The sequence below is a fragment of the Hoplias malabaricus genome, chromosome 5 (assembly GCF_029633855.1).
Source record: "Hoplias malabaricus isolate fHopMal1 chromosome 5, fHopMal1.hap1, whole genome shotgun sequence".
Taxonomy (NCBI): Eukaryota; Metazoa; Chordata; class Actinopteri; order Characiformes; family Erythrinidae; genus Hoplias; species Hoplias malabaricus.
Window position 1 is genome coordinate 52,151,986 of NC_089804.1, and position 144,179 is coordinate 52,296,164.

General features: G+C 42.2%; 3 protein-coding genes across 3 annotated transcripts in view; 2 read left to right on the forward strand and 1 right to left on the reverse strand.

The window, feature by feature from the left end:
• Positions 1–650: 650 nt before the first annotated feature.
• arhgef25a (Rho guanine nucleotide exchange factor (GEF) 25a) lies at positions 651–75,467 on the reverse strand. Its single transcript, XM_066671099.1, has 16 exons — positions 75,017–75,467; positions 38,020–38,330; positions 34,333–34,440; positions 24,365–24,489; positions 23,858–23,924; positions 20,569–20,672; positions 20,073–20,142; positions 13,487–13,576; positions 12,964–13,056; positions 10,950–11,000; positions 10,518–10,595; positions 10,158–10,349; positions 7,741–7,921; positions 6,142–6,344; positions 5,627–5,794; positions 651–3,429 (listed from the first exon to the last, which is right to left on the reverse strand). Exons 1-16 carry the CDS (start codon positions 75,111–75,113, stop codon positions 3,337–3,339), a joined length of 2,031 nt encoding a protein of 676 aa, XP_066527196.1. The 5' UTR covers positions 75,114–75,467; the 3' UTR covers positions 651–3,336.
• A 45,728-nt stretch (positions 75,468–121,195) lies between these two features.
• ankrd33aa (ankyrin repeat domain 33Aa) lies at positions 121,196–127,038 on the forward strand. Its single transcript, XM_066672972.1, has 4 exons — positions 121,196–122,030; positions 122,934–123,063; positions 123,177–123,317; positions 125,767–127,038. Exons 1-4 carry the CDS (start codon positions 121,752–121,754, stop codon positions 126,588–126,590), a joined length of 1,374 nt encoding a protein of 457 aa, XP_066529069.1. The 5' UTR covers positions 121,196–121,751; the 3' UTR covers positions 126,591–127,038.
• Positions 127,039–132,779: 5,741 nt separating this feature from the next.
• acvrl1 (activin A receptor like type 1) overlaps positions 132,780–144,179 on the forward strand; it is a 17,554-nt gene continuing 6,154 nt past the window's right edge. The window contains exons 1-5 of the mRNA XM_066670408.1: positions 132,780–133,470; positions 140,611–140,682; positions 141,443–141,670; positions 143,269–143,453; positions 143,832–143,931. Of these exons, the coding sequence (XP_066526505.1) occupies positions 140,613–140,682; positions 141,443–141,670; positions 143,269–143,453; positions 143,832–143,931 (583 nt within the window). The 5' untranslated portion in view covers positions 132,780–133,470; positions 140,611–140,612. The remainder of the gene's footprint in view (positions 133,471–140,610; positions 140,683–141,442; positions 141,671–143,268; positions 143,454–143,831; positions 143,932–144,179) is intronic.

The window sequence follows — 144,179 nt, forward strand, 5'->3', positions numbered from 1 at the left end:
CATTCATGTTATTAATAGCAAATAATGGATCCCTAAAAGGCAGAGGTCAGTGACGACCTCACGTCTTCATTCTTATTCTGCACCCTCTTGGTCCTGATCAAGGTCTGGCACCTTCCATCAGTTCTATATATTCTACCTGATTCAAGTACAAAAGTATAATATCACAAATATATTTAAATCATAACACAAGTATATTTAATATAATTTAAAGCAAATAAAATAAGAAAAAACCTTAAAAATACATTCAAAATGAAGACTTCAGAATATGTCTATTATGCCTAAAGGATGGCACTTTGTCCAACACTTGTATTTCTGGATGAGGAACACACCAGAATGTCTGTCACATAATATCAAGGCTCAATAATACCATATGCTTCATGCAACATTGAGTTATTGTGCAAATACTGATATAAGCTGTCCATGAACACTCAGAAATAAGCTTTTAAAAATGTTTTATGTTAAATGTTTATGCATGCACCAAGTATTTCAATTTATAAACATGAATTTTGAAACTGGTCCTCCAATAAGGTACTGAGATGAAAAGTCACAATAAAATAAGACAATTTTCAGTCTTTCAGGTATTTTGAAAAAAAAAAAAGGAAAATAAATGACAAAGTTTATAGAAATCTTTATATTCCAAAAAAGACAGTTTATTTAATATGATACAACAATGAGATCAGTCATACTGACGTGTTTATGTCCTTACTCTTTTCCCTATTTCTCCTACTTCGTCTGCTGCTGTCTGTTTTGTCTCCGTTGTCTCAGGGGTACGGTCTGGTAGTCTTCAACGATGCATGCAGAAGTTTTGACCTGGTGCAGAGGTGAAAGGCAATAGAGGGGAGTTCATACTCAGTCCAGGGCTATATGGCCTATCTGTGGTTTTAATCAAGACAAGAACATGGGGACATTCATTTTAAGAATACTGGGTTAAACGCATTATAATCATGCCGATATTAAAGTACGCAGGCTCTGACGCAGCTTTGATTGAGGGGTCAGCTTCCGGAAAGCACAGATCTGTTCCGGGTTATGGGACGCTGCTCCTGATTGTGGTGCAGCAGTGTAACGGTCTCCTGCTGCTCTCTACTGGTTACACAGTGCAAAAGGCAAAGCAGAATTTGAAAGTGCTCAATAGTCACTGCTCATTTTCCATTTCCAAGCTCTGTCCTCTTTAGAGGCCGACGGAAAGATTCTAAACGTAATGTGACCTCGTACATATGATTTATAAAAGGAATAAAAAATAAATTGCCACTGTAACATTTTTTCCAGCAGGATTCTGACAGGATTTTGGAGCAAGTCACTGAATTCAGTGGTGGACCCCTTCATAAACGCCAAATATCTTACAACAGTAAATCAAAATCAATGTACAATATTTTCTGGCATTAATATTCCTTTTAGATATGCATAATAATTCACAAAAGAGGGTCCTTTTCAAATGCAAATGGAGCTTACCCACAATGAACATTGATATAAATGGGTTTCACATATGTACACACTTCATTTAGATCATTTCCAGTTAAAACAGCCATTCAGTGCGGATTATGCGTATTTCAGGAGCTATTTCTGAAGTGAGCTGATATGTGATAATCCACCTGGATGAGGAATGGGACAATCATAGTGGTAACCATTGGTAGAAAATATCCCAAAACTGCTAAAAATATATATATATTCAAACATATAGACAACTAAGGGCTTCCAAATATAAAAATCAAGATGAAGGATTTAAATTTTCTTCTTAAAAATCTGCTCAGGCAAGAAATTTTAGAGTCTCCATTCTGATTAAAGTGGGTTCAGAAGGAACTCCTCCAATGAGAATGTACTGCATATGGTTTTATATAGAACCTTTTTGAAAAAAGTTCTATATAGTACCAAAATAAAAGGGTTACAAGCTGAACATTGTAACAATAACAATGTCATATACCACACTTTCTTCATTATTCTGAAGAACCTTAAAGATCACCATGTGAAGAACCATTTAATCACACCAACGCTCTTAAACTACAAACCCTTGAAGAAGTATTTTTAAAATAGTGTTTTAAAGAACTGATGAATCCAATGAGCATTTGGGGAAACACTACAAACTAAATACTAAATAACTACATACAATAACTTGTATTTAATGACTTTATTTTGACTGGAAATGGTCTCTGTCTTTTGCACAATGTGTATATATATATATCTTCTTTTCTTGAATGGTTCATTATCAGACCATAACATTAAGGGCATTGGTAGCTGCTTTTGTTTTTGGCACTTAGTGATATACAGTCAGGGGGAACACGTCTTAAATCTGATTCTCAGTCTTCATCAGAGTCTTTCATCCTGAAAAGCAAAACAGAAATCTCTCCACTTTTATGAGAAGTGAACAGCGAAGGAGAAAGGGAGGTTCGTGAGGGGCAGGAAGAGCTGGAGTGCATACTCTTTACTTATTAATTCCAATAGACTGGCGGACTGTTAGACCTCTCGCTGTGTTGCCTTCTGTCATTACAACAGCATTTTCCTCCTGATCTTGTAGAAGAGTGTGTCATTCCCAGAGCACACTCAATGAGGCTAAGGGGGAAAGTAAGGGACACCCCCCACACACCCCCTCCCCCAGCCAGCAGCTGAGGGTCTCTAGGGGGCGCCACGTCCATACTTTTTCTGCTCACATCAAACAGCAGCGGACAGTCAAACAGAATTTGGAAACAGCACTGGATCCTTCCTTATTCAGGGAAAAGCATGAGAGAAAGCAAAGCCACTGTGTCTTCATGCACACGGGCAATCCGCAGACATCTTCAAAGTACAGTATATTACAAATCGGTTGCATTGTCAGTTCTTATATCCTATTGGCTCCTACAGAAGAATACACCAGACGATTAGGTCACTGCATGTCGGCTGGAGAATGAAGCGAGTGCCTTTGGAAAAAGGCCTTTGTTGAATCCATCTAGAGCCCCATTCAGGCTCTTCAGTGTTTCTCACAAGTTTATGATCAGCCCTCACTCGCAAAGCACATTGTTGAGGGAAAATACTCAGCACGTCGACGCTGATAATATCGAAGCCATTTCCAGCGCTCATGCACACATCCCTATGTACCCACTCATACAAGTCCTAAAAAATGATTCCAACTCCAGTGACCTCCCAGTGCAGGAATGGTTATTTCTCGTTCTGAAAGAAACATGAAAGAAAAGGACAAACAAAGCGGGAAAAAAGTCACTTTCACTTGGTCGTTCACGCCAGAGTGTCGAGGACGAGGAAAATAAAACACAAGGCTAAATCACATCAGTGAAGTCCACTGGCGGCCAGAGTGGACGCATCCAGGGCGCAGCCAGATCTCTGAGGGCTCACAAGGTCAAAGGTCAAAGTTCACAGGTCATCCTCGTCCAGCTGGGCCAGGTTATTGGGGTGCTGTAGACCGGAGGAGGGTCCGGGGGCTCTGGGACCACCCTCTCCTGCATGCTGTTGCCATGGAAATACAGAAGAAAAGGAATTTTTAAATATATGACTCTCATACTGCTGGCTATGTCTGCTACTGCATTGTTTGTTAATTGTTATCACAATCAGGTTTTAATTTGTAAGTATGCTTGTAGCCCTAAAGATTTAGATCATCCAGGCTGTGCCTTCGGAGGTCACTTTTAACTTTCAAAGACACTGTAATGTCAATAATTCCTTTTCTTTTGAATAATGTTGCATTATTTATTCATCAGTGCAATTAAAATGTACTTTAATTTGCAGCAAAATATCAAGAAACCCGCACTTGATCTAAATTGCATCTCCCTCTTGATATAACTCTGTGCCAAACTTTCCAAAGCATTTTATTTCCATAGGCCTTTATTTTTAAAGCTGGAAAAATCGGCACTCAGCATGTGCCAAACACAGCAAAGTAATTTGCAGCTAATCCCCCAGCATGTTATATTTGGCTGATTGGCTGTGAGAGCTGTTGCTTTATTAAGGTCATGATGGAGTCTAAATCCCCGTGAATGAGTCAGTGCAGAGCTCAGGAGAATCTGAAATCAAAGCAGAACGGAATCTCCACAATGAGCACACTGCAGAAATGACTCAAACCCTGGCCGTATCCCTCCACGGCTCCACAGTCTCACACTCTCCCTCTAAAGCTGGAGATACGGGGTTTACTCACAACTGCGAGGTGGACTGTCTTTACGTCCCTCATCTCAAACCAGAGTGCTCTCTTCAGATCGACTAATGCTGGCTTCTTTTTACAGCTACATTACAGCTAGTGTGGAGCTCATTTTGTGCTCATTTCAAGAACATTGATTCTCTTAATTCTCTATATCTTATAGTCACTAACATGTGAAACCGTTTCTAGTTTCTTTTTTATCACTGGAAAGTAACAAATAATGTATTATGTATTATTTGGACATTATTTTCTATAAAGTACAGATCACATGAGGTAAAATTGATTTGTAGCCCCTGAATGAACCAGTTTATATTCCATATAATGGGTCTCCCACATGGGTGCTGCCATGTTTATAACAGGCTTAGTAGAGAAAATCTCAGACACATCCAGACCACTGGGTGTCAGTATAATGAACATTTTATTATGTAAAGAAGAGTTATTGAAAAAGGTACAGCAAGGTGGCGCAACATGTAGAGTCTCAGACTGTCTTTGAGGACTTTGGTGTGTTCTCCCAGTGTCTGCGTGGGTGTCCTCCAGGTGCTCCAGTTTCCTCCCATGGTCCAAGAAAACGTGCATTTTTGTGTCTAGTATTAGCACAGTTTTTCAGGTTTTCACTGCACGTTCATTCATTGTCTGTAGCAGCTCATTGAGTTCAGGGTTGCAGTGGGTCTGGAGCCTAAGCACAAGGCAGGAACACGCTCTGTATGGGGCACAGCCTCCGACCCCCCCAGGAAATGAAATCACGAGGCTGCTCCGTGTCCAGAACCTCAAAGACTACAGAAAATAAGTAAAAAGTGTAATTTTAAAAAAAAATTAAAGCTCACGAAAACCACACTGTTCATCTCCAGGGTGAGGAGTTTTTCCTATAGGGTTTGAGTCCTCATCACGTGTCCTGTGGTCATTGTTTACCATCAAAACAGTGGTCAGTCCCAGCCTCAGTGCTCTACACAACAATCCCACTGCTGATAGACATCTGAACTTCCTCTGCTTCCTGTTTGTTTAGTGGAACAGAGCAGCAGCTCTGAGTAAACACAACCAACACGGGAAGACACAGCTATTGTTCAGCTGTCATCACTTTGATCAGCAGACAGTCTTAATAGACTCTAGAGTACACAGACCACTTACTCAATTCACTTTGAATTCAGTGTATTTTACTGTCATGATAAATATTAACATCTGTTTTGCCAAAGCTTTCAAATCACAGAAGAAGAGAGAAAACAAATACCTTTAACACCCCCCACCCCCCCCAATAACAACCACCACCACCACCACCATGTAGGAGACCCATCCTATGGAGCATAACTGGTTCACTGATATAAAGTAAGTTGGCTCTTTATCTCATATCAATTGTACTTTATGAAACAAATGTCCTGTCACTGCACTTGTGCCTCCTCTGTTGTCCAGCAGAGGGCGTTGTGTGGCTTCTTTTCTTGTAGTTTCTAACTCTTTATTATTCAGTTTTCCTAAAGCAATAACAGTTTTCCTTATGCATTAACTCATCTGAGGTGTGTGTTGTACCTGTGAGGTCTGAGTGCTTGGGGGATAGACGCCATTGGACACTGTCTGGCAGAGGACAGGGGTCTGGGAGAGTGGGGGCTCCTCACTGAAGGCCAGCTGAACATGGGTTGGAGACACTGTCTGACACTCTAATCTGGATTCAAGCACACTGTGCTGCTCCTGTGTTAACTGTTAAATACAATCACACATATACACACACACACAGAGAGAGAGAGAGAGAGAGAGAGAGAGAGAGAGAGAGAGAGATTATATCATTCACTTAAAGATAAGGTTAGTGTGAACTGCAAATTGATGTGTGTGTGTGTGTGTGTGTGTGGTAGCTGGACAAGTAGAGTGTTCAGTATTGTGTGTAGATGAGATTAGTGTGAATTGCAGACTTAACCTGTGAGTGTGTGTGTGTGTGTTTGTGTTTGTGTGTGTATGTATGTGTGTGTGTGTGTGTGTGTGTGTGTGTGTACAAATTGGGGCTGGGCAGGTACTGAGCTGGCAGTAGTGAGTGTTAATGGGAACTATACCTCTGTGTGTGTGTTGTGGCTGGGCAGATAGAGTGTGGGCAGTGAGCTGTTGTATGTTCGGAGGCAGGGGGCTCTCTGTCTGTCAATGGATGCTGATGAATGTGGTCGAAGTCCGGATGCTGCAGATACTGGAGGTCTCATACTCCTCCCCAGACTGTTACTCTTACTCTCTCTCCGCTGGTACTCTATTGGCGACTGCAGCGCTGAAAAACACAACACAGCACACACTTCACACTCTCTTGCTGAACATTTTGTCTGCAGACACAAGTTCTTCCAACACATCACTCTGAAACTTAAAACTGAACCTGTCTGTCCTTAAGACCACTACATTTTTTAAAGATATACAGCTCTGTGTAATGTTCCATCCACATAATTAAGAAAATATCATTGAAATTGATATCACTGATATTTTTTAAAAAAGCAAAACCTACATCCGAGTTCCCTATATCTCCTTAACTCTTCTCTTAAAAGCAGTTCAAGGATGAGAGGCATTCCAGAAAACCCTATCAACATGAGACTGAGTTTGATCTTCTGTGAGACTTCAGCTATCCAAAGGCTGGAGGTGCTTGAGAGCAGAATTGGCCTAGTAATCTGGGTCAGAAAGGAGGGCCCCACCACCTCTGTGCTAATGGGGGCTAGTACATAGCACAGTTAATAATAATAATAATAATTAATATAATTGGAGATGATTACTAACAGGGAAGAAAAATCTGCAAAGATTTAGAGACAAGCAAATCATATTATTATATTATCATATAATATAATATAGAGGTGGGTCTGGAGCCTACACTGGAGGGGGCGTCAGCTCTTTGCAGGGCGACACACACTCACTCATTCACTCACACACTCACACCTATGGACACTCTTGAGCTAACAATCCACCTACCAACCGGTGTTTTTGGACCTTGGGAGGAAACTAAAGCACCCAGAAGAAACCCACACAGACACAGAAAGGACACACCAAACCCCTCACAGACAGTTATCTAGAGTGGGGCTCGAACCCTCAACCACAGGACCCTGGAGCTGTGTGACAGCGAAACTACCTGTTGTGCCACTATGCAACCTGTAATATAATATAATGATTTTTTGACAGGCTGTTTGAATAAATTCATAATTCATGGGATCTATAAAAACCCATCACAATTTTTTATTCTAAATTAAACTGGATGGACCTCTTTCTTCTGTTTTATCTGTTTCCATTCAATATTTAGAGCACTCCTAATTCATATATAGCTGACACTTCCCTGACTAGGACCAGCTCATAAGAGCAGCTCTAACCCTGATCTGAGGCTGAAAGTTCAGCTCTGTGGATCTATGGAGGAATATGTTTGTGGTCAGTCCTGTGGCCTGGGGCAGCTCTTAAAGCCAGGGTCGGTTTGAATTGTCCTTGTGCAGTGCTGGTAAAGGCTGATAGACGCAGCAGCTTCGGGGCCTGAGGCTGAAGCTCACAGATCAAAGCAGAGTCAGGGCGGGGCTGATGAACTGGAGTTGAATTGTGGTGGAAATATGGGTTGCGGTGGGAGGTGCGGGGAGGAGGGGATATAAATGTGAAGCTGAGAAGGTAGAAGTGGACTTAGGATGGAGGTCAAGTGTGCTTACCATTGAGGAAATTGCGCTGGGTCTCCAAGATCTGGCTCACATCGCTGACCCAGGACCTGCTGATGTCCACTGAGGAGGACTGCAGGACGAAGCGCACCATGTTGCCGTCAGCTCCGCGAGAAGTCAGGGCAAAACGAGCTGGATCACCTTCCACACATGGCTCCAGCCCTAGACAGCTCATCTGAGGACAAAAGGAAAACATACCAAACTATAATGAATGAAGAATAAGGGAAATAATGCTACCAATATATTCAGCAATATTCATTCATTTATTCATTATCTGTAACCACTTATTCAGCTCAGGGTTGCGGTGGGTCCAAAGCCTACCTGGAATCATTGGGCGCAAGGCAGGAATACACCCTGGAGGGGGCGCCAGTCCTTCACAGGGGCAACACACAAACTCACATACATTCACTCACACACTCACACCTACGGACACCTACCAACGTCTGTTTTTGGACTGTGGGAGGAAACCGGAGCACCCGGAGGAAACCCACGCAGACACAGGGAGAACACACCAAACCCCTCACAGACAGTCACCCGGAGGAAACCCACACGAACACAGGGAGAACACACCAAACCCCTCACAGACAGTCACCCGGAGGAAACCCACACAAACACAGGGAGAACACACCAAACCCCTCACAGACAGTCACCCGGAGGAAACCCACACGAACACAGGGAGAACACACCACACTCCTCACACACAGTCACCCGGAGGAAACTCACGCAGACACAGGGAGAACACACCACACTCCTCACAGACAGTCACCCGGAGGAAACCCACACAGACACAGGGAGAACACACCAAACTCCTCACAGACAGTCACCCGGAGGAAACCCACGCAGACACAAGGAGAACACACCAAACTCCTCACAGACAGTCACCCGGAGGAAACCCACGCAGACACAAGGAGAACACACCAAACTCCTCACAGACAGTCACCCGGAGGAAACCCACGCAGACACAAGGAGAACACACCACACTCCTCACAGACAGTCACCCGGAGGAAACCCACGCAGACACAAGGAGAACACACCAAACTCCTCACAGACAGTCACCCGGAGGAAACCCACGCAGACACAAGGAGAACACACCAAACTCCTCACAGACAGTCACCCAGAGGAAACCCACACAGACACAGGGAGAACTCACCACACTCCTCACAGACAGTCACCCAGAGGAAACCCACGCAGACACAAGGAGAACACACCACACTCCTCACAGACAGTCACCCGGAGCGGGAATCAAACCCACAACCTCCAGGTCCCTGGAGCTGTGTGACTGCGACACTACCTGCTGCTCCACCGTGCAGCCCTGATTAGCAATATAAATTTTGGATTTATGGAATTGATGATGATGAATTGTAGTTCCACATTATATAATGTTTTTTAGACACTCAAAGTACTGTATATTATTTGGGAGTCACCTCAGCCATCAGCTTGTAGCATCCACTTTGATGATACAACGGCAGCCCATCCACACCAGTCCACTCACAACACATCAGCTAATAATCAGAGAGTAAACTACAGGGAATGAACCAATTGAGTTTGGGGATGACTAGAAGGCCAGTAGTGACCACAGGTGCAGTTTTAGGACATTGGAATAACACCCCAACTCTTTTCAAGGAATTGCCCCAGGATCTTTTATGACCTCAGAGTTAGGCTCTCATCCAAAGGATGTGGCACCACTTGTTCAGTGTAGTTCAGGCCCCACCAACACCACTTCCAGCAGCCATCACAATAGCCACCAAACATGATATGACTAAACTCACAATGAGATCATCTATATGAATCTATATTAATATATTTTGCCCATATCGCATTTGCCTAATAAGAATAATTGTATGTGTTCACCAGCAGGCCTTAGTTCATCTAATTTAAGCGAATGGAGCATAATAATGCTTCTCATATCTCTTCAAGTAATGCGTAATAGAGCAGCAATTTCCAGTGAAAAGCAGCAATTCATGAAGAATGACTGAGTGAAATGAATCAGTTGGAGATGAGAGTCATATAGTTCTAATGATACTGCAGATGATATTACAGATAGGGCTTAATGAACTCAGCAGCTCGAGAGGATAATTGGTGTAATTTGGTTAATTGAATCTATGGTGAGATGTCATAGTGTTGCAGTTTTCCAGTTTGCGGGTCCTGCACGTCTGAATCCCATTGCATTAATATTGCAATGACTTATTATGATCTATAATACTATACATTTTTGCAAATTTGCTGAAGCTTGTATTTTGGTGTTCATAGGGCTATATCCATTCCAAAATATTAGTGTCTGGGATTAAAAAATGGCCACATAACGTCCTATAAAAACAATTATTGCAAGCCATTTCCATTATTAATACATGTTAAACCTATGTAAACGTAAATGTCTGCCTGTCAGCACTTCTCTCAGGAGGAAATCCCACCTTGATGCTGCTCTTAAAGATGTAACCTGGGAGTGAGAATCCTTTCTTGCGGTCAATAGGCTCGCTAAAGATGACAATCTGTTCAAAGAGGAAGACCCGCCTCTCTTTGGGTCTGGACAGGAAACCGCTGTCCTGCTCTGTGACGATGAAAGTGTCCTGTTGAAGCAGTTTACCCTGAGCTGTGATCTTCCCCTGCCAAGAGAGAGAGAGAGAGAGAGAGAGAGAGAGAGAGAGAGAGAGAGAGAGAGAGAGAGAGAGAGAGAGAGAGAGAGGCTTAAAGGCCAGATACACTGAAGACTTCTTACTATGTCTTACTGTTGGAGACAGTTGGTAAAGTGCAGGTTGCGTTTGGCGCCGTACCTCGAAGCCCTGCAGCCGACCCACGTTCATCATGTCATTACAACGCTTAGGAACAAAACACATCACCTCCACAGCTTTCTGGAACCGAGAGAGCGAGAGAGAGAGAGAGAGAGAGAGAGAGAGAGAGAGAAAGAGAAAGTGAGTGAGTGAGAGTGAAAGGGAAAGCCACTGTTGAAATATGTGAAAACAGATCTTAGCAAGAGCATTAACTAAGAATTACTGTATTCCTGAGAGGCTCCTGCCTGAGTGTTAGCTCTGCAGCAGACAGAGTACACAGAGTTCTGTGTGTGAACTCGGCCTGGCGCCTGGGAGAGAATTACACCATGTCCCAGTAACGGGATATTCCTCACCATTGCTTTTTCCTCCTTATTTTTTCAGCTTGAAATAAAACTACTGGATAATGATGAGTTCAGTTTCAGAGATGATTCATACCTCCAGCTCCTTCGTGTCCATCCCAGCCTTGGTGTAGTACTTCAGGAAATCCTGTCAAGAAAAAAGCACATCCTTATCTATCAGAAATCCTGTTTACATTTTGTATGTCCAAAAGTCAGTGAATTGGTAAAATAAGCTGCTTTTTACTGCAGCCATAACTGTCTCATACTTTCAACTGTGCACATATGACGGGATGCTATGCCACACACAATCTCAAGGTCACCATGTTCAAAGCTATTTGTCGGCTCGAGGGGTTGAGCCTTGGAGTGATGGAACACCATCCAGTTACATTTGGCTAAACTGGAGTGATGTGTATGGTCCAGAAATAATCAACCAACATAAGCTAAAACCTTTAAAAAATTCTTTAATTATCATCTTAATCTATTTCATGTCATTTTAAAGTAAAAACAGGTCTGCTTATATGTCCTCTGACACTCCACAATACATCTAGAAAAATAGATAAAAATATGTATCCTATCTAAAATTAATATTAGCTGTCTGAATTTTGTCCATTTGATGCTAAACTTAACATCAGAAACTTAAACAGGTCTGACAATGTCGCTATTCTCCTTTAGGCAAATACAGTCAATCACACAGTCAATCACCCAAAGTTTGGTTATATTTCATGCTAAGTTCTGTTTATCTGTGTGTCGCCCAAACGGTAAACCTGCTGTATGAATGAAAGCTAGCTAGCTAACACGCTATATTTGCAGTCATCTATATAAAGGAAAACCTGATAACTCAAAGCACAGGAATTTCAGTCAGTGCAGTAATTAGACTGAAATACTGCTGTCATAACCTGACACGTTTAGCATTAGCACTGCAGCTAACTCTTAAAATGCACAATGTTAGTTCCAGATGCAGCCACAGTCCCCGAGGAAGAAAGAGCAGACAACTCTTCTCAGTGTGTCTCTTTATGCTTGATGAGGAGTCTGTCAGTACATCTGGGGTTGTTATACCCACATCAGTTTGCCTTGCTGTGATTTAGCCCCCCTTGCCTCCAAAGCTTCTGCTGACAACTGCCATTTTAAGCCCCTGGTGGAAAAGTCCAGTCAAAGCTATATCCAGTATGTGTCTAGGCTTTTATCCATATGAAACAGGTTGAGGGATACTAAGCTAGGCTTCGGTAATATGAGAAGAATTACAGGTTGGTAGAGTTTAGCAGCTCAGATAAAAATAAATAAATAAAAATTAAAACAGTATCAAATGGACTGAGTTGTTTTTTCTTTCAGCGTTTATGAGAGAATTACCAAGAGATTTGGTAACAAAGAGCTAAACTTAGCACTGTATTTCCCTGCTAATGATCCGTTTAACTCTGCTGTCTTTGTCTAAGGAAGCTAATTAAACTCATTCATTTAAAGGAAGGGGTGGTTGGCTGCCTGCTGCCTGTTCCTCTGGGTGTGTAGAACGGTCCATTTTCTTCCCCAGAACTCATACAGCCAATAAGGCTGTCTGCTAGCTGGCATGAGAGAATTGGGCAGTTAGTGTTCCCATGCCCTGAAACATCTAAACTTCAGGTATTTTTCGGATATTAGCCTACTCTCTCAGAAAATTACTGTACAGGCACATTATTGCTACAGTGTAAATGTACCTTTAAAGTCCAGTTGTGTTCCCTAAAAGTACAATACATACTCTTCTCCAGAAGGAGGGGTGAATATTTGTGATATTTAATTATATAACAGTGTAAAATAAGCCCTGGGGATTAAATGATGAGTATGAAATCAACACAATTTTAAAATCTACATTTAATATAGAATATGGTACAATTATGTCCCCTAACTGAATGTACTGAATATGTACCACAACACAGTGGCAGCAAAATGTACCACTACAGCTCTGGGGTCAGTACCACCCCATCAAAGTCACTCTGGATACGTGGGTCTGCAATATGCCACAAATGTAAATGTAACACAAACAAACATAAATGTACAGTGAGGAAAATAAAGCTCTGAAGTGAGTTAATGTGGCTTTATATCAGTGTATCATTTTATCACCGTTGAATGTTTTGTCTCACCTTCAGCAGCAGCTGGTACTTCATGATTCTCTGCACAGGTTTGATGAGGAGATCGTTGAGTTGCAACCTGTGACCGAGCTGCTGTTTCAACTCCTACACACACACGCACACACACACACACACACACACACACACACACACACACACACACACACAGGTATCATTCAGTGACATTTATAGTACCCATTACAGTAAATTTCAAAGAATACCACCTTATTCCAGTTTTTCAAAGAGTCATATATTTGCTTTCGGATTCAGAAAATATTCCCAACCCCCAGTGGCAATAAAATTCTAGTGCTGAGACAAACACATTAACGGCACTTAAAGCTGACAACTGCACATCCCATCATTTCCTCTGTTCCTAGAATTGATAGGGTCTGGCCTTGTCTGCCGGGGGTGATTAATTTAGGAAACTTTATTGGATTTAACCCTATAATGTCTGGAATAAATAAATATTTTGAATATATTCCGTTACTATTTTGGAGATACATGTTTATGATGACACTTAACTGATGACACTTACTTCAAAATAGGTTTCGATGTATTCCGACACTATGTGCTCTGACTTGGGCTTGTTTTGACAGTACACCACATACATGTGAAGACGCCTCTCCTGAGAAATAAACAGAGCGCAAGAACATTAGTTCTCATAATATTTATTTATTATTATTTACTATAGAAGAGAGAGAGAAGTTTTCGTTGTATATATGATCCAGCAATGATATGAATGAGACCATTAAAAATGAGAGCTTCTGTGTCCTGCAGTGTGTGTAGAACTCTTTTGGGACGGTTGTTGAAACTGACAATGTGGCACCTGCAGTTCCAACTACAATATTTTTCACCTGCTGCTACTGTTTTGCACATTTAATATGATTAGAAACAGGTGGTCACCAGACTTATAAAAGTGAACAAAAACACACTGCGATCAGATATACCGTCATGAGAAGAGCACTTTCTAGCCTGTCAGGTTTGGTAGGCGGAGCTAAATGAATGAGCACTATAGGACAAAGTGGACAATAGTGTTTTAATGTGCAATATAAAGAAAGACAACTGTCCAAACAGTAAATATGACACCGACTTTGAGGTGACACAGACTTTCTCTCTTATAAATAAATGCACCTGTTATGGACATGTGACATGGAGAGAGAGAGAGAGAGAGAGAGAGAGAGAGAGAGAGAGAGAGCCTACAGCCATCTGCTGGAGGAGCTGCAATTTGTTTTGAAATGAGCCTGTTGTGTTTAAAACAGTCTCTCTTTGCAGTGAGAGCATTGCACTGTGACTAAGAGGATAGAAGGAGAGGAAGAGGGAGAGAGATTAAGAAAGTGTGCAGAGATTGAGAGTTGGAGAGCAACAGAGAGAAAAAGAAATGTGGACAAATGTAACAATGTAAGGAAGAGGTACAGAAGGCATGTGAGAAAGAAAGAGAAGGAAAGAGTGACAGAAAGAGAGCAAGAGGGATAGACAAAGGAAGTGTGCCAAACAAAAAAGTAATGACAGAAGGAAAGTAAACAATTGAAAGACATTGATGGAATAAAAGATGAGTGAGATAGGGAAGAAAGAGCGAGTGTGTGAGAGAGAGAAAGAAAGAGAGAGAGAGAGAGAAAGAGTGAGAGAGAGAGAGAAAGAGAGAGAGACTGCATTACTAATTGAGCTCTGATACTGTAGTATGAGTATGAGGTCATGTATAATTTAGGCAGTTTATCCAGAATGTAACCAGACACTAGGGCGAGCTTTATTATACTATTACTGCAGCCAGGTACGGGGAGACAACACCTGGAATGATAACACACACACACACACACACACATACAATGTGTTGCCTGGAGACAATTCAGCAGGTTGGAAGGGAAGGTGACTTCTCAGCGCAGTCATGAATTTTCCATTGCAGGTCTGTTTATTTGTTTACATGTTGAAAGGGGAGTTCAACCCTACTGTCATCTTCAGACTCAATCTGCAGGATGTGCTTCCAGTGTGTTATGAATGTTCAAAGGACAATTTACACAAAACTCATAGTTAAAGTCATAGATTAAACCCCTAAAACTCATCTCTGATTTTCAAAATTAAAACACATCCAGCAGAACATTCAAACACTTCCCTAGCCACAACTCTACGTCTTTACCTTCATTCTGTAAACATGGATCTTTAAATACACAATCAGTCCATGCCTCTACCTACAACCCCTGTGTGACTCGCCTACAGCTCAAAAGCCCCGCCCCACAAGTGAACATGATTGGTTCCTTAGGTATTTGACGTGCAAAACTCTTGCCGTATAAACTCACGAGTCTCAGACATTGTCTGGAACATTGCAGCTTCAAAGTGGGAATTCTCAGCAATGGTGTTATCCCTGGATTATCCCTGAAGAGAGTTTTAATTGAGAGTAAAGATACCCTTAATAAAAGTCACTCCGGGTGACTGTCTGTGAGGAGCGTTGTGTGTTCTCTCTGTGTCTGCGTGGATTTCCTCCAGGTGACTATCTGTGTGGAGTGTGGTGTGTTCTCTCTGTGTCTCCGTGGGTTTCTTCTGGGTGATTGTCTGTGAGGAGTGTGGTGTGTTCTCTCTGTGTCTGCGTGGATTTCCTCCGGGTGACTGTCTGTGAGGGGCGTTGTGTGTTCTCTCTGTGTCTGCGTGGGTTTCCTCCGGGTGACTGTCTGTGTGGAGTGTTGTGTGTTCTCCCTGTGTCTGCGTAGGTTTCCTCCGGGTGACTGTCTGTGAGGAGTGTGGTGTGTTCTCCCTGTGTCTGCATGGATTTCCTTTCAGGTGACTGTCTGTGAGGAGTGTGGTGTGTTCTCCCTGTGTCCGTGCGGGTCTCCTCCGGGTGCTCCAGTTTCCTCCCACGGCTCAAAAATACATGTTTGTAGGTGGATTGGCAACTCTAAAGTGTCCGTAGGTGTGTGTGTGTGTGTGTGTGTGTGTGTGTGTGTGTGTGTGTGTGTGTGTGTGTGTTTGTGTGTCGCCCTGTGAAGGACAGGCGCCCCCTCCAGGGTGTGTTCCTTGGAGTCCAGGTAGGCTCTGGACCCACCGCGACCCTGAACTGGATAAGAATGAGTGAATGAATGAATATGATGTAGTGCATTATATACTTTATTTTTAATGAAATGACAAAGTTGCCATAATATACCAACTGAATTACAATTAAACAAAAACACTTTAAATCTTATTTCTACACTTAATACTTACTGCAATAAACTGCATAAAAAGACCAACATTTCTGGAAGTGAGAGGAGGAATGATGGGGCAGGTATAGACTAAAAACTTTTGTTCCCCTCCACACACTGTATGTTTTTCATTACGGCTGGACATCCCAGTCTACTTGTTTTCACAGTTTGACACCGCTCTTAGGCTTTTGTTACGAGTTTCTTTATTCCCCTCAAGCCTTTTTAAGTTAATTACCCAGAGGGCTCAGTTTTTATTAAAATAGAGAGGGCAGCTCAAGCCCCACATACAACCACACTGTAACCAGAGCCACTCACATTTAAGACTTTAATTAAACACCAGAAATAGCACAGCACATGCAGGTAATCAAGACATTAACACCAGTGTAATTCTATTTACAGTGTTTATGTCTACACTGAGCCCACCCCCAACAAACAAGCTCCGGCATGTCGGCCATTAGAGAAGTACTGCTCACATCCTGAGCTCCAGAAATAGTTGGGCTTTGTGCATGAAGTGCTGCTATCAAAGAGCTTTGCCTGTGTTTATTATTCCACCTCTTATTCCTGCCTGCTTTTTTGGGCCTGTTTTTTCCTTTGGGCTTCCTCACCCCACGAGTCGTCGTGAGCTAGAGGAACTGGGTGCTCTCTCTCTCTCTCTCTCTCTCTCTCTCTCTCTCTCTCTCTCTCTCTCTCACACACACACACACACACACATTACATAGAATGTGATGAATATCTAGACCACACGCATATCCAGACACTCAAGATGCAGGTTTGTTTTGATGTGGCAGGACTATATATGACTATATGTCTATATATCAACTCTATAAGGCCTAAAGTTCCTCATCCAAAATTTCTCCCGAAATCAAGCTTATTAAGAGAGTGTTGGCCCCACTATGGTAACAGCTTTTGATCTTCTAGGAAGCCTTTACACTAAATATTACAACATCTGATTGTATTCAGCCACATCTTTAGTGAGAGAGGTACTGATTTTGGATGATTAGTACTAACTCGACTCAAGAATATTAGCTGGAGCTGCATCGGTCAAGAGAACACAGTTCCACTGCCTAACAGCCCGATGCTCTGGAGACTACGACGGAGGTTTAGGGCCACAGCGGTAAAAAAAAAAAAAAAACAAGATTCTGAGAAAAAAAGTCGGAATAATTCTGAGAAAAAAAGTCGGAATAATTCTGAGAAAAAAAGTCAGAATAATTCTGAGAAAAAATCTCAGAATAATTCGCTGCGTATAATGGAGCAGACACAGTGTAAAAGTGTAGAACTCCGGCGCCCACGAGGCTCCATCGTGTTACGGCTCTGACTCGTACAAAAAACTAAAGCCTTTATGCATCTCAGTCAGGGGCTGCGTCATGTCGTGTGAATACGTTTAATAAATAATTCATGCATAAGGCTTTAGTTTTTTGTACGAGTCCAAGCCGTAACGCGATGGAGCTTCGTGGGCGCCGGAGTTCTACTCGTTCTGTATCCATCACTTTCGTGATCATTAATTGTATCGTGAAACTACATGCCCTGGGTTCGTGCACTGATTCAGGGTTTAAACACTAATCACACTGTGGCCCTGATGTGGAAGGGAAGAGTGTTTATTCCTGAAATCTATACCATAGCAGGACTTAAGCAACACATTGCATTCCACAGTTACACTGTGTCTGCTCCATTATACGCAGCGAATAATTCCGAGAAAAAAGTCGGAATAATTCTGAGAAAAAAGTCGGAATAATTCTGAGAAAAAAAGTCGGAATAATTCTGAGAATAAAAGTCGGAATAATTCTGAGAAAAAAAGTCGGAATAATTCTGAGAAAAAAAGTCGGAATAATTCTGAGAATAAAAGTCGGAATAATTCTGAGAAAAAAAGTCGGAATAATTCTGAGAAAAAAAGTCGGAATAATTCTGAGAATAAAAGTCGGAATAATTCTGAGAAAAAAAGTCGGAATAATTCTGAGAATAAAAGTCGGAATAATTCTGAGAAAAAAAGTCGGAATAATTCTGAGAATAAAAGTCGGAATAATTCTGAGAAAAAAAGTCGGAATAATTCTGAGAATAAAAGTCGGAATAATTCTGAGAAAAAAAGTCGGAATAATTCTGAGAAAAAATCTCGGAATTATTCGCTGCGTATAATGGAGCAGACACAGTGTAACTGTGGAATGCAATGTGTTGCTTAAGTCCTGCTATGGTATAGATTTCAGGAATAAACACTCTTCCCTTCCACATCAGGGCCACAGTGTGATTAGTGTTTAAACCCTGAATCAGTGCACGAACCCAGGGCATGTAGTTTCACGATACAATTAATGATCACGAAAGTGATGGATACAGAACGAGTAGAACTCCGGCGCCCACGAAGCTCCATCGCGTTACGGCTCGGACTCGTACAAAAAACTAAAGCCTTATGCATGAATTATTTATTAAACGCATTCACAGACATGACGCAGCCCCTGACTGAGATGCATAAAGGCTTTAGTTTTTTGTACGAGTCCGAGCCGTAACACGATGGAGCCTCGTGGGCGCCGGAGTTCTACACTTTTACACTGTGTCTGCTCCATTATACGCAGCGAATTATTCTGAGATTTTTTCTCAGAATTATTCTGACTTTTTTTCTCAGAATTATTCCGACTTTTTTTCTCAGAATTATTCCGACTTTTTTTCTCAGAATTATTCCGACTTTAATCTCGGAATCTTGTTTTTTTTTTTTTTTTTTTACCGCTGTGGCCCTAAACCTCCGTCGTAGGAGACCTCAGTGATCGCAAAGGGTGGGCTTTAAAGTAGCTTAATTCACTCAGTTTAAGGGGTGGTTTATATGCTATTTCTGAGGAGATTAGAAGACACTCCACTTGCATAAACAACAGAGAAGTCTAAGGAAAACAGATTAAAAACAAGTCTCTCTCACACACACACACACACACACACACACACACAGGCAGAGCTCCTGTTTCCATGTTTGAAGCTGCGCTGTAGCGTTAATTTTCTCTATTAAAGCTTGTGTCAGATGCTAAAGCTCTCCCTGAAACTTCTACTAAGCAAATTAAGAGACTAATTCAAAATCACCAAAACTACACTGAGATATTATAATAAAGTAAAAAAAGAAATTTCATCTCGCCAGTTTGTCATGAATATTTATCTCCACATCTCCACTTTTATCATTCATTCATTCATTATCTGTAAGCGCTTGTCCAGTTCAGGGTCGGGGTGGGTCTAGAGCTTACCCAGAATCACTGGGTGCAAGGCAGGAACACACCCTGGAGGGGGCGCCAGTTCTTCACAGGGTGACACACACTCACACAATCACTCCTACGGACACTTTTGAGTCGCCAATCCACCTACCAACGTGTGTTTTTGGACTGTGGGAGGAAACCGGGGCACCCGGAGGAAACCCACGCAGACACAGGGAGAACACACCAACTCCTCACAGACAGTCACCAGGAGGAGACCCACGCAGACTCAGGGAGAACACACCATACTCCTCACAGACAGTCACCCGGAGGAAACCCATGCAGACACAGGGAGAACACACCACACTCCTCACAGACAGTCACCCGGAGGAAACCAACGCAGACACAGGGAGAACACACCATACTCCTCACAGACAGTCACCCGGAGGAAACCCATGCAGACACAGGGAGAACACACCACACTCCTCACAGACAGTCACCCGGAGGAAACCAATGCAGACACAGGGAGAACACACTGTGTGACTGCGACACCACCTGCTGCACCACCGTGCCACCCAAATATAATATTATATCTGTTATATTACAACTATTATAACTGTTGGGTTTACATTTTTAAAGCAACACCACTAATATAAGTATAATTCCGTTGTGTTGATCTTACAGTGATCCACCTACCAGTGATGTGGGACTAAGACAGAGGGACAGCAAAACAGATAAACAAACAGAGTAAATAGATGAACAGATAGATAAACAGACAGGAAATATATGGTCATACGTGTTTTATGAAAAGCTGGGCCAATCTCTCTGGCTTTGCCACACACTTCTCCAGCTCACCCAGGAAATAACTAGAGAGAGAGAGAGAGAGAGAGAGAGAGAGAGAGAGAAAGAGAGAGAGAGAGAGAGAATTTGTATATAGAGCATATTGTCCAATTACCCCATTCATTAACATATTAAAGCAACACGAGGTAGAACTTTTACTTTATAATTACACTGAGCTGTAATAGGGAGAATAGGCTCAGCACTGCAGAAACTGCACTCTGTAAATTTTGGAGGTGGGCAGGAGGACCACACCCCTCTCCCCTTGATTTTGGGACAGTGCTGAAAAAGTGAATTACACTTTGCAACTGTTGGGGGTGCCCACGAGCAAAAAAAACAAAACAAAAAACAATCTTACCTAGTGTTGCTTTAACATTGAAGTGTGCCCAACATGATTACATTTTTATATTTTTAAAGTTTTAAAGAGATATGGGTGTGTATACGATAACACTCACTCTTTATGCCAGTCGTAGATTTGGTGGATGTTGCCAAACACTATTTTATCTTTTCCGTTCATGTCGTCCGGGACTCCTTTAGCGTTCATAGTGGCCATGTATCCCTGCAGAAGAGTCCAGAGAACAGTCAACACAGCTCATATAACACATCTCATCATCCCAGTCACACATACGCCAAGAAAACATTTACATTTCTTCAGATGGTTCCCCAACACAGACATCGAGCATTCCCTGCAATACAAGCTGTCAACAAAATGGCACTGATTTAAATTTGACATGTTACAAATGCTGCGGCTCGCCTCAGTTCAAATAGTGCATCATAGGAGAAGACTGAAACAAATCTCTTCCTCATCTGCTCCAAGATGTTTCTGGACTCACCCCAGTTCTCGTCATGTCTTTAATGCAGTGGAGAAACACTAAAACCACGACCTGGAATAAGGCTGTACATATTTTTAAGCATCTACCCTTTACCCTCTGACTTCTTAATACATCCACTGAAATGTAAACTCCAAATTTAAAAAATGAAGAACATACTTTGAATTTTTACTTGGTTTATTGACATAAAAACACAAATACACTGGTTTAAAACCTGTGGATATCTGCTTATCCAATATGTTTCATGGAATGAAGGGTATAACTAGGTACTTTATTGTCCTCTGCTTCAGTAACAGCTTCTATTCGTTGATGTGCATTCATTGATGGAACATTTCTGTAAGGATCTGATGGTGCTCAGTCATGTGAACATTAACGAGGTTTGGTGCCTATTAGAGCTGTAATTGATCATTATTTTGGCAGTCCACTATGTTGACTACTTTTTTTATTTGTCAACAAGTAAAGAATATACACAGATATTTAAGTCGGAATGGGGACGTGAGCTGCTGCATGTTTTAAAGCAAAATGGGGCAGTGAGATTGTAACTGGAACCTTTTCTAAAAAGACCTGCATGAACTGTAGATGGAGGGCAGGAAGTGATTTTATACACAGGGAACTCTCTCAAACGCTTTCGTAAAGCCTGTGATGTGCATTGTATACAGTCCTTAAAATAATTTGAACTGATAAATCATGAAGATCTTATATCACACATCAAATGCTGTTCATGAGGGAGAAAAAAAAGCAAGCGTTTGACTGAAAAAAGCTCACGAGCCTCAGTTTGTGGTCAGGATGAGTTCCATTTCCTGACCAGAAGCTTCTCGCTCAAATTTTGTTGTTTCTTATAGATGTTGTTTTAAATCTCTCACAAGGAACGGTCATAGCACCGACAAAACTGTGTAAAACACAGTACTCGCTTCTCACAACCACATGATTCTGAAGTCATTGCCAGATCCCATTCCAGATGAAATGCTGCATCAGGCTCCAGTATGTACCTGCCATGCCATTTAAGGTGGAACTGGAAAGCTAACCTGATTGTATGGTCTATATGGAGTATTTTATTTTGCACAGTTCTGTAGGCGTCCACTGGTGATGGACATAAAACCTAACATTACCTTAAGTAAACAACCGTAAAATTAATGACACTTTGCAGCACTGAATGATTTTGTTGCTCAGTTAATCTACAGAAACGTAAACGTGAACCACATGTCATTGAGGAGCACTTTGGTCCTGAGGTTGACCCCATTATTTTTTAAAATAAAGGTGTTATTGTGTTGAAGGATCTGAAGAAGACTTCTATTACTGCCTGCAGCTAATCTTACAGTTCAGTTTAAAAAAATCACTCTCTAGAACATAAACATTGCTTCCAACATATCTAGTGATTTTCTGTTTCTACATTTCTCGTATAATATCGTGTTAACCAACGCTAAACAGGATCCTCGCCTCAGTCCCCTTCATTCTGTTCATTTCAGTCCTCATACGTGCCCCAGCGCTGCCCCAACTGGCGGTGATCATTGGTCCAAATCAACCGCAAAATCTAAGAAGGAACACCGTATGCTTTGAATTCACAAAGACTTCACGTCAAAACTTTCCCTTGTATAGCGCTAGGAGCTCGGGAATGTTGCGTTGCAATTACGTAAGAAAAGAAGACTTCCTTACAGTGGCGCAGAGAGCGAGTGAATACGGAGCTCTGCCATTGTGTCAGGAGAGTTTCATCGGTGCAGCGCTTCTCCTGAGACTGTAAGTGGTTTTAAAGACAAAATGTGAAGTCATTTTACATGTTTACGGTGGTTTAAAAAGCCAAGTGTGGCAGGGCGCCGTGCTCCAGGTTTAAAAGGGCAGGGCGTGTTTGGGACAGCGAAAGTTTGAGTCTAAACGGCCGATCGGTGCTTCAGCCAAAGGGATTTAATGACACATCAACATTGAAATTTCAAATCAACAAATTTTTAAAATCAATGATGAATTTTTATAATAAAATTTTTATAATCACTCCGGTTTCCTCCCACAGTCCAAAAACACACGTTTGTAGGTGGATTGGCGACTCAAAAGTGTCCATAGGTGTAAGTGTGTGTGTGTGTGTGTGTGTTGCCCTGTGAAGGACTGGAGCCCCCTCCAGGGGGCCCAAGAAAAAATTTAGCCGTTGATTCAAGGTTGAAATGACGTAATGACTGCCGTCTAATCAACGTTCTCTTAAGGTTGAAAATGAAAGTTGAAAAGACGTCCAAACACAGACATTGAAAAGACGACTATTAGACGTATTTTGGACGTCCATTGACGTTAATAATTGGTCCCGAAATAAATTACTTGTATAAAACGCGTTTTGGACGTCCACTGACGTTATCGAATGGTCACCACTTGATAACTAACTTAAGATGGATTTTGGACGTCCATTGGCATTTAAAATATGTCCTTGACGGACAGACTACTTTTAGACCTATTTTGAACGTCCAGGGACGTTCCTTGTTTACTGGGTGTGTTCCCACTTTGCGCCCAGTGATTCCAGGTAGGCTCTGGACCCACCACGACCCTGAACTGGATAAGGGTTACAGATAATGAATGAATGAATTAACTTTTATAATCACTGCAGCCCTAGTGCTGAAGATAAAAAAAGCCACTACAACACATCCCTTTGGCACTGACTGTCGCTCCATCACTTCCAAAAATACAGTTCTACTGCTTCTCAGCTAGTGCTGGGTAGGCTTTATACCCCTCTGGACACCACTGGGCAATGAGCATGGTTACCTCAAAATCATGTGCTGCTGTTGTCTCATTTTATTCTATGATTTCCTGTCAGATAGAGTGCAACCAAGAATAATCCCATTTGCAGGATATGGAGAATAATCCCATTTGCAGGATATGGAAACTAAAAGATGTTTTTATTTATATTTTTTTCCAGTGCAACTGGGACTCTGTAGCTCACCTCCACGATGAGTCCCAGGTCGACGACATACAGTTTCTCTGTTTCAATCAGCTCTTTCAGCACATACCTACAGTGAGAGGAGGAGAGGTGTTTGATGTGAAAATAATGCTGCCAGCTTCGCTTTTCAGTGAGGGGAGATAAGAGTGTTATGGATGTAGCATGCAGAACATTTCAATTAGGCTCTTAACACACAATGTGGCAAATATTTATGGAAGAGAGAAGGCCTTATTTAACCACAGAGTTCAAACAGGGACAAGGCTGTGGAACGTTTTACTGCATTCAGGTTCCATATTAGGGCTGCATCTTGTGGGCTGAGTTATCTTATGTTTATTCTGACAGTTAATGGTCATTGATGATCAGTGTAATCTAGTCATCTGTGATTGTAAAAGGGCAAACATCAAGATCAGACATGAAGTAATAAATTGAAAAGTATGGGGTTTAAACGAATAACGGAGAGGGGCTTTAATCATGATTGCCCCTTTTTAATAGGCATTTATGCACACGTACATGCTCTTCTCTAAGGCACTCCTCCTCTCCTCCTCGCCGTCTATGGTGGCAGATGATTGGCTGGAGGTGTCATCCACCAGCACTGAGCCACTGTCTTCCAGCTGCAGGTTGGAGAATTGGGTGTTCTGTGGAGACAGAGAGAAAACAAAGTGATGAAACTGTTATGAAATGCATTAGAGAGCGAGAGAGAGAGAGATGTGAGCTCCTGTTGTCTTGCTGTAATGGAGCAGGTTGCCTAGGTGACGGCAGAGGAGCGTTCAGGCTTCCGTTGGTGACAGTGACTGAATGATAAGAGGCATTCAGTGTTTCCCAATAATTATGACACCATGAGAGAGGGCGAGAGAGAGAGAGAGAGAGAGAGAGAGAGAGAGAGAGAGAGAGAGAGAGAGAGAGAGAAATAAAGTGGGAAGTAGGGGAACAAGCAAGAGATGGATGAAGAGAGTGAGAGAGACAGCACTGGAAGGAGGGAGAGAGTGGGAGACAAAGGGAAATAAGCACAAAAAAAGATGTCAGAAAGCCTCTTGTGAGCAAGCCAAAGGTGACAGTGGCAAGGAAGAAACTCTGGGAGAAACCAAGACTATAATGGGGACCCATCCTCCAGAAATAAACAGTAGGCTTCCTAACCAGTGTTTCACACGCCAGTTCCAGGGGGTCTTTATACCCACCCCCAGCCATCTCTCAGCATTGGGCTAACTTATAGCCAGAGTGTTTCAGTATGTTTTATGGTTCTGTGAATGTTATACAAGCTTGTGTTCACAGGTCCACAGAAGGTGCACCCTGATGCACCTCCATACAACGAGTGTCTACATATTTCTGGATATGAATCATATTTAACCCTAGGCATTTAAGGTAAGTGGATACAGCCCCAACTACTGCCTTAAACTGTAGTATTCTGAAAGTTCTGTGTGTACTGTTTTTAGGCCATTGTTCGTGTTCCTGAAGATGACTGTCCATGTTGCTGGGTGGTGTAATGTGCTGATAGTGTGGAAGTACACGGAAGTTCCTGTCTTTGTTGTTAACACATTTTTCAAAGTTAGCCTCAGGAATCAGTTAATTTCCCTCAAAACGGTGAAGAGAGAGGAATATAAATGTGACGTCAGTCTGGTAATAAGGATAATATGAGCAGAGCTGGGAGAGAAGCATTACTCAAGAATCAAAAGACTAAGCCAACCAACTGCAGAAAGTCCTTTAATCAGTCGCTAAAGCTGCCGTTCCTCTGCAGCCCTTCCAGTTTTCATCACCTCTTCCCATCCGGAATGTCTCACACCTACTGCCAGAAAGGTTTGCTCATGCCAGCTTACAGAATAATATCCAAAAGAAGCTAGACACCCCTTAAAATGAAAGGATTCAGCAGTTTCACACACCCCTACTGCTGATACAGGTTATAAACTGCACACACAGCCATTTAATCTCCTTGGAAAAAGAGCTGGCGATGGAATGGCAGTAGAACTGGAACGTTAGATCATCATGCATAAGGCCAAGTGTTGGCAGGTATGGTATAAAAGCCCATACTGGACTGGGGAGCAATGAAGCAAAACTGACCTGTCTGTGCTCCAACCATGACTGCGCTCTTTCACAGTTGGAAAAGATTTATTTACAGAGCTGTTACAACTAACTGTGAGGTTCACTATCAAGATTCCAGTTTGAAACACATCTGCCATGGGGCGCTATTCAGGTTCCTCAATCATTTTCAACACCTTTGAAAAAGCACGCCCAGATAGCAATGAATGTTTGGACCAAATGTGGCCCACATCTACAGTTCTCTTATGGCTCTCAATTGGTCCTGAATGACATTGACTCAGGGTGAGTCTGGTTGCCTGCATTCTTTGGAGCGATGGAGCTTTGTTCAGTACCACTGGGAAATGGAGTTCCTAATTTCACAGGAGGGCGGCACAGTGGTGCAGCAGGTAGTGTTGCAGTCACACAGCTCCAGGGACCTGGAGGTTGTGGGTTCGACTCCCGCTCCGGGTGACTGTCTGTGAGGAGTTGGTGTGTTCTCCCTGTGTCCGTGTGGGTTTCCTCCGGGTGACTGTCTGTGAGGAGTTTGGTGTGTTCCCCCTGTGTCTGCGTGGGTTTCCTCCGGGTGCTCCGGTTTCCTCCCACAGTCTAAAAACACACGTTGGTAGGTGGATTGGTGACTTAAGTGTGTCCGTAGGTGTGAGTATGTGTTGCCCTGTGAAGGACTGGCGCCCCCTCCAGGGTGTGTTCCCGACTTGCGCCCAATGATTCCAAGTAGGCTCTGGACCCACCGTGACCCTGAACTGGATAAGCGCTTACAGATAATGAATGAATTTCACAGGAGGGCAAACTACCAGATAACCATTTTCTATGAAATCAGATTTGTGCCAAAAACAAATCACACAAAAGCTGGATAATTTCTGATTCCATAGTTTTCCACTGAATTGGTTTGATTTCCATTTGCACACATAATGTTGAACATTTAGGTGCATTTTTGCCCTTTTCACATATGAACTCTGGTAAAACTCTAAAGTAATTGTAGAGTGTAGAGTACCGGAGATGCCCTGGAGTGGTACTTTCACACATATCGCGTACAGCAGGAGATTTTCTTTGTCAGATGCATTCTCGCAGTGGGAAATGTTGCGTGTGCTTTAGGCATGAGGTGGCGCCTGTGCAGGAAATACTCCTGAACCTTAGCAGCTCCGTTCACATATGAGCTCACTTAGACTTCACCCAGCGTACTAGGAGACCAGCAGGATAATGTCCACATGAAGTCTGGGACAATTGCTGCAGGTGTTTGTGTTCACATACAGCTCTCCCAAGTAAACTCTGGAACATTTCTGGGTCCCCGGGCATTTGTTAAATACAATATAAACAGATTCCAGAACCCAAAAGGTTTGTTCCCAGCTGGAACCAAAGAACCGTGATGATGTCTGTGGGTGTGTCAAGGACATGAAAAAGGCACATTCACTTTTATAAAATGTTTTTTCTCTGTGCTCTTTATCTTAAACCATAACAACAAATGGCAATTGTGGAACTGTAATATGATCTTAGTAATACACATGAGGTCTGTGCTGTAATGTGAGATATTGGCACTGGTGCACTGATCTTCTGGGACTGCAGCACACCAGTGACAGGATCTCAAATTGTAGCACACCCTCTTGTTTTTTTCTTAATTAACACTCTTCAGTACCGAAGAGAGGTATAAATTGGATGTCCACATCAAGGCCAGAATATCAGTCCTCAGCATCCTCTCAAGCAACCCCCAACACTCTGCACAGGACCTGGGAGCAACAGCAGATTCCCAAACTCTGAAAATACAGAAACACTCAGGCTCTCCATTGCTGTGCTTCTGTTACTTTGAGTAAATTCAAAGCATGTCCTGGGGTGCCATGGAACTGTTTGGGGCTTTAAAGTCAAGAAAAAAATATAATGCACACAGACATTCCTGCACTGATGCTGCGATTGAGAACATAGCTCTATTCGCCATCCCCTGGGCTTCTGTCTCTCTCTCTCTCTCTCTCTCTCTCTCTCTCTCTCTGTTCATTACTGAGAACTTTTCTAGGAAAGGCCTTTGCCTTCAGCATCCTCCTCTTCAGATTTGTGCAGAGTGAAACATTTCAAATCAATTTCACTTCTCTTTACTTCACCTTACTGCCTCGGAGGGTTTTAACATGCAACTGGTGTACGATCACCATCTAAACCGACACTGTGGGTAGAAATGAGCTTCACACTGACACAGCCCGGGCAGATATCAGGTAAATACTAGACATGCATTCAGAAGGACTACAAGACTGTGGTATAGAGATGCTAAACACACTTTGCTGAGGGTGAATAGAGGCTTGAAGTACAAACAGATATGTGATTTGTGGTACACTTATGATAAATTGGGTTATTCTGTATTTCAATGCACTGCAAACAAAACCACACTAAGCATTGTTGCATTGTTGTGTGGTAGAATGTTGCACTGTGTTGTATTTTTTTGTGACACTGTTTTGCTTTGGTGGGTTCGATTCCCGCTCCGGGTGACTGTCTGTGAGGAGTTGGTGTGTTCTCCCCGTGTCAGTGTGGGTTTCCTCTGGGGGCTCCGGTTTCCTCCCACAGTCCAAAAACACACGTTGGTAGGTGGATTGGCGACTCAAAAGTGTCCGTAGGTGTGAGTGTGTGAGTGAATGTGTGTGTGTGTCTGTGTTGCCCTGTGAAGGACTGGCGCCCCCTCCGGGGTGTATTCCCGCTTGCGCCCAATGATTCCATGTAGGCTCTGGACCCACCGCGACCCTGAACTGGATAAGCGGTTACAGATAATGAATGAATGAATGAATGAATGGTTTGCTTTGATTTGTGCTGCATTGTATTCCACAAGGTAGGTTGCATTTGCTACATTGTATTATATTACGCTTCACTGTGATTCATTGGGCTGTGATGTTGGGCAGCACTAGGTTTAATTGTGCTTCCCTGTGTGTGATATTGTATCGATTTATATTACATTGGGTGTGTTTCTGTGTGTGGTACTGTGTTGTTTGGTATGGAATAGTGCTGGGGCATCCTTCACTGGGCTACATTGGATTGCATCATGCTGCAAAAACTAATTAATTTGCGCTGTCCCACCTTGATTTGAACTGTGGTATGCTGTATTGCTTTTTATTATTTATGATTATGTTATTTATGTGGTTCAGTGTGTTGCATTTACCCTTAGTTGCATTATGTTGTGTTGTGCTGTATCGTTTGGGACTGCATTGCATTATTTTCCATAGGGCTACATTGGATTGCATCATGCTACCAAGTAGTTCAATGTACAGCATTAAGCTGCACTGTCCCAAGCTGCATTGTTTATGTTGCAGTGCTTTATAATATTATTTGTGCCAATTGTAATTCAAAATCCAAAGTTCTCCTGCTCTTGTGTAATTTTGTACAAACTGTTAAACCTAAAAATGGACAGGTTTGAATATAGAAGCAGGCGAAATGAGTTTTCTCCATCGGGATGCTGGGCGTACTCTTCGTAGTTAAGTGAGGAGCTCAGTGATTAGCTCGAAAGTAGAGTCGCTGCTTCTTTGCATTGAGAGGAACCATGTTGCCACCACAACCCTGAAATGGATCAATTGGAAAAGAAGATAAACGAAGTTCCATTAAGGCGCTACAAAAGCATGTGCTCCATTATGCAAAACTATATGGCTTCACTGTATTATACCATGCCACTGTTTCACATTGCATTGAACTGTGCCATGTTGTGTGTTGCAGTGAGTGCTTCCCTACTCAGCTGACAGGTTTTTTGGCTGCTTTGATCACTTCCAGATGTGCTCTGACTTAGTCCAAAGGAGACATCCCTCTCCTTTCACGTTCCATGTTTTATTTGCAGGCCTTGTTTTTCTACCCAGAAGCCCACTTTCCCTGCTCGAACATTTTTAATAAAACACTGGGATCAGGGCTTGTTGTTCTTCCTGCAGGAAATTATGCTAAAGTTAGGTACAGTGAAGCGGAGGACATCCCCACATCGGTCCCTCGTTTCTTTTTCTGTCTGGAATGAGAAAACTCAAGAGAATTGAACCCTCAGCACTTTCCCACTTTGCTAGAGAAGGATAGCGTCAGAATGAAAGGCAAGAACTGACATAAAACACACCGGTTTAAACATTCAGAGTCCCATTTGGATCGGTGTGGGTGTGTGTGTGTGTGTGGGGGGGGGGGGGGGGGATTGCTGAAGCGATTATATATTCATTCAGGAATTTTCCATTAGCCAGCAAACAATAAACTCACGCTGGAGCTCTAGGGCCTGCAGAACAAAGGCAGGTAAAGAACTCTGAGGAATGAAGCACTTCATCAAGGACAGGACAGTGCAAAGTCCAGTATAAACACAGAGTGCACACAGAGAGCTGTGGATAGAGGCTAAAAGCAAGCGGCCTTGATTTCTGTAATTTACAAAAATAACCAGGAAATATTCATGAGGGTAGGACCCATGAGAGGCTGACCTGAATACTCTAATCTTCTCTCGCTCTCTCTCAGCTCTTCCCATCTCTGTTTCAGGGTTAATAGGTAATGGGTGAGATTTTGATATGACCCCCACGCATTTTATCCCATTTAATCTTCTTCTAAATGTACATCACTGTTCTCTTTATCTCTCCCACTCACTCACTCCCTCACAATCAAATCACACACACTACTTCTTTCCACTAAATATCATATCATTCCAGCATTAGCAGAGATGGGGCATATTATATTTTGCAAACCTGAGTCCAGTGCTTATTTATTATATTTCTGAGGACAAGGCAGACACAGTGACGTACAATTCAAGGTTTGAACCCCAAGTTTTACAAATGTAAACGTGCAAGTATGAACTTGTAAATACACTGCTCAAAAAAATAAAGGTAACACTTAAACAACACAATGTAACTCCAAGTCAATCACACTTCTGTTAAGTGTGGAAGCAACACTGATTGTGAATCAGTTGTTCACCTGCTGTTGTGCAAATGGAACAGACAACAGGTAGAAACGAGAGGCAATAAGCAAGACAATCTTTATAAAGGAGTGGTTCTGCAGGTGGTGACTCTCTGTTCTCATCCTTTCTGGTTGATGTTTTAGTCACTTTTGCATTTTGTCAGTGCTCTGACCCCTAGAGGTAGTGTGAGATGGTGTCTACAACCCACAGACGTTGCTCAGGTACTGCAGCTCATCCAGGATGGCACATCAATGCGAGCTGTTTTAAGGTTTGCTGTCTGTTAGCACAGTGTCCAGAGCATGGAAAAGATACCAGGAGACAGGCCAGTACACCAGGAGACGTGGAGGGGGCCGTAGGAGGGCAACAACCCAGCAGCAGAACTGCTACCTCCTCCTTTGTGCAAGGAGGAACAGGAGGAGTAGTGCCAGAGCCCTGCAAAATGACTTCCATCAGGTCACTAATATCCATGCTTCTGTGTAAACTGTCAGAAACAGACTCCATGAGGGTGGTATGAGGGCTTGTGCTTACAGACCAACACCGTGCAGGGCGACTGGCATTTGCCAGAGAACACCAAGTTTGGCAGAATCGCCGTTGACCCCCTGTGCTCTTCATGGATGAGAGCAGATGTGACAGATTCTGGAGACTCCATGGAGAACGTTATGTAGCCTGCAACATCCTCCAGCACAAACGGTTTGGCAGTGTCAGTAATGGTGTGGGGAAGCATTTCTTTGGAGGGCCGCACAGCCTTCCATGTGCTAGCCAGAGGTACCCTGACTGCCATTAGGTACCGGGATGAGATCCTCAGACCCACTGTGAGACCATAAGCTGGTGCAGTTGGCCCTGGGTTTGTTCTAGTGCATGACAATGCTTGGACTCATGTGGCTGAAGTGTGTCAGCAGGTCCTGCATGATGAAGGCATTGATGCTATGGACTGACCTGAATCCAATCAAACACATCTGGGACATCATGTCTCGTTCCATCCATCAACACCATGTTGCACACAGACTGTCCAGGACATCCCTCAGGAGAACATCCACCACCTCATCAGGAGCATGCCCAGGCGTTGTAGGGTGGTGAGCCTCCTTTTGAGCCTCATTTTAATTTGTCTTGAGAAATTTCCTCTGAAGTTGGATCAGCCTTTAATTTGATTTTCCACTTTTATTTTGAGTATGATTCCCAACCCAGACCTCCATGGGATAAAAAGTTTGATTTGCATTGATCATATTAATGTTAATTTGTTCTCAACGCATTCCAATATGTAATGAATGAAGTTTTACAACTGGAATATTTCATTCATTGAGATCAAGGATCTGTTATTTTAGTGTTCCTTTTCTGAGCAGTGTATATTTTGACTGCAATCAATCAAATGTGTTTTGCAAATAGTGTATTACCCCTTATAAAAAAAACTGCTGTACATTTTTAAATTGCCTTTTATTTACAATGAGATCTGAAGTGACAGCATCTTATCGGTCATGCACTCTGAAAGTGACACAGCGACCACTCACTTCGGTTCCTACTGAAGATTTGTTCTTTCCTCAAAACGAAGGAGAGACCCATAATTACTGCGTAAGGACTTGTATAAAGTTTAAGTAAAGCCTACAGTATGTTTTGTTGTTTATTACGACTGAATGTGTAAATAATATTTGCTTTGAATAGAAGTAGAGCTACTTTTTTGCTAATTTTGATAAATTACATTATGCTCAAATTGCACTTGATATTTGAGTTAACTGAAAATAATATACAGTAGGTGTACGTTTGTAATTTCAGTGATTTTTGATAATAAAATAAAGTTCTGATAAAATATATTAAAAGTCATGTCATGGTTGTGATCCTTTTGTGAATAAAGCCTGCTCTTAAAGCTGGAGCTAAAAATGCTGAAAGTAAAAAATAATAGGACTCCAGCCAAGTTCTGCATATATTAAATTACTAAAGTGATTTTGTTTATTTGATTGGATCAAGAAACTTGAAAGATTTAATGATTTATTTGATTCTGGAACTGCTGTAAGACATTTGAAGCAACTCCCAACACCCAGCTCTCAGCATTATTGAATGTGTTTAGGATTATTAAGTTTGTGGGAAGGAGGAAATGCAACCAAGATCTGATACTGAACTTTGGAGGAGAGTAGATTTATTTGAAAGCAAGTGTTTCAGGAAAGAACTGAAGCTGGAATATAGGCAAGAGTGAGCCCCTACCAAATCCATATTGCAGTTAATGTATTGTCGCTGACACTAATGCGCTTCTTGACACTTAAAAAACAAAGTTTTGTCTGGAAATAAAGAACATTTTGCATGGTACGTAATATTTATATTATACATGGGAAAAGAACCCACAAACAAGCCTGGGTGCTTTTGTCTCAAGAGTCATGCATGCTTACAGCATGCAGCCTGGCAACACACACACACGCGCATAACATTGCATTTCCCAAATCACATGATACCCACACTGAAAAGTTTAGAGGTGAGGTTAGGAGAAATATCTGCTCTAATGTCTGAGGGAACACAGGGCATGAGGGACAAATACTAGTTATCACACAGCCACACATTTATGGATTTTAATCCCAGCAGAGCTTTGCACTCAGAACCTTAAGCTATGTACAAAGACAGAGGGTCTGACCCTGCACACCACGTGCACCCTGTCATCCTCCTAGCTCATAACATAACAGCACCAGGAGAACGTATTAATGCATTAACCCTGTGTTACCTCACACACTCTCTGCAAGACTCTCTGCATACAGGGTGGTGGACCTAGATGGAAATCACTATAGTTCCTTTATTTTTCTGTGAAGTTGATCTGAGGGTCATAATTACAGTTCACCAGTCGAGCGCTCTGAGTGTCTGTGATGCTGTAGTTGATGCTGATGACAGGTCAGCGAGACTGCAATTGCTCTAAAAGACAACACCCAGTAAGTAAGAGATTTAAGATTGACGTTGAGTGACGTCTGGAGCTGTGTTTGTTTTCCCTTGGCTCGAGCTGAATTGTGCGAGATGTGTGAGCTCAGGTGGCGCGTGTGAATTGTGTTTGATCAGTGTGTGTTCTCGCTCTTGGAGTCGGCGCTATAACAGGCAGCCTGGCGACTAATGACCCATCGTTCTGTCCCATCTGGTTCTTCTCACACAGCACTCTCTCTTTCTCTCTCTCTCTCTAATACACACAAACCACATCACTCCTCCAGCAGCCTTTCTCAGACCCTTAATCATCCAAATCTATCTACCACCATTCTCAGACCCTTCATCATCTCTCTCGCTTGTCTGTCTCTGGATCCCTTGAAACTTTTTTGGACCACACCTGATCAACACAAAGCTTCCTCTTGAATGAGAAACCCAGATGTTGCCTACGATGTCTACACACATCATGGCTTAAAGGTCTATAGAGTGTTTAACTCATCGTGTCCTAAGAGAGTCTAAAAGTCATCAGTCCTTATGTCTACAGAAAGTCTAGAGATTAACAGTCATCATTCGCAGCCTTTAAATCATCTGTACAGACTGCAAGATCTCTACACATGTTTCCTACAGAGGCCACACGTAGTCATGACACTGAGGGCCATCTGGCATTTGGCATTTCATCTCTGACTGGACTGACCTGTGTATAGCCCAGTAAGGTGCAGCCCTGTAAAGAATCAGATTGGAGACTGTGAGACTGTGGGACACCTGGAACATCTTCAGAGGACGGCAGGCCATCTCTCCACTCCTGCACACACACACACACACACACACACACACAAAAAGGTCAGACATGTCATATCATCCGTTCTTTGAAACAAATATATCTCCATATTTTTCCAGTTTTTGTTTGTAGAACAAAGCAGTTAAGATTTATATTTTATTTTTTAAAATATGAATTAATCTTTTTTAAAAATGAATCTTTTTATATTAAATATTAAAAATATTATTTTAACCATAAAAAAGGGGCAAGCGGTATTATTTTTACATTTTTTTCTATAAAGTGCAACTCACATCAGAAGAACAATCAAATTGCTTTGTTTGTCAGTTGTTGATCAGTTTATGCTCCACAGAGTGGGTCTCCCACATGGGGTGTGGTCATGTATGAAACAGTAAATCTTAGGTGACAATTGTCATTATACATTCATTCATTCATTGTCTTTAACCGCTTGTCCAATTCAAGGTCGGAATCACTGGGCGAAAGGGAACACACCCTGGAGGGGGCGCCAGTCCTTCACAGGGCAACACACTCTCACACCTATGGACAAATTTGAGTGACCAATCCACCTACCAAATGTGTGTATTTGGAACGTGGGAAGAACCGGAGTACACGGAGAGAACACACCAAACTCCTCACAGAAAGTCACCTGGAGCGGGACTTGAACCCACAACCTCCAGGTCCCTGAAACACCTGGTTGTAGACCACAATAATTTATGAGTATGATGTAGGGCCTCCTTTTGCGGCTAATACAGCGTCAATTCGTCTTGGGAATGACATATACAAGTCCTGCACAGTGGTCAGAGGGATTTGAAGCCATTCTTCTTGCAGGATAGTGGCCAGGTCTCTACGTGATGCTGGTGGAGGAAAACGTTTCCTGACTCGCTCCTCCAAAACACCCCAAAGTGGCTCAATAATATTTAGATCTGGTGACTGTGCAGGCCATGGGAGATGTTCAACTTCACTTTCATGTTCATCAAACCAATCTTTCACCAGTCTTGCTGTGTGTATTGGTGCGTTGTCGTCCTGATACACGGCACCACCTTCAGGACACAATGTTTGAACCATTGGATGCACATGGTCTTACTGGTGCAATGTGCAATTAATGAAGATTGGCCACCAGACTGCTCCAGTTTAGCCATGAAACCTCCCACACTACAATGACAGGTGTTTCAGTTTCATTGTCTAACCCCTGTATTCAGGGCAGCTGGTGTCAGTGTAGTGGTTGTTGTATAACATGGAGAAAACAGCTGTTCCTGATTGTTCTTTTAATATACATTAAAACAAATTTCTTTTTCTTTAAAGGAGCCATTTTGGACTTACTTTTTTGTTTGTTTGTTTATTTTGGGCAGGAGAGCATCAGTTATCACAGCACAGTATACATCTACCATGTGGTAAAGTTTTCCAGAGATAAAATGTTTACAGACTTTTCTTACAGACAGTACACAGCAGGGTACATGAACAGAGTCCTTGATGCCTAACAATCAGTGATCAGTGCGGTCAATGAGACAGATGAACACTGCAGGGCAGTGCTGTGGATCAGATGCTATCTCAGTGTGGGCTGACTCTCACTGCCCTTATGAGACACTGTGTGAGACAGCTGGCTGAGGACTGTGGCACTTGTCCAGATGTGGTTTGTGTACTTTTCTCAGTGTGTGAAGGTCAGACAGAGCTGAAGGTGTTTGGACACGACTCCATCTCCCAGCATCTTCCCTCACTACCTGGGTCTCTCAGAGTGAACCTTCCGAATGATCTAATACAATAGGGTAAATTAATATAGTTTACCATAAGGCTGAAGTATATCAGACTATTATTTAGAGTAAACAGATATGACACTAGCCATTTCTTAATTTTAGGCCTTCCCTTTGTTTTCAAGTATTATCTTCCATCCATCCATTATCTGTAAGCGCTTATCCAATTCAGGGTCACGGTGGGTCCAGAGCCTACCTGGAATCATTGGGCACAAGGTGGGAATACACCCTGGAGGGGGCGCCAGTCCTTCACAGGGCAACACAGACGCACACACACTCACACATTCACACCTATGGTCACTTTTGAGTCGCCAATCAACCTACCAACGTGTGTTTTTGGAACGTGGGAGGAAACTGAAGCACCCAGAGGAAACCCACGCAGACACAGGGAGAACACACCACACTCCTCACAGACAGTCACCCGGAGGAAACCCACGCAGACACAGGGAGAACACACCACACTCCTCACAGACAGTCACCCGGAGGAAACCCACACAGACACAGGGAGAACACACCACACTCCTCACAGACAGTCACCCGGAGGAACCCCACTAAGACACAGGGAGAACACACCACACTCCTCACAGACAGTCACCCGGAGGAAACCCACTAAGACACAGGGAGAACACACCACACTCCTCACAGACAGTCACCCGGAGGAAACCCATGCGGACACAGGGAGAACACACCACACTCCTCACAGACAGTCACCCGGAGGAAACCCACACAGACACAGGGAGAACACACCACACTCCTCACAGACAGTCACCCGGAGGAACCCCACGCAGACACAGGGAGAACACACCACACTCCTCACAGACAGTCACCCGGAGGAAACCCATGCGGACACAGGGAGAACACACCACACTCCTCACAGACAGTCACCCGGAGGAAACCCACTAAGACACAGGGAGAACACACCACACTCCTCACAGACAGTCACCCGGAGGAAACCCATGCGGACACAGGGAGAACACACCACACTCCTCACAGACAGTCACCCGGAGGAAACCCACACAGACACAGGGAGAACACACCACACTCCTCACAGACAGTCACCCGGAGGAACCCCACGCAGACACAGGGAGAACACACCACACTCCTCACAGACAGTCACCCAGAGGAAACCCATGCGGACACAGGGAGAACCCTTGAAGAGCCTGCTACATCATCAGAACACAACAATAGTAGCGCTTCAGCTCTGCTGCCAGTCTGCAGTGATATCAGTGATATCCAGAGCTTCTGGACTTCAATGTTGTTGAGTTTAGGGCATCATGCCTTCAAAAGCATTCCATAATCATATTTTACCACCCACCCCTAACTCTCTGCAATATGAAGCTGAATACAACTATTTCAGCATCTTTTTGTTCAAAACTTTCAGTTCCACCTTAAATGTTGCATTAGCCACAGGCACAAAGGTTTTGCCATTTCAGGTGGAACTGGAAATTACTAACTATGTTTATGTTTGTTATAAATTAAAGGGACATAATGCATTGAAACTACATTAAACTAAGATAATGCACTGGTAATCGTAGTTTATTAAAGGAGAAAGTGCTGATACTTGTGGACTATTTGGTCGCTTGCACTGCCATCTTGCCTCTGATTCACAAGACATTCCCTTCATTTGAAGTGTGCCTTTGAAAAATTTAAGTTTCAAGGAATATATAGCCCTTCCCCTGGGCCCTACCCCTCTTTACCAACAAGAATTGAGATGCCATACTCCTAGATAAAACAAAGGAGTAGGGCTAAGTGATGACATAGGGTTCACCCAACAAGTCAAAAAAATTGTATAAACCCTTTATTAGTCATTTCAGCTCCTTTATTGATAAAAGAGTGAAGTGTGTGTTGTTTCTCTCACCAGCTCCTTGTCCGTGATGGGTAGGATGGTCAGCTGCTCCTCAGCTGTCCGGCTGCTGCTCAGCTCCTGGTTGCTCTTGCTCTGTGGTGGAGGGGGTTTGGCCTCCAGTCTGCGAGCCTGACGTTCTCCCTTGCTGCCCCCAGCCGCCCCAGCGCTCAGCTTGCGTACCGGGTTGGTCAGCCATTTCTTCAGGGTGCTGACCGAACGACGGGAGCTTGGAGAACTTGGGGCTGAGCTTCCGGATGCCTGTGGGGGCAAAGAGGCCACTGATGTCGAGATGCTGCCTTCACTCCCCGCTGCTGAATAGGAATCTGCACACAAACAGTAAACAGTATAAACTGTTAATACCCTTGACCAGACTGTATCAACTATACAGGGTAAAAGGTCACATTCATATGCATATGTAAAATACCAGGTCCTGGTAAAGCACAAAAACAAGAATGTGTGTGTATAAGTCTGTGTACTGCTGTGCTTATGCAAATGTGTGTAAATGTCATTGTTGGTGTGGGAGGGCTGTGAGAGGCAGCCCTTTGGAGTTGGCAAGGGTCAGATTATGGGAGTGTATGAGGACTGGAAGCGGTGCTGGTCAACCAGACTGCAGTGTGAGCCAGGGGAGCTAAATATAGTCCCTGTCCAGATGAGGCTGGTGTCACAGGGACCCTGGGAACAGGGGCGAGCTGGGGGATGTACACAGGAAGCACACTTTAATCCTCACCCACAGGAAGGGACACTAACTTCTGTTTTTTGCTGTTGTTTCTCACCATGTCTCTGTGCCTTTCCACCCCCGATTTCCTTCCCCGGTGCTGCAGTCATTTCTTCAGTTATCAAATGACCCTCTTCCCTCACCTGCTTCATCCTCCCAAACAACCCCTGCAGTCCCTTGCTGACCCCTGTCTCAGCTGTAGCGAAGGGAAATTTTGTTCAGTGAATCAGTTCTTTCAAACATTTTTCATGAGAAAATTGTCCAACTCCACAATTCTCTGATTCAAAAGTCAAGTTCATTCTTATTTCCTGTGCAAGTGATAAGATTTAGGTCACATAGTGAGTACTTAAACTCACTGAAGGACTTGAGTCAGCCTTCAAACACACTATAGAGAAGTATGGTGTAAAGTCTGTTAACATGTTTTAGGAAAATATTTTACAACTTGAAAAGGTATTATTTGTGTAGGCCAGGTTATCAGAGTCACTGACTGACTGATACATAGTTGAAATATATGCCAGTGTTCTATTGCATGGAGCCTACTCCAATTGACTCTGCTCAGCTCACTTTTTGGTTTATGGTAAATACTTGACTTGACTCTACTCAGCTCACATTTTGGTTCATGGTACCTACTTTACTTGACTCTTCTATGCACGCATTTTGGTCTATGGTACTTACTTGACTTGACCCTTCTCTGCTCACGTTTTGGTCCATGGTACTTACTTGACTTGACTCTACTCAGCTCATATTTTGGTTCATGGTACCTACTTTACTTGACTCTACTCGGCTCACTTTTTGGTTCATGGTACCTATTTTACTTGACTCTACTCGGCTCACATTTTGGTCCACGGAACCTATTTTACTTGACTCTATTCTGCTCGCATTTTGGTCCATGGTACTTACTTGACTTGACTCTACTCGGCTCATATTTTGGTTCATGGTACCTACTTTACTTGACTCTACTCAGTTCACATTTTGGTTCATTGTACCTACTTTACTTGACTCTACTCTGCTCACTTTTTGGCCCATGGTACTTTCTTTACTTGACTCTACTCAGCTAACATTTTGGTTCATGGTACCTACTTTACTTGTTCATGGTACCTGGTAGGTTTTCCACTAGCACAATATTTACTCATTGTGCATTTAAATATGTGTTGTTTTATGTTTTGAGACTGAACACAGATTTAATCATGAGTTCTGACAGATCAGTGCAACTGTTACGTTCTTTGTTCATGGTGTGCACATCATGGGTTAATCCCCACTCTAAGAAAGCAGTGTTGCAGTTACTAGCTACAGAATTTCCCACATGGAAAATAAAAAAAAAGCTAAGTTGAGTAGTGTAAGTACCGTGCAGTGAAAAAGTGGCAATAGACGCATGTAATACAAAAAAGCAGCAGGTAACACTAAACACAATCAAATGTCTTGTACCTTTGCCCCTTTCAGCAATTAAACATGCAGTCTACTAGAGTGTATTCATATGATTTAAGACACACCCTCATTTACTCTGAGACTACACTGATTTTTCATGATTTCAAAAGGTTATATATGTACATTTGATTTCGTCAGATACATCCTCATTCTCTTTTAGTCCTGTGCCCTGAGGGTGAAAGATATCTTTGTCAACTCCGACCCTGTGTCTGCTGCAGCACTTCTTTTCCAAGAAGAGTCCTGCTGTAGTTGCTGAAAAATAGAACTTGGAAGTGGTATGATGAGCTCTAATGGAGACAAAGCTCCTGCTGTTAAAACCGCTTATTCCATTTCACAATATTTTCCAGGTTAGTGTATGAATTAATAGCTTAATAATGGACTTGATCTCAGCCCAAGTGGAAACTTAAGAGGAAACTTAAGAGGATTTGATTACACCTCCTTCTGCTGGATGCTGAGCAAAGCCTAGCAGCTTTCTGAAAACCATATTGCAGATTTCTGGCCCCCAGAATGTGTGAAAGAGGTGGCAGATTGGCCATGTGTTTCTCTACACAGCAGGGAACAGCATTAGTCTACAATTTTCTCTCTCTCTCTCTCTCTCTCTCTCTCTCTCTCTCTCTCTCTCTCTCTCTATCTATCTATCTATCTCTTAATCTTTCACTTTTTTCACAGAATGGCTTTTATGGAAATGTGATAAATCAAATTCCACAGCCGGTTCTGGGTTTTTGGAGAATGGAATGTTATCGAGGATCAAGGGCTGCACAATGGACTTCTGGGGTCAGGAACAATTAGCTATTGTTTATGATATCCTCCACAAATCAATGGTGACATACACTATCAAACAATTTGTCGTCCTTCACCTTAGACTACGCACATGTCTGGGTGCTCTACCATTCATTATCAAGTTCACTGCAGCTATAGAACCCTGGGCACAGGTACAAGCAGAATCAAGCTCAGACAAGAGAAAATGAAAGTAATTAGAAATTAATGACATTTTAAACGAACACTTATTTAGGAATGACAGTACATTCCCAAGGGTTGGTAGAATTTTTTGTTCATTTTGAAACTGTAAAAATAAGTCCAAGTACTCAAAAAAATAATAAGTCATCCTGCAGTGAAGGGTTATGCCCATATTAGGAACTCCAGGTCTTAGCAGATTTTCTCTTTGAGAAAAATGAATGTCTTTCTTGATAACTGCTGCTGTAGTGACCCAAAAAAAACCACACATATTCAAATCCTGTGCATACTTCCCCCAGATCTCACTGGATTCTCTCTTAAACAACTGTATTTAGCATTGAAAATACAAATAATGCAATGTACCGAATACAAGAATGCGAACACTCCTGCACTGAAATGATTTCGCATGTCAGTGCAGCTTAATTATTTAATTATGAGGTTTGCAAGATGCTAACTCCTGGGACATAAGCTGTCATTAGCTGCCAGTAAATTAACCGTGTAGCTTTAAGCTAATATTAAGCCCCTTTTGCATATGCATGGTCAATCAGGAATATTCTGGATGTCACCTGGGAGAGCTGTATGTATGATCACAAATGTCCATAACATTTGTCCCAGTCTTTATCCCACTAGCACCCTAGTACATAGAGCCAGGAATGTTCCGGAGCATCCTGCTGTATCTCCTGCACATGCTTCATAGACTGCTGTTTTAACATTCACTTAAAAATGGTGAGCGATCAGAAGCTGAACTGGAGAAGAAGCAGCAGCCAGCAGAGGTGAGTGTGGCAGTTCACCCTCAGTCCGTTTACCACACTGTACAGCACAGAATTAATTTGATTTTATAACTGCAGCAAACTGCTGAAAGACTCACTCACTGCAACTCTGACTGAGTGCTAATCCTCAGCTCTTCACAAAGAGGTTCCATTCACTCCTAATTCTCCCAGACACAGAGCCAGTGATAAATACAGAGACAGGGAGAAAGAGCCGAGGAGATTAAAGAAAGAAGAGGAGTGAAAGTACGGGTATTTTCAGGTTGTGTTTGCATGGTTTTTTTTTTTTACAGGAAAATGCTTCTATATATTTTTTTTTTCATTAATGGACATTACAGCTATTCAATTCAACACAGGAAGAGTTTTCACATTAGTCACAGCAACAGCCTCCAGCTTTAACCAGTGTGCGGTTGGATTTCCTAGACTTGATTCAAAGTCAAAGTGTAGCTCTCCACCACAATAGCACAGCGTATTGAGTTCTGAATGAAGGGGAAAGCTCAAATTCTTTGGAACTCAGTCACAACTAATGCAAAAGCATTTGGGCACTCTAGCTTAGAGAATGTGTTATGGATGTGAGGCTTTGTTTAAACTTTGGGTACACTGTCCTTATTGGACATCTTAAATTTCCCAACCGCAGATGACTGAAAAAAAATGAGGATCCCACAGTAACTCATTTGGTTTCACACACAATGCCACTTCTGATTTGTGTCTAAAATTGTGCAGCAGTAGAACTGCATTTTAACATGTGCTTAGTTTCCTTTTATTTTAATTTACATTGGCTATCGTTGGTTTAAAATGGATCCAGTTGAAAAAAACTTGAACAAATATGTTGAATGTACTCTGACTGGTCTAAACCCTGATCTAGAGGGGAAAATCTATGGAGGCTTTGGCCTTTGTAGACTGCTCAGTCTTTTTTCTCAACTGTTGACTCTGACTGCCCCGAAACTTTCAGAGTAGAGCTAACCTGCTCAGACACATTCTGCCTGAGAATCACTTTTTTAAAAAATCTTTCCAGAGAATTTCACAACATCTAACCTCAGCTCACTCTCAGTTTTTCAGGCTTATCATTCTGTAACTCTAAGGTATTACTCAGAAGCGACTGCCTTTCAGCTGTAAAGAGTTCATTCTCCAAAATGTCCAGAACACAATCGCTCATGGAAACTGACTGGTCATGTATTGTTGACTTCGCCTCTTTCGCTCTCACAGTTGGAGAGAAGAAATTCCTGGCAGCTCCCCCATGGTGATTTCTCGAAAGCATGTGTTTCAGTTCAACGAGGCCTACATCAGCCTTCGGCCTCAATAGCAGCCGTGAAGGCTCAGCCATCAGAGCAGCGTGAAGAGAGCCAGGATGGAGGGATGAATGGATGGAGAGAGAGCGAAGGACGAGATCAGGGTTGGGGGGGAAGGCTGTAGAAAAACACCGGCGATTGTGGGAAAAAAATCAGATTCTGGTTTTTGCCAGAAAAGTCACAGTTGTGAAAACAAAGGCATGGTGCAGTTAAATTACTCATTTCATTCATTTCATTATGAATTACTTCAATCATTGTTTGAGATGGTAGTAGATGAAAATACGAAAATGTCAAAACTGTCAATGCAGAATGTAGAAGGAATGTAACTGTCAATGCCCCAGGAAACATGTATCACCATTATATTTGTAAGATCTTTTGAACCAATGGGGGGTCATCTGCATTGTGGGTGAACGGACCAATTGAAATGCTCCAAAATATATTAGAAAAAGCCTCAAAATTCACAACCACTAGCAGCAAATCATGTGAACTACAACAACACCAGATCTATCTCGAGCTGCCCCCCAGTCGGATCCATGAACACAACACACTGCTCTTGCATCTACGGTGGCCAGTTGTGTTCAGTTTGAGTTTGCTCTCGCCACAACTCAAGCAATCCATAAACAAGTTCCCAAAACCGTTCAACAATAACATGGAATTTCTGGGAATGAGAAACTATACTATGTGTGTGTGTGTGTGTGTTTGTGTGTTGTTTTTGTTGTTGTTGGAGGGGGCTATAGGCCCCTGAAGGTCATGCTAACATGCGGTTGATTATGAGATCAAAAGATTGGGGGGCTACTTGTTCTGAGAAGAAAGAAGGACGCAGCTGGCGGCGGGGCTTTTTTATGCTCAACTCACTCACTCTCTGACTGAAACCTAATCTTAAAGCCCAGCTTTACTGTTTGATAAAAATGTCTATAATTCCTCTGCCTTCTACAGGGGGTGATATATCTGCCCCATTTTCTCCTGGTCTCATTTCCTTTATGTGTTTTCTGTCTACTCTGGTTCTGTATATGAACCTTCTGTCACTTCTATCCATTTCTGTCTGCTTTTATAAGAGGAAGTGCATGTGGAGATGTCTGTGAGACACACACACACACACACACACACTCCAAATGAGCCTGGTGTGTGACTCAGAGTGGAGTGGTGTGTTTGATGTGGAGAGATAGAGGAGCTGGGTGGGCTCTGAAGGAGTCTGAAGGGGATTTAGTTCACTTTAGGTTGGCTTTGGCTCCCAGCTGTTACCAAGCAAGGCTCCAGTTTGGGGACGTGGCATGGGCCCTAATGTCTATACACACTTTTTACAAACCTTTACACAACAGTACAGAGCCACATACGTGTGTGTATACACACCTATGCAAAAGTTTAATTTCAGAGTCAGTAGAATTTCATACACAAGTTTTACTTAAACCCACTAATATCTTATTAGAGATTAATGATGCACAATGACATCGAACATCCGATGTCACTCCAATATCCAATATCCGCAGATAATTGCTTTTTTAAAGATCATCTGCATCGAGCATCGATTTTGTCTATATTTCAAACTGTTCATTGCTGATGCAGTTATAATATGATGGAAGAAATCTGAGCAACAAAGTCTGTGTGAGAAAAATAGACTGATGAATGTGTTGAATACAATTGTTTGTTCTTCTCCTCACTGTCAGATGTAGAAGACACTGAAGCAGAGGCAGCACTGAAGCGCTCTTATTTCTGTATTCTATACTGTTGAACATTTAATCTGCTGTAGGTCTGATAAAGATATTTATTTGTGTTTAATACTTTGCTTTAAATTTAATTTTCATTTATTTATTTATTTTTAAAATTGAGTTAATTTGTAAATGTAACAACAGACAGTTGACAGTTTAAAGCCGTCTGTGTAAGAAGCAGTTACGTGGCTAACAGATTTCTCAGAAGAAACCTTTTATTTTACTGTTTGCATACAGTTTAATAATACAATGCTATGCAAAAACATGTTATGTTTGTTTATAATATTAATCTGGGTTATATTATCTTTCTGTATTTTGAAAATGGTTTATAGGCATCAGCAGATGTGTACATTTATAAAATCAGATATCAGCATTGGCCAGGAATTCCCATATTGGTGTATCCACAGGGGTGCTAGTAAAACTATTCTTATCATAGAGGTGTGTGTCCTTGTGTAAATTGGTCAGGATGCTCACGGCTAAAAACATTTATATGTGAATAACTTTATTGCAAAAGCCAATATTTTCTAAGTGCCTTTAGGTGTGTTAATGTGGATAACTGGGCTATCTCCCTCTCTCTATGGCACTCTGTTCACTCTATCCCCTAAAGAGGAGTCTCTGTGTGTGTGTGTGTGTTATGGAGATTTAAAAAAATAAAAAAGCTTCAGACTGAGAGGCTCGCTGGCAACTCATTTCTCTAATGGCGCTGGAGAGTGAGGACAGATTACACGGATGCATTTTCCTAATGCAAGTGCAGCACTGTGCAGTGGATTTGATAATTAACAGCTAAAAGTAAAACGCAGGCATATTAAGCCTGGACTCACCCTGTCCAGAGCCATCAGTTTAATGCTGGTCTTAACCCTCTCTCCCTCAAAACATCTCCTTCTCTCTCTCTCTCTCTCTCTCTAATCCTCTCACACTCACTTCCTCACTCTACACCTCTCTCTCTCTCTCTCTCTCTCTCTCTCTCTCTCTCTCTCTCTCTCTCTCTCTCTCTCTCTCTCTAATCACTCTGCCAAGGCATTGTTCCTGTTCCCAGCTTTATGCTTTCTGAACAAAGAATCTCAGCGATAACAAGCACCCGCATTTACCGAGCAGTTTGTAAGTATTTGGACATAGAAAAGTGGGCCATTTTTTTGTGTTTTCAGAGCAATCCAGAGACAAGGACTCAAAAGGAAACTGTCAACTTTAAATAAAGGGTTTATTGGAGCACAGAAGGGTTAACATCTCAAACAGTAAATTTAATTCAAGATTTATCAGGATTTTTCTAGGTGGAAAATAGTTTACTCAGGTAGAGTAAGTAAAGGAGTATTTGCCATTGGTGAGGCCTTCAGGAGCTGAACAGTAAGCTGTTAACATTAGATTAATTAGAACTTGGACACGATGGAATGAATCAGCTAAATAATGTGTTTAGAGACTGAAACATATGGGACTTTTGGTTATTTAACTGATTTTTGATCAGTCAATGCTAGAGTAGGTAATCTGGAGTTGTGTGAGTTCTCAGGGGACCAGTAAAGTTTTGGGCTAACATGAAATGTATAAAATCATATATAAAAACACAAGAATGTACAGCCAAGCTGTATGTGTTACAATCAGGTCTACATTTGTAGTAATTTAGGGGTTAAATCAGTGCCCCGCCTCTTTCAGTAAAGCCCCTGTTTGCTGATTGTAATTGGTCAGTTAATGAGCCTTGCAGAGTGGGTGAAGATTAGCCTCTTCATTTTCAGTGCAGCTGTATGAATCCAGAGCCTGATTATACAACAGGTGGTGTTCTAAACAGTGTATTTTTCACTATTTTTAAACTTGTTTTCATATGGAAATCACAATGTGGCCAAAACGGGACAAAACAGAATGGCACTGAGAAAGCAGTAAACAAAAAACACTTGAGAAAATACATGAGAAAGTTGTTCCCCGATGCTCTGAAATGGCTGATATCTGAGCAGTTGGGGGCAATGCTGACAGGAACTTAGGAGCTAGCATTAGTTTGTAGCCTTAACGCTAACTGGTATCTTCTCATTACATACATTTCAAATACACACCCCGTTTCCAGAAAAGTTGGGACAATTTGTAAAATGCAGAAACAACAAGAATGTCTGTATATACATTTAAATATTTGTTATTAAAATTGTCTCTTAAGAAGAAACAGTTTGATTATTCGCAATTAATTTCAGAAAAATGTGTGATAAATTAATTTATTTAATCAAAATTTATTACAGATTTGGCATTTCAAATGCCTTCAAAAAGTAAATCTGTTAGCATTCCCAGCTAGCAGGTAACGTTCTTACAACTTTGGCTGACGTTACCCAAAAGTTATCATAGCTTTTTAAAGGTTTTAAAACATTTTAGTCTAATGTTTAAAGAATGTTTTATTTCAAACAACAAACAGCATTAAAATGTTCAATGAACATTGGAATAAAACATTTTCTTGAAACTTTATTAGAACTTTTGGGTAATGTTAGCTAAAGTTAGCTAGCTGGGTTAGCATAATTAGTTTAGCCATAGACTCTTAAACAGAACTACATGTAATTACAGATAATCACAGGAGTGGTCTGAAAATCCCCACCAATATGACCCTAGGTTAAGCCCAAGAACCACTACTCCAGGGCAGAAAGGAGAGGTCAGGTACATGAAAAGTAACTGTACTTTTATCGAAAAACAAAATGCGGAATGTAGGAGAAATCAAGTAACTCTTTATGATGATGATCCCTAGAAGAGACGACCAACGACAGTCTTCTAGAGTATAGTTCTAAAACCCCGATCTAACACACCTGATCCACTCAGCCAAGGCTTTCAGGAGCCTGTGTATATGACTGTCAGGTGTGCTGGAACTGAACTCTATGGGCTGGTAGATCTCCAGGCCTAGATATGACCCCAGTCATCTACTCATCTTTAAAACACGGTAGTTGGGAATGCAGGGCTTACTCTGTTTTGCATGGTTTTATGGATGGTGTGGCTGCCAGTGACAGCAGGGAAAAAAAATTGGGACCATCTTAAACTGCACTGAAAAGGCTTGGCAATGATCTGCCCACAGTAATTTAATAATTCTTGTGTTGTAATATGCAAAAATTTCTAACTGCTCATATCAAACCAAATATGTCCCAATGTACAGGATGTTCATTTACTAGGCATCTCCTCCAAGTCGTTCCTCAGAAGTGGACTGTTAAAGTATTTGTCCTCAGTTGTCGAGTATTGATCTTCCTAGCTGAATGCTGAGGCAGGCACTCTGTGGGACAGCGTGTTGTTCATAATGGGTCAGCATTGTTTAGAGAGCATTCTAGCCTCATGGGACCTGAAAGCCTTTAGTTAGCTTTGGCAATGCTACAGTCACTGCATTTGAGGGGAAGAGAGCCAGGTCATCGCTGGCTTTTCACCCACTGCCCAAAGCTCCTGCAGCAATGTGCCACTCTGAGAAGCATACAAACACACACACACACACACACACAAACACTTCTAGGAACTGTGTTTAAGCTAAAGTCGGTATTGGATTAAAAAAGTAAGCGCAATGGCCACATTAACAAATGATATAGTCTTCAGCACACACACAGATTAATGCCCCACTGTGTGTAACCTGTGTAATGGTTTCCAGTTCTGTGAAGCATGGACTAACACACAAACACTCACAGCAGGTGCTTGAGCAGCTTTGCCGACAGCATTCGCATTATCTAGAAGACTAGAGGAGCTGGAGCACGGCCAGGACCCAGAATACACTTAACTCCTTCAACTGCAGCCTTGTTATGCACAGGAACTACTGTAAAGGGTTTTGCTTACACAAATATAAACTCCTATAGATTTATAGCAGAAATCTAGATATTGGAACGATGAAGTCGGATTATACGCTCTGGATCACATACACCACTCCAACACCTCCTGTTCCAGTGCTCCACGGCCCAGTGCTGGGAGGCTTTATATACTCTGCCAGACGGAGCTGAGCTGTTCCAGAGCTGAGCGTCACGTTCTATTGGTCAGTGCTTTGCTATGGACTTAATACAAATGGTGCATAGTAGAATGCCTCTGTCAGTTGTGGCTGATTTTTAATATTTTTACTCCTGAAATGTTTTGCCTCCTACAGTTCAAGGAGTGGAGGAGAGAAGGGTAACAGGGATGGTTGTTCCCTACCCTCCTCTAAAAGTTACATAGTACGGCTTCTGCAGTGCTGAGACTGGAGTATGAATGACATAAGCTCTGTTCTCCCTATTACAGCTTAATTTAATTATCACAAGGATCATAAAGCTTTCATTCCTTTAAAGTGGCAGGAATCATTTTGACGAGGTGTTCACAGAATGTTTGACTTGGCCAAATTTAAAGGAACACTAGGTAGGATTTGGTCATTTTGCTCCTGGGCTCATCCTACAGTTACAGAATGTAGTTCACCTTTACAGCACTACCCTGAAATCAAGGCAGCGGTGGTTCCATAGTTACATAGTGCAGTTTCTAAAGGTGCAGAGCTTGGAGTAACAAAAACACAGGTTCTATTTGCCCTATTAGAGGTCAGTGAAGCATCACAATGATTTTGAAGCTGTAAATTTAAAGTAAAAATACAGCCTAGTGTTACTTTAACAGTGGCTATTTTAGCCAAGTTCTAGCGTCTTTAATACAAATGAATTAGATTTAGAATCACTTCATTGGCCACTGTGCTTGCACACAGAGGAGTTTGTTTTCTGCATTTAACCCAATCCGTGCAGTGAAACACACATTTACACACACTAGTGAACCTGGAGTCGGTGGACAGCCCTACCCACGCCGCCCAGGGAGTAGTTGGAGGTTAGGTGCCTTGCTCAAGGGCACATCAGTCACTCAGTTCCCTAATCACCAGGCCATTGCTGCCCCATGATAATGGATTCCATTTATAAAATACCTCAATAACCCACAACATTAATAAGAGCAACTGTAGACTAACTTTGCTACCCAAAACCCCAATCTCTCTCTCTCTCTCTCTCTCTCTCTCTCTCTCTCTCTCAGCAGTATTTTGTCTGCTCTCAGCCCTAGCCTGAGATTACATTTCACCTACTCAGAGGAAATAGAGCTGTCTGAGGCTCAGACAGGTCTGGCACCTGGAGGACTCTCCCTGTGTTGGAGGACAAGCTCTCTGACCAGGTCACTGTTGTTGTCATGCTATGAATGGACTGGACTCACATGACCGCCCCCTCCCACTCCTTCCCTCACTGAGCACTGAGCATGGAGTATGTATGGATCCACGTTTAGAGGCTCAGCTCGTGACTAAACTCGTTTTCCATGTTTATTTTTGCCCAAGTGCTCCACTGCGCTCTTAATGTGCCTTGATGTTTATGCTCTCAGCCAAATATGGCTATTTGATCCTTTGTTTTTTTTGTTTTCTGTTGCTTTTTTTTTGGTACTACTTGAGTTAATGAGCACTGACGGTCGGCTGTTCCCATTTTCTGCCTCTCCTCCCTTCGAGGTTACTCTTGTTTTCTCTGTATCTCGGCCAGCGTGTGCTCTCCGCCCCACAACACCATCCCCCCTACCCCTTCACCAACTCCAAGATGCTGAGATGAGCAATACACCATGTGGTCACCAAGCCCAGAGGCTGAAAAGCAGCTGTGTCCAGTCTCTCCGGTGCCTCTTTACGGGAAACCTGGAAACGTCCAGTTCCGGGGCTCACCTAATGCAGCGGAACTAACGTAACCTTCTCCAGTTAGCAGCTTCTTTGTGTTTACTTTCCAGCCATGTGCACAGTAAGGTGTAAAGGCAGAGGGACAGCAGGGAAAGAGATTGAAGGAGTCATGGAAGGAAGGATGGAGAAAGGAGAGAGTGGTGACAATATTGTCTGGATGTCTAATATAAGCTGGGTGCCCATATCTGCAGCAAGAGCAGGAAGTGTAAATCTGACAGACGGACAGGGCTCTGACCACAGTCTCATTGAGGGAAAAAAAAGCAAAGCATTTCTAAATTAATAACATATATCACTTCTACAATGTTACTGCCCAAAAAATAGTCAACTGAATTGGCATAGATTTGAATATATAGAAATAATTAGATATTAATAAAGCTGCAGTTTGTTTTTCCCTACCATGGCTGTAATACGGTGGCCCACTGAGTCATATCTCAACATTTATGAAGCAGCCAAAAGCTGGGAACCAAACAGCATTAGGAGAATGTAACAAACTCAAATGTGAGAACAGTCACTGTAGTTTAAGAGAGAGTCTAGGGTTTCTATCCCAGTGAAAAGGTGATTTACTTTATTGTTACAGGTGATATTTTACATGTTTCTCATCAATATTAGTAACTTAAAATGAGGATTAATCTCTTCTCAAAGCAAAAGGATGGTGTGTCTGTTCTTGTGTTTGTAGTCCGCTTCCCGAGTTTGTGTTTCTGTTCCCTCGTTCGTATTTGCATTGCATTCTCTCTTAATTCTGTTGTTCTCAGCTTTTGTTTGCTTCAAACATGTCGGGACGTGGCTCAGTGGTACACCGTACTGTCAGGAAGAGGTGGGTATACTTTCCATCGCAGGGATTACACCTCTAAATATTCACTGCTCATTGCTCAGTAGGTCAACATTCTGTCACACCAAGTGTCTTAATCTGAACTGCAAAATAAAATAAAATAAATAAATAAAAACACAAATTGTATGTAAAATTTGACTAATGTTGAAGCACAGTATTGTTTCCACAGCTCGAAGGGTTTCTGAATCTTGGGCTTGATTCTCCCCTCAAATCACTTTCTATAATTTGGTGTGTCCCAATGTCTTTGTTTGTTTCAAGCTTGACTATGATTTTTGGTTGTAGTTCCAGACTCACCCTGACCTGGACGAAGCAGTGACAGAAGATGATTGAATGAAGGAATACATTAATGAATCCAACCCCCTTCAACTGTTGTACTGGCCACTGGGGAGGGGGATATATTTAGGGGGTATAATTAGGCACATTTACATGTGATAACATGGGTTGACAACATGGGACACTACTGTTTTGCTGGTACTTTGTTATCCTTTTCCAACTTGTTAAAAAAGAATATCGAGATATGTCTAACTTTAAATACTGAAATATTATATTTTGGCCATGAACTCTCCTAATACAACCAGTCCTTCATTATAGCAAAACCGAGACGGCATAACTGGTAGACCACATCCCCTTCCAATGTGCTGATCATAAGGTTACATTCAATATCGACGTGTACTGGCCCAGAGTAAAGCCATATGAAGCCATTCTGCTGACTGGCTGCTTAATACCCGTCTGTTAAGAGTTCCAGACGTCTTCAGAAGTGCTAAATCCAGCTGTGCGGTTGTTACATAAGCCCAGTGCCGAGCTCAGGCTCGCTGTCTGATACTCTCGGAACAGTGTGAATGATTAGGGGCTGGTGGAGGAAAGCCACAGGCAATAAAAGCAGAACCGCAAACATACAGAGGCGTCCAGCCACCCCTCCTCCTCCACATTGTCCTTCCAGCCATCCCCCCAGCCATCCCCCAGGACACACTCATCTCCTGGACTGAAGCAGGGAAGAGCAGGATTTGCCACTGCATAAGAGACAGCTCACAAATACAAAGGCGGAGCTCAGAGCCACGCAAGGACACAAGAGATAGCAAAAAGACAAATGCAGATTTAAGCACACAAACACTCTGATGAGACGCTTACATAAAGCATGAAATGCATATTTAGGAAAAGTGTTTGCATGTTCAGACACTGTAAGACAGGGGGACAGAGTGTGTTTGATGTGCTTCTAATAGGATTTATCAATGCAATTATCAATTATTTGTGCAAGCCCTGGCAATGCCTCAGCCATTAGAACCCAGGAGTCCAGAGCCCCTTTCCCACACATGCACTTTAACCCAGAAATTTCCAGAGTTTACCCAGCGGAGCTGTATGTGTGAACAACCGTTACATTTGTCCCGGACATTACAAGGACTTTTTCCTGCTAGCGCCCTAGTTCAAAGACCAGATACAATAAGAGTGAGGGCATTTGAATAGAGCAGGGAATGTTCTGAATAATCACGTGCTGCATAGGCACTGCCCCATGCCTAAAGCATGCAGAACATTTACAGCCATGAGCACATCTCCTGAGGTGACAGATCTGGGCAGTTGCCATTTCCCTCATGCATGTTGTACTAGCCAGCAGCACATATAGCACTGTGCAAAAGTCAGAGACCATCCAGTCCAACAAGCTTCAGTAAATACATTTATGGCCCACAGATAATGGACGTTTTCTCATCCAAATTTTTTTTTTCTTCTGAAATGAAGTGCATTAATAGGGCTATATAAGCATTAGTAAGGTCAGGTCCTGTTGTTACTGTTATGTTATTGTTATGATTATTTCTGGAGCACAAACCCCAATCCAATTAAAAGAAAATGTATTGATGGAGTGTCATCACACCAGAAAACACCATTCCACTGCTTCACAGCTTAAAAAGAGGGGGATTTGTGCCCCTCTAGTAGGTGTGTTTAATATGGGAGACCTATTTGAGCCCCTGATTATCTAATCATACTGGGAGATTATAAGCTATGAGAAACCTAAAGTATATATATATTAATAAAACAAAAACAACGCTTAGTCTGAAAAATAGTTTGAGAAACGTTGTCCAAACCTGACCTGAAAAGCTGAGTCCTATCAGGACTGGACACACATGTGAAGCTCTAGTGCACTCTGCTCTGAAGATTATAGATGTTGCTGTGTGAGGAGGTCAGTATGTGCATGGTCAGCGCTTCTCACATGTCACACTTCACCCGTCACTTCGTAATCTGATGAAATGCCTGGATCTGGGGCAGTCAGAGTATTTAGGTCGATGGCAGTAAGTGACATTCCCAGATAGTGAAAAGGAAGATGAAAATGGATAGTGGATGGGGCTTACAGTCCCACTACCCTGGCTTTCTGACTCAGGAGTAAGAACCATGTGCCAGAGCTTTAATCAGGCCTGACATTTTGATCCAAATGAGAATATACCCTGAGAACATTCTGCCTGAGTCCAACAGAACTGCAGCAACAGGCTTAGAGCCTCAAACAGATGCTAGCCCCACAGAATTACGTCTGAACCCATCTGACCAAACTCAATTGTTGTCCATGGAAAGAACTGGGGCACAGAGCTGTGTTTAGTCCAAAAAACAAAAACAACATGCGAATACACAATAAGTAAACAGAACTTAACTTTACTGCTGGCGTTTTTGTGTTGTTCAAAGCTGGCTCCATTTCTCGGGGGTGCTGTGGTCATGGAAGAGCAACCAGCAAAAAGCGTGTCAAGCAGATCCAGAGCCATGTCAAGTCAAGCTGATCCCATGCAGTGGAAAAGCACCATAAGCTTGAGTGTGTAAATAACCAAGAGAATGTTATGTTTCAAAGTAAACACCATAGTTTGCCTCCGACATGCACTCAGCTCTCATGCAGTGGATGGACAGACTGTGAGAAACCTGGCTTTGAACCCAAATCACACAGACATAAATACTCAGTGCTGCTGGATTTGGAGAAATATTCCATCCCCAAGTCTGTGGATTATATCTGGGGTATTAGTCTATATATGTCTCTGAGTGAGTGTGAGCTGAGTGCTGTGTTCTGGGCTGGAGACAGGCAGAGCTGGTTTTGAGGGGGGAAAAAAGGCCTTGGACATTCCAGCCCAGCAGGTCCAGAAGGCCTGTCAAGTATCTCTGAGTCTCTTTGTGCGCCCTCCATTCCACTGGCACCACCGCAGGAGCCCGAGGCCCCTGGGATTAGTGGCCAAGACACAGTCTCAATTAAGGGAGAGGGGATACGGAGAGGGGATGGAAATTACACTTACTCCAGCCACAGTCTGGATCCTTGCACCCTCACTGCACCCACACACACTCCGTCTACTCTTCCTAATAATGGACTGCAGTGGTTGGCTGCTGAGTGGCAGCTTGTGGAGAGACAAACTGAACCCAGCAACCTCTACATGAGGCAGTGAGAGACAGGGCCTCAGTCTCTGATTAATCTTATTTACCTCCTAATGCTTTGGTCTGGATATGCGGTAAGGAATAGTGATTGTGTCTGAGGCATGGATGAGGTTGCTGGAGATTGACTGGGTTCATTGGCATTTGCATGAGTGGTCAGTAGGGGGCTTCTGTGTGTTTGAGGGTGGATGTGTGTTAAAAATCTTTAGAAAAATCACCAACTTCTCAAAATACATTCGCCAAGAATGGCTTTTTTTTTACTTTAGCACTCGGGCTGTGTAAATAACGTAGCTAGCAAGTCTATTTCTTCGTAGTCCCATTGCCAAGGCAGAGGGTTACCAGAGTGCATCATTACGATCGACACATTACTGCCTGCTTCGAGAAACATTACACCCTTTTCTGAAAGTTAAAACTGTTCCCTGGGGTCTCCTTGAATTGTTTATAAAATACGTTGGTCAAAATACCACAAGGATCAAACACCACAGTAGCGTTCACCCCTGTTCAGAACGAACGGTTTCAGCGCATGTTCCTTTAAAAGAGATAAAGCCGCACACAGCTCACCTCCAAGCAGGCGGGGGCATCAAGTGATGCATATAGAAGCCCTTGTTTAATCGAACTTACCTTGGTTCTCTTTTGCCATTCTCTCATTTCTCAATTTTCATTGTGTCTGTTGGAAATAGTTGACAAACACCTCCATTTCCATGCAACTATGCTATTGAACAAACTCCACCCCGTCTCCACCCTTTTCTTCTCTTACTTCCTAAGCCGCCCTGAACTCCTTCCTAAATAATACATCTGAGTTAGCCTCTCCATTTTGGGTCTTTGCAGGCATGGTCCATACTGGCAAATAGAACTGTACTCTATATATAGCTTATCTTTAACAAGACAAATGTCTTTGTTATTTAACAAGGACAGAAGTAGTTTAGATGGTAACACCTTGTTTCTTTTCATGGACTAGATGCTGCTCCTTCAGCTGGAGAGGCGTTTGAACCGGTGAAATGCGTTTACATGGCTGACCAATGATGGCAAGTGAGAAGGTGGGACCTAAAGAGAAATCAATGCCAAACCGGACCCTAAAAATGGCAAATGCAGACAGAAAAAGCAGAATACTGGATATTTTTAGTGTTCTAGAAATCCCACCCAAGAGAGGACATGTCTGGGAAAAAGAGGACATACGGCCACCCTATTTCCGATAAACCCACAAAGCTTTGTAGATACCTCTTACATATAGTGTATAATATTTAGTTGTGCAGTTTGTATAATCTCAACAGAATATGAGACACATTAGAGCAGCTGCATGTGCATTGTACCATTAATTGTACAATTCTCATTGATGTATACTGGTAATAAACACATAAAGACCTCAGGCATGGGGTTGCGGAGCACAGGAACTGCATTGCTGTTGAATTCCTGGGATGGAGAACCATGGTCTGGGTGTGGGATGTAATGGTATAGACATGCACAGTGCGGCTGAGGCATTAGGTTCCAACATTTCAGACACAGAATATGTTTCGGCTGATGTAACTTTGGGATATGAATTTCATTTTTCACCAACTGTTTTAACGTTAAAGAAGTAGACGTGTATCTGTGTGGTGTATGAGCCTGTGTAACTCTGAGTAAGTAGCTCTCCCTGTGTTTGTGCCAAGGAGGAATTCTGCCCACTACTGTGTGTGGGTGTGCCCACTGCAGCTATTTAATTGCAAAGCTGGTTGTCCAGGCCCAGATGGTGCTGAGGAGACACTCGCAGAAATGATTCCGGAATGGAGAGCCCAAGGCCCAGGAGGCCATGTGGAGCTGTGTGTGTGTGTATGTGTGTTGGTGTGAGTGTGCATGTGAATAATTACAATTATGCTCTGGAGCAGCACTTATATTTATTCAAGAGGAGCCAGGCTGCTTCCCCATTTCCACCCGCTAAACATACGCATCGAAAACCACTCATAACACAAACCGAACGGCGTGGTGAAGTGAACACTCTTAAGGGTACTACAGTATGAGCGTTGACCTGATTATTATGTGTTCAATCCACAGTGGTGCCAAAGATATGGAGTGATTTGGGATTTAACCTCAATGTATCTCTCATGTGTCATGGCGTTTTGATGCCTCCCTTTAAGAGGTACTATGGCCCCCTACTGGACTGGCATGATAATGCCGTTGTTCTTTTTTTCATATTTATCTGGACAAGGAACGAGGAAAACCTCTGCTTTTAGAAATAACAGGATCCATGTGGACGGGACCTAATGGTTAGAGAAGAAGGCTTCGAACAGAAAGGTTGTTGGTTCAATTCCCCTGACCAGCAGGAAAATTGGGGGCAATTGGAGTGAAGGAACAACACTTTTCTCTTCCCTCAATCCACGGCTGAGGTGACCTTAAGGCACAGAATCCACAAGTGCTCTGCAGATGCTGGGGATGGCATCGTCAGGACCATTTCTTTTCAGACTTCTTCAGCTTTGCTTAACACATTTTCTATGGAACAACGTATACAGCCGTTTCCTACATGCATTTGTCCATTTGTAACACAATACAACATTACTCATACTCCAGGTTTCTGAAGCTGATTTCAGCGTTGTTCTTGCCTGATCAGCACATGGTCAGCGCCTGGTCAGGGAATTTTTTTTTCAGCCAAAATCCAGCACTTGCCAGCCAGCTGTGGAGGTCTGCAAGAGCTGCTGCTTTTCATTTGTCTTCTGGAACACTCCAGCCCCAGTGTATATGTGTAGCAATGGGTAAATAGGGGAAAGGCATGCAACGGGTTACAGATGACAGAAGCCTATAACAGGCCTATTGTGTACATGAGGCAATGTGCTTGAGGGACTGAAGGTGGAGCGTATATGAAGCAGTCTGTATATGACGTCCGTGGCCATTGAGCCCTGTTGGACCATCATGCTACCTTGATGGACATAGCCTCATTGGAGCATTTTGGACAAACATCTGTGGTCAGGCGGGTCCATGTTTCACTTTTTTTTTTTTTTTTGGGTGGTGGGGGGGGGGGGTGTCATTCTAGGTGTCAAAGCTGAAAAAGACAATTGAAAGAGTGCAAAATTCTGCAAAATCTGTGATAGCATGGGGATGCATCCGTGCCCACGGCATGTGTGATCTCCAGATATGTGAATGTACCATTGATGTGGAGGGTACTACAAGTATTTTGGAGAGACTTATGCAGCCATCAAGATAATGTCTATTGCCAGGAACTCCATGTCTATTTCAGCAGGACAAAGCCAGGCCTCGTTCTGTTTGTTACAACAGTGTGGTTCAGTGACTCGAATGGCCCTGCCTGCAGTCCAGATCTGTCTCCTATTGAAAATGGAGCATCATGAATGGTAGAGTCAGACAACAGTGGGCACAGAGTGTTGAAGAGCTCAAGTCTGGTGTATAGCAAGAATGGGCAAGGATTTCACTTACAAAACTGCAACAATTAATATCTGATTCCCAAACTATTAAAAAGTACAATTAAAAGAAAAGGCGTGAACATGCCTCTGTCTCAGCCTTTTTTTAGTGTGTTTCCTTTGTCACTGAAAAGTGATTTTACTGGAAACGGGGCAGTGCATATGTAAGATGTATATATGAGTCTGTGTTAACATAAGTCAGTGTGCATATGTGGCAATGTACATATATGAGGTAATGTGTGTATATTTGAGATGTGTGTGTATGTGTATGAGGCAGTGTGTTTATGACATAGCTGAGAATAGGTTGAAGGTGTACTGCATTTATTTGGCTTATTTCTCAAACTCACATTCTTATTCTTTCCCATGTCTCTCAATTTCTTCTAAGTCACATTGCCATAGCAACTAAACCCAAGGGGAGGAGAGCAAGGAACATCCACACAAAAAGATAAGCAGTCAGTGTTACGTGAGACAGATACACACACACACACACACTCACTCACTCTCTCTCTCTCGCAGGTATATAATGATATAGGTTTTGTGGGGTAGCTCTGACACTGATATCAAAGCCTCACCACTGGGACTCACTGCTCATTTTCAGTCTCAACCAAGACTCTCAACCAACTCTCAACCAATATCCATACTTCAGAAAGCATCAGGAAACGCTGTTAACCAGCACAATCAAGTCCCATATACGTGACTTACCACCCTTACCACCTCCCGCTGAACTCATTTTTCATTTTAAAAGAACATTTCCCTCAGGTTTTGCTGTAGTATGTGAACATAGTTTGAGACATAGTTCCCAGACATACCAGTCACTTTCCTGGCTTTACAATCCATATAAGGAAACCAAGCTGCAAAAAGCCCATTCTGAATCCTTCATTTCATGATGTCAAAACAGCCAACACCTTTACACGCACTGTATATCCAAAGTTTACTTCTCATTGTAAATGATTCGTACTACTTTAAGATGCACCCATCACTGATACAAGCCTTCATCTGTGCTCACACAGCTTATATCAAATTATATGGCCAATGTAAAATAAAATATAAAGCTTAAAAGACAACCAGAAAACATTAAAACTTGGATAAGGGCAACAATATATATTCTGTAGTAATACAACACCATTCAATATATTTTAATGAGAGTGAGTGGAGTTTGGGACCCAGAAATCTATATCGTCACTATCCAATTACAAACAGTAACTTTAACGAGAAAGAAACAGCTATTTTGCATTTCTATTGGTCCACAAAAATGAACGGCAGTGATATATAACATGTATTTCTACTTGTAAGGGCGCTTTCACATGACACGCGGCAAAACCGCTTGGTGCTGGCTATGCCATTGTTTTTCTATGGGGAGAGCGGCGCCGTTTCACCCTGCCGCTGCGCTATCGTTAGCGGTGCGCACGGCACGCTTTTGCCGCTGCACTCAAAGTTCAACCAATTCGAACTTTGACCCACTTTCCGCTAACCTCTCTGAAGCGCAGCCAATGAGATGGACTGAAGTGTATGACGTAACACAAGTAGCGCCGCGGTTGACAGAAACTGTAGATAGAAACTCATTCTCGCCGTTTCCCAGTACTCAGAGCTCTATAACACCACTTTAAAAGCATTTCACGACACAATGAGGAAAAACACAGCAGGGCGACTCACCAGGCTCGGATTAGGATAACAATTTCACGTTTATGAGGCCACTACACATATGAATTTAGCCTGTTAGCAGCAAGCTTGCTTAAAAAATCACGAGCTGATGACGTGAACACCATGTCATGTGAAAGCCCCCTAATGGATTATAATATGAATTAACACTCAAATCCAACCTGGCATCATGGTTTAAAAAATAAATAAATAAATAAATAAATGAATAAATATATATAACAAATATATATATGAATATATGAATATGAATTCATATATATGAATATATATATATAACAAAAAAAAAAGCCATTTTGTGTAGAAAGAAGCTCAGAATCTTTTAAGGTGGAACAGCATGTTTGAGTAAGAAATGGACTATAGCTTGTTTAGCTTTGTAACATTTTCAGTATGCGTTTACATTGATGCCATTTGCAGTCTCCCGACTTTGCAGTCAGTTCCACCTTCAGTAATGTAACAGCAAGTCAATATTACACACCTATGGTGCATAGAGCAACACCCTCATCTCTTTTCATACTTTTCAACATTTGGAGGTCTCCACCATCTAAACACCTCTAGGTGCCATTTCACAGCCGTGGCTGAGCGGTCGATGGAGGGGATAGAGCTCCCAAATATTCCTTTTTTTTTCACCTTTGGATGCTGGCCAGTTTGATAACTGATATACAGGGGATATTTCCCCTAAGGTTTGAAGTAAAAGTACACACACGGTTTTCCTCACAACCTGCTGCATGTGTACAGACACCCCTCCTTAGAAAGCAGCCAATCCTGTTTGAGTCATACCCAAACACAGCTGGAAACCAACTCACTCTCCCCTGCGTTCCCTTTTACATCATCCGCAGGTCTGGAAGGTCAAAGTGAGGGGGTCTGCAGGGGTCGGGAGCTGTTTCCACTTCACTATCTCCTGTCTTCATCTTTGTGAAAACGTTTGCCAGTCCTTTCTTTCAGGGAACAGAGACCGTTGGGTTAAAAAACACAGCCCTAAAACACAGGCCAAAGGTCGGAGGAAATACTTTCCTTAAAGGAGTAATCAGTCATTTTCCCCCTGATTGTTCTTCTTCACATTCTGTGACAAGGATTATGAACTAAACCAGGCTTAAACATAGCCACCAGGACATGAATAACCTATTCTATGGAAAGGAAACTGGTCCATTCAAAACAACAGTGGATGTAGAGTCATTTTTTATGAGACTTACAGTAAAAACAATAACAGAAAAAAAAACAATAAAACCCCATGAACATTGGGTATAAACATCATAAATTTTGTTTGCTGCATTTTGGCATAAGAATGGCTTTCAAAGACACACAAACACACACCCTCTCTCTCTCTTGCTGCTGTCTTTCTAAAGGTGGAAAACATGAAGAGTGATTATTTTAAATCTCACGCAGTAAAGTTTACGTCGGCTAAGTGAGGGGATGAAGCAAAGATGGAGGATGAGGAATTCACCCGAGCAAATTCCATACCTTCCCTTTTTTATTCTAAACAAGGTATGGAATGCACTCCTGCCTTTAATAATCCCCTCCCTCCTTCTTTTCTTAATGCACACTTACAAACAGAGAGAGAGAGAGAGAGAGAGAGAGAGAACACAGCAAGATTTATGACAGAGAGAGAAAGAGAGAGAGAGGATGTGGCTGCAGGGAAGCAAAGGTGAATCAAGTAGAGGGGGTTATTACAACCAGCTGTGGGGTGGTGATTAATGTAGCCTGACTGAGAGAGAAAAACAGGCAGAGAGTGTGTGAGAGAGAGAAGGCAGACAAAGAGAGAAAGAGAGAGGAAGACAGAGGAAACAAGCATGGATGAAGAGAGAGAGGGGAGAGAAAAAGGGAGAGAGAGACAGATTATTGCCCCAGGAATGATCTTAATGCTCCACTTGATGTTCACATTCCTCTGAGGCAAATCATACGACTTTGCACCTAGCATTTCGCTGCAGCGATTCTTCTGTCCTGCTGTGTGTGTGTGAGCGATGTGTTGAAAGAGAAAGGGACAGGAGCAGTGTAAGCGGGAGTGTGAGTATGTGTGTGTGTGTGTGTGCTGTCGTGGGGGGGAAAGGGGTGTCTCATGTTAAAAATATCTCTCTACCGAACAGCAATGTGCATCCCCCCCGCATACTTTCACTTTCAGCTACTTTTCAGAGGGTTTGTCTAAAACTACCCAGACTTTAGGAGAGAGATAAGAGAACAGAAACACACCACTGAGAACTTCAGTCACTTCAGAACTTCAGAACCACAATGGCCGGACATCACACGCTGTTAATGACAATCTAACACCAACTCAGACCCACTGACAATGGCCTTCCATCTGCTGACCACAGCCTCCCCTCTCCTCTCCTGGAGAACAATGCACTACATGGCCTAATGTTCAACGTCAAAGATAAAGTGAGTAAAATGAACACAATGAGTGCAGAGAAATGAGTGCTGTTTTAATACAGAGAAAACAAGAACGGAGTGGAAAGAGAACTGAGCAAAAATGGACAAAATGCAGTGCTTCTGCTCCCCACTCCTGGGCTTTTGCACTGTACCGAGCTGTGGCTCATTCTCACTTAAAGGAACTGGCACTAAAACCACTCTGAACAGTGCTGTTTAGACAGGGGAAGAACGAGGCTGTGCCGTTAGATCCATATTTTCAACAAAACGTGTCATAGACTTTTCATTAAGACCAAAAAACTATGCCATTAATATTTCCCTTTATTTTTCTTTTAAATGAAAGCTAAATATATGTAATTCTGAATGATTTTGGATTTGAATCCCGTTAAAAATCACATACAAATACAGCTTGAATTGTACCATAAATATGTCCAGTATTAAGTGGATTATGATTTGGAATTGTTGAAAAACAGGGTCTCCACAAAGGTGCTGCTCCAAAGAACCTAGTGTGGACCCCCTGTGTGCGCTGCAGTGTAAAAACAGACGCCTGGTGTACAGCCTCCCGTCTGAGAGTCAGAAGGAATGTTCGAGATTATTCCTCAGCTATCAGTGGAAAGAAAGAGATAGAAGAGTTTAAGAGCAGTGATTATTATTACTCTGCTTACAGTGTACTCTCTCTCTCTCTCTCTCTCTCTCTCTCTAACTATTAGCTAATCACATGAGTCACTCAGCATCCTCCCTGAGTCACAGAGCACTTCTCCATCTGATCCAGAAGAGCAGGGGGTCAGCTGGACTGAGATCTGAACACAGGCAAATTAATGTTTGTAAGTACAACCATAGGAGATCATTACATTCAACCCATTCATTTTTTCATGTGACTCGCTGTGGGTCCAGAGCCCATCAGGACTCATTGCAGAACCACTTTAGACCAGCGCAGGGCATCACAAACACACACTCAAACCTATGGATAGTTTCACACAGCCAGTCCAACTACCAACATGAGCTCTATGATTGTGGAAGGAAACCAGATCACCAAGAGGAAACCTACACAGACACAGGGAGAACACAGCCTACTCCTCCCAGACAGTGAGCTGGAGCTGCATGGCAGTGACCAAAGAGGCAGGGAGGGGCACAATAGGGGCAAATGTGGATATTCGTACACTTAGAAAAAATTTTTTGCCACATTCCTGTCATATCTTTTGTGTGTCGTATAATTTGAATAATATTCATAATGCAACTACATGATTCATTATGCAAAATGCACACATATTAGCAGTATTAGCAGTACTGAATGTCTAAGGTTTAATGGAAACAGAGAGGCTGTGGGTGAAAACAGAGGTGTAAGTACAAAGGAGTGACTTGGGACATTCATACAAGCCACAGCCAAAGAAAGCAACAGCACAGAAAAGGGAGTGAACAGAGCATGGGTCCTCCATTCTTTCTTTATTCACTGCTGTTATTTCTGCCCCAGCAGTCTTCCTGAGAGACGCAGACATATCGGACACACACACGTACACAGCATACTACACATACACATTTTCTACACTATTTAAACAGGGAAAACAATTTCTCTGAAATAATTCTGAGCTTGTTTTCATGTAAACATGTTTTTAAACACTGTAAATTCTGTTGTAATCCACTCCTTTCATTGCTGGAAAAGAGTTGCATTTTTAAAACTCCCAGCAGAAAATGACCCAATCAGGATTTTCTAGGTATACTGTGTCAGTAGAGATCTTCAGGAGCTGAACTGAAGGCTTAATGTGTGTTAACCACTAATAGTATCCATCAGTCATGTTTTAATTTCCACTATTTTGTGAAAGAGGACAAAAAAATCATATGAAACACTATTATGCTAACTAGCATGCTAACATGCTACAATCCCACCGTAGCACAAGCAGATGTTAGTATTACTTATAATATATATTATATATATTTCTTCATTTTTCACTAAATGTTTGGACAACTTTTAATTACTTGGACATCATACGTCCTGCATTTTCAGTTTTTTTTTCCTCCACAACACGCTTGTGTGCACATGAGCACATGACTATCATGTGTTTTACATGTGGAATTGATTGAGAATTCAGAATCTCCATATTTCCATAGAAACCACAAGTTGGAGACCACAACTTCAAAGGGTTAACGTAAGTGTCGTTAAAGTGTCATCGTCTACTGCCCCATCGCAGTCAGATGGGCCGAGAGGCTTTAAATTCCTATAGCGTAGCAATGTGGAGGGGGTTCCACTTTGTTTCCCTGACAGTGGAGGGAGTGGTGCCATTTCGGGGTCAGTACAGAGGTCAGGAGAGGGTTAGAGCATATCATCCAGCTGGGCTAAATCACACAGCTCAGAACTCCAGGGCAACCCTCTGAGGAATCTATATTTTTACTGAAAGTTATTGCAGTAAGAAGTCCTTGTGAACAGAAATAATCCACAATATTCAACACAAATACTGATATTATATATTTTTCTCTTTAAGTGCAACTCACATGGGATGAAGAATCAGATCAGTAACTGAATGAACTGGTTATGCTCCATAAAGTGTGCTCCCCACAAGAGGCAGCCATGTTTAGCAGAATGGCCCTTGATCTGTTTATTTTTCACCACACACATAAATTCACTCAAAATAAACAACTTTCTGTATAAAAAAAACACCCATAAAAGTGTCTCTTTTCCTCTCCTCCACAGCCCTCTCTGGCTTGTCACATCAGCCAGTGTGTCCCATCCAGGTGTCTCTTACTGAGAGCGTGCCCCTTCCGAAGTGTTCACTTAAACTCTAAGTCTTCCTAGAGCAGGTATAAAGCAACTGTAAATCGGATTACTCCCTCACAGCCCTCCATCCAGTTGTAGTGAAGTTGGTGTCTAAACAGCCCTCTTTGACTCACTAGTCTTGAGCTATGCTGTGTGTTTTCCTGTGCTAAAAGCTTAGCTTCCTGTTGTTGGGAGGGCCAGACTAGAATCTGAGACAATACAGCTACAATCCACAAGTCCCTCACATTTAGAAATATATGGAACGTTTGTTTCTTTCCCTTTTCCTGCTGTTCTCCTCTATTTGAGCAACATGCTCAGACGTTTACACAAAAGTCTACACTTAAACATCACTGCATTAGGAACATCTTCCTTGTATCAACATGCATTGTCCATTAGATCAGCTCCACTGACCATACAGGAGCACTTCTGTAGTTCTACAATCCTCCTATGAGCAAACCAAGGGTGACAGTGGCAGGAAAAACTCCCTCGGCGCATGAGGAAGGACCTTTAGAGGAACCAAGACTCATTAGGTTCAACCCATCCTCCTATGGGTAATAAGGAAAGTGAAGGTAGAATATATGCGATGAAGATATGAGAGGAAGCAGGACGTGGTCAGTGATTCTGTGGGAGATAAAACAGGTTTTTGTGTGGCCAAGCATGGTGCCTTAGGTGAGACCAAGACCAAGATCTTGTACGGAATGCAGAGAGGTTGGGGCTGGGTCAGGGCAACACCAGGGAGAGCAGGAGGGCTTCTTAATGCAAACCATTAAACCATTGAGAGTCAAGAGAAGTATTTTATATTCCCCATTTTACCCTGTTCTTCAATGGTCAGGACCTCCACAGGACCACCACAGAACAGGTTTGATTTGGGTAGTGCATCATTCTCGGTGCTGGCAAGACACAGATGTGGTGGTTGTGTTAGTGTGTGTTGTGCAGGTACGAGTGGATCAGACACAGCAGTGTTGCTGGAGTTTTTAAACCCTGTGTCTGTTAGACACACCTGCCTTATTGGTCCATGTTTTGTAGAAGTAAAATCAGAGGGAGCAGGTCATCTGCTGTTGCACAGATTATATTGTTCATCCTCTAGTCCTTCATCAGTGGACACAGGATGCTGCCCATAGGATGCTGTTGGCTGGAAAATTTCAATTGGTATACTATTCTCAGTCCAGCAGTGAAGCTAAAAACTTTGGGAGGTTACCGCAGTCAAATGACTCGTGCTTGGCCCTTCTAGTGAGACATCACATCCTCTTGCTTCAGCCTCTTTTTCCTCATCCTCCAGTTCTGGAGTCATAGGCACTACACCTGCACACATAAGCCTCTTTACAACTTGATTCTTGACTGTTTATACCTTGCTGAAATATCATAAGTTGACTTGTTTAGCAGGTGTTGAGTGTTCAGGGTGTGTACACGCTGCCTCTGCATTCTCTACCTGAAAACCTATAGGAATCTGAAAAACAGTTGTTGTTGTTTTGCCTAAATCCTTGCAAGTGGTAGCTGTTATTCCAAAAGACCATTATTAATGTTGAAAGAGCAAATGTCCACTAACTTGGAATAGGGGTGGGGGGTGGGGTGCATGTCTATACTTCAATATATCAGATGTTTAACCAAACTATTACTGTAGCAAAGAACTCCCCACCTCTCTCTCCCACCGAACTCTCTCTCTCTCTCTCTCTCTCTCTCTCTCTCTATCTCTCTATCTCTCTCTCTTTCTCTCTCCTTATAAACGTCAGTAGTAACATGGTTGTGGAATCTGATCCATTAGATGTTTTGCATCAACACACACACACTCTTACTCACACAGGAACACAGGCTTCCACTCTAACAGCTCATTGATATTGATCTGATTCAGGTGCTGCTGTTGGAATGCCTGGTGTGATCTCCAGGCTCTCTCTTAAACACCATCGATCCAGGGGAAGGAAGGAGGGGAGGGGGAGAGAGGGGCTAAGGGAAGGTTGTCATATGCATTACAGGCCCTCTGGTCATTGGGAGAGAGAAGACAAGAGTCATTTCATTCAACCCTGCTGCGCTTGTAAATAACAGGCGTCTGCAGCTGCAGTGCGGAAAAAAGCAGCGCGTAAAGCGTAATTATGACCATCAGCGTCCAGATAAATACAACAGATGAGAGCCGAAGACCCTTAAAAACTGACCAACCACGAGAAAACATCCAGGATCTGAATCACACTGTGGATTAATGAGACAACAACACAGATGGCCTTATTAGGAACTCCACTGTCCACACACACAGCATCCATATTCTCCATTGAAAAGTACTGATCAGTACTCCTTACTGATCAAGGAGACACTGTGGAGCAGCTGCACATGAGCCAGGTCAATGTTCCCAGCTTTGGGCTGCGGAACAGTGGAATTGTGTACTCTGGAGTGATGGAGCATGATGCATGAATTAATCATCCTACATCAGGACCCAAAATCTCTAACACTTACATTTCTGAATGCAATTAAACCCTCACAGCAATGTTCTAACATCTATTGCAAGCCCTTCCTTAGAAGAACAGAAGCTGGTTCTCCAGGGAAAGGGGACAAACTCCCTATGAAGGGCTTTCATTGGAAGAGAAAGGTTGACTAAGCTGATCATATCTGCAAACAAAACCATATATCCCCATAACACAAAAACATTCAGACGGACCCTCTCTCCCAAAGTGGAGTGGAAGAAATGTGTGTGAGATGCTTCAGTTCCAGGAAACGTGAGCGCTGCATGGCTTCATTTATCATTTCACTGCAGGGTAGGAGGACGAGGAGGACTGGCCGAGCCGACACGTGAGTCTAATCAACTCCAAACCGCCCCGCGCTGTTTCTGAGATCAGTCCAGAAACTAGAACTGCTCAGTGAGAGTGTGATTACAACATCTTCCCATATTTACACGCCCCCCCCCCCACACACACACACTACCAGCACCCCAGGGTCAAACTGACCTACTTATGTGGTCTGACAAGTTGTCATCTGTAAAAATGAACAAAATAACAGAAAAAAACAATAACAATGCTGTGCATATGTCAGAGACCATGCAGTATGTGTTTAATTTCCAGTCTAAACAGACATTGTGTATGAATACATTTCAGAATTAGTTAAACACAGCCTCTATTAAAGCTTCCATTTTATTAGTAGTACAAATGTTTAAAACAGAAGTTTACAAAAGTTGCATTTGTGTGAGTGGCGCTGCAGGTAGTGTTGCAGCCACACAGCTCTAGAGACCTGGAGGTTGTGGGTTTGATTCCCGCTCCAGGTGACTGTCTGTGAGGAGTGCGGTGTGTTCTCCCTGTGTCTGCGTGGGTGTCCTCCGGGTGACTGTCTGTGAGGAGTGTGGTGTGTTCTCCCTGTGTCTGCGTGGGTTTTCTCCGGGTGACTGTCTGTGAGGAGTGTGGTGTGTTCTCACTGTGTCTGCGTGGGTTTCCTCCGGGTGACTGTCTGTGAGGATTGTGGTGTGTTCTCCCTGTGTCTGCATGGGTTTCCTCCGGGTGCTCCGGTTTCCTCCCACAGTCCAAAAACACACATTGGTAGGTGGATTGGAGACTCAAAAGTGTCCATAGATGTGAGTGAATGTGTGTGTGTGTTGCCCTGTGAAGGACTGGTGCCCCCTCCAGGATGTGTTCCCGCCTTGCGCCCAATGATTCCAGATAGGTTCTGGACCCACCGCGACCCTGAACTGAATAAGCGGTTACAGATAATGAATGAATGAATGTATTTGTGTGTGTGTAAATTATAAAAGTATACTTTATTTTTGGTTTAGACAATTTAAAGATGGTGATTTTAATGTTAGTAGTACTTTATTAACACTTTTTTTGTTAATGATGCGTGGAGCCATGTTCAGTTCCATAAAACAACTACAACATGTATATGATTTTTGTGGTTTCCAAAGCCTTCCAAATGCCTCCGGTTAGAGGCATAAACAGCTACATTTCTAGGAGCGCTGTGATAGTGGTAAACAAACCAGGTACGATGGACCAAAGTACAGTAGGCACCATGCAGTGGAGAAGCACTATTTTCATTCTTCTAAAGAAATCTGCAGGTTTTCTCTATAAAATTCTGCCTTAGAAGTTGGGTTCCTTTCTAAATTTTCATAATCCAAATAAATCCATTAGATCCATGCAGTGGTCTAGACTCTGTGGTCAATTAGCAGCTTTTTAATTTGATTTATATATCTTATTCTTCTCATCAGCTCCACATCCTTTCAGACCCCTTGCATTCTCACAGTCGGTGGATCTATACAAACACCTGTGGAATGTTTTCCAATCTGAGGTGGAGCTTAACTTCTCCCAAAAGTGAAGGCTCTAAGTGCTGTTTATCTGACGGTGTGTATTTTCGTGCTCCTCCAGGTCTTGTGTGGTTAACAGTCCCATCTTCTTTATATACATTGTGAGAAATTGTGAGAAAATGGATCATTTAGCTAAAGCTTCACTTTAAAGTACTTCAGGTCAACGAGAAAGGCCGAACACGATGCTGGGCCGTGCAGCACGAGTGTGTTTGAAATCTCAAGCATGTAGCATAAATAGCATCTCGCTCGTGATTCCGCTCTGGATGCATTTAGCTTGTTTCCTTTATTCCAGGGCCTGAGTAAACATTTAGGCCTTATTCAAGCATGATTAAACACTCTTATGTAAACTACCCGGTTATACCCTTCTCCATCATGGGGGGATGCAGCTTAGGTGCCGGAGCGATGGCACATAGTCCGCAAGGGAGGGAGACAGGGAAGGTGGGGGGGTTAAAAGAGGGAAAGAAGAAAGAAGGCAGGAGGGAGTCACATACAGTCTCCATCTGCCTCCAGCTCTGCCCTAATGTGATTTATATTAAAGCAGCTAGGCCTGATGCTAATGCCCAGTGTTAAAATGATATTTGCTTGACTTCCAACAGCAGTCGCCCATGTGTACGGGCCACATAACTGCAGGCTTAGAGGGGACTTGATAGGGCCCCCTCCTACCCTGATGGAGATGGAGAGAGAGTGTGGGGCAATGCCATTTCACACTCAGAGACTCGTGCTCTCTCTCCCCGCAGAGACTAGACTGTGAGTGGGCCAGAGGGGACATCATGCATGCATGGGGATGAGCTAAAAGTAGTGCACCATTGAAGTTTAATGAGTGCACACTTCTGCTTTCACAGCCCCCTTCACCAACTCTTCAGCACATTAGGGCAGCTTTTTCTCTAAAGCCTGGGGGTCATTAACCCTTTAAAGCACAGCGGCACCTAGTTTTGATCCTGGGGACAGGGGAGCAAAGTGCAATGGTTAGTGTGTGGCAGCAACACAAATCTTCAACATAGCTGTCAGGATAAATCCCGGTATCTGCCTTTTTTTTATCAACAAATATGTGAATGACATCATAGTTACAGGCCTTTAAATCATTTTGACAATGATTTTGCACATCAAAACAAATAAACTACTGAAATACACTAAAATGGTCAGACATGTGGGGAATATTAGCACGGCCAGGATTCAGATGTTGGCATGTGGCCATAATAATTACATCTGAACTCCAGTAATATTGTGTTATATTATAACAGCTGCAACAGTTCTAAAAAACCCCATTTATTAGTGAACATTAATAAGCCACAACAGAGTATGATTTTTTTAGTAAATATATGGTTCCACCCACAGAAACAATGCTGCCACATGAACTGCCAAATATACCTTTTCCTGCGCACTACCTTGCTACTTTGTGTAGGTCTATGTTCCCACAGACTAGCTGCTCTAAATCAGGTACATTTATCTTTAGAACTATATAAACTAACCTGAAGCCAGAGGTAGCTGCTAATGCTAATGCCCTTTAAAAGCCCCTCTCAGGGGATATATATCCACACCTGTAATGCGGAGAGATACATGTAGAGTTAGAAGTCCCAGTGCTGGTAGATGTCTCTTGCTCAATCAGATAACTTGGTCTGAGATAACTGTTGTATAAAAAATTATGTACCGAAAGACAATTAAAAACAGCTGTCAGTGAATGTAGCCGTAACATGATTTGGACCATGTTTTCATAACACTTTTGATACAATATAAACAGCTGCCGGTACTTGGGACAAAAACGGTGATACATGGTATTGTGTCAACACCACTGGCTAATATAAGTGTTAGGGTAAATTTCTGGAACTAAGGAAACTTTAAAGTTCACTGAGCAGCTCAACTTTAAAATCAGTGTGTGCCGACAGGAAGTGAGTTCGCTTTTTTAATTCATCAAAGTCATAACTATGAAACATTAGGAGACACTAGGGCTGTGTTCCAGTACTTTGCGTTAATCTTAATAGTATGATTTCAGCAGGCTAGTACACAAAATATTAAGATACGCCATCTTTTCTTACTAACATGACACAAAGATTTGTTGTTATGGCAACGCACGTCTACCATTTTTTTTTCAAAGGCTGAATCTCAAATATTTCCTTACACCATTTGTATGGCACAATGTAGGTCATAAAATAATGGCTTCTGCACTATAATAGTGCATTGTATGTAGGGAGTAGGGCACTATTTGAAACAGAGGCTGTTGGATTGTGGGGCAACAGTGTCCATCATCACCATACTCAAAAATTAAGATTCAAGTCCATATAGTCCACGTAATTTTTATAATAAGAAGCACATGACAAATGTGTATGAGACCGTCGATAGTTAATAAAGCTGATTAAACAAGCCTTTTTTATGCGACATCACACCTGACTGTTCTGTTGTATCCCACCAGGGTGCTTGTGAATGGAAAGCCAGCATGAAGAGAAGCTCCATTAAATAAGAGCTGGAGATTAAACAGGAGGCATTTCAGCTATTCCCGGACCCTGCGGAGTACACAGCGGCAGCGGTCTTGAGGTGGACAACCAAGCCCACGTGTTCTACACTTTTAACCACATAACATTCACTCAGACCCTCATTCACTACTTTAATTACCTGCTTTAGTCCTTTAGTGAAAAAATAGCCATGTGGATGTCCAAGGGAGATTCTACCCAAATTGAAAATAAAATAAACACTCTTTGGATTCTGTTGACAAGCATTTTGGGGTTGGATCGCACAAGCAAGGGCCACAAATATATTAAATAACATCTGGCCAGTTGTCCAGGTCGATGCTGGAAGGATTCCCAATGATTCTGTGATGTGTCTGAGCAATGCATGCTGGGTAGTGTACTTAGAGAGTGCTGATGGACGATAACATGGAAATGTATTCAAGAATTCTGGGGAAATGGAGAGGCCTACAGCTGCGATGCTGGATTAGAGAATACAACACAACAAAACAAATGAGACATTTTATGTCCTTTCCTGCCCCTTCAAGGTTTCTCATACATTTGGCACAATCCAACAAAGTACATCAACAGAAGTAACACCATAAATACCTGATCTGAGTCGGTTGTTTTGTAATGCACTGGATTCATGTAGAAACGATTTACACGTTTTAAATCAGTTCATCACCATTTCCGTCTGTGAATGCAGTGAGCGCTCCCAAACGGCAGCTTGTGTTGGGGAGTGTGTTTGTTCTTGGGTTATTAGCTAAATATTACAAGCAAGTTCTCTTTCTTTGTAGTTTCCAGCAATTACAGTTACATCACACTTCCCACTGTTTCACTCCACATCTCTGAGGATGGTGCAGCGCAGTGGGAACGCTGCTGCTGCTTCTACGCAGGCGATTCCCTTCACAAACGGGTTTGAAACCTTGCGTACAGCCCAAACAGGATCAGGTGAGTTACTTGTTCAGGATAAGTGCGTCTATCTAATGCCATAAACATAAATGTAAAACTGAAGGAGGTGGAGATACAGGAGGAACGCAAAAGGAAAGGAGAGAGGCGTGAGGAATGAGCAGGTGTAAGCAGATCAGTATAAGCTTCATTATTTTGCAAATGGTCAGATTGGAAATGGATTTAAATCTCACAGCTTGTGGTGGACATAAATGATGGGAATGTGTGATTCACTCAGAGCTGGAATTGATTCAGCCGATATGAATCAAGCACAAGTTCAAATGAATGATTACGTCGTGAATCAGACATAAACACAAAGTGGTACTCACGCACACACACAGACACACACACACACATATATACAGTATCAGTCAAATGTTTGGACGTGTCCACTCAGGGAGGGTTTTCTTTGTTTTGGGCCATTTTCCATGTATTTTGAATGTACAGTACCAGTCGAAAGTTTGGGCACATCTCATTCAATTTATTATTTTCTACATTGTAAATGAATGTGTAGGACATTAAAACTATGAAGGAACACATATGGAATTATGCAGTAAACAAAAGTGTTAAACAAACCAGAATATGTTTTATACTTTAGATTATTCAGAGTAGCCACCTTTTGCTTTGATGACAGCTTTGCACACTCTCGGCCTTCTCTCAATCAGCTTCATGAGGTCGTCACCTGGAATGGTTTTCAGTGAACAGCTGTGGCCTCATCAAGAGTTAATTTGTGGAACCGCTCGCCTTCTTGATGTGTTTGAGACCATAACTTGGGTTGAACAGGTAGGAAGTAGGGGCTGGAGTCCAATACAGTGAAGAGCCCTATATCACCAATGACTAATGAGAAGATGTGTCCAAACTTTTGACTGGTACTGTATACACTGTGAGCCACAGAAAGATCTATATGTTTGTTTGAAGGGACCCCGTAACCATGAGAAGTGACAGGCATCTGTTGCTCTGCTGAGAGTGGGTGGATGAAAAAAAGCAATAAATACACACACACACACACACACACACCCACATGCAGCTACGCTAAATCAGCAGCGCACACCAGCCCTCCGTCTCCAGGGGAGAGATAAGGAAGATGTGGGAGATCGTCTGTCACAGTAGATTTAAGGCAAAAGGGGAATAAAGAAGAGGCCAAGGAAAAACTGGGGCAACTGTGTGGGAGCTCACCTGCTACAATGGGAAGATTTGATACAATGCCACCGCTTAGAAAACAGCATAAAACAAACAAAAACACACTCTGGACGAGTCCCAAAATGCTAATTTATGGACAGAGTGTACTGTTTTAGTCCTTTAAATAAGAAAACACATGCAGTGTGTTCAACACAATTCAACACAACCCATGAGCTCAACACACTTGGAGGAGAATGCTAACACCCACTTTTTAATGCTTTCAATTGACTCTATCATCTATAATAAGCTATAATCAACAGCTGAAGCAAAGCCAATGTTATTCATATCGTCACTATTCGGGGTAAAACGTGTATCTCCAGTTTTGTTCATTTCTTTGTTTATTACATCATTTGAACCAAGCAGCTGTCCCAATGGTAAATTTCATAATGAATGAACCAATAGAAATGCTTCAAAATCACTTGGAATAAAATTGCATAAAAATGGTAAATATATATACATATATACAATTCCATCACTTACTAACACAAACCTTGTATCTCCAAAGTTATAACTTCAGCAGAGAAAAAAAAACATTCTTAACTTTTTGTTTTTGACTTTTTGAATGTATACAATTATATTTAATGGTGTTTTGGGGGGTTTCTGATGCCTCCATTGACCCTGACGTCTCAGACAATGTAAAACAAAGCTGGAATATTTACATGATGCCAAAGACCACTTAAAAAAACAATGTGAAATTTTACTGAGTAATTACTGAGTAATGAAAAAGTAATAACTAGATTACTGACTGTTAATATAAGGGTAATTACAACTCCTTACCACAATATTACCATAGGTTTGTCCACTTATTAGCCATGTACACAGCGCTTCTCAAACATCAGTTGTGTCAGTTAAAAAAATCTGGTCCAGAGTTGACTCAGATATCATCATGCATTTGCTTTTTTAAGAATTATACTTCAAATCATAACTACATATGGTTTGACTACAACTTAGTGAGGTGAAACTGATCTGATCCAACCTTTCTTTGGTATATCTGTATAATAAAAGGACTGTGAAAAAGCCATCATCAGTTCCCCTTTGCGCCGTGTGGAAATTCCACAATAAACAGATCAATAAAAGCGGCTACTACGTGGAAATATCAAGTTCCAGAAATTATCCTTCAAACACAGGAATGTACTTCCTTCTCCTGTAAAGTGACCACGTCCCTGAAAGGTGTATAATCTGGGGTCACATCAGTGAAGGGTTAACGATGGAGCAGTAAGCCTAGGGGTTAAACACTGGTGACCAAACAAAAGACCAGACAAAAGTCTCAGGCTCATCCACAGACGGAGTAGAAAGAAACAAAAGAGTTGGAGTCACTGACCTCTGACCCTGGCATAGCAGCAGCCGCACTTGGCCAGGACTTTTCGGAACAAGTGTTGGCAGGAGCAGCCCCGGTGGTGGTGGTGGCCCCCCTTCATGGTGTACCCCACTCACTGAGCCGAACTCTAGCAGCCAGGGGCATGGCCCATGGCACACACACACCCGCCCTGCTTCTGTTGAGTTAATCCGAGAGTCGAAAAGACCCCGGCCAAGCCCCCCGCCCCCCTCGGTGCCGGAGGGACAAAAGTGGATGGTGAAAGTTTGTAAAAAAATAAATAAACAGAAAAAAAACACAACCGCTGAGTCCAAATATCCAGCCGCAGAGAAGAAAAGAGTCAATACCAGATAAAAAAGCTCAGTTTACTCTCTGCCTGTGTATCTCTCTCTTTCTCTCTCTCTCTCTCACACACACACACTCACACATGCAGTGTTTTCCTCTGCCCTGCTCTCTCTTGCTCACCGCCTGGTCAAATGACAGACAGAGAGAAAGAGCGTGAGAGAGAGAGGGAGAGTGTAGGGCAGAGAGAGAGAGAGAGAGAGAGAGAGAGAGAGAGAGAGAGAGGGGAGGGAGAGGAGGTGGAGTCAGCAGCTCCAGTCACTGGCTATTCCAGGATACAGCGCCCACTCCCCTCATATTTCTCTCTCTCTCTCTCTCTCTCTCTCTCTCTCTCTCTCTCTCTCTCTCTCTCTCTCTCATATATCTCAGTGTCATTCGCTCTCCTGCTGTATTTCTCATTGAGGAGCTTTCTGACACAGAAACCTAACACTCCAGCTCACCCGAGTCCACACATCAAACACTGAGTCAGCTTTAAAGCAACTTCTTAAACTGCAATCTTCTTCATGTGTTATTAATGTTTAATAGCTGTGATAAAATGTATTTTAACACTTTGTATTAACATTCAAGCTTGTGAACAGGCTGCTAATATTAATGTTTATTATTCATTAAATTAAACTATACTGTTATTATTGTTATTATTATTCAGTATTAATTTAGGTTTTTTACATATAATAAATATAATGTAATAATGTAATCATGTAATAAATGATTAATCAATGCAGATATGGTTAGCTGTATAACTGTGAGAGCTGAGTGTCAGTGACAGAGATTAGAACCGTCTGCTGTTGTGTGTGTGTGTGTGTGTCTGTGTATGTGTGTGTTCATGTCTGGTGGGGGTGTTTACTGTACACAGCAGCAGTGAACATGCCAGTATAACAGAGCAATGACAGACAAGTGTTCTGTGTGTGTGTGTGTGTGGAGACAGAAATAAATGAGTGAAATATTTTTTTGCTCAATATGGTAAGGACCCTTAGTTATAATTTATAAATAATCAACTAGTCATTGGGCGGCACGGTGGCACAGCAGATAGTGTCGCAGTCGCACAGCTCCAGGGACCTGGAGGTTGTGGGTTCGATTCCCGCTCCGGGTGACTGTCTGTGAGGAGTGTGGTGTGTTCTCCCTGTGTCTGCGTGGGTTTCCTCCGGGTGACTGTCTGTGAGGAGTGTGGTGTGTTCTCCCTGTGTCTGTGTGGGTTTCCTCCGGGTGACTGTCTGTGAGGAGTGTGGTGTGTTCTCCCTGTGTCTGCGTGGGTTTCCTCCGGGTGACTGTCTGTGAGGAGTGTGGTGTGTTCTCCCTGTGTCTGCGTGGGTTTCCTCCGGGTGACTGTCTGTGAGGAGTGTGGTGTGTTCTCCCTGTGTCCGCGTGGGTTTCCTCCGGGTGACTGTCTGTGAGGAGTGTGGTGTGTTCTCCCTGTGTCTGTGTGGATTTCCTCCGGGTGACTGTCTGTGAGGAGTGTGGTGTGTTCTCCCTGTGTCTGTGTGGGTTTCCTCCGGGTGACTGTCTGTGAGGAGTGTGGTGTGTTCTCCCTGTGTCTGCGTGGGTTTCCTCCGGGTGACTGTCTGTGAGGAGTGTGGTGTGTTCTCCCTGTGTCCGCGTGGGTTTCCTCCGGGTGACTGTCTGTGAGGAGTGTGGTGTGTTCTCCCTGTGTCTGTGTGGATTTCCTCCGGGTGACTGTCTGTGAGGAGTGTGGTGTGTTCTCCCTGTGTCTGTGTGGGTTTCCTCCGGGTGACTGCCTGTGAGGAGTGTGGTGTGTTCTCCCTGTGTCTGCGCGGGTTTCCTCCCAAAGTCCAAAAACACATGTTGCAGGTGGATTGGCGACTCAAAAGTGTCCATAGGTGTGAGTGAATGTGTGTGTGTGTGTCTGTGTTGCCTTGTGAAGGACTGGCGCCCCCTCCAGGGTGTATTCCCGCCTTGCGCCCAATGATTCCAGGTAGGCTCTGGACCCACCGCGACCCTGAACTGGATAAGCGTTTACAGATAATGAATGAATAACTAGTCATTTCTAGCAGTTCAGTGCAACTTATATATTGCAGCTGAATTTAACACCCTGCGTGCCCACCCTTTCCCTTTATTACAGCGTCCATTCTTTTCAGAAGAGAAGTCAGCAGGGTATTTCTCCACATCCCTACGCTCTTAGAGGCTGAACGTTCTGCAGTTGCTCAGTGAGCTCAAAGGTGATCGTGGACTAGAGGAATAAAGTGGAACTGTGTCCTCTGACGTGATGTAGTGCTGTTCAATGGATTTGTGTTCTAGCAGTGTTCTTTGATGTAGGACATGTCCCAAGCCCTGATCTCACTATGGTTCTTGGGGTGGAATGCTACAAAATGCTTCATTTTGTTGTAATATCTCGTGTAAAACTCCCCAAATGACTCCCCAAATTTGGCCACAGAGTGCAGTCAACCTGGAGCTAGCATTCTGAGAGTGCAACAATATGTTTAAGTATAGTACTTAGGTGTGTGTGTGTGTGTGTGTGTGTGTGTGTGAAAGAGATAGGGAGGATGCCTCTGCACTCTTAGGATTGTGCTGAGTGAATGAATCACTCACTCTCTCTCTCTCTCTCTCTCTCTCTCTCTCTCTCTCTCTCTCTCTCTCTCTCTCTCTCTCACACTTTCTTCAGACTTCTGCGTGTGTGTGTGTGTGTGTGTGTGTGTGTGTGTGTGAGTGAGAGAGATCGGTTCCTCTAGAGTCCAATTACAGAATCTCCTGCAGTAGAACAGAGCAGCTTGTAAAGGCCGGAGAGATGCAAAGCCTGAGTTAACTGAGCATTTCCTCTTTATCCTGCAGTTGTACAAAGCTCCCATGAAAGCTTTTACACAACATATCACATCAACTCTCTCTCTCACACACATACACACAAACACACACGCACACAGAGGAGGCTGAAAGTGTGTATGCATGTGTGTGATATTTTTTTTTGACCACACTGTGAAGTCAACAGGTCCCTTCCCTGCTGCAGCTCTGTTCTGATGTAGTTTTTTTAATGATCTTGAAGCCTGTCCAGTATCAGCAGTTGAACGTGGACAAAACAGAAAGGGAATAAAAGTTTTAATTGGACGTCTTTATCGTACAGAACCCACTCAGTTCCGAGAAGTTCCAAAGATCATTTAGTGGCATGTTCATGTGGCATTTGACTTCTTTGCTTCAATAAGGCGGCTCTGGCTGCTGTAATAAGGCACGGTACCATTTGTAGAGGGTAAATAAGGCTGGCACATGTTTGTTTTTCCAGCTAAGTGAGTTTCCAAATATGCAGCAGGGACATTTACCTCCCTGAAGATCAATTACATTCAAATAAACACAGAGAAGCCAGATTAAAGTGAGGAAGCATGTCATATGGTGAATATGTAGAGGGTGAACAGGGCACGGTGAGAAGGAATATTTTTAATCATTATTTATTGTAAGGAACTAACATTTTTAACTAACTTTAATTAGGTAGTGTCACAGTCACACAGCTCCAGGGGCCTGGGGTTGGGAGTTCAAGCCCTGCTCCAGGTGACTCCTCCAGGAGGAATTTAGTGTGTTATCCCTGTGTCCATGTAGGTATCCTCCGGGTGCTTCGGTTTCTTCCCACAGTCCCATGGTGGTAGGTGGATTGGTGACTCAAAAGTGTCCATAGGTGTGAGTGTGTGAGCGAATGTGTGAGTGTGTGTTGCCCTGTGAAGGACTGGCGCCCCCTCCAGACCCACCGCGACCCTGAATCAGATCAGCAATAATAATAAACATTTATTTAAAGTGTCAATCCTTCACTGTTTTTCTTTTTTATTTGAAAGTGGTAGTATTTCTCACTGGGCAGGGGACAAATATCCATCCATCCATCCATTATCTGTAAGCGCTTATACAGTTCAGGGTCGCGGTGGGTCCAGAATCATTGGGCGCAGGGCGGGAACACACCCTGGAGGGGACGCCAGTCCTTCACAGGGCAACACAGACAGTCACACATTCACACCTACGGTCACTTTTGAGTCGCCTACCAACGTGTGTTTTTGGACTGTGGGAGGAAATCGGAGCACCCGGAGGAAACCCACACGGACACGGGGAGAACACACCACACTCCTCACAGACAGTCACCCAGAGCGGGAATCGAACCCACAACCTCCAGGTCCCTGGAGCTGTGTGAGTGCGACACTAACCTGCTGCACCACCGTGCCTCCCAGGACACGCTGAGACCACCCCTGCCAAGTCTTTCATATTTACACTCATTCTAAAAACAGACTGGTCTGGTAGGTCTTTACTTATTACATCACATGCCCAGTCTCTGAAAGAGGTTCTGGCACCCTTTCCTGGATACACAAGTAAGAAATAACAGATAATAATAATAATAAAAGAGCTAACACCGGAGCTACTGTGAACATGGAGATATAATGATGGCAAACTCACTCTTCATCTGCTCATTCGCCCATTGTCAAACCAAAGAAATGCAGAGGTAGAGCCAAAAGAGAGTGCAACAAATTCCAGGATTAACATCGGCTTGGCTTTTGAATTTTTTCAAGGTCTCCGTGACCCGAAAAGATTCAGAAGTGAGGCTGGGTTGGCTTTTTTTCTGATTGAACAGCTGAACAGGTGTGTTTTATTTTTGCATGACTAGCCACTAAAACAGGTAGCCAGGCTTATACTGCTGTGGATTTTTTTTCCGGTGACCTACTGTAACATACCTGTGTTACAGCTTAGTTTAGTACAGTTTTATAACCTGTATAACAAATTTTATTATTATTATTTGTTCAAGTGGTATCCTGTATACTGTATAAAGTGTAGCTACTGGATACAGGCTATAAGCAGCTGCACATGATGAACACCTGGTTTTAAACCACAATAATTTATTAGTATGGTGTAGGGCCTCCTTTCGCGGCCAATACAGCGTCAGTTCATCTTGGGAATGACATATACAAGTCCTGCACAATGGTCAGAGGGATTTGAAGCCATTCTTCTTGCAGGATAGTGGCCAGGTCTCTACGTGATGCTGGTGTAGGAAAACGTTTCCTGACTCACTCCTCCAAAACACCCCAAAGTGGCTCAATAATATTTAGATCTGGTGACTGTGCAGGCCATGGGAGATGTTCAACTTCACTTTCATGTTCATCAAACCAATCTTTCACCAGTCTTGCTGTGTGTATCGGTGCATCGTCGTCCTGATACACGGCACCGCCTTCAGGACACAATGTTTGAACCATTGGATGCACATGGTCTTACTGGTGCAATGTGCAGTTAATGAAGATTGGCCACCAGGCTGCTCCAATTTAGCCACAACACCTCCCACACTACAATGACAGGTGTTTCAGTTTCATTGTCTAACCCCTGTATGTGGATATTACACAGTTAATGATGACCTTTATATTCATATGACATTAGTTATAGTTTACTAAAGTGTAAGCAGCAGATTACATCCAGGACGGTTTTAAAGAACATACATGAACTCACTTGTGTCAGGACTGTACATTCTCTGAGCTATTTTTCTATTGTTTTCTTTGCTGATGATAGCAAACAATCCAAACAGCCCCAGTCTAACTGACCGACTGTCTACCCTTATGCTGCTCAATGAACGCAACTGTTTATTTCCATATCACTGCTCCTCAGAGAAAGCCAGTTTTATACTGCCCAATGAAGAGTGTGTAATTGTTTTGACTGAGCTTTATGCTGAGTACACTTCATTTATTCATTCATTCATCCATCCACTTTGAAAGTAGATGGCCACACAATCCATGTTTGGAAACTTTAGTTTTACAAATCTCACCAAATCCCCAATCCCCAAAACACAGGGCCGTCACCTTGTGTGTGAAGCTCTTTCTCAAGTCTTACATGAGTCAGATGTAGTGATCTTGTGATAAGAATATGGTTTTATATTGTATTGTAGTTTTACAAGTGGCTCACAGTGTCTTATAATGGGTTACTTTGTTTTCTTAATTTTCAATTATATTCTGCTTTATTCTGTATCATACTTTTAATGTAATGTTAAACACACACAAGATTTTACAGAAACTTAGACTGAGTGCAGTACTACTCCTCATCAGTAGGGGGCTATAAAACCACTTATACTATTGCTCCATGCTTGAAGGAGAGGAGTACCAGTGGTTATTTCTTTAACTGGTGCAGAGTTAACTACTGGTTGGAAAGGATTCATCTCCACAGAGGGAAAGGATTGTGGATGAATATGAAATCAAAAGGTAAACAGTGATGAGGCTGACAGTTAGTGCTCACATTCTCAGCAGCAGGGTCTTTAAGTGTGCAGCAGTTCTGAGATCCAGGATTAATCCAGACTTATATGCAAATTAAATTTGTTATGATCCTGAAGTGAATAAGTCCTCCCTGGCAGGTCTAATGTGTGGAGACCAGCTCGTCCAATATTTCTTCAGAAATGAAGGGGATTAGCAGTTGGTAGTAGTTTGTTCCTCTCACTGCAATAACAGCCTCTTATAGGCAAGTTTGTTGGACATTGCTGTATAGATCTGATGGCATTGGATGGTGCCATTAAAAACGGCACGTTGGCTTAGTGGTTAGCACGTTCACCTCTCAGTGCTGGGATCTTGGGTTCCATCTGGGTGGAGTTTCCATGTTCTCCCCGTGTCTGCGTGGGTTTCCTCCCACAGTGCAAAAACATGGAGGGTAGGTGAATTGGCTTCTGTAATAACTGTCCTGGTTTTTGAGTTAATGAGTGTGTATATGTGTGAATGAATGTGTGTGAGCCCAGATATGGATTGGCGCTCTATTCTGGGTTAAACCCTAGTGCCCGATGCAGTCCTCCAGGTGGACGGTCGTTCCTGGTCGAGAGTACGCTGTGTGTGTTTGGCTGCCGCTTTTCGCCAGTGTGTGTGTGTGTGTGTGTGTGTGTGTGTGTGTGTGTGTGTGTGTGTGGATTGAGCGTTCTGAGCAGTGTGGATTGTAAAGCGTCCTTGGGTATCTAGAAAGGTGCTACATAAGTGTAATGATAGATAGATAGATAGATAGATAGATAGATAGATAGATAGATAGATAGATCAGCGCTGACCCATCTCCATGTCTTACTTTCTCTCGCTCTCTCCCTCTCTCTTTACTTCATACACACACAAACACACTGTCTATAAGGATAAACACAGATGTCCAGTCCTCTGTGGTTGTCACCAGGCCTGAATGTGTCACATTTGCAGTGTCGGTGAGTGAGTGACTGCATGTGTGTGTGTGTTGAGAGAGAGAGAGAGAGAGAGAGAGAGAGAGAGAGAGAGAGAGAGAGAGAGAATAAATGACCGTGTTTATGTGCCCAGTAGCCCAGCTGAGGTCAGGGCCAGGGAAACGTCTCTCCTTTTTTTCCCTCTGCTCATACTTTATCCTCAACTGCTGCACACATTTACGACCCATTCAATCCAGCCAGCCCCCACATTTATACTGCTGACGTCCAGCAGAATCAGATTCAGAGCTCATGAGTCATCCAAGGGGTCAGCTCGGCCATGCAGGACCCGCTCCTGAAGCTCCAGCAGCTACCCACTGGCACAAACACAAGAGTTCCTTCCTGAGTCTTAATCAAGGATGGGACAGATCAAGCCCCACATCCTTCTCCTAAATCAACAGAGAGAGAGAGACCCTGGACTGAGGAACCTCTGTGATAATATTGTGCACTGCAGTGTATTAATTCACCCATTCATTTTTCATATGTTGAAAGTTGCAGTCCAGTGTTTTTAATATTGTAATTGCAAATAACAGGCAATGAGTTAAGCTTCAAATTAATCCATTCTATCATCCGCCTTCTGCAACTTGTTCATCTTGATCAGGGTCACTGCCAGAATCACTGGACACAAGGCAGAAAATCACTGGACAGTGCACCAGTCCATCACAGGGCATCACACACTCACCCAGTCACTCACTCGTTTACACCTGGGGAGCATGTGTTTTTGGACCGAGGAAGGAAACTGGAGCACCTGCAGTAAACCCATGCAGACACAGGGAGAACACAACACATTCCACATGCAGAGGGACCCAAGGTGGAGACTGAACCCATAAAAACAGAACCTGTTCCACCCAGAGCCACTTCAGTAGCTATGAGCATAAGCCAACATTTTACTGAGAAATGTTATAAATTTATAATAAACTTAAAATAAATGTATATTCAAGAGGCATTTATTATAAATATATTCAGTTTGAGTTAAAAAAAAATTGAATATTGCGGAAAATTTAATTAAATACAAAATGCAATTAAGTTGAAATATTTTTGAAAAATATTTGCCCATTTTTAATTAGATGCCCTCAACACGTTGAGACAATGTTGAGATGGGGGATAGTGTTAACCATGGTGTTGCATCATCTCTCTTTTTTTTTTAAACACCATTCTGTAAATGTTTGGGAACTGTCATGCTGTTGTAATCCATGAAGAGTGTGGATTGGCCTCGTCTTACTAAAATAAACAAGGCCTTCAGAGAAAAACATGTCTGGATGTCAGCATTTTGCTCCAAAAGCTGTACATCTATATCATTCAGGATTAACGGTACCTTCAGAAATGTACAAGTTGCCTGTGCCATGTGTACTGATGCACCCCATACCATTATGAAAGCTGTTTTTTTTTTTTAACTGTGCACTTATAACAAGCCGAATGGTACCCATTTTCTTTAGCCCAGAGGATGCAGCAACCATGATTTCCCAAAAGAATTTCAATCTTTGATTTGGCGAACCGTGACACTTTTGAACTTTCTTTAAACTTTTAAATGAGCCAGAGCCCAGAGAAGGCTGTGGTGTTTCTGGATCTTGTTTATATATGGTTTCGTCTTTGTATTTGTGAGTTTTAACTTGCATTTGTGAATACAGTGACAAATTGTGCTCACAGACAGTGGTTTTGGACAGTGTTTCTGAGCCCATGCAGTGATTTCCACTTCAGAAATGTGTCTGTTTTTAATTCAGTGCCTCCTACAGGCCTGAACATTACAGCCGGCCAGTACTGGTTTGGAGCCTTGTCCCTTGCATACAGAGTCTCCTCTAGATTCTCTAAATATTTAAATGACATAATGTTCCCCCAAGTTCTTTTAAATGCACATAATTACATTCTGTATTTACATTTTGCAGTGTCCCAGCTTTTCTGGAAATGTATTTATCGGCAGTTCCACCAATTAGCTTGGACTTATCCAGTCTCACACGTAGCCACCCACCAGGGAGGGTCAACGTATGCTTGTACGTCCTCCGGGATATGAAGCTAACTACCCTTTCTTTTCAAACTGCAGCTAAAAAAATGCCACTAGACAGTTCAATTCTGTATCTCCAGATCTGCTATTCCACTTAGCAGACGCCCGAGCTAACACTGAGCTTGGCGTAGACAACACCTGGAATGAAACAAATGTATTGTTAATTTTAATGGAGTGTATGCTGTAGATGAACAAGATAGAGGCTAATATTGCAATAACTAAGTATTGTGTAACCCTAGCGCACATCTGTGGCACATTAAGTCAAGTAAACAACGGAGCTAAAATGTTCTGAAACTGGATTTTCCGCCAAACTCAGACGAGTTCCAAAACCAAAGATAAGAACCAAACTCAAAGGCCATTAATATTAGCAGAGAGTTAGCAATGCTAGCATGTACTGGCTGGAGGACAGAGGAGGACACAGAAGGAATAAAAAATGCTTGTTCATCCAAAATATGTTCCCCTCTCACCCAGTCTTTAGAAGAAGGATCAACTCTCCAGCTCCACACAGGCTGTGTACATTTCAGACATAACAGAGCTCCAATCTCAGAACAAGGGATTTTAAATCCCACTCTCTTTCACACCTCCTCTTTTCCTCTCTTTTATACTAATTCACTCACACTGTGTTCATATTTTAACACTCCGATTCCATCTTCTTTTTTCTGTCTTCTCTCTCTCTCTCTCTCTGTTATTTATATCTTGTCTCCATTTCTCACCTGCTTGTTCTTTCACCTCTTTTATATTTATCACTTTTGTTTCTCTCTCTCTCTCTCTCTCTCTCTCTCTCTGGACTCACCGGACTAGGCGAGTTGGCCCAGTGCCTGATGTGCAGTGCAGTTTATTTGGGCCTTGTCCTCCAGTGTTTACTGGCCTGTTGTCTGCAGCCAGGGCGCACCAGCTTTTTAACACAGCCACACCCTTACATCAGAAACATGAATACCAAGAGCACTAGCACTAGCCCACCTGCACAGAGGGGAAAAAAGCGGGAGGTACCAAGCAGTGCTTGTGTCCACAGTTTAAAGGTGCAATCAATGATTTTCCAGTGACCACTTTATTAATGTCATGAAACAGCCTTTATACTGACATCTAGTGGCCTGGCTATGTCAGCAATGCTAAGCTAAAATACTAAGCCTATTTTAAACATGGTCATCATGTGAGAATTGTGCTATCTGACATTTAGACGTCTCTGAGAGGATTTCAGGGCCTTTTTTATACACATCACAGATATTCCAACAGATGTTTTTTTTCTTATATAAACACAATCCGTGCGCCTTCTTTTTAAGTTCCCAAAACCAAGAGGAATCAGAGAGAGACACACACACTAAGCCCCCCTCGAATTACATAAGACGTTTCTGTTTTAGGTTACAGCACATACTGACTCCAACCTTGACCTTGTGTCATTGCCTTATAAAGCATAACTCTCACAAAACATTTTTTATTAATGTCCTGCGTATACATGTCTAATCCCCCCCTCCCTCCCCACTCCCTCACTCTTGCTCTCTCTCACGGATTACATTCAATCGTTACAGACCTGCTGCTGTTTATGTGTTCCCTCTGTTTTGCCCTCGTAGGTTACATGTCTTAACATGAACAACATCTTGTGTATTTCTTTACCATATTTGACTTTTTTTTTAAACAATTTTTGCAATACCACCTGCTCTCAAATTTTTTCCATGTCATTGGGAGCATTGCTATTGGTCCATTCATTATGGAGTTTACATACAAAGTAAACAATTGCCGCCATTTTATATTAGGCAAGAATGGACTTAACAGGTTTTGTTCTTAAAGTATTAACTTAATATTATTTTTCAGGGACAACATTTTTTTCTAAATGTGCATATCTATGTGAGATATAGCCAAAGTCATGGGGGTGACCTCATTCATTGTAGAGAAGCTAACTGACTCATATTTCTTTACCGTGTTAGTGAGGGAAACCAGGGATCACAGATATCCACAACATAAACATAGTTATTATGGTTGCACTCTGTAAGGCAAATACATCTTCTTCTTAGATATCAACACTGCTCCTACTCCAGATTGTGCTTGATTCGTGTTAGTATACTGCTTTGATCTGACTCTGTGAAGCAACCGTTTGCACTACGACTGCAACCACTGCTGGTAACAGCTTAGCAACCTCCTGGGATCATAGCAACCACCTAGCATCACATTTACAGCCACCTGAATTACTATAGCAGATGAAATAGCCACTGTCATGAATACCATAGCAACCACACTATCAACCACTTTGGCATACCATACCAAACATCAAGGAACACCTCAGCAACAGCATAGCACCCACTTAGCTACACTTTAGCAACCACCTGAAACACCCTGGCAGCCATCTTAAGAACCATCTTGGATATCATAGCAACCACCAAAACATTTTAGCAACTCCATAGCACCCACTTATCAACACCAGAGAAATCATCAAAACTAACAAAGATATCACTTTGAACAGTGCAGCAACCACCTAAAATACCATAGCAACCACGTTGCAAAACTTGTACATGTTTCTGTAATACATGTTTGGTATTGTAGTGAAAGAACATTGATGCACAAAAACACAAAGAAAGGAAAGCCATGGATTATGTCTAATGAAAGCCCGCAGGATACAATGCTGCCTATGGAACGTAAATGATAGTTTACAAGCTTCTGTTTTGTGGACTTCTCTCTCACACCAGCTTGTTTCTAGGGTCTTTCGGGTCCTAAAGGACACTGTGGCTTCTGAAGATGACACCTGGACTGTGTCAGCAGACTCAGACCTTCCCCCCTCTGCCCAGGATCAAAGGTTCACCTCTAAATGGTCAGTTAATCACAGGGACTTGGCTGTGTCCTGTGGAACAATGTGAGGAGAAGACACAGTTTAAGACAGAGGCCAGGCCCCTCTAACAGTTCCACTAAATTATACAGCACTGGGCTACATCTCACACAACTGTCACTGTTATATACATGTGCTACCAGTCACTCTAAAACATCTGCTTGCTGTTCTGATGACTCCTCAGATCCAGCAAAATTACTAAACTGATTTAAAGGAGCGGTAAGTCATTTTTACCACCTGGGGTCTGATTTTGCACTGCTTTTACATAGAGAGTCTGCAATTTAGAATTGTCCCGCCTCCTCATCTCAGCCTCACCAATCACAGCACTGGACATGTGTTTATGTGAGAGCGCAAAGACAAGGTTAAACAGAGCAAAACAAACACAAGGAGCATGAAGGAATAAGAGTACTGATCAAATACAGAGAAAATGAGGGCTGTTTAGACAGAGGGAGTACACAGTTGTGGTGTTTGATCTTTGTGGTATTTTGACCCATGTTTGTGGCCATGTTTAAGTATATTTAATAGAATAGAATATAGAATAGCGGAGACATCTCGGGCACTAGGTGTCAGTATAGTATAGTGCCCCCATTTTGTTCTTCAGTTGTGAGTGGACACAACTACATCCCCACGGTGTATTTATATGAATCCTACTTGCCCAGATGTGCACATCTGATTGAGACCACTCTCTACCACTTTCATTATTGGTCAGGTTCTGACCACTAACAGCCAGGGTCAGTATTATGTATTGAAGGGTCTGTCACTCAAAGATATCCAGCCAGAAACGGTCCTACACTGTAAACTTTAACCTCTGATGAAGGGCTAGGTAATGGTTTACATAAATTATGCACAGAAACAGATGGGCTCCAGTCTCTAACTGTGCTATGAGCATGGTTCTGATGAAGGAGGGAATAAGGTCTTGTAGATATAGATATGAATTTACATCTCTGCAGATGGCTTTACAGTTGGTATGTTCAGACCAAAACATTATGAACATTACAATTTGTCCCTTGCCAAAGTGGCTCAGATCCTTATACTCAGTACAGTGTTCTGCCTCCATTCTCCCACCCCTCTATGGGTGCTATTGGAACAAGAAGACCAGTAACATCCCATTTTATTCATTCATTCATTATCTGTAAGCGCTTATCCAGTTCAGGGTCGCGGTGGGTCCGGAGCCTACCTGGAATCATTGGGCGTAAGGCGGGAATACACCCTGGAGGGGGCACCAGTCCTTCACAGGGCAACACAGACACACACAGTCACTCACACACTCACACCTACGGACACTTTTGAGTCGCCAATCCACCTACCAATGTGTGTTTTTGGACTGTGGGAGGAAACTGGAGCACCCGAAGGAAACCCACGCAGACACAGGGAGAACACACCACACTCCTCACAGACAGTCACCCGGAGGAAACCCACGCAGACACAGGGAGAACACACCACACTCCTCACAGACAGTCACCCGGAGGAAACCCACGCAGACACAGGGAGAACACACCACACTCCTCACAGACAGTCACCCGGAGGAAACCCACGCAGACACAGGGAGAACACACCAACTCCTCACAGACAGTCACCCGGAGGAAACCCACACAGACACAGGGAGAACACACCACACTCCTCACAGACAGTCACCCGGAGGAAACCCACACAGACACAGGGAGAACACACCAACTCCTCACAGACAGTCACCCGGAGGAAACCAACGCAGACACGGGGAGAACACACCACACTCCTCACAGACAGTCACCCAGAGGAAACCCACGCAGACACAGGGAGAACACACCACACTCCTCACAGACAGTCACCCGGAGGAAACCCACGCAGACACAGGGAGAACACACCACACTCCTCACAGACAGTCACCCGGAGCAGGAATCAAACCCACAACCTCCAGGCCCCTGGAGCTGTGTGAATGCGACACTACCTGCTGCACCACCGTGCCGCCCCATCCCATTTTATCTCTATATTTATTGCAGTGAATTTAATCTCTTATTATATTTATGCATATTAATATTAATACATAGAGAGAGAAGAGTGACAGTTAAAGATAAAAGGCACAGCAGGGTTTTATGGTGTGTGAGGCTCGTACAGATGTCTGAGTGTTTAACAGCTGATGTTTCTGGACATCTGTTATGGCTTGTAGACTGGAGCGGGGGCCAGCACTCTGTCAGACCAGTGTTGACCAGCTCTGACCTCAGAGCTTTTCTGTTCTCCGTCACAACCCCAGCTTACTCTCAGGCCTAAGATCTGCCTCATGTATATTAAGTATACAGATAAATCTTAAAATGGTTTTGCAGTATAATGTACAATTCAAAAGTCAAATATGTTCCCACTCTTTTGTCATTAGATGCAGTATGTAAAATTATGTTTAAAAAATTTTTTTTGTTTTGTTTAGAATAATATTTTCATTGTCATGTGACCCACTCTTAGTAGCACAAAGTGGTTCATAAAGCACTACAAAAGCACTTTAGTTCTTCATCTTATGTGATGATATTCATTCATTCATTGTCTGTAAGCCCTTATCCAGTTCAGGGTCACGGTGGGTCCGGAGCCTACCCGGAATCATTGGGCGCAAGGCAGTAACACACCCAGGAGGGGGCGCCAGTCCTTCACAAGGCAACACACACTCACACACTCACACCTATGGACACTTTTTGAGTCGCCAATCCACCTACCAACGTGTGGTTTTGGTCTGTGGGAGGAAACCAGAGCACTCAGAGGAAACCTACGCAGACTGTGAAAACACACCAAGCTCAGACTGTGACCCTGAGCGGGGCTCGAACCCACAACCCCAGGACCCTGGAACTGTGTGACAGTGATATTACCTGTTGCTGCCCTATATATATATATAGGTGCTAACTTATTTCCATTTAATAAATTAGCACAAGTCATCTGGGCAGAGGTAACAGGGTTCTGATGTGAATAGCACAGGGAGTGTTACTTAGCTGACCTTGCTGACCTTGTCACAATTTATGGTGTAATCATGCTCTGATGACCCTTAAAATAGCAATATTACACACAATTACTCACACACTCTCTCTCTCATACACGCGCACTCACTAACTGACACACTGTGAAAGCGTGACACATTCAGGCCTGGTGGAGCAGGAGAGCTCAGGGCTGTTTAGGCCAAGCCCTTTTAAGGTCAGTCCTGGATAAAGCCTCTGTCCCCCGGGAGGCCCGACTGCAAATTCCCGCAGCTGTTTTTTATATGAAGGAAGATGTGGGGAGCAGCACTGTAAAACTGGTCAACTTCTACACCAGCATGTGTGCCATAAATACCAGGCCTTTAACCCTCACGCCTCCCCCACCTTACTGCGCCTCTCATGTCCTGTTGTCTTTTTCTCACTAGCAGCTCATTCAGACAAACATACTTCCACAGGAACGAGAGCGCTTGTAGGTGTACAATGCAAGTGTATCAAAGACTCCCAGTGAAAATGACTGTGTGCTGTTTTTTATACACTAGAACTATACTGTAGCACCATAGCTGAGCTCTGAAACTGCCAGGATTTCTTCTGTTATAAACCTAAGGGACCAAACCCATCCACTTCTGGGAAGTCCATGACTATAAAGAAACACTATGTTGCATTTATATTATAAAATATCAGCTTCAAAATCATTGTGATGCTCCACTGACCTGTAAGAGGGGGAGCAGAGCCTCTGTCATTGCTAATCTGGACTCAGCACTGCAGAAATCGCACTATGTAACTTTTGGAGGAGGGTGGGAAAACACACCACTCACCCCCTGATTTTAGGGCCATGCTGTAAATGTGAATTACCCTCTGGAGCTGTAGGGGGAGCCCAGGAGCACAACTACCAAATTTACCTAGTGTTCCTTTAAATACTTACTGCCTAACTCGGTGTATAGGGATTAGCCTCTTAGCATCTGCATATACTGCATAATGAAGCTTATAATAAAACATTAAAAGCTACTACTCTAACTTGTTTTGTTGTGTTGTTTTCTTCTCCTTCCAGGTTTAAAACTCTAGCAGCTCTGTTTAAACACTGAAACGTGTTGTTGATGATTAGGTTAAAAGCACAGAAAGGCTTTTCCTTTCCTCTGAAAAGCTTGGTCTCGACAATAAGGAGGCTTTAGTCTTGTTTACATGAAGAGGTTGGAAAAGAAATGGAAAAGAACATTGATTCTCAGCGCAGTGCGTAACCACACTGCCAGGGCTGTTAGTCATGCAAAAGAATTATTAGAAGGCAGCAACTGATTACATACAAGAGACTCGCATGGAAAAAGTGGGACACACAAAGATTCACCATGTTTAATCCGCTGAAGGGCAGAAAGAACTCTGTGGAGGGCCACAGCTCTCTTCATCACAGTACACTTCTGAAGACAAAGCCTAAATCCAGCTGCGTTTCCTGAACCTTTTAAATCCACTGGAAACGGAGATTGCCTCAGTTTTACACCCCTCTTTTCTCTTGTATAAAGTCTAATAAAGTGTTAAACTGCTTTCTAAAGATACACACATGAAAGAATGCTGTTGCATGAAGGAGGTTTACAGATTTAAATACCAACACCTTTTAAATGAGTCACTACTAGGACATCAGTACTTATAAAATCACACTGTGTGACTGGACCCAGCTATGCTCGACTAGTACTGCAACTTTTAAAACTCAAACGTGTACTGAACCCACTCAGACTGCGGAGGAGGAGCTTATTCCTCCTGCTGTCAAAGCCATCACAGCCTCTGTGCTGTATGTGACCAGGTCCTATGGGCAGTGGGGTATGAAATGGTTACTGGGGTGCTGTCTCTCATGTCGCCAGGACAGGTCTTCAGTAACCATTCAGTAACCCTTGTGTCATATTCCACACCCTGAGTGACAACCTAACATTGACCTTAAACCTTACCCTAATCCTAAATCTTACCCTAACACTAATCCTGACAAAGCTGCCCATAAAACTTAACATAATGTAAAACTTAACCTTAAAGGGATTGTCTACGATTGTGGGGAAATGCAGTTCTAAGCTCTGCATTTTTAAGGTGGAATGTTGTGTTTGAAGGAAAAGAACGACTCTTGCTTGTAAGTAGATGTAGTTTAACTTGTCTGTAAGTTTTTATTCACTGTTTGAATGACCACAGAAACACATTTGTAACTCTAGTTGTTTAGTTTTGTAGCCCGTTCAGTAATGTAATAAGCCGTCTACCGAATTTGGAGACATTTCCACCTTAAGTGATGTGAAACATAAAAACAAGTCAATATTACCCATGGGATAGGACAATATCCTCATCTCAGTTTGTGCTTTTTAACATTTGAATCCCTTCCGTTGTCTAAAAAACTGAAGATGCCATGAGCAGAGAGAGAGAAAGCCTAGCATACCGGACCGAGACATTTTGTTTTTTTACTCATTTACAGACACCGGGGCTTCGTAAACACCTTAGACCAGTTTTGAATAGCAAATGGTGAGGAAACATCTTCTGAATTTTATAAAATGTTTTTCACAATAGTAAACTTTGCCTTTGTGTCAAACTGTAAACTCCAAAGCTCTAAGCTCTCTTTAGAAGAGGCGGGATTGTCTCCTGTGTAACGCATTTTAGATCATTGTTTCTGTAGTTCTAGAGCAGGAAGTGCCCAATGTGTTGATGGTGATTGACCAGTCAGTCGTACCGTGCACTTTGGTCGATCAAGGTACATTTAAAAGTGTGAATCTGCCTTTTTCCCACATGAAAATGATTAAGTGCAAATATAGGTCCACCCTCACGCCTGCGGTCCAATGAAACCAAACCAATGAGACAGAAAAAGACGCCATTGTTTTGTATTCCCCAGGTCAGGAAATAGACGTCTTTGCACACATTTCAGTTTCTTCCAGTCTTAACCATGTACTGCACCTGGGATTTAAGGGGTTAATAACTGAATCTTACTTTGAGGTTGAAGGGGTTAAAGTCTCAGGTCAGTGAACACATTACTCTGCCTTATTTACTGTTCCTCACTTATTCACGCCCCTCCTGCCAGGCCTCCACTTCTTAGGAAACTGCTGGTGGAACAGTTCTTACCTTGGTAAGATTCTGCTTCCTGTTGTTGTGTTTCTAAGCTCTCTGAACCAACAAAGGCAGCACAGAAAAGATCGGCTACCGTCCACAGTCACCTCAGCCCAGCCTTGTTATGAAAGAGTCGAGAGCTGCTAAATGACCTGATCTGGACCCGAGGGCTTTCGCTCAAGCTGATCTTGGGCCTTGTAGCTTGCTGACTGAGGGAAGAGGGTTTGAGAAGAAATATGAGCATCTATCAAAGGAACTGCAAGAAGCTCATGAAGGAAGCAGAGTAGATGACATTGCATTTTAGAAATAATAAAGGGGCCACATGGATCCTTGGAGCAATTCTGCAGAACAACCACTTTGGCTCCATAAAGAACGCTGATGTTTGTTTTTGTAAAGGAATACTCCAGTGTTTTCCAGCCTCATTTCTATCTGCCACATCTTTGGCGTACAGCTGATCATTTTAGCCAATCTCGTTCAAAAACAAACAAGCCACGAAGGGTTTCTGAAGTGAAGCTATGTGCCTTTACAAGCAGACAATTTTGTAAAGTGTGAGGGGCCATTAGACAGTTTAGGGACCTCCACCTATTTTAAGAGTTGTATTAAAAGTCTCTGTCTGTTATAATGTCCTGTTAAAGGGAACATATAATAAAAAAACCTCCCATACATTTGTCAGTCTGGAGCTCCTACCTGCCCACAAACTAATATAAATCAACCCTGTCGGTTTTTGTGGGCTGAAAGCATGATCTCCAATCACAAACGCACTGGACACTCATGTCCAAGCCAAAGAAACAAAAGAAACATGGAGAAATAAGTGCACTGATTAAATATGAAAAAAATGTGGAGAAAAGTAGAAAGAGAACAAAGCAAAAATGGCTAAAAACCAGAAAATCTCCTCCTCCCTCCTCATGCCTGGGGTCTCACGCTGAACTGAGCTGTGGCTCATTCTCACTTAAAGGAACAGGTGCTGAAAATAGCCATTCTGAACAGTGCTGTTTACACAGGGGTAGAACGCTGCTGTGGTGTTTGATCCTTGTGGTATTTTGAACAAAGCATGTCACATGTTTCATTAAGAACTCAGAACTGTGTTTACTTGTGCAAAAAGTGGTTTAAGATGTTTCTCTAGTCAACCAAAGGTGGGTTCTTCTGTGAAACTGTTTTTTTAAAAATATTTTTTTTATAAAATTAATCTCAGACATTGGAATTTGAGCCAAAATTAAAAACTCATAATTAAAACAAAAAGTGAAGATAGGATAAAACGAAAATAAACAGGAAAAATAATCTTTTCTAAAACTAACAGGTAACAGGGCAGTGAGTGGAGTGCAGATGTAATATGATCCCTCCATCTCCTGCGAGTCAGAACCGTGACAGAAGGGTTCTGGACTCGCTGCAGGTGTGAAATGAAGTTATTTGGGAGAACAGATTAAATAGCAATAATCTTGATGTGATGAACAAATGGACACATCTCACACTATCTGCAGGAGAGAGAAACACAACTGATTCCACGGTCACCTCCTAATGATGTTGACAGCTACCCTATGGTGTAAGACCTTCAGTTCGGCTCCTGAAGGCCTGACCATTGGAAACTACAGTATACACATTGGCAGATACCCCTGAAAAAGAAATTCTGATCGAACAGTATGTTCATATGTTTCCTACCAAGACTTAACAATAAAATAAGAATACAGCTAAACCCTCACAGTGTTTTATTACAGCCAGCGTGACACTATCCAATAGTCATATCTCATTGTAGCACTTTTAAAAGGGTATTTCCTACTTCTAAGAAGTTTAAGAAAGTCCTGAGGGCTCCCTCCTGCTTTCAGGCATTTTTTTTTTCTTTTTTTTTGATGACTGTAGGGGTAAATAGGCGAAAACAAGTCAGGGGACAAGAGGTAGAGCCTCACTGCCTTTTGCCATGTCTGCTTGTGATTTAGAGAAATGCTGGCACAGTCCCGTGATTCCACTGAAGCCACTAGAAGGCATCTTGTTGCTAATCTGGAACAGATGGGTGATCTCCTGTCTCTCTCTCTCTCGCTCTCTCTCTTTTTCAGTAAATGGAGCTGGGGCCTCCCCCTCCCCCAACCAAGCATGGAAACTCCACTCCGACCCTTATTGATGGGTCGCTCAAATTGCATTAAGATAAGTGAGGTGGACTTCTAAAGGCCCCGGCAGAACCCATCTCCAGACCTTTTCTCGCTAAAGTAGCTGCAGTTTGGTAACCATTATAGAGTTATTGGCAATTAAAATCTCCGACTTCAGCAGAGCTGGGAGAAATATGAGCCGGTATAAGCCCATATAATGAGTGTGTGGAGGAAACAGGTCAGCTAGTGTCAGCATAAGATGGTGCTAACAAAACGTTGATGCTTGTAGCATTCAGCAAACTGCGTGGCATTACATAACCAATATCTGGGAGATGGAGCTTTGGCAGCACAATCTGTCTAAGTGGTCTTCTTCTAAATAAACATCTCTCAGTGCCTCCTCACTGCCTGAAATGCTCCATTCTACACAACAGTCTACCATCCAGCCATATGGTGCAAGCCTCCAGACCCCAGTTCCCCCCAGTGCACTTACAAAGCTCCTTTTGTTCCATCGCGCTGAAGGAAAATGGGAATGCACGCAAATCTTTCCAAGGCAAAAGAACCATAGCTGCAATCGATAGGCTTTTGGGGGTTGCTGATGTTTTTTTTTTTTCTGTCTTTTTTCTTGAACAAAACTGGGCCTCCACAGTTCTCCCATGCATCTGGAAGTTGCTCTGTGTATGCAACTCATCAAGGATTTCTGCATGGAACATTAGCAGGGGCCTACATCCTTTCGCCAGTTTGATTAGGCCTCTCTGATTATCAGTACAAGCAGAGCACTTTACAGGGTGTGGTTCATTAACTTCCAGCCTGCCACTGTAACAAATCCAATCTGATAAGAGCCACGTTACCTCTCGCCCACAGCTCCAGTCTGGCAAGCCAAGCGAAACCTACGGATTAGGCCTGTTTTTTGGGATTTGCCCTCTGGAGCTCTGAAAATCTGTGGCTAATGTTGGGAATCGAGTATTAGCCGTATTAAATCTGAGCTGTCCCACGCATGGCTACACATCTGATATGAATTTGATAATTCCTTCTGGCCCATACTGAACCCATTATGATTCCATTTGGGCACACAAACCATGCTAATAGAGGTGGGGTGGATTTGTAAATATTTGGCAGCTCCCAAACACTGCAGACCCATGTGTTTATTTGGCGTCAGTCAAATTAATCTACTAGCGCTCCTAGTGGTGACCGAGAGAATAAGCCTCTGTACCAAGGTCACTCTTAATAATATTGAGCCTACACATGTATTCTGAGGAACCCATTTTGGTTTCTCTACGTAAAATTTAATGGATGCTTTTTTAACAATAATGTCCATGATTTGATTACATTTTTTTGTGGTTGTTGTTAAATTTCTAGAATGCCGTTTTGCTGTTAGTAAATGAATACTTCGAAGACGAAAATAAAAAAAAGCATCACAGCCGCTCTGATCACTTTGCATCTAACCACCGACAAATTAATTGTTAACTATGGCTAGATACCACATCAAGCACCACTTTGCAACACCACAAAATCACAGGACGGAAACAACACCCAGGTCTTCATTCAGGCCACTGTCAACATGGTTTAGGACTGTATTGTTAGGGGTCTTGCCCAAGGACTACTGCTGTAGAAGTGAGGTTTTACCCAATGACAGAATGGTATTACATAATACCAATACAGTGGTATTATGACGCAATAAAAACTATAATGTAAACTCCCATTTGTAAGTGTGACAGATGTTTGCTATTTTGTACTTTAAATGATATAAATTGAGATCACTTTACTGTACAGCATTTACAGTCACTCATTCTTATTTGTGTAACCATTTCATCCTGTTAAAAGTTAATGGCAGGTCCTGAGCTTAGGCTGGGAATCACTAGGGTCAACACACCACAAGGAAAATTTCATCACAGAGCATCCCACACTCACACCTACGGACAGGACACTGTTGCACAGCCAGGATGTGTTCTCAGATAGTGGGGAGAAACTGGAGGCCGGCACTGGAAGGAGACCCTCACAGACACAGAGAGAACACACAAGACCCCTAACAGACAGTGGCAAGAGGTAAGGATTGAACCCACAACCCTAGAACCCTGGTACTGTGTAGCTACTGTAACTAAATAATATTAAATTTACAGTTTCAGTAGTGACCCTTATTAGAGATTGAGACTCACCCCAGCAGCACTGACATAACCTCCCAGCCTCTTGACAATCTAATTCACAGTCCACCTCTTATATTTACACCACCAGAGGCTGGAGGTGCTTCATTTTATAGATACTGTAGCTGTAACTCCACCCACTAAAAACAACCTACTGATTCAGATGACACCCCGTATATAAACACCATCACAAACACATTCATTTACTTCATGGTTATGATTTCACGAGTTCAACTAATACGTTACATTATCTGTTGGTGAAATGGTCTGTGTTAAAGTTGTTGGATTTGAAATGACGCTTTTATTTGTCCTAAATTTACTTCTGAAGAAACTGCACGGAAACAGCTGCTTTGGAATGATGTACCAACAATAAAAGGGGACATATTCTACTCGTTTTCCAGAAGTGAGCACAGTTCGGGGTAGTGTTGTAGTCAAGACCACTAGAGCCAAGTCAGAGTCAAGACCAAGAGTGGGTCTGAGTAAAGACCAAGGCTTATATAGTAGGGCTCTGTCCCAAAAGCTAGTGAGCGCTCTACATAGAGAGCATTTTACGTCATAGTGTGTGCGCCTCCGACACATAGATTGTCCAAATTAGACACTTTAAGTGTGCCACCTCCTGAGATACCTTAATTTGGACGAATTTTAAGGCAACATCGAACTGTTGTCATGATGTAACGCAAGCACAGATTTCGTCTATTTCGCTCTTCTCCCAAAAATAGTTAAAATCGCGATAAAAACAGGAAGAGCAGAATCCACCGCGCTAAAACGCCGAGGCGACACTAGCCGCTGAGTTACGTAAACACCGGTGGCGTGTAGTGGGTCAGTGTCTACTTATGGCAGCTTACTGGGTTTCTGGGACAAACCTCGGTAGTGGCCGAGACCCAGACGATACAGAGACCACGCTAAAATATTTTTCATCTTATAAAAATTAAAAGAATAGAATGGAAATGATAAATTCGCTTGTAATTCCTTATATATTAATTATTATTCGTTATACATCATATATATTATAATATCCATCCATCCATTATCTGTAAGCACAGACAGTCACCCGGAGAAAACCCACGCAGACACATGGAGAACACACCAAACTCCTCACAGACAGTCACCTGGAGGAAATCCACGCAGACACAGGGAGAACACACCACACTCCTCACAGACAGTCACCTGGAGGAAACCCACGCAAACACAGGGAGAACACACCATACTCCTCACAGACAGTCACCTGGAGGAAACCCACGCAAACACAGGGAGAACACACCATACTCCTCACAGACAGTCACCCGGAGCGGGACTCGAACCCACAACTACCTGCTGCACCACCGTGCCGCCCTATATATATATATATAATAAGATATTATATTTAATCATATAATATATAAATTGCTATAATATATAAAATCTTTTATTATATTATATTTTTGTATAACTAAGACAGTTAATCTGTCGGAAGCAAAGCTGTTGGACATGATTCTAGAGGCTTTGGTAAACTTTCCTTGTACTGTGACAGGGCTGGATTGACAGGTTTGGATTTTGCTGGATGTCTCAACCTCATAGCAGGAGGCATTTATGAATTAGGTTTTTAATATTAGATTATATATTTGTCTTATGTAATACCTTGTTTAGTGATTGTGTCTTACCTGTAAACCAAGTTGGAGCCAATGTTCAGAAAATGTGACATTAAAATCTGTACATAATATATATTTCAGTGGCGTGTATAGAGTAGAGCAGCCACCAGTCCAGCTGTTTAGCTGACGTTAGCCATATTATTAATAATATTTGCATTCCATACTCTTATGCACTCGTTGCGCTTGTTTTGCTTTGTTTAACCTCAGCTTGTCTCCTCTCACATTAACCCAGGTCCAGTGCTGTGATTGGAGAGACTCAGATGAGGAGGCGTGACTGTTCTGAAGTACCTGCCATCTATATAATAGGCATCACAAAATCAGAATGACTCATTTTATCCCATATTCACAGACTTGGTAAACCACAAAGTACTGTTTGGGTTGGTAGATTACCACGTTAATGGGGGATTGCCTCACTGAAAAAGTGGAATGTTTTGCCATAAAATATAGTCCCCTTTAATGTAAACCTACAGAAATTGTGTAGAGTGCAGTTTTGTGGATGTAGTGTATATTGTAGGATAGCTACATTACATTTTTAGTTCCAGCATTAAATGAAAAAGGAAGATTTGGACACCAAACATGTCTTGGCTGATGGACAACATCTGGGTTAAGTGGAAAATTGAATAAATCTGTCAGTCACATTATTTGCCGAGCCATTTTTTTAAGAAGCCATTGCCATAAATGATAAAAGATATAATTGGGTATTAACAATTTAAAAAAATTGTATATATTTTAAAATTAACCTTTCCTTGAAACACATGATCAAGGCAAGAATAAGCTGTTGTCTATCCCCTGGTACTCAGATGTCTTACAGATCAAAAGGATGACTGATATCAGACACAGGCTACAAGGAGATGCAAATACAACGCTATATCTGAGCATAAAAGCATAATCCAGTTGCTCTGAGACAGGTCAGCTGGAGGTCTTCATTCATGACTTATGTACGTATTAAACTCGCTATTTCTGTGGCCTACAGCATTGCATCACTCTGTTCTCAGCTGAATCTGGAAACTTGATCACTGTCAGGGTTTGATGTATTAAATAAACCTACTGTCCAAGTCAAGCCGAACACGACCAAATAAGGCCTCTGCCTCTTACCTTCTCTGTCTCTCTGCCCTCTCTCAGGGCTGTCCTGAGACGCCTGCTCCCACTCCAATCCTTCAGAATCCCATTGAGGCCGGACCACTGCTCCTTCTGCCTTCTGCTCGCCGTCTACTATGGGCTCCTCACTGGCCTCGGAGTTCTGGGACACAAGAAGAAAAGTGTTGGGACAGGCCTGTGAGGAAGTCTGATAGAGATATAGGGTTTATTACTGATTCTTTAAACATTGTTAAGGTTTTTAAAGATGCAACTGAGCCTGCACAGGACTGGAATGGGATCCTCATGAGCTTGAGGTCATCATGCCCTATGGGAAGCATTGGAAGCATAGTGACCATGGGCTGTAAGGCAGTGCCTTGTCAGGAAAAAACTGGAATGGTGTCAGTGATCCAGAACAAATGATCCAACATCAGCCCTTGAACTCACTGATGTTACATTCATTCATTGTAACTGCTCATCTAATTCAGGGTGGGTCCGGAGCCTACCCAGAATCACTGGGTGCAAGGCAGAAACACTCCCTGGAGGGGGCACCAATCCTTCACAGGGCAACACACACTCACACCATACAGACACTTTTGAGTCACCAATCCACCTACTCACGTGTGTTTTCGAACCGTTGGAGGAAACCCACACAGACACAGGGAGAACACACCAAACTCCTCACAAACTAGCTCACCCGGAGCGAGACTTGAACCCACAACGTCCAGGTCCCTGGAGTTGTGTGACTGTGACACTACCTGCTGCACCACCGTGCCACCTTCACTGGTGTTTATTTAGCATCTGAAAATCTAGAATAGAATTGTAAAGGCTTGTACTGCAGAAAAATGGGGACAACCTGCTTATTTATACCCTGGATTTCAGTGTTGTTGGATAGTGCCCATACACACACATCATAAACAAAATAATAAAATAACAAACAAAAATTTTTTTTTAATTGACAGTAAAATAATGAAAGCGGCACAGTGGCACAGCAGGTTAGTGTCGCAGTCACACAGCTCCAGGGACCTGGAGGTTGTGGGTTCGATTCCCAGGTGACTGTCTGTGAGGAGTGTGTTGTGTTCTTCCTGTGTCTGCGTGGGTTTCCTCCGGGTGCTCCCGTTTCCTCCAGCAGTCCAAAAACACACGTTGGTAGGTGGATTGGCGACTCAAAAGTGTCCGTAGGTGTGAGTGTGTGAGTGAATGTGTGTGTTGCCCTGTGAAGGACTGGCGCCCCCTCCAGGGTGTATTCCCCGCCTTGCGCCCAATGATTCCAGGTAGGCTCTGGACCCACCCACATAATATGAGTATTATGGGATATCCCCATTATTAACAAAGTTCAAGTTTGATGTTGGAATAAGGTTTTTGTTTCCAATAAAGAAATGTAAAAATGAATGTTTATTGTTGTTTCTCTGTTACAGATTCAAACTTTTTAGAGTTTACAGTTATCTACTGTCATGATGTGGCCGTTTTTTACCACATAAAAGCTATTTTTTACATGGATGGAAGTCCTGCACTGTACAGGAAAAAAGCCACATGCAGTTTGCGAGCCACGGTTTGCCAACCCCTACCATATAATCTGTGGACATTTTTACAGTGCTTTCCCTGTATGCAGGCTATAATGTATCTGTATCAGTGAAGCACCTCATTCATGCAGATATGGAATGAGGAGATGTTCAGTCTTTACGCTGTTCTTCATTTTGTTGCTCTGGAGTCTTGTAGCGTCTGCAACAGTGCTGTGACTTTAATAGATGGAGGTGTAAAAGACTGCAAGGCAGAGACCTGAAGAAACATCTTGGCATTGAAATAAGTGAGTTATTTCTACTAGTAGCCAAAGTAGCCAATCCAGTCCATGACAGTGTTCACAAACACCGTGATGGTCTTAAAGCAAACACTTTCCCATTGAAATGTTGAAAATCAACAGCTTAACATTCCTTGTGCAAAAAATTTCCTCAGCAGACTTTATCCTGGCAGAGGGAGCGGAACTGTAAGTGTATAATAGCGGTGTTTTAAATCTGTTTTATCGCGAGTTCACTGAAGTAGGTTCACTGGCTGTGAGCTGTACACAGATGGAACCGCTTCACATGACTTGCACTAATCCCTCCCACTTCGTTTGCCGCTGTCCATTCTTTTTTTTCGGTTACTAACTTCACTGCTCCACCGTTGCTGTTTTTAAAGGAAGGAGCACATATTGATTTCTATTTTATGACTTGTTTTGAAGTGTTGTTACCGGTACCAAGGCAGAGAGATCAGCTTTTTCTTGGAAGGGAAGACAGGCAGAGGTCGACTGTGTTGGGACGCTGGTGTGACAGCTGTTCTGAGGAGTAGGGCCTGCCTGGTGTGTTTGTTTAGGGGGGAGATGTCTTCATCGCTGCTACTCTGTTTCCTGCACTTGTACAATGTCCAAAATTCCTCCACAGCCCTGAGGAGACACCGACCCCATGCAGCATTTGTCATACTAATTTGTCCATGTCCAAATCCCACCCCACCAAAACATCACTGCTCTCTATCAAACACTCTCTCTCTCTCTCTATCTCTCTCTCTCTCTCTCTCTCTCTGTGTCATTGAAAGAAATGAAAATGATGAAATCAAAATGCTCCATCACACATTTCCATGACAAAAAGGAGATATTTTATTGTAATTTCAATTCGATGCAATTAATAAGTCCATTATTCCAATAACAACTAATGCACAAACAACAATTCTTATGGGTTTTTTTTCAATGCCCTGCATTCCTGGTCAACAATCAGAGGATATTTTGCACAGTTTTCTGTTTGGTTTAGATCTCCTTATCTCTGTTAGCCCCACCACACACACGCACAGACACATGTACAGATGAATATCAAATCTCATCTCATCTCTGGAATGTGTTTGTAAACAGCCAGTGTCCAGCCCTTTAGCTTCGGCTCACGGCAGTCCATCGACGTGTAAAAGGACTGGGAGGTCATGGTGCTGGAGCAGTAGGGGGATGCTCCTTATTCTTTCCTGAGATATGATCAGATGTTAACAGATGATGTTTATCTATCTCTATAATATAAGTGAAACACCAGTAAGTCTCCTGTTCCGGCGCTGTAAAGTGAGTCAAGCTATGATTAAATATATATTCACTGTCAGTGACAACGGAACGACTCTAAACCATATCGCAGCGGTCATCAGACGTTGACTGAAAAAGGTTCTAATTGCAGCCAAATCTCAGTGGTGGTCAGGAGTAAGGTTTGTACAAATGCACAGTCATCTCTTACATTAGCGAATAAAATCAGTATAGATTTATGGACACCATGTGACTGATAGAGGGCGGCACTGTGGTGCAGCAGGGAGTGTCGCAGTCACACAGCTCCAGGGACCTGGAGGTTGTGGGTTCGATTCCTGCTCCGGGTGACTGTCTGTGAGGAGTTTGGTGTGTTCTCCCTGTGTCTGTGTGGGTTTCCTCCGGGTGACTGTCTGTGAGGAGTGTGGTGTGTTCTCCCTGTGTCTGCGTGGGTTTCCTCCGGGTGACTGTCTGTGAGGAGTGTGGTGTGTTCTCCCTGTGTCTGCGTGGGTTTCCTCCGGGTGACTGTCTGTGAGGAGTTTGGTGTGTTCTCCCTGTGTCTGTGTGGGTTTCCTCCGGGTGACTGTCTGTGAGGAGTGTGGTGTGTTCTCCCTGTGTCTGTGTGGGTTTCCTCCGGGTGACTGTCTGTGATGAGTGTGGTGTGTTCTCCCTGTGTCTGTGTGGGTTTCCTCCGGGTGACTATCTATGAGAAGTGTGCTGTGTTCTCCCTGTGTCTGCGTGGGTTTCCTCCGGGTGACTGTCTGTGAGGAGTGTGGTGTGTTCTCCCTGTGTCTGCGTGGGTTTCCTCCAGGTGACTGTCTGTGAGGAGTGTGGTGTGTTCTCCCTGTGTCTGCGTGGGTTTCCTCCGGGTGACTGTCTGTGAGGAGTGTGGTGTGTTCTCCCTGTGTATGTGTGGGTTTCCTCCGGGTGACTATCTATGAGGAGTGTGGTGTGTTCTCCCTGTGTCTGTGTGGGTTTCCTCCGGGTGACTGTCTGTGAGGAGTGTGGTGTGTTCTCCCTGTGTCTGCGTGGGTTTCCTCCGGGTGACTGTCTGTCAGGAGTGTGGTGTGTTCTCCCTGTGTCTGCGTGGGTTTCCTCCAGGTGACTGTCTGTGAGGAGTGTGGTGTGTTCTCCCTGTGTCTGCGTGGGTTTCCTCCGGGTGACTGTCTGTGAGGAGTGTGGTGTGTTCTCCCTGTGTATGTGTGGGTTTCCTCCGGGTGACTATCTATGAGGAGTGTGGTGTGTTCTCCCTGTGTCTGCGTGGGTTTCCTCCGGGTGACTGTCTGTGAGGAGTGTGGTGTGTTCTCCCTGTGTCTGCGTGGGTTTCCTCCGGGTGACTTTCTGTGAGGAGTGTGGTGTGTTCTCCCTGTGTCTGTGTGGGTTTCCTCCCACAGTCCCAAAACACACGTTGGTAGGTGGATTGGTGACTCAAAAGTGTCCGTAGGTGTGAGTGTGTGAGTGAATGTGTGAGTTGTGTGTTGCCCTGTGAGAGACTGGCGCCCCCTCCAGGGTGTATTCCTGCATTGTGCCCAATGATTCTAGATAGGCTCTGGACCCACCACGAACCGAACTGGATAAGCGCTTACAGATAATAAATGAATAAATGTGACTGATTGAGTATAGATAGATTCAAGTTTATTGTCATTGCTCAGTACAAATACACAAGCAGAAACATGCAGTTAGCATCTAGCAGAACTGCAAATATTAGAAATAGTGCAAACCAAATTGTCTTCGATGCAGCCAAACTCCTGTAAATCAAATCAGACATATTTTGGAGCTGCTCAGCTCTTGTTGAATTTTGGGGAGATGTTTCTAATACCCTCTCAGTAGTAAGTGACATGGTGATTAGACCAGACCCATTCATTGCATTGTTTGGTGTGTCCCCGTCCAACTTACAACTAACCAAAATGGATGGGGATCTGACAGCCTTTACTACCATGTTGGTTAGATTAATTTTGCTCAAATGGAAATCCCCAGTACCTCCTCCCCATCCTGTCTGGATTGAAACAGTTTTAAATTGTGAAAAGTTAGATAAAATCAACCGTACATTTAAAGCTCTTACAAAAAAATAAGATCAATGTGAACCCCTTTCTTTTCTTATGTAAAACAACTGCACGTCTCTGCAGATCCAGAACGATGGGTGCTGGGGGTGTCTGAATATATGGCACCTACTGTGCCAAAGAAGACCCTTCATTTGACTGAGTTGACCCAGGAACTTTAAATATAGATGTATAAGAATGTAGCATGTTTGTGTTGTGTTTTTTTGTTTGTTTTTGTTTTCTTTAGTTGTTTATTTAGTATTTACTTGTTTGCTTGTTTTTATGTGTGTGCTTGATATTTCTCATATTCTTACTACGTTACTTGTGAGTGCAGTTGTTTTATAAATGCCATGTATTTTGAAAATCTCACATAATTACTTCTTAAATACAACTGAAAGAGGTGCTGACGTAAAAAAAAACCAAACCCAAATTACCTTTGGTTGAATACAATATAAACAATATATAAAATGTGCAAAACAAACCAGTATCATCGCTGTCCAATGAAAAACATGCATCTCTGAAAATGGTAACTTTACAGGAGAAGGGAAATAAATAAATCAAGGTAAAAAAAATATTATTCCAAGTTATTTTGGAGCATTTCTATTGGTTCATTCGTTACGAAATTTTCAGTGTGAAGGAGGAGCTGCTGAGTTCAAAAGAGGCTTGTTTTTATTTGGTTTTAATTGGACAGCAAAGATATATAACACTCCATTGTTATGTGACTAAGCAATATCAATATATATGAATATGAACATGCCAAACAATTAAAACGCCATAAATTTAAAAACAACTATGAAAGGCTCGATCTAAGCCCAAACCCAGTCCACAAAGTGACTCACCCACTGCTGATTGGGCATGGCCAGTGAGCTCAGCATATCCGCCATAGCGCCCAAAATCTGATCAGTGCGTCCTTGGTTCTTCTGTAGAGCCTTCATCCTGCGCTCAGTTCTTCTCTATCTCTCGCCCTGTCTTCCAGAGATCCCTGTCTTTCCTGTAGTGCACTGTGGCCAAGCTGGGAGCCGCAGCCCAACTCCTAGACGCCTGGCCCTCCTGCACATAAATAATTGATTGTGGAAGAGCGAAGGAGCGCTTTTGTTTGGACTGACGTGGGCTTGTTTTCCCCACACACCACTTTCCTCCTCTGCTGCTTCTTCCAAGCTGTAGGCTACAGCACCCTCGAGTCTGGCTTCGTCCCAAATCGCAGTGAGGTCACTTCACAAAGCATCACAAAACATCAGGAAACATGCAGAACATCAAAACAATCCCCATGAAGTAACAGCAGTCCTTAAACAAGTTTGGTCACCTCCATAAGCATCAAATAACATCCTCCAATCCTTTATCGCAAACCATCCATGTGTCCTTCTCCGGAAGCACCTCCAGAGCTTTGATGAACGCTCTGATTTCTAGGGGCCCGTCTTGTAATGTGAGGGCTGACCATCTAACAGCTCTGAAAGGCTCATTTTCTCTGGCCACTCATTGGCTGCGTGTGTTTTCCACCCCTTCACAACTCTCTCCTCCTCCCTCCCCCCATTCATCATTCACTCCTCAGGACTCTCTTGCACAAGACCTTGATTCCTGAGCAACTTGTTCTTTTTTCCCTCCTCCTCCTGCTGTCCCTTCTGCCATTCCCTCAGTGTCCCTCTCTCCTTATCTCCCCACCTATTCCCATTCAGTGGCACATGCTTTGTGTACGTTCCCAAATAAGGCAGCTGGAGCGTGAGTCCCGCACCAGAGCGCAGGGCACTCCCTCTGCGTCCAGACACACTGTCCAGGGCTTTCCAGTGTCCACTGTGTCTGGAGATAAACTCACAAAGAAGCTCTCAGGGTGTGCTTCTATAAGGGAGCATCCTTGTAAATGAGATTTGTTGCTCTGCATACTGTGTTAGCCCACTTTTACCCTGTTCTTCAATGGTGGATCATTCTCAGCGCTGCAGTGACACTGACGAGGTGGTGGTGGTGTGTTAGTGTGTGTTGTGCTGCTACATGTGGATCAGACACAGCAGTACTGCTGGAGTTTTTAAAACCCACAGTTTCACTGCTGGGCTGAGAATAGTCCACCGACCAAAACATCCAGCCGACAGCGTCCTGTGTCACTGATGAAGGACTAGAGGACGACCGACACACACTGTGCAGCGACAGATGAGCTACTGTCTCTGACTTCACATCTACAAGGTGGACCAATAAGGTAGGAGTGTCTCACAGAGTGGACAGTGATTGGACACAGGGTTTAAAAACTCCAGTAGCACTGCTGTGTCTGATCCACTCATACCTCCAAGATATCACCACCACATCAGTGTCACTGCAGCGCTGAGAATGACCCACCAGCAAAATCATACCTGCATTCTGGGGGTCCTGACCATTGAAGAAAAGTGTGAAATGGGGCTACAGCTTCACATGCTTTTAGACCCATAGTGTTAGTGTCCAGTAAATAAATGGAAAACATGGAAATGTTTGATCTGTATATGTTTTTATGTATGCAAGTACAGTTTGTGTTCATATAGTGTGTGTGTGTGTGTGTGTGTGTGTGTGTGTGTGTGTGTGTGTGTGTGTGTGTTCCAGTACCCATTTAGCCCCAGTCAGTTCTGTTATCAGGGCTCAGAATAGTGCCTTTGTGACTGTTAAAGCAGACCATTTTGTGGGTGGGCTCCACTGTATATTCGTCCCTTTCCTGTGCCAGACGTATACATTCTACAGTCTGCTGCTCTTTCCCTCCCCATCTGGCCTGAACACAGAACACCCATCCAAATTAAAAAAAAAAAAAAAAAAAAAAAACAGCTGCTGTGATGATTGTCTCCCTCCGGAGCCAGAACCACACTCAGAACGACACTGAGCTTTGATTTTTTTTTCCAGACATTCTCCTGAGATGAAGCACAATTTGCGGGCTTTCAGGAAGGCTGAGCAGAAGAGGGATTGCGAGAAGAGGAGGAACGTAAGCTGAAAATAATCCGCTCCAGCAGCGGAGATGTGTTAAGATGGCTCATGGAAACACTGCCAAGGCTCTAATAATAGCCCCGGCACATGGCTGTGTTTAGAACTGGTACTGCGTCTAAACTTAGAGCGCACTGGCCCTTTCTTGCCCAAACCCAGTCCAGTGAGACTGCAGAGAGCAGAGGCTGAGACTGAGCCATCAGGGTCCACTATTATTTATAATCCATATCGCAAAAAAAAAAAACCTTGAGTAATGTAATAAGTATGTAATAAATATAGGGGGGTCTCTGGTGCTTGCACAACACTGTAGCTAAGAAGTAATAACTTTTTACTGGAAATGAAGCTAATGTATGTGATGTCATATTATACATAATTAACTTATAATGACCTGCTATTATTAATAACTTATTAAGCTTTATAATTCAGTGCATTCACACAGTCCACGAGCACAGAGACTGGGGCTGGACAGACAAGGTCTGCTTTTCATTCTCAACCAATAAAAGTCTGTAATCCTTAAATTGAAAATGTCCATTGATCTTTAGATCAAATGCGGATAATGGAGTTGCCCTCAGGTTATTTTCAGACACCTAATTTGATTCAGACTTTCTCTTAAAGGGACACTAGGTAGTATTCATTCATTCATTCATTATCTGTAACCGCTTTTCCAGTTCAGGGTTGTGGTGGGTCCAGAGTCTACTTGGAATCATTGGGCGCAAGGCAGGAATGCACCCTGGAGGGGGCGCCAGTCCTTCACAGGGCAACACAGACACACACACACACACACACACACATTCACTCACACACTCACACCTACGGACACTTTTGAGTCTCCAATTCACCTACCAACTTGTGTTTTTGGACTGTGGGAGGAAACCAGAGCACCCGGAGGAAACCCACGCGGACACAGGGAGAACACACCACACTCCTCACAGACAGTCACCCGGAGGAAACCCACGCGGACACAGGAAGAACACACCACACTCCTCACAGACAGTCACCCGGAGCAGAACTCCAACCCACAACCTCCAGGTCCCTGGAGCTGTGTGACTGCGACACAACCTGCTGCACCACTGTGCTGCCCACTAGGTAGTATTTTTAACTTAAAATCATTTTGCACTGTTTGACTTTGATACTCTGGGGCCAGCACTGAAGAAAATGCACTCTGTAACTTTTTGAGGAGGGTAGCAAAACACCCCACTTGATTTCAGGACCGTGCTGTCTAAATGAATTACACTCTGCAACTGTAGGGGGAGCCTAAGGTCAAAAATGCCAAATATTACCTAGTGTATCTCTTCAGAGTTGTTCATTGTTCTAAAGAGTTGTCAGTGAAAATGAAAGTCTCATTGGCTGGGCGTTTTTTTATACATCGTGTAAAACAATGGTTGTAGCTACTAAAACCAAGCTAATTTCACAAGAGGCCTCAGTCTGTCTCCTACGGCACATCATGAATCAAGCAAAGGCGACCAGAATCTTGAACAACTGAAAACTTGTATCAAGCAAAAATGCACAAAAATTCCACCTGCAAAACTAGCAATTGGTGTCCTCAGTTCCCAAATGATTAAAAGTGCAATTAAAGGTAAAGGTAATGTAACACAGTGGTAAACATTTTAGGCTTCTGAATTCTGGACCTGCCTGATGCCATTGTGAATCAAACCTGTTCTGACTGATACGCGTCATGACTTTAGAAAATTCCATCGCCATTAAATTATTGCTACATTTTTTCTAATCATGCTAAATGTAGTAATGGGTTATATAAGGGTTAATACCATAGGTATTCTGGTAGACAGAGTCCACTAATCAGCAACCAGTAGTATGCTGTCAGGGGTATTTTGAAAATGACATAAGCTTTTGAATAGTCTCTCATACATCCAGGTAATATACGTTGATAAATGTAACATTTTTTTCTTCTCAAGAAAATCACAATTGCAGCTTGTGTTGAGGTGGAGTAAAATACATTTGACTTAAATCCCATGCTTTTTAATCAGTTATTAACATAAATTAACACCTATAAAATGTTTGTTATTCAGTAATATTATGGGTTAGGACTTTGCATATCGGCTATAAATTAATATTATTTGGAAGTGAGGAACTGAAAAGTGGACCTATGATTTAAGATGTTGACATGTTTTTTTTTCCAGCTTTTATTAACAAAATGACATTAATTAACTATATTGAATAAATGTTTTATGACTAAGTCTAATATACAGTTTATAACTCAGCCACAGTTGGACATTTTCCGGCTTTAGCACATCTAATTCAGCTCAGCCAAATTGCTCACAGCGGTCAGACTGGTAGTAGTTCATCATGATCCATTACATAATGCAGTAGCATTCCTTTACCGTTGTGTCAGTGTCTGAACTGGGTTTGGGGCAGAGTCAACTGAGCTCAGCTCTAAACTGTGTATGAACGCCCCCTTCTGGAACAGTGAGTAAAATCACTCGTCACTAAGAGCAACTTTTGTACAAGTTGAAGCCCCCCACCACGTATGATGAACCAGGGGATATAGACAGTGAGAGTCAGAGGGGGGTGTGATTACAGTGTAATGTCTGTGAGAGGACGGTGCAGTCCAGACGATTTCCAAGTCTTTTTTTGTGGTGGAGGTCAAAGCTGAAAACCCAGGTACAACCAATATGGAGTACGACTGGTAACAGCCACTTCAGAACCACTGAGGGAGTTTCAGGCTTCTGTCTTAAGTTTAATCCAGAAAGAAGGACATGTGACTAAAAATATAAAAAATAATAAATGGTAATAAGTGGTTATGCTTCCGTTTCCCCATGCTGGAGCTAGAAGTTGTTGCAGCCTATTACCAAATGACCCAGGGCCTGGTTCGAGTATAAAACCCAGGCACACTGACACTGGTCCTGCGTCCAGCTTTGGTTATGATGAGGTCAGGCTCAGCTAGGGCTGCTTAAGGGCATCCACTTCTGTTGGTCATTGCTCGTCTGTGGAGCTGCAAACAGAACATGCTTTGACTTACAATGTAAGCAGGTACTTACAACAAATACAAAGCAGATTTTAAAAAAGTTGAGATGTTTGGAAAATGTAAAAACCAGAACCTGTGATGGGTTCCTTTACTTAAAGCATTTTTTTTAACTGGTAAAAAATATTTCAAGGGTTTTCTAGGAAAAAGTGAGTTTTATTTTGTAAATATGAACAAATTTAGAACTTGATGCCTGCATCACACTCCAAAAAATGTTGAGACAGAGGAAAAATAAGAATATAACATTTATAGAATAATCATTTCATAATAAGCAGGGGATAAGCAGACGAGGGGATCATCATTGGGCACAAATGGAGTTTTCTCCAAAGACTCTTCGTAATTAAAGATGTGTTTGGCTTAACATTTTTGAAAAATTGTCAAAGTTAAAAAACAACATTTCAACTGTTCAGTGTTTCAAGATTCCAATATATCTCACCATCTACTGCTCGTAAAGTCTGAGGTAACCCACAGAAATCTCTGACTGTGTAGGGCAACAACGTGGAAGTACAGGAGCCATCAGATGATATCATGCTTTAGTGCCCAAACTCATCTCAGATGGTCCAATACACAGAACTGCACGCTGTGGTCAGAGGAGTCCATGCTTTTTTTTTTTCAAAAGGCTAATTACAAAAGTGACAGTCCAGACTGCTATAAACAATATTGGCAAAAGCCAACATCTCTCATGGTGTGACCATGTCATGGGTGAGTGGCATATGTAAGAGAACGCCATTTATGTTGAGGTGAACATTTTTTTTTACACAGACTGCACATAAGCTGCTGTCAAGATGACATTGTTTCCTGGGAAGTCCATGGTTATTTCAGCAACACAATGCCAGGCCTCATTCTGAGCTTATAGGCGGCACGGTGGTGTCGCAGTCACACAGCTCCAAGGACCTGGAGGTTGTGGGTTCAAGTCCCACTCCGGGTGACTGTCTGTGAGGAGTTTGGTGTGTTTTCCCTGTGTCCGCGTGGGTTTCCTCCGGGTGCTCCGGTTTCCTCCCACGGTCCCAAAAGACATATTGGTTGGTGAATTGGCGACTCAGAAGTGTGAGTGAATCTGTGAGTGTGTGTGTTGCCCTATGAAGCTCCGAACCCACCATGACCCTGAACTGGATAAGTGGTTACAGATAATAAATGAATGAATGCAAGAAAGCTGATGCAAAACAATGGTAAAACCTGCTTCTATCCCAACTTTCAAATGTGTTATATTTCCACGTCCTCAACTTCTCTGTAAATTGAGTTTGTAAATGTCAAGATCTAGTGCAAAGCCTTCTTAGAAGTAGAAGCTGATTGCTGCAGCAAAAGGGAAAAAAACTCCCTGTCAGTACCTTCCATTTCAGTGGAAATGTTGGACAAGCAGGTGTCCACAAACTTTGATTACACTGTTTTTACCTCAACACTGAGAGGTCCTCTTTAAAACAACCCCTCTCTCTCTGAGAAAATGCAAGAGTTACCCTCCTGAACTACCTCTCCATTACGTGCCGGGTCAGTCAAGCTTCCTTTTCCTCTCAGTCATTTCCTGAGGCTGTGTACTGCTGCGGACCACTTCTGCCACAGGTCGACACAGAGAGAGAAAACACGAGGAAGACTCTCTCTCTGTCTCTGTTTCTCTCTCTCTCTCTCTCTCTCTCCACTTCCTGCTCTCTTGATTACACTCGTCCGGTCAGCTCAGCTCTCCTCCTTCTCCTCACATCGTGTCTCAGGTTTGCTTGACCCCTGCTTTGCCACACACACAGACACACACACACACACACACTAGCGTATGTTAAATACAGTACAAACTAAACAGGCTCTGTTTGGTCTTGACTCATGGAGATAACTGACTCTAACAGATCACTCTTTCTTAGCCCACAGCCCAATGTAACTCAGTCTACATTTTCCCACCAAAATCTGTTTAACTTTCAAAGATTGTTCTTCACGATCTCAAATGTAGACTCTGCTGGATGAGTGGTCCCTGCTGGACGTCTCAAACAATGTCAGTTTGGCTCATGGATAAGTCCACTTCTAACATTTGTGTTGAGAATAATATAACACCAAACAATTCTTAAAGGAACATTATTATTTTGGTTATTTTGCTCCTGGGCTCCCCTTAGAGCTGCAGAGTATAATTCACATAATTCACACTCACTCGCAAGGGGGAGGGGATAGTTTTGTACCCTCCTCCAAAAGTTACTTTACTGCAGTTTCTGATCCAGAGGAATTAGAGCAGAGGCATCACTGTGATTTTGAAGCTGTAATTTGAAGGTAAAGGATATTACCTGGTGTTTTATTTATGCTTTAAAGTCTGATTAATGTAAATATTTCCTGCTTTTGTTATAAAATTGCTGTCATTTATTATTACCATTATATTAAGAACCCTTTCAGAGATCTACTGTGGCAGCAGGTAAAGGCCAAGACTTCAGCTTGTTTTATCTATCGTAATGGCGTAAAAATCTCGATCCTCACATCTACATCATTATGAATAAACAGTAGTCAAGCCTTCTGTGAAGATACAGTACAGCGCAAAGGTCAGGAGGCCACCGTTCATTTATTTTTCTTTATTTATTTAGTTTCCTGTCAAAACAGACGCTGAGTAATAGGCATTCATTTTCAGCGTCAGGGGAAGAAAAGCAGAAGCTTTCTACTGAACCACAAATGACACAGAAGCCTCAGCAGCAAAATATAACAGCAACTAAGCTGCAAGCCTGACGCTTCCTGCAGCTTCAGAGGTTCAGTCTCACCATGCGTTCACACTGTCATCCGACGAGCGACCACTCGTTTCCTCTAGGAGTCCGCGATCTTAGCTGCAATTCAGAGACGAGCGACAGAGCGACAAGCAACCAATCGGGTTGAGATTTTCTCAACTTTATGCAAATTAGTTATAACAAGGTGAAGTGATATATTTCAATGATTGGCTCCAACAAATTCCTCGGCCCAATCACAGACCCAGCGGCGCGACATCCCCGGCTACTGCTCTCTGAACTTTTTGCTCTGAAAGCAACAGTAGGTTGTATGTTTTCATTTTATATATATATATAATTTTTACAAAGTTGTTTGCTGCTTCCTGGCAGCTACACGTCCTTTCAGACCCGCAGTGCTTAGAGCCTACCTGGAATCATTGGGCGCAAGGCTGGAATACACCCTGGAGGGGGCGCCAGTCCTTCACAGGGCAACACACACACTCACACATTCACTCACACACTCACACATACGGACACTTTTTGAGTCACCAATCCACCTACCAACGTGTGTTTTTGGACTGTGGGAGGAAACCGGAGCACCCGGAGGAAACCCACGCGAACACGGGGAGAACACATCACACTCCTCACAGACAGTCACCCGGAGGAAACCCACGCGGACACGGGGAAAACACACCAACTCCTCACAGACAGTCACCCGGAGCGGGAATCGAACCCACAACCTCCAGGTCCCCGGAGCTGTGTGACTGTGACACTACCTGCTGCGCCACCATGCCGCCCCTCTATTAATATGAGATTCCTTAATAAGAACAACGAGTAAAACGGGATCTTTCTGTAACTTAGACTGCCCTGATGGAGCATATGTGTAATATTTTACCCTCCTCTGCTGAAAGGTGACCACCAGCTTCTAACGCCATAGAGTTGCCAACAAGGTTCCTTAACGTTAATGCTGTGAATTTAGAACAGAAATGGACATTAAAGTTGCAAACAAGTTTATAAGGGAAATGTAATACACTTTTTTCACAAATGAACACAATTTTGGGTCTCATTTAAATGTCAGTGAAAAGTTTTAGTCAAAAAAATAAAAATAAAAAACAGAGACCACAACACAGCAGCGCTCTTCCCTGTTTGAACAGCTCTGTTGTGAACGACCAGTTTCAGCGCCTGTTCCTTTAAATGAGAATGAGCCGCAGTTCAGTTCAGCGCGAGAGCCCAGGAATGAGGAGCGAGGAGCAGAAGCTCTGAGTTTGAATTATTTTCACTTTGTTCACTTTGCTTCTCTTTTTTCTCCATTCTCAGTTCCCCATATATAAACAGTACTCGTATTCTTCCGTACTTGCTTTTATTTATTTATTTTGGCTTTTTTTAAACTTATCTTTGCAAGTTCACATTAACGCTGGTCTAGTGTCTCACATTAACGCAGGTCTGGGGGGGTGGGGTGTTACAGGGGCTATGTTTCTGTTCTGGTGGCTGAATTCAACACCAGACCCACAGATAAATGTGGAAAGAGTCATGGTTAATCCACTTTTTACTGTATATTTAGATGATAGTGAGGTGTGATACATGTTTGAAAATGTTGCTGAGATCTTGTGAAAAGTGGAGAAAAGCAGCCAACGTGCCTTGTGTCATGCTAAACACAACCCCAGAAAACACACAAATTGAGCACTTTCTTGCATTCATTTATTATCTGTAACCCTTATCCAGTTCAGGGTCGTGGTGGGTCCAGAGCCTACCTGGAATCATTGGGCGCAAGGCGGGAATACACCCTGAAAGGGGCGCTAGTCCTTCACAGGGCAACACACACACACACACTCACACATTCACTCACACCTATGGACAGTTTTGAGTCGCCAATCCACCTACCAATGGAAGATGTCACGGTTTGCATTGAAGAATCTGCAAATTTTTGGTTCCAGATGGGAACCAGTTGGTTCTGGAACCAATTTTTGTTGGTGGAAATGCACTAAACAGTTTCAAATTAGGTTCACGAATGTGATACGAACTGATTCCACGTTGGTAGAAAAGGGAAAACTTTGTAAGATTCAGCACAAAATCAGAACGACTCATTTATCCCATGTTTACTGACTTAGACCACCCACAAAAAACTGATTGAGAGGTTTTATTTCACAGTGTGTGGAATGTTAGGCTCCAGTTCCACAATTGATTTTTCTAATGCACTGATAAGGTGATATTTCTTAAACTTGTAACTAACTACATTTATTTTATTTATTTACTTATTTATTGTTTACTATTTGACTAGCAACATTTCAGACTTAGATAACTCTGAGTAAAGATAATCCACAGAGGCCAAAAAGAGCAGTCAAAGAGCTGTGAGTGGCAGTGTGTGAGCAGTAGGGGGCAGTACCATCAGGGTCATTCTGACTGACTAATGACTTTTCCTTCCACACACTGATATCACAGTGGGTGCTGTGTGTTCTGTTGTGGTGTGTTATGTGTACTTTATATAAATAGCATTTTAAGGACATGGTCCATCCCTTTAAGTCTAAGCGCGTACCTTTGTTAAGGCACTGTCTTGATCAGTAATTTGTTGTCATCAGAAAATGGAAGTTCATTGAAAGCTTGTCGTCTTTTGTCATGGTCCACTTGGGTTGGGGGTCCAGAGTCTACTCTGAGGCAGATTTCTTTACCATGTGTCGCTTTTTGAAGTCACCGGGGTCAACTTTTGCCATTCTCCACACTACTCTGGAAAACAAAAGGAGGAGGGGAAAGACAGGGAGATATAGAGAAGGCCACGCGAGACGATGAAAAAAACACAAGCGAGGGGCTCTCCCACATTGTCTGCTGAGAGGAAGCCTGTTGATCTTTCTGCCTTCTAATCCCCAAATCTCCCATAATCAGGATGAGCAGGAGCATGTTGCTTGTCTTAAGAGAGCGTCTAAGTAAAGAATTGGACGTGTTCCTCAGCTTTCGGGAGGCCTAAGTGGCCAGAGCATTAGGACGAGGGGGCAGACGGGAGCAAAGCTGTTCTCTGTGGGAAAAGGCAGTCTGCAGCAGGACTCCAGAACAGGAGGACACTCTAGATGCTACAGGAGGATGCTGTGAGGCACAGAGAAAAGAAGCCTGAGAAACCTTTCTACTGAGAAGACACTGTGGTGAGACACAGGGTGGGGGTGAGGGGGGTTGCTTGTTAGAGGTCGGGTTCTATAACTGGGGTCCTGGATGGTCCAGCAGTTTGGTAGTTGCTTGTTTTTTGGAACACCAGTTTAAGCTAGGGTTAGCAATGAAGAAAGAGTTGAATCAGGTGTGTCTGAGCAGGACAGTCACTTAACTGTGTTGGACACCAACCCCCCGATCAGAAAGAACAGGCTTCTATTTATAAGCTAATGTCTTCTTAGTATGGGATTTATTGAGTGCAGTATCTGCTGTTAACAAGGCTCTAACCTAATTTACAGTGACAGTATTTATAGTCGCTCCTACTGTGGAAAAGCTGTGACGCGTTGAACTTTCATGATTCAAATACACAACTCTCTCATGAAGAATGTATATTACAACAAAGTTGCCCCAAAAGAAAGTAAACAACTACAAATGCTGCATATATAATTTATTCATGTGAAAAAGCTGTACTCATTGAAATCAGCTTTATTTAAGCCACGACTTCCTCCAGAGCACTCTCTAAACAAGAGCCCCTCGCAGCAAAGCACCAGAAAAGCCCCTTTAACCGAGCCGTTTTGTTGTTGGGATTGTGCAGCGGAGCCGAGAGAGCCGAGGCTGGTCTGCTTCTCCGAGGACAGATTGTTTATGTAGCTGAAACTGAATATTTTCCCATCCTCTCTCACTCGTTGCCTCACACTGTGCCCCTCACTTGGCCTGCAATGCTCACAGTATTTTAGCAGTAACAACGTCTAAAAATAGATGTCTGTGAAGCTTAAAAGCCATTTTGTCTTGTGAGGACAAATGAGGAAATTGTGAACCAATGAAGATGGCTTTTTCTTTTTTTTTTTTTTCTTTTGGGAAGACACCACTAAGAAGAAGTACTCAAGTACAACTTGTGCATTGATGTAGTGAGTAACTGCCAGTTTCAGTGGTCTAGGTAAAGGCTACATGGCATCAGTCTTCAGCCTGATATATCTATTGCACTGCGATTAAAGTAAAAGGCTAGATCATCACATCGGCATCATCAGGAATGAACAGTAGTCAAGCCTTCACTGAGGATGTTCAGTACAGCACAAAGGTCAGAGGTCACCCTTCATTTATTTTGTTTCCTGTCAAAACAGACGCTGAGTAGCAGACATACATTTTTAGAGTCGGAGGAGAAAAGGAGTTTTTTTTTTATTTGGAACTAAAATGACACAGAAGCTTCAGCAGCTAAATATATTAAGATTTAAATGGTTTTTGTGAAAAGAACAATTGTAATTCAAAATTCTAACATTTTTAGATTTATCATTTCCCAGTAAACAAGGAACGTCACTGGACGTTCAAAATAGGTCTAAAAGTAGTCTGTCCGTCAAGGACATATTTTAAACGTCAATGGACGTCCAAAATCCATCTTAATAAGTTAGTTAAGTGGTGACCAATCGATAACGTCAGTGGACGTCCAAAACGCGTTTTATACAAGTAATTTATTTCGGGACCAACTAATAACGTCAATGGACGTCCAAAATACTTCTAATAGTCGTCTTTTCAATGTCTGTGTTTGGACGTCTTTTCAACTTTCATTTTCAACCTTAAAAGAACGTTGATTAGACGGCAGTCATTACGTTATTTCAACCTTGAATCAACGGCTAATTGTTTACTGGGTTTATATTAAATGTTAAAAATGACAATTTACATTTAGTTTTTTTTAAATAACCTAAAAATAAAGTGTTAATACACTATGCTCACAATCAAAAGCACCATCTTTAAATCGTCTAAACCAAAACTCGTAATTTGGATACAACATTTTCTCCAAGAAAAACAACTTTCCTTAATGGAACTCAACTAATGCAGTGAAGAATGAATTTTTCTTTGACATTTTCAAACTACTTAATATTTAGGTCCGTTTTTGTCTAACAAAATGCCAATTTTCATTTTCAAAACTACACAACATTGACCAAAAAAACAGCATTTTATATTTAACTACAATGTTCACTACACAGAAACGCATTAAATCATATTCACACACCTAATAATAGCAGTGAAGCTGAATGCTGGGCATTTCCTGCAGCTTCAGAAGTTGAGAAGTTGGTTGCATTTCTTGTGGTTGATTATCGCCACCAAATGATCTCGAACACACCATTCTTCTGACAACAGCTTCTTTGTTTGATTTGAAGGTTTTTGAAGGAACCGATTTGCATCTGAAACCGTGTGGCTTTATTTTCTCCCATTTCTAATAAATAACTTGCAGTTACTGTCTGTTTAGACTAGTTATTAAAATAATAAATCTGTCTCTGACTGAATGTGTACCTTAGAGGCATTTATCAAAGTAGATTTACATCCTGTTGACACACTTTCCTCAGCGTGGCAGGACATGAGGGCTGCTAAAGTCTTATTTAACCTTTTTTGGCTTAAATCGTATTAAGCTTAACTCGTTTAAGAGAAGGTTAATTCATATTCTACATTTACAGCCTTGGAGAAATATGAAAGAATTGCTTTAAAAGAGATTCAATGACACAAGGCACTTGTCAGTGTTACACTTTCTCTGAGGGATGCGGGAAGAACACTGCACTATGTATGTTTTACTTTTTTTATGATGAATCAGGCCTTATTTGTTTGTAAGCATCAGTAAGGCTCTTGAGTAACAGATGCTCCAGTTTGACTTCACCTCACATGCTACCAGCATCACATGCCACTTTGAAGATTTAGTTTAAGCTGTAGTACGGTTCTTGTAATGCTTAGCTTTTCATAACTGATGCACATAACCCCTGCATCTCCATTTGTTTTTCACATTTTTAATTTGGAATCATTTAATTAATTAACTCCAGTTGTAATAAGCTGAGTTGAAAGTTGATGATGATTGGGCAAATAGAAATAGTCCAAAATGACCCAGGGACAAAAATACTGCTACATAAACTGAGTACAAGCTAAGAGTGTTTTTCTCCCCCCTTCTTCTGTAAAACCTTTGCCATTTTGGAGGTACAAGGTTTTGGCTCAGTAGTACCTTTCTTTGAGTGACTCTGGAGGTGGTCTTCTGCAGTGGAAGTACCAGTCAAAAGTTTGGACACATCTTCTCATTAGTCATTGGTGGTATAGAGCTCTTCACTGTATAGAACTCCAGCCCCTACTTCCTACCTGTTCAACCCAAGTTATGGTCTCAAACACATCAAGAAGGCGAGCGGTTCCACAAATTAACTCTTGATGAGGCCACAGCTGTTCACTGAAAACCATTCCAGGTGATGACCTCATGAAGCTGATTGAGAGAATGCAGAGAGTGTGCAAAGCTGTCATTAAAGCAAAAGGTGGCTACTCTGAAGAATCTAAAGTATAAAACATAATAAAACATATTCTGGTTTGTTTAACACTTTTGTTTACTGCATAATTCCATATGTGTTCCTTCATAGTTTTAATGTCTTCCATATTCATTTACAATGCAGAAAATAATAAATTGAATGAGAAGATGTGCCCAAACTTTTGACTGGTACTGTACATTCAAAATACATGGAAAATGGCCCAAAACAAAGGAAACCCTCCCTGAGTGGACGCGTCCAAACATTTGACTGGTACTATATATTAAGACAAGTGGACACTTGTTCAGACCTAAATGGCATTTATTACAGACACATGAAAGACCAAGCCCATGGAGTTGGTGAAACCCCTGAGCTCTGACCTAGATTGATTCAGACTCGTGCTCGTTAGCTGAGTTAGCAAAGTAGGCTAACATCAAGTCCAAAAACACATTTCTGTACCCCTTTAGAATAAGACTACCCTCCGTAACCTGTAAATGTTTAAAATGGGTTTATTAATGGTTATTAATCAGCTTGCAGACACCATAGTCACATAGTCAGATTAAAATTATTAACAAATATGTGATGAAGCTAACAGTGTTAATGTTGACTGATAAAGAAGACAATTTAAGACAATGGCAATACACAGCAATATTGCAATGTCACAGAAGCTTAAGCTTATAGTACAAATAACCATTGCTTTAGCTCCACCCACTCCCAATGAGGTCCCAAGGAGTGTGGCAGTTCTAGACATAAAATGGTATGGAAATTTAATATCACGATTTTGTGGGCAGATTTTTCACAGAAATCAGTATTTTTAAAATCTTTAGAAAAGTTAAAAAAGTACTAATACACAAACTGAACTTTTGTCAGCAAGTTTTATTGAACACAAATAAAAATGATCAGAACTACCCTCTTCCAAAAGTTGCATAGTGCAGATTCTGCTGTGCTGAGCCCAGAGTAGCAATGACAGAGGCTCTGTTCTGTTAATGACAAGTCAATGACAAATCAAAGTGATTTCGAAACTGCACATTTATTATGTTTATTAAAAAGGTGTTCTTTTAATAATAATTCTAAGACCATGAACCCATTTTTGAAACATAGAACATATTACATTTATCATGTTAAATATTATATAGCACATTGTATGTTCAGCTGATTAGCACCTGGCAGTAACTGCTACACTCTCACTCCACACTGAGGCCTTTCATATTATTTAAAACCAGCCTAAATGCACTGACCCCCTGGCTGCCCTCTGACATCAGGAGACCTCAGAGATTAACCCCTTCAATTCTTACTGTTGCCCCTACCTGTGTGCATGTAATATTTGTTTATATGGTACTTATTTACATGTTCTAATTTATGTGCTTAGATTTTACTACAGATGACATTAGAGCAGAATGACGTACAATTCAAACCTTCTGTTGACCACAGGGGCCTGGACAGTGAGCAGCCAGGATACACACAATAATGGAGTGTGTTACTGGTGCCTGATCTCTGGCTCCTTGGAGCCAGATGGCTAAGTTTAAAGTCATCGTGCAGGAGGACCCCATCCTGGGCTCTGGTCCAGACGAGGATGACTCTGAGGAGTGTGTCTCTGGACATGACCTGGACTCTGGGAGTTTGCTTTCGGATGACTCTGTTTTCCCTGATTATGAGCGAGAGAACAATGCAGAGGGCACGGTGGACACTCTGTACCAAGCTTGTGCCAAGAACCAGGCTTCGGCCCTTCGCAGAATCCTGGAGACGGGCGTCACGAAGGATGAAGTCACGGAACTGGACATCAACGGCAGGGTGAGTGTCCAGTCAGTGATTTAGAGCACGGTGTAGATATCACAGACAGTTGTTCCTTTATTTGACAGCCGTTAATCTTGAGTTATTATAACAATTTCTGTGGAAAGTTGTCCTTGCGTAAGTACAAGTAATGGGAAGGTGGAAAAACAGGAGGATCCAGAGGAGTCCAAAAATGATACACGGATTAACAGAACACAAAATGGTGGTCCTAACAGCCATGACAAATCTGGTAGAGCACCAAACCGGAAAAGGCTTCTCATCCATTCACTGTGAGAAGACAGCTCTAAGCTATGGGTCTGAAAGGAAGTGGATTTGTCAGGAATACTAAAGGAAACTTATAGCCAAAAGAAGGAGAAGCAAATCAAATACAGCAGGTGGTAGGGTTCTCAGAGCTTTAAAATGGCCGCCCAGGTTGATAAATAGCAATGGAATGGCTCCAATAAGGCTGTTAAGAGATCGAGTGTGACCTCTTGCCTGTCCAGTCACTTTTCTTTATATCTCTATGTCCAGCTTCACACCAAACTGACCACTCCACAACACAATTAAAGGAACACTAGGTAGGATTTAGCATTTTTGCTCCTGGTTTCCCCTACAGTTACATAGTGGCAGAATGTAATTCAGTTTTACAGCACTGTCCTGAATTCAAGGGGGCAGTGCTTTCCTACCCTTCTCTAAGAGTTACATACTGCAGTTTCTGCAGTGCTTAGCCTGGAGCAGAAATGACAGAGGCTCTATGCTCCCTGTTACATGTCAGTGAATCATCACAAACTGTTTGAAGCTGTAATTTTAAGTAAAAAAAAAAATACCAAGTGTTCCTTTAAAAGCAAAGAAGCAAAGTTTCAAAGATGAAAGCAAGCTCTGGTGTAATATGATCTACAGCGGTTTTCTTCTGCTCTTTTGCAGAACGCTCTGATGCTGGCAGTTTCCAAAGGGTTCATAGATATCGTTTATGAGCTGAACACGTGTCCATACATGGATGTTAATCACCAAGACAACGATGGCTATACAGCACTCATGATTGCAGCCCAGGCTGGTAGGCATGTTTCGATTTGTAGTTTTTATATGCTACATGAAGCAATGGACAATAATGCGAATGACAAACATAAGGCAGCCGTGTAACAGTGCCATTGTATTGCACCGCCACAGGTTTTGTGAACATCCTAACCTACATCCTGAACTTCTTCTCTGGAGTGGACACTGAGCTCAGGGACAACAGAGGCTTCACGGCTCTCATTAAAGCAGCAATCCAGGGCAACAATGACTGTGTGGCTTCACTGGTCATGGCAGGTAAAGAACTGTTATTAACACCTGGCTACACAGTGTTTAAAGTTAATTCTGTTAATGTACACAGGCAGACCGTAGTGAAGAGTCCTTTCAGTAAAGTGGGGTTAAAGCAGTTACATGACATGAATGAACGTGTGAAAGTTTAAAGGCTTTTCAGTTTCCTACCCTCCTCCCAAAGTTACAAAGTGCAGTTACAGCAGTGCTGAGCCTGAAGTAGCAACGACAGAGACTCTATTCCCCTTTTTACAGGTCCGTGAAGCATCACTATAATTTTGAAGCTGTAAGTTTAAGATAAAAATACCAGCTAGTGTGCCTTTAACATCAGTACCTGACCTCAGTATACTGTTTCATGGCTGGATGCCATCATATCCTCACAGCAATGTAACACAGACTGATTTAAAAAGTCAAATCTGAGGACAATTTCTTTTCTGATCCCTCGGCTAATCTAAGAACCCGCTCTGAGAGCACTCGATTAGGCCTGTGTGGGCTTAACGGGACTTATTTAAAGTCCGTCTGGAGACCATAGAGTCGTACTTATTAATACTGTCACACAAGCAGCAGGGGTCAGTTTAGTTACGCTGATCTATTTCTGGCCCATTTTCCTGAACCCATTCAGGACAACAAGACAATCTTCTAATGAACTATTACTCTGAGACCACTGCAGTTAACGTCTGAGAGCCCAAAGACCACTGCATGCCCCTGTATCTATTGATAGTTTATAATAAATAAGCCTTAAAATTAAAAACGGAATAATTAGTCCCCAGTTTAAAGGGTTAATTCAGGCCTCAACGTGACCAGACAAAATGACTGCCTGTAGTCAGTTATTTGACGTATCACTCTGAACACCTCTGAGGAGGATCAAGCCCAGACAACTGCTTCACCACAGGAGATTACTTTTAAACTCACCATAAAGTAGCAGCACTTTTGCCGTGAATTTGCCCCATATCATAAATGTACCAGCTCATCCAAGATGGGTTTAATGCCTGATATTTGTTTCTTTGATTTCACACTGGAGCTAACGTATTAAAGTAAATATTGCGCAAACTCAGAGATTGATTGTTTATTTTGTATTATGTTCAATCAAAACGTCAACTGAAAGCTAGTCACTGGAAACCATGGAAACAAATGCCAAAATGTATTATAATTAGTTGTTTGTTTTTCTTTTAAATATATGTATGAAATTATTTAAAACTATTTTTTAAAACGTGGAATTAACAGTCTGGGTAATGGCACTTCCAGTTAAGGTTTAGTTTGATATGCTTTGATACTTGGACTAAATTTAATTTGACAGTGTTCCTTATCTGGCCACTGGGGGGCGCACAAAATGTTGTCTTTCCAGTCTGCTGCTGAACGACAGAAACGTCTGAATGAAGTGGTTCCTTTTGAATGATCTAACGTTTACTCCTCACACACTCATCACATGAAAGTAATCACATTTTCTGAGAGCTGACAGCACGGAGAACACATGGAGATTTACTGAAATATACTGTATTAATAACTAGTTCTGCTAATATTCATATAATAATAATAATCCAGGCCGTCTGAAACTGAGGTACATTATTGTTAATTAAATGTAGAAACTGTGTAAATGTACATTTAAAGGTGAAACAAGGGTTTTAAATTTCAGTTGTGTTCCTTAAAGGTATGTTCTTTGCTTCAGAATGAGAAGTGAATATTTTTCAAAATATAAGTCCTGGAGATGAATCTATAATTGATATAGAATATGGTACTATTACATTCCCTAACTGGCGGTACTAAAGATGTATTCTTGAGGGTAACACCACAGTGACAGTCATTTTGAGAGTGCCGATTCATTGTTGTTTCTCTAAGAAAATACATTATTAAAGTAATTTGTAATTTACTATAGCCTTGTCTGACCTCCTACTCACCCCCATTTTCAAATAAACTAGCTTAATCATTCCTTCAAGTGTCCTCTGTAGTGAATAATGTGAATACCCAGTAAACAAGGAACGTCCCTGGACGTTCAAAATAGGTCTAAAAGTAGTCTGTCCGTCAAGGACATATTTTAAACATCAATGGACGTCCAAAATCCATCTTAATAAGTTAGTTAAGTGGTGACCAATCGATAACGTCAGTGGACATCCAAAATGCATTTTATACAAGTAATTTATTTCGGGACCAATTAATTACGCCAATGGACGTCCAAAATACGTCTAATAGTCGTTTTTTCAATGTCTGTGTTTGGACGTCTTTTCAACTTTCATTTTCAACCTTAAGAGAACGTTGATTAGACGGCAGTCATTACGTTATTTCAACGTTGAATCAACGGCTAAATGTTTACTGGGTAATGATGTGTGGTTAGTGTGATTATCATTTATTCATTCATTCATTCATTCATGTAACCTTCCATAAATAAAGTTTTAGTGGTGCTATTGAGATGAATCAATGAATTGTGCTGAAATGTATTCTGTCTTAATTCTCTGTATCTCAGGAGCAGACATATACGCAGTGGACAGTAATCAAGGCAAGGACGTGAAAGAATGGGCTCTAAAGACTGGACACTTTGACACCTTCACCAGACTCAGGCAGCTGGCCAGCAGGCCTCGTGCGGAACAATTCTGTGAAAGCTTTATCCCGGAGTGGCCGGAACTGAAGGAGCTAGTGGCTAAGGCCACAGCCTCAAAAAGCGCAGGTCAGAAAGTTGCGCAGAAGCTGAAGTCCACTTTCACTTTCAGCTTCCCGCAAGATCCTCAGGACAATGGTGCCCTGGACCACATGGTACGCATTACCACCAGCATTCACAGCCCCCTGGTGGTCACAGGCTGCCGGCCACTCTGTCCCACCAGCCCACCGGAGATCGGCAAGAGGCGCCTGGCCGTGCCCGAGCTGATGCGGCAGAACCCAGATAAGGAGCTGGAGAGATGCTCAGTGAGGCACAGCAACGGCTCCATATCCTCCACCTCCCTGTCCATCACCTCTGCCTCCTCCCTGTCCCTGGCCTCCTGCTGCTCAGGCAGGGGCAGTGTTCTCTCCATGGCTTCCAACAGTATCCGAAAGTTCATCCCACGTGGCATGGCGCGCAGGAACAGTGTCTTCCCCGCCGGCTGTGTCCCCCAGATCAAAGTCACCAAGTCCACCGAGCCTACGCCAAAGAAAGAGAAAAAGAAGAAGATGGTTAAAGGGTATCTAGAGCCTCCGGTGTGGAAATACAAGGAGGCGAAAGAGGAGAAGAAGAAAGAGAAGAGGCAGCTGGAGAAAGACAAGGCTGCTAAGGAGAAGACGGACAAAAACACTAAGAAGAAGGGAAAGAAGTGAACAAACTGACACTGGGCACCTGCCACACTTAGATATACCAACAGGCTCTTCACTTCCCAAGAAGCTGCATTCAAAAACGAAAGCAGAAGGCAGCTAGAGGAACAGACAGCAGCTTGTTGAAGTGGGATTAGAGATAACTTCAAATGGTCAGAATCTTCTATGAAGATATTCTCAAAACATAACCTCAGAGACTGATAAGGTCATACACAAAAGTAGCCTGGACATCTTGTGTACTCATGAATACGTATTTACAATAATGCACATGAGTGATGTGTCCAACAGCCAGTAGACCTTTGGTTTTTAGGGTTTTCTGTCAAAAAGCATCTAAACGTTCTGTCCTTTAACATTTATTTCACTTTTTTCAAATTATAATGCTCTAATTTAAGCTTGAACTGAAAGCAAAACTTCTTCTGGAAGTGTTACTAAATCAGCACAATCATGTAATTCACACTCCAAAGAAGCTGGATGTAGGGATGTTTTTAAATGTGTTTGACTTGTCTTTGGCCTTGTGGTGTGGTGCTAAACTGTGTAAAACTATAGCACCACTTTATGACCTGGTGGTCTTCTGAGAATGCTCTGGATTCACAGTCATCCACAACTCTTTTTCTTTCAGATGCATTGGTTTATGCAATGCTGTTTGTCTCTGAGATTTTTATGAAACTCTGTTTCTCTGTCTCAGGGATGTACTGTTAATATGTTGCAATATTTCTTATGAAACTCATTGCTAAAATGAAAGAACAGAAATAACTAAGAGGAGGGAAAAGAGTCACTTCCTATGCCTTTTGATTCTTTCTTGATGTTTCCTCAATCAATTCACAAAATGAAATAAAGAGATTTCTACATAAGCTCTGATTGTCCTTTTAAAAAAAAACAATTATTAAGATGTATAGCTTACACATTGCAGCTTATGGGATGAAAAATCACACAACTCCAGGGACCTGGGGTTGTTAGTTCGTGTCCCACTCCAGGTGACGGTCTATGAACAATTTGGTGTGTTCTCCCAGTGTCTGTGTGGGTTTCCTCCCAAGGTCCAAAAACACACGTTTGTAGGTGGATTGGCAAGCCTAGTTTTGCCGGACCACCATTAGCCATATAGCCATTTTCACAGAGGCTTTTCTAGCATTTCAAAAAAAGGAAAGCCCAAAATACATACCCTTGTCATTGGAAGGTCTGGAGAAGCTTTTGGGGCTTCATATTTATGTTTTTGTTTACATGTGGTTTTTATTCTGTGATTGTGTTGTAAAGAAAATGTGGAGGGCAGGTAATAAATTCAGAAATGGAAAAAAGAGCACATTTTTGTTAATAATCTTGTTAATAATCTCTAACACTGGCATCAGGATTTTTCTTGTTCATTTAATTTAAAAATAAAAACTAGATGATCTACCACCAAAGAACAAAGAAGACCAAGATCATTTTGTTGGTTTTAAGAATTACAATTACTTATTTATTCAATGTAACAGGCTAAAGCACGTGAAATGTAATGTGGCTCTGTGCAGCTATATGGAGCTTTATAAACAACCTAACGCCACAAAATGTTATCGAAAGGTATATGTGTGTAAATGTTGCCAAGTTCTCTGCCGTCCTGCTGAGCTCCTGCTGAGCCTCTGTTCCTGTCTTATTTCCTATTATTCAGCCAAGGTTTGTGGTGAAGAACCTAATCTTCTTTGGTTCCAGCTCAGAGCAAATTTTTCTGGTAAACGAACAAATTTTCTGGTTCTGGTTTTCGTTGGTGGAAAAGCACTATGTGAAATATGGCTGAACTAACAGCAGAAGGTGAAGGTTCCTACTCATGTATGCGCGTTTCAACATTAGGAGTCAGTCAGTCAGTAAGGAGAAAATGCCTCTTCTAGGCTGGCCCAGTAGGAGGTCTGGCAAAAACAGTGAACGTGAACTAATATAAGGCTTTGTTTAATAAGCACCTCTGCTAATTGCTCACAGCCTCTTGTATAATTCAAGGTTACCCTAAAATTTACTAATTTACTGAAGGAATAGCTGTAAAACTGCAAAATACAGAGTTAAAATATTTAAACTTTTACAAGTCTCAGATGGGGAGGCACGGTGGAGCAGCAGGTAGTGTCGCAGTCACACATCTCCAGGGGCCTGGAGGTTGTGGGTTCGATTCCTGCTATGGGTGACTGTCTGTGAGGAGTGTGGTGTGTTCTCCCTGTGTCCGCGTGTGTTTCCTCCAGGTGACTGTCTGTGAGGAGTTGGTGTGTTCTCCCTGTGTCCGCGTGGGTTTCCTCCAGGTGACTGTCTGTGAGGAGTTGGTGTGTTCTCCCTGTGTCCGCGTGGGTTTCCTCCAGGTGACTGTCTGTGAGGAATTGGTGTGTTCTCCCTGTGTCCGCGTGGGTTTCCTCCGGCTGCTCCGGTTTCCTCCCACAGTCCAAAAACACACATTAGTAGGTGGATTGGTGACTCAAAAGTATGTGAGTGTGTGAGTGAATGTGTGTGTTGCCCTGTGAAGGACTGGCGCCCCCTCCAGGGTGTATTCCCGCCTTGCGGGGGTGGGCTCTGGACCCACCCTGAACTGGATAAGCGCTTACAGATAATGAATGAATGAATGAAGTCTTAGATGTCAACATTTGGGATCAATTTTCTAGAACTTAAATAAAAGCAACAGAATTTGTTAAAGTACAACAGCGTTAGCTTTCACGTCAAAGACCTCACTAAAGGGATTTGCTGATGAAAGGTAGGTTATTTGAATAAAAAAACATTTTGTATATTGTAGAAATCTCTACATTTAACACTGCTATACATTGTCATGCTTAAAGTTTTATGACCAAAAGAAACTGAAATTCTTATGAAATGACTTCATATGATTATGCTTCATGGCAGGGGTTCAAAAAACTTTTCTTTAATTGGATCACAGTGTGTTTAGAGATTCCCGATCCCTCTAACTTCATCAAACTGTCCATACAAATGTTCTACAGCACATCGAAACAATCACAATGCAACCAAGGGCTTTGGTAGTTTTTAAAAGACTTTTAAAACTTTGAGAAAAGTGTCCTTGATGCAATGCACTACTACAATGAAGCACCAAAAGCTCCTTAAGTTAATAGTGTGACTGATAGTGTGAATAATTTGACTTCATAGCTAGATGGCATAGTATTTTGTACTTTTGTATTTTGTATAATGTACTTTCTATCAGTTTCCAGTCAAGTAATGAGTGCTGTTCATCATGTAGTTCTACATTTTTGCTGGTAGACCTCTTTTGTTACTGGAGTGCAGCAGCATTACTCTTTTATTGACCGCAGACCAGTAGATACTGCCTCAATCATGAGGGTGAGAATGACCAACCTTTATAGATCAGAAATAATAACCTCACTGTCTGCACACCACACCACGTGACACCTCTCTCTCTGCTCACTCCAGCCATCACCATCTAAAAATGCTTAAAACGTTCTTCCACACTAAGGGATGTCATTAAACGGTTCCATGATATCAGTTGCTTTGAAAGCCGACATGAGCTTGTTAAAGAGAAACTATAATAGAAAGACTAAGAATAAAACGCAGAGAAGGCCGGTAGTCTCTAATCCACAGTGCTGCGCTTATGTAACTTACTGCATGACCTCAAGTGTACCACACATACTTAAGAATTTGTCAAGTTAAAGTCGACTTGAACCGGAACCCAAAACACCTTGTGTACCACAGTGTATTTCTGAATCAGACACAGAGCAGAGCATTTCCTCTTTGATCGTGATGGTGAGAGGGAAAGGTGAAACCTGATATTGCTGAATAATAATAATAATAATAATGTTCCTGTGCACTGGTGCACACCGACAGTATCAAAATCTGAAAAAGATTAAAAGAGAAATATAAAAAGCATTTTAAAGGCAGGCAAATGTCACAACACTTTAAGGCCAACTGCTAAGACTATGTTCCTTTTCAAAAATAGTAACACACAGAAATATACTGTACAGCAGTTGCTCTCAAACCAGTCATCAGGTCTCCTCTGGATGGTCTGAATTTATTTTACAATCTCAACTTACAGCACATACTGAGAGAGCCAAAATATGGCATGTCTGGAGGTCCCGGGGGACTGGTTTAAGGACCACTGCTGCACTGCACTTCAGAAACAAAGGTCCCACTAGACCAGCGTATAAACAAATACATGCCATAGGCCTTGGGTAAAAGACACCCAAGTGACTAATCCAGATGTCCAGGCTTTTGAACTGGTGTATTTAATTTTATTAACCCTCCCATTCCAGACAACAATTAATAGTAGGAAGCCATCTTGTTTTTTTTCTGGAAACTTGCTTTGAATGATCTATCTATCCAAAGTTTAGATGGTTTTACACATGCAGTCATGAGTCAGTGACATCCAGTGACCTCTACAGACAGCTTGTCAAATAAAACAAAAAAGGGATTCATTAAAAAGAAAAAAAAAATAAATAAATAAATAAATAAATAAAAGGGCAGTTCGGGCCAACTCCAAGGAAATGAGATAATGTTTACTCTTGATGTTGAAAGCCCTAAATGCTGGATATTAATAAATGGATCAAATAATTATTCTTTCTCTCCTCATCCCACTGATCTGAGCAGTTCCAGCTGGTCCTGCATAAACCCGCCAACTACATAGATTACAAGGCCTGGGAAAGGAGGGGGGTCCCACTGGGAAAAATCACTCCTGCTTTAAATGTTTCTTACACAATTTTACACCGATACCGTGTACCTCATACTGTACAGAGATATTTGTTTCAATGAGAAGAGAACCTTTTGCTTCACCAGAACCTCTCACTTCTTGAGCAACAACAGATCATCTGGCATGGTCATGCAGGTACGTATCTGGATGCATCTACTAGTATTTACATTTGGCATATCTTCAGTTTCTTAAACAAATCCTGTTTGTTCTGAGATGAGTTTGTGCAGTGTGTCATCAACAACTCACCCAGATCCTTATGCCTGTTTGGGCTTTTGTCCATGAGAAGCTGTTTGGGAAACTGCTCCTCCGATTTACTCCCTCGGGGCATTAGGCTACAAGCCCGTCGCCCAGTCTGTCTCCAGCTCAGTATTTTGTCTTCCCTTTAAAAACCACAAAACAGTTGGTTAATGTCCATTCCTAAGGCCATTGCACAAAGATGCTATACTTTGATTCACTACCACACGTGAGAGCTGATTTCTTCACCCAAATTTTATTACAAGTAATGGGAATGAGTGGAATAATGACTCATGTACGTAAAAGTACCTTCCCAGAAATAAACAGCTGAAGACAACCCAGTAAACAAGGAATGTCCCTGGACGTTCAAAACAGGTCTAAAAGTAGTCTGTCCATCAAGGACATATTTTAAAAGTTAATGGACGTCCAAAATCCATCTTTATAAGTTAGTTAAGTGGTGACCAGTTGATAACGTCAGTGGACGTCCAAAACGCGTTTTATACAAGTAATTTATTTCGGGACCAATTAATAACGTCAATGGACGTCCAAAATACGTCTAATAGTCGTCTTTTCAACTTTAATTTTCAACCTTAAAGGAACGTTGATTAGACGGCAGTCATTGCGTTATTTCAACGTTGAATCAACGGCTAATTGTTTACTGAAAATATTGAAGTGTTGAATGACATCATACAACTGCAGGGAAACTTATTTTTGCATCCAACATCTATCAGCATCTGAACCAATCACAAAGCCATCACCTGTAACATAATACAAAATGTACACAAACAACAAAAATAAAAAAGAAAAGTATGAGTTTATCATTTGATCTGCAACAAAACAATTCTCTTTAAATATTCCAATGCTGGTATTATATATGCGATATATATTACAAATAATGCTAGGATTGGTTCCTTAGGTTTATGACATAAGAAACTGTGGATGTCTGAATCTGCGCTTTTTAAACGGTCTCTGAAACACCACAGTTTGAAAATGCTCAGCTATGGAATGGACTGCTTATTTCACTTATGATATCTCCCCCAATCTAAACAACACCAGCTGGACAGGTTAGCAAAGATCAATACTTGATTTTCATTGGAGAGGATTCTTTATGTTTATTTGAGAAATCTAATCTAATTTGCTTGGGTTGCCTAGAATTGTAAAACCTCATTCTAATTAGCATGAGCCAAATATTGTTTTTGAAAGAAAACACAGGCGCACAGTGAATGGTAAACATTTCAGCAACAGGAGGACCTACTTCCAGTTCACTCTGTTCATGAAGACACGCAAAATGGGGTTAAAAAAAACGTGAGGGAAAATGAAAGGTTTGTCAGAGACAGGAAAACAGCAATGAGAGCGCGCATTCCAGCGCCACACAATGAGGGGTGGGACACAGCTGTATATTTAAAAATCTGTAATCTAAGTCTTAAATCAGGAACACAGCGAGGACTGAGCTCTGCTTTATCGAGATGAAGTCTGAGGAGGAAGGAGTCGCAGAGAGAGGAGGAATGTTTACTTCGGAGCGTTGACTTCTCGCTTTATCACTTCAAGATTTAGCCGAAGATTAGCCGCGTTTCTCCTCGGCACGTTTAGACCTTAACTTTTAAAAGAAACTACTTGTTTTTTTCTAAATTTTCTTGCTTATCTCCCCAAGGAAGGAAGACTTGTAGCTAAATCTATACACAGAGAGAGCGAAAGAAGCGTCAAGACTTTAGTAAACCCGGTGTAACTTTGTGTTCTTCTCTGGACGTTGAGAGTGAAGCTAAGGATGTGGAAACGTTAATACCGCGGCGGTTTGGGTTTTTCCACATCTGGGCTCCAGCAGCTCTTTCTGTGGTTCTCTGTGGCATGCCGTTGTGAATTGGTGTTAGCTAAAAGCTCAATGTTTCCACCCAAGGAGCACTTTTAGTGACAGTATGTGGCCTGAAGGTACAGTTTCTTGACGGATGAACATCTTGTCGCTTTCTGACTGATAAAGGGAGAGGAGGGTGACGGAGGCAAAGGCAGGTAAATCTCAACCGCCTGCAACAACTACCGGATAAAACGGTTTTTTGGGGGTTTTGTTTTGGTTTGGTTTTTCATTCAAAAATACTGTTTATTTATCTTATCTTTCTCGACTGCAGAAATTGGTACTTGTTCCATCTCTTTATCTCTTTGTACCAGAGTGTATTTGATTGATGTATTTTTGTTTGTTTGTTTGTTTTAATATTTTTGTGTCTTTTCAAAATTAATGAGGAACGTGAATCAAATTTTCTTAACGGCTGGTGTGGAGACATTTAGTACTTCATAACTGTATTTTTAAAGTCCCTTTTCTTCAGCCCTGTTTCAGATATTTCACTTTGAAATGTATTCTAGACCAAATATAGCCACAAACATAAACATCTAGCTTCCTGCCCTTACTTATATTTTCTGGATGTACTACCAAATGTCTATAGGAATCTATCTGGTATTTGGGGTGTTTTTGACATTATTCTAGTGGTAGACAGTACTTCAATCTGCATTACAATGTTTAGCTTTTAGGTTTTGTGTCATATATAGGAAATACTGTCCAAACTTTGAGGAGGACAAGGGTTGTCATTCAGTGTTTTGCATACTGTTCTACACTTTAATTAGGTTAAACACACAAATACTTTCATTTTAAAAATCTGTGTTGTAATGCTATACATTTAGTTCCTTTTTCCTAATCTGTTGTTCTCTTGGTTCAGTACTTTGTCTGCTTTGCTGTAAGCCAAAACCGTTGGAGACCAGTGTGGGGTTTAACTTTATGCACTTCTGGATTTAATAGATTCTGTACTCCCACACGTTCAACTTCACATCCTCTGGAACTTTTCATGGAGGTTTTTGATTTGCTGTTTTTAGAATTTTTCATTACCGCTGCTTGAAATATGCTTGGGACATTTATTATGAGTACATTTACAGGAGTGGTGTTTTTCACTAATGCATACACTTCTGCTTAAGTGTGATTTGCCAGAATAAAAATAGTGGCCATTTGTTATATGAACAGTTACAGTTTATATAATGTGGCGTATGTATATTCACTGTTCAAAGACATTTATTTACATCACTACAGGTGAGCTTATGTTACCCCACGTGTCCCACAGGTAAGCTTAGTTATATCTTTCTCTCACTGTAGGTTTCAAAACACATATACTACTGAATATTTCTATATGTTTACTCGTTTGAATCAGAATAGAGCTGAGAAATTGTAGGGCGATGTGTTTGGTTTTGATGAATTTGGCCATCAACACCTATTTCTTGATAGTTAAGATGTAGTACCTGTAATATATAAATGTTATATCTTACAAAAGCAATACATTTTAAGGCTCATAAAATACAAAACAGATATTTTCTAGTTTTTATAAAAGATTTGAATGTAAATGTAAGGAATGACAATGTAACAGGCCCTCACAGTCCATACAACCCTTATATTACAGCACTGAAATCTTGGTTTTTCTGACGTCACAGAAACAAACACATTTCTATATCGTCGCTGTCCAAGTAAAACATTCCACTTTTGATGATTTTTAGTTTAGTACATCGTTTGAAAACAGTGCTCTTCATATTGTGTGAAAATGTCAACATGAATGGACCAATAGAAATGCTCCAAAATTACGTGGAATAAATATTTTTACACCAACTTCCATTTAATGTTAAGAAGGACTTAAGCATTCTTTCTTTGGACAGCGATTATGTATTTTTTCATACAGTTTAGCCAAAGCTATTCATGTTACAGATATAAGGGATGTGCTAGTGTGGATTGCTTTTACACTAGGCACGATTTAAGTCAGTCAGATGTTGGTCATGTAGAGAAGCTTTTGACCTTTTGAACTTTTTAAAATTCCTATTTAATTTTTATATCAAAGGATAATTAAAAAAAAGCCATTGGAAAAACAAACAAATAATAACAGCATTACATTTGTAGCACATTGGTGTTTTAATATTGATAGAATATTAAATCTGGATAATCTGTTATGCCACTTGACCGAGAGGAACAGCGCATAAACACAATTAACGTGATGGTTGGCGACCTCGCATTTGTGCTTGTTGACAAACAATAGCCAGCAAGAGAGAACAGGAATGGAATCTACACTCAAACTTGTGGATATATCTCTTAAACATCTCCTTTATGCAGCCAGAGCTGGTCCTTGTGAATAAAATCAGGCATACCATTCTTTCCTACGGCGAGTCAAAACACTGCATACAGTGAACTGCCCGATGGAGCCAGAGATATGAAGCCGTCTGAGAGAATTTCCACTCTTTCGATTTCTCATTATTGAATATTGCACATTATGTGCTTCACAATAATAATAATGAGAACGACTTTTAATCATTAGAACATGAGGCCTGGTCGTTTGTCTCCATTTATGTGATGGGTATAGATTCTTAATGTTGATATATTACCGACTATGAGAATATGGGAAACAGATGCTGGATTCCTTATGCTTTAGTAACAGATCTTGTCAGATTATGACAGCAGTGATACTCAAAGGGCACGATCTCAGAATCTCAGCAAAAGAGGAAGGTCAGTGAGAAAAGCAGCATTTCTTCCCATGGGTCCGGTGACTTTTTTTTTTTTCTTGCAGATCGTGACAAAGAGGGACACAGAAACAGGAATTAATGTGTCATCAAGTTTGACTTCACTTGTGATTAATGAGATTAGTTAGTACACGGTCTGATTTGAGATCAGACACAGCATTTAGGGATACAAAACAGGAACAAGAGGCAGTGTCTCCATAGAGAATAGTGTAATTCCAAACAAGTGGAGTTGTTTTCCATCTGAAATGGAGCACACAGGGCCCACAAATTACCCATCACGGAGACACGGCGCAACATGTTGCAAGACAGGCGTAAAGTCTGCCTGGTGTAACAGAGGCTGTTTTATTGTAAATTAGACACAGTGTTGTTTGTAGCGTGTGGTTCCCATTTGATGAACAAAAAAAAAAAAGAGAAAACAACATAGTTATACATAGTTGTAAACATAATTGTTTTCTGGACAGTAGTGTACATTTTCACTTAAAGGGGAGGTCTGATTTAAAAAAAAAAATTTTGTTCACTGCATTAATACGTTAGTTTGGGTATCAGAAGCTACTAAAGACCAGCAGATTGTGAAATAAAACAACCGTGTCGGTTTTTGTGGGCAGTTTAAGTCTAAAAGCGAGTGGTTCTGATTTGGTGTTGCTTCTGATGACATTAGCATAGTCCTGCCTACTTATCTGAGCCTCTCCAATCACAGGGCTAAACCACATTTGTGTTACAAAGATGAGGTTAAGTTCGACAAATCCAACACAAGCAGCGCAAAGAAATGAGTACTGATTAAATACGGAGAAACCAAGGGCAGAGAAAAAGAGAACTGAGTAAAAAGGGATAACATCCAGAGCTTCTGCTCCCTGTTCCTCATTCCTGGGATCTTGCTGAACTAGAGCTGAGAGCATTATCCAGATTGGGACACAGCAACTGAATCTAGACACATCTATTTCTATTGCTACCATGATATTAAGTATATTTGGGAACAATTTCTATGGATGTCCAGTGTAAGAGTATTATATTTTAAAGATATTGCATGTGTTCCCCTCAGTATTTTACGATCATTTTTCTGTATGTAAGAAGAAAGATTAATGCCTTAAGGGAGGGTTGGCAGGTTTTGGGAAATTTTAATTGTAAGGTGTTTAGAGGAGGAATTAAGGTACTGGCTGCATATTTGTTGTGAATACTTATATAAAGCATTCATCGTCCACCCGCTCTGTAATCCAGAACAAGCCAAACTGAATAAACCAGAACTGATGTCTATTATAGACTTTGTTTATTTTAACTACTGTTTGGTGAAGGCACTGACTGATCAGACACTATGCTACCTTTGAGTGAGATGCTGCAATTCTGCACATTAATTATGAAGTGTGGTAGTTAGGGTGTAGGGGTGGGGGAGTGGGTGTAATTGAAAAGAAATGTAGAGGAAGCTGACCCTTCATTAGTGTTATCTGCAAGCATTTTTTTAAATAGTGACCCAGTGTTTTGGTCTTTTAGTCGAGAGAACTCCTATCAAGAGGAACCTTACTAACCCAACATATTTAAGCATTAATGTTAGGCTATGTTGTAGGCGGCCAACTTCCTTGCTAATTAGCTACTTAGCTATCTTCCGTCTCTGACTACACCTTTTATTCAGAAAGATTTGAAAGGTTTCCCACAACAGCAGTTTAGTGTTTAGTTTGGGGCTTATCCAGTCGTCTGCACGACTTTGAATCTCCAAGCAAAACAAGTCACGTCAAGTGTAATTCTGATTATCCTCAGCCAGGTGTTGAGAGAGCAGTGGCACAGAGGTTCGTTCTGTACCATTGTACAATTAACAAACAGAGCCAAAAGAGGATAAGATGATAAGGAAAAAAGAAATCATTAAAGCAAGCTAGTGTGGGCTATACACAACACACAGCAATGTTTGTATGAACTTAAATATGTTTAATTGCAGCTCAGATGGAGAGCTTTTAAGGATCACCATTTGCTCCCATTAGTATACATCCTCAAGTGTTGGCAGCTCAGAATCCATTACTGCTCATTAAAGTGCACTCAGAGCAAAAGATACAGGTACTTATTTGTTCATCAAGCTACAAATAATGAAAATGCATCCTTAAGTTCCAAATGTGTACCTCAAATTAGTTTCAGGAGGAAAGGTGAATAAATGCGGGACAGCTGTAGTCTAATGGGTAGAGAAGTGGGAATGGGGCAGGTGGGTGTGAAGGAACAGCACTGTCTCCTCCCTCAATATGAGGTGTGAATTGAGCACGGCATCTTACTGGGATGGCTACACGCCTCTGTGTTTATGGTTAAAAACTTAATGTAAAGTTAAAATGTAGTAGGACTTACCAGATATCAGTGAATGTTTGGCCAAAATGTGGCACATCTACAGTTCTTTTATGGCCCACATTTGGCTTGGAAGGTTCACAGGTCCACCCTATATGGGCCAGATATCAGGTGTGGTAATCCAATTCTGGCTCGTGTCCGGTCCACACACTTGCCAACATCATTACTAAGCCTTAAGAGGTTAAGTCCAGAGTTGTCTGATAGCTGGGATACTTTACAATGTATCATTTGGTGTTTCTCTTAACAATCTTACCAAATTATATCATTTATTGGCTTTCTGTTTAAAGAAGAATAAATAGCCGCCTGTCTCAGTACAAAAAGCCATATATTTCCTGTTCAGTTGTATTTAGTCTGTCGCAGTATGAACAATGTTGGATAAATGTCATAGTGCTCATAACTTCTGCAAATTTTTTTGTAGATATTGCAACATTGGTTCTATTTTTTGTCGTATTTTTTTATTCTAAATTTCATCGTTCATATTGTAGTTTGAAGCGCAGTGTTATAATTTTGCCAGGTTGACCCTCCATACATCGGTGTTTGTCCATTCGGACGTAGGAATGAGGACGAGAATTCAAAAGCAAACAAAATTACAGTAGATCCGAGCGTGTAGATTCAGGGTGTTTAATGTGAAGCAGAGCGTATTGCTGCTGAGTCTGGTGAAATGCGTGTGACCAAAAAAAAAAAAAAAGCTCAAACCATTCTGGCTCTTATTATTCATCTATTTCAAAACAGCAGGGCTGACTCCATTTTTCCATTACATCAGAGGCGTACACTGTATACTTATGGAATTACAGTCCTAGAGCTCCGCAAAAATGCTTCCCGATGTTGCAGAGAAAAGTTTATGAGCTTGAACCAAAGAAACAGTTGTGCAGCATATAGTGGCTTTTGTTTTTGCAGTAATAATGAAATTGATGTATTCAGGAAGGAAATAGCCTTAACTGAAATGCTGCAATGTACAAAGTGCTGAAAGTGTATTTTCTTTAATCTGTTTAAATGAATTCAAAGAGAATTTCTTGAATGTATAATCAAAGCATTATTATGCGTTGTGCATGCAGCAAACAAGGTTTCATATTAGAGCATTTCCTTCCTGGATGAACTAAGTATCTTCAGTTAGTTTCAGTATCATAGCACACATTTAAGTCGAGTCACTTTCTCAAATGTGCACTGGATCCACTGTGAAGTTTCAGCGTAGCTTCTTTCCAGTCTCGACAAACTTTGTGTTTGGTGTCAGATGTATATATCTAATATAATTGTTTACAAAAAAGGGGTGGAAATATTGTCTTGACGTCTGCAGCTATATCAAGTAAAACTGTGTGTACACTGTGTACACAGCTAAGGACACTTCAAACTTATTTCCTGCCCTTTTGAATTCAGTGTCACTTTCATTATCACTGTACATATCTGAATAAAGTGCAGTCAGTTGAAAAAGTTAAAAAGTTATTAAATATGTAAAATGCTAAATAACTCTCCATACTTAATGACATCATGATGACATCATAATGGCAGCACAAGCTGCATTATGTTACATGTTTAATTCAGTAAATATGCTTCAGTGTGTTGAGGAAATGAACAGTTTTCTCTAAAACTATCCACAGTGTTGATATGATTTGACTCAGGTTTCAGCTCTGTGCATATCACTGCGAATTCAGTGCATTACATATGTAGCGTGCCTGTGCAGTATTCCAAATGAGTCAAAAACCCAGGGCTGCACTTTTTCTTTGTCCAGATTTTCTAAATTCTTCTCCTGAAGCAAACACCCAAACACAGCCATGTTGTTTGTGTGTTCCGTGGTTTCGTAGACCTTCAGGAATGAGCGACCCCCTGTCTCTGGCCGGCCAGCTGGGTGCGGCCTCTCAATGGCAGGAAGCGCAGCCATCAATATTTACTCTGCAAGCCTGGCAGCCAATGTGTCGGCTGAGGAGAGCGGCTCGGAGGGCCGCTCTTACATCCCCCTCCCACCTTCTCCGGCTGCTGCAATTAGAGAGCAGGCAGACTGACTGGACCCAAACTGCCTGCTTTTCCATCGTAACACTTCCTCTGCTGAGGGGACAGGGTCCAGTAACTGTACAATCAGGATTTTTACATCCACTCAGGGTCCAGTCAGGGACTTTTCATCCAGCTCACCAGCCATCTGCACAAGCGCGTTAAGTCACAGGTGGACATGCAGGATGAGGCCAGGGACAGCAGATGAATGGAAATTGATGGGGGATGTGATATTTTTAATTTTTTTAGAGGAAGTGACGAACCTGAATGTTTCACAGGCCTTTTGATGTTCTTCTCTTGCTTTGTTCACAGAGATGGAAGCTGCTGTAGTGCTCTCACTTCTGCTCGCTTTGACATTTTCAAGAGTTAACATAGTACTCACAGGTGAGAAGTCGGTTCTAAATTATGCACTGCCTCGTTTCGTTGTGGTTGCGCTGATATTGATAGAAGTTGATATTGCTTGTGCTTATTCCTCCCCTGCTTATTTAACTAAACCCTGCTTATTTTCTGTCATTCTGGCTTTGTTTATGCACATTTGTCCAAGTGTGTGTTAGTGAAGATAAATCAGCTGCGTGCAGATCTAGAGATTTGCTCCCTCTGCAGTGAAACAATAGGGCAAAGGAAGTGCGTATCTTCCTCCTGTGGCCGAGCCTCCTGTGCTTGACAGGACACCTTTTAACAAGCTCACTTAGCCCCCAGCGCCCTGGCTTTTTTTCACGCTGTTCATTTACATTACTTTATTATTTGAAGTTTTCAAGGATGCTGGAATATTAAATATTACATAGAGCCTATATTTTTATTCATATCCTTTTGCCTGTTGTTTATATGACACGCTTTATTAAGTCTAACTTATAAAAATTATTTGGGGAAAACATTCAATTGCTATTTTTTTATTTGTGTGATTAAAATTCCGCCCCCTCTTCATTATGTTTGGTTGTGATATATATATGTTTTTTCTCTCTCCCTCCTTTGTATATTCTGCATTACACTATTGTTGATAAAAAGACCTTCGTACAAATAAAGGAAAATCACTAATCCTAGACAAAATCCATCAGCAGAGTCTTGTTGTTAAATTTAGCTTAGCACTAGCGCTATAAGCTAACATTTATAACATGCTCTCTGTCTCTCTCTCTCTGTCTCTCAGCCCAAAGTGAGGAAAGCCAGGTACAGTGTGTGTGTGAGAATACACAGTGTGAAGGAACCTGTCAGGGTTACAACTGCTTCTTCATTGTGGTTCATGACCATGTAACTAGAGGCTGTTTTGAAAAGGACCAACGTGAGCAGTGCTATGTATCCGGTATCCATGGTGTTTATACAAATTGCTGCTATACCAACTTCTGCAATGCCAACACCACAGTCCCCACAAAGCCAGGTCAGTGACAATATGCTGCATACCAGCTGTGCCTCTCATGCAAAATAGAGATGTTTCTTAGGGCTCACATATGTCCTGAAAAACCTGGAAAGTGTCCTAGTCATGGGGAAACACCTGGAAAGTTGATCAGACATCCTGGGCATATTAGTGAAACATCCTGGAAGTGTAAGTCCGGGAAAGTTATAGGGTTTGCCATTAAGCTACTTGGATTGCGCATTTTAGAATGTTTTATCTTGTTTATTTCATCCTATTTTTATCTGCCTATGACCAGGTTGAATGTCACGGACGCTGTGTCAGAATGCCTGGTTCTCTTCTAGCATGGAACATTCGGTTCTGATATTTTGGCAGAACTGGAGATCAAATGTTAATTAGCCTAAGAATTGGGTTGTGTGCTTTGGCACCACTGTATCAACAGGGGCCAGGGGACTGTATTGTTATTAAGGATCTTAATGGTGTCAGCTGCTGTGTGTCAGTTTAGGATCACCTTTCAGGGGCAACAGCTCTCCTGTGAGTAAGTTATCGAAAAAATTATCTTGGAATTTGTTCTGGAAAAAGGTTTTCTAAAAAATAGTAGGAAACCTCTTAAAGAGTCTTTTCAATGGGGATATAAACTTCCTTAGACAGTTTAAAATTGAAGGAATTTTCACTGTAAGAAGAGAACTAGTGGTGGCCAGTGAGTGCCATTTTTATTCACTGAGAACTATCAGTGTTTGAATCTTGTTGACTGCTGTATTGACTCCGTTTTAGAAACCTTTGCCACAGTTGTGTCCGTGTAAATGGCTGTTGTTTTTGAGGAATTTCCAAAGTGGCACCAGGAACATGAAAAATAGAAGAGTGCTGCCCTCTAGTGGTACCCAGCAGCTAATAGTCACATACGATATAAAATGTTCCTTAAGACGCTGATATTTAGACAAAACACAAGCAGCTTTTTTGGTCATGATTGGAAATGTTCTTACTGTGTGATTAATATTTACATTATATAGGAGTTAATTTGGTGTAATTTAGGAGAAAAACAAAAATAGTCCTGCTTTAGCACACAGTGCTAGCGTTAGCAATATGTTAATATTTTTTAAAATCTTGTTCCCACTTCCTAGTCTCTGGCTTTACTTGATTCTCCCAAACTGAGATGGTGATGTTTAGCGTACTCCATGAGTTCCAAGAAGCAGCACATCTTTTCAAACTAATGCTAAACTGCTAAATATGGTATTAGGGAGATCAACACACTTGCAGGAGAACACACACTGCCATTTCAGTAATATCAGTTATCAGTGCCCTGCACTGGCTGGCATTACGATGAATGATAGCAGGAAAGGAAGGGCACGGAAGCTATTTTCATGAACCTATGATCACAACTACAAAGACTAGTGATTAAATATAAGTCTCTAATATTTGCCAATAACAGTAAAACCACAGCTTGCTGATTGGTTAGGCTCCAATTCTCAGGAAGCATGTATTTTAAGCCAATTTAGAAATTGGTAGTGTGCTATAAATAGGAAATATTGATTTTTATCTTTACAGCACCAAGAGTACCACCCTGACAATTTCCTGTGTTTATGTGTGTTTGTGTGTGTGTGTGTGTGTGTGTATGTGTGTATCAGTGGACCCAAGTGAGTCAGACAGCGTGGTTGTTCTGGTGGTCGTGCCCCTATTGGTTTTGCTGGTGCTATCTGTAGGTTTGTGTGGAGTGGTTCAGTGGCTGCGCTCTCGACGACAGCACCAGCACCTGCAGGAACATGCACCCCCCATGATCAAAGTGCCCAGTGGAGGGGACCCCACCTACGGGGTATGAGATCCCAGCTTGCACAAATATTTATGAATTTGTCATGTTTAAACAGTTAAAACATCATCCTGTATGATGTGTTTATATTTTTCATGATGGGTTTATGTTAATGGTTCAAAATTACTTTGAATGATATCTTTTTATTTTAATGTTTATTAATGTTAGGATCCTTGTTTTTCATGAGAAGTGATATATTCTGCCTGTCATCATTAAAATTAAGTTCACTGACCCTTGATGGTCCCCAGTCCTGGTTCTGGAGTAACTCTGCTTTGTTTACCCTCTCTTACCCCAGGACCAGGACTTGGTAACTATGGCTCTTTAGGTTTGATCATGTTAAATGACTTCTTTTAACTGATATAAGTGTGATTTTGTTGCCTCTAGGACATCTTTGATGAGTTTTGTACATCGGGGAGTGGGACTGGGCTCCCTTACCTTGTGCAGAGGACCATGGCTCGACAGATCTCCTTAGTGGAATGTGTTGGTTAGTGAGATTTTTCTGTTCTGTGAGGGGCATTGAATTTTTTTTTGTATAGGTATGAAGTAAAACGCATATGGTATGTGTTATATTTTTAATTTACTATGTAATCACCATTAAACCCTTTACATTTTTTTAGATCTAGCTATTAGCTTTTCAGTTCCCTGAAAAATTCATTCATTCATTATCTGTAACCCTTATCCAGTCCAGTCTGGGAATACACCCTGGAGGGGGCGCCAGTCCTTCACAGAGCA

Bases quoted from the DNA above. Each gene is read 5' to 3' on its own strand.
- arhgef25a (XM_066671099.1), bottom strand. From the start codon at position 75,113: ATGAAGGGGGGCCACCACCACCACCGGGGCTGCTCCTGCCAACACTTG. The intron at 20,143-20,568 runs GTGAGTGTTATC...CTCTCTCTCTAG, and splicing joins ATCTACGACTGGCATAAAGA to TTATTTCCTGGGTGAGCTGG. The intron at 11,001-12,963 runs GTGAGACAAAAC...TTTTCTTGACAG, and splicing joins AGTACCAGCTGCTGCTGAAG to GATTTCCTGAAGTACTACAC.
- ankrd33aa (XM_066672972.1), top strand. From the start codon at position 121,752: ATGGCTAAGTTTAAAGTCATCGTGCAGGAGGACCCCATCCTGGGCTCT. The intron at 123,064-123,176 runs GTAGGCATGTTT...GCACCGCCACAG, and splicing joins CATGATTGCAGCCCAGGCTG to GTTTTGTGAACATCCTAACC. The intron at 123,318-125,766 runs GTAAAGAACTGT...TCTGTATCTCAG, and splicing joins GGCTTCACTGGTCATGGCAG to GAGCAGACATATACGCAGTG.